Source organism: Mus pahari, chromosome 6 (genome assembly GCF_900095145.1).
Source record: "Mus pahari chromosome 6, PAHARI_EIJ_v1.1, whole genome shotgun sequence".
NCBI classification, from domain to species: Eukaryota; Metazoa; Chordata; class Mammalia; order Rodentia; family Muridae; genus Mus; species Mus pahari.
The window spans coordinates 11,129,478-11,241,302 of NC_034595.1; the positions used below are offsets into that span (position 1 = coordinate 11,129,478).

Here is a 111,825-nt window from a genome sequence, read left to right on the forward strand (position 1 = left end):
GCCCTGGCTGTCCTGGAACTCACTTTGTAGACCAGGTTGGCCTCGAACTCAGAAATCCGCCTGCCTCTGCCTCCCAAGTGCTGGGATTAAAGGTATGTGCCACCAAGCCCAGCGACACGTTCTTTTTAGCCTTCAAGGGTAACTGCACTTGTGTGTCCTGAAGCACACTGGCACAGACACACAATTAAAAATAGAAATAAAATCACCCTGAACTTTCGCTGTAGAGAATATCATGCAGAATTCCTAACCCCTTGCTGCAGACTTAACTTAAAGAGAAAGGAAAGCCCATGCTTTCCCTCCTCTTCCCTCCTATTTTCTTTTGGCCAGAATGTGGCTATAATTGTTGGCACTAGTGGGGCCATTTAAAACTGTGATGGGGCCATGTGATGGAGGCTATACACAGAAGAGTAACCACTATCTATCACTAGTGGGCTCCAGGCTGCTCATGTTTGTAAGAAGTAAACTACATCACTCCAGCCACCTTTGCTTTGGTTTTGGGATGCAGAATTGGATATGTAAAACTACATTATAAATCACATCTACAATGTGCCAGGAGCCTCATGGGCTCGGTGGGTCACAAATGGCAAAAGTACACATAGGATAAAATTGGTTTCTGCACTACTGTGGAAGATAGGCCACCTATTAAGACCACAGCATCAGAGCCAGTGGTGGCAGGAGGCAGAAATGTGAATGTCGGTCCTTGTCACTTTTCCTAAGGTCCTATGAAATGAGATGAACTAAAGCCAGTCAGAGACAGGAGGGAATCATACTCTGCTCTGGAGTTGGCAGTTGGTAGCCTATACTTGGAGCTGATTAACATCTTCAAGCCCTGAAAAGTCTTTTGCCCTCCCAAGTGCAGCTATCAATAGCAATGGCCTTGAAATGGGAAGACACCAGACCACAGCAGCAAGTAAGGTTTTCCAGTTGAAATGTATGACCTTTGCAGCTCCCAAACCAGCTCTGGGGGCAGCCTGTCAACCTAAGCTTTCAGAAGGCCACCATCTTCAAGTTGAAGAGGCACAGATAAAGGAACTTTCATTTCAGGGTTGAAATCAAGACCAGATCTTTGGCTACGAGAAATTCCAAAGCCCCATCTCCCAGAACTATGAAAGTAGTGGGAGGGGCCTCCAAGTCTTCCCCAAGAATGGGCAAGCTAGAAGAGCTATGTGGGTCCAAGGCCACTCTTTGGAAGTCTCACTTTGAGTGTGACTATGGAAGGACAGGAATCTTTCCAGAGGGCAGAACTGGACTGCCAGGTGCTATTCAAGGGACTGGCCACTGTCGGAGAGAGCTCAGTTACTCCTTGCTGTGAGGTCGTGGGATGGTAGCAGTCCAGGCTGTCTGCTTACCCACCCATATATTTGATGGCTGCTTCCTATGTCTACTTCAGTGCTACTTAAAGATGACGTGAGAACTTACTAGCTTTTAAGTCATCAGAGCCTGAAAAGCAAACAAAACCCCACACATACCACGCCTTTAATCCCCACACTGGAGAAGCAGAGGCACGTGGAGCTCTGAATCTGATGCCAACCTAGTCTATTAAGCAAGTCCCAGGACAGCCAGGACTGGTACACAGAGAAACAGTGTCTTGGAAAAAGAAATCCACACACATCAAAAGAAGCCTGAAAAAAATCACTAGGTAATTTTCTTTTAGCAATATGGCATGCCATTTAGTTTATGTTGTTCTCATAGGAAGAAGAGAGTACATGGGGCCAAAGGGCTCATTGTTTCTCAAATTCTTTCTCAGAATGAGATCACCTGAAATTTAGTTATGCCCTTAAAACATTTTTCTAACATTTGGTCTGGGGCTTGAGGCCTCAGGCTCGACGGCAAGTGCCAGTACTCACTGAGCCATCTCACCGGGGCCTCCTGGCAGGTAGTCCCAGCTGCCCTTGAACTTGTAACGTAGAGATACTGACCTCCGGATCCTTCTGCTTCTACTTCCTGGATTGGCCCAGAGCTTTGCCCATGCTCTATAAGCACCCTACCAACTGAGCTTACATTCCCTAGCCCCAGCATATGGTGTCTTGGCATAAAAAGTACCCCCCTTGAATGAGATATGGCCCTGGGATTAAGGATACAGGTCTTGCTTTTCTCCTCCCCTTCCTGTTATGCTATCAAGCACCTGAATGGGTCTGGAGGTCAAGGTAGGAGCTGCAATCTGAGGATGGGAGAGCAAGTTGGGGGAACCTGGAGCCCTGTTGATGACTGAGTCACTCAGCAACTGTGTAGGATGAAGGGCAGGGCTTTGTGCAAACAACTGCCTTCACAGTAGCAGAATACAATTCTCATCTAGAACTGGCCCCCCAAAGTGAGTGCTAAGGCCAAATACTGCATGAGAAATCAACCAGAGGGAGGGTGAGGTGGACGGACAGCACCGAGTTGATCGGAGGAGGGGTACAAACCAGACACACAAATAAAAATGTTGACAGACAAGAACAGCATTGCATAGCTTGAACACTTTTATATTGATCAGGTGGTGTTTCAGGAGAGTTCCAACAACAAGTCAGCATGAGAAAACATTCCAAGTTTACAGGAAAACATATTGCTGATTGACTAAAGATAACTTTACAAAATATGGCTTAGCACAATCCTGTGGTTGCTCTGGTCGTACGAGAGCTATCAAGAAATCGACGTTAGCTATCACCAGTCTTCCAGGTTTGAATGCTCAGGCTGAGGTCACAAGGGACTCGGCTGTCTTTTCTAGGTCTGCTCTAGGATGACAGGCAAGAACCAGGAGGGTGATGTTTATCTTTGTAATTCCACAGTGATAAGGGCTGAGACAACCAACCCCTTGGGGACAAGTCACAGACTGGGTGTTTTCTCTGTATCAGCCCTTCAGACTTGGTTAAGGTGAAATTCTGTTTCCCTGAAATCTCCCTGTGAGTTCATCTAGTCCCATCAGTCACCAGTGCTTTCCAACATAGACAAACAAACTGGCTGAGGGCAAAGCCGGGGTCTGGACTAAGTCTCACCGATTTTTCTCTGATGCTGCCTCTTTGTTGCCTTGGGAGACTGAAGAAACTACTTACTGGCCCCCCCCCCCCCATGGTAATTTTTAAAGATAAAGGTGTGCAGAGGGGACGGGGAAGAGGGCCATGAACACAGCGGTAAGAGAACCTACACAAGTCTCAGAGAATATTTAAGTCCCACGGGACCCTGGGAGGAAACTAAAATTACCGCTACACATTTGAGATCCATCCATCCTGCCTCCCTCTCCCCCAACAAACTTCACTTAATTTTTCTCTCTGGAAAATCAACAGGCCACGTGCGGGTTCTAGAGAGTGGTACCAGCAGGGAACCCACTGGATGAAGGAAGTACATTGGGGGTATCTGATCTGTTATTTGGGAAGGTGCTGGAATGTAGGATATAAATATCTTCCCCCATTCACAACCAGCCAAATTTCCCAGGCAGAATATTTACCCTGAGTCTGATGCAATTCTTAGGATGAAATATAGCATCTCAAAAGCAACTGTGGATGTGGGGGATGCAGGAAAGCAAGAGCTCTGAGCTTTGGTTTTTAATTGGTAATAGTGACCCAGTTCACTTGGGCACTCTACTCTTTGGGGTCATTTTCTTATCCTTCCCAAGGTCCCACGGACTCTGTTTCTGACACTGACCGCTGTGTCTGAACTGCTGGTCTCATACCATGGCAGAGAGAGGCCAGCTGCAGCTTTTTCAAGCTTCACAGAATATTATGTAACAGCAGCATTTTCGTGACCACGCTCAACAACGTGTTTTCTGAAAAATAATAAAACAGTCTCCAAGGACATTTAGACTCTGCAAGTGCTTTGCACACAGGGCGGTGATGCACATTTCTATCAAACGACGATGACAGTCTGTTAAACAGCCTGGTGCCATTGAAAGGTACCCAGGACTCTCTCTGTTCCTCCTCTTCTTGGGGCTTTACTGAGAGCGTTCTCAGAATCCAGCTTGAGTAGAGGTATCAGCCCCCTGTGCTCTCCCTGCTACAACACTGTTCTATGAAAACCCGGTGGGTTCCACTTGTCTCATGTGCTTCAAAGGAGCCAACCTTCCTATGTCTTCAGTAGCATTGGTTTATGTATTCCAGAAGCTGGAAATTAGTTTCCATAGTGTGATCTAATTCTGTCCTCAAGTTCCCAGTGTTGTTTTTCATTATTTCACACAGACGGAAAGAGAGGCAAAGATCCCAGGCTCCTCTGAGGGCTACCCGGTGTTGAGCAGTTTAGAACCAAATTCCACTTTCTCAGTATACAGGGCACTGAGCAGTGCACTTCTCACTCATGTCACTGAGCACTACTAAGATGTTTGTGGGTAAAATACAGGCGGGAGGGAAGTAGACAGATAAACTGAGCCTGCAGATAAAGAACCTTCAAAAACCTGGGGTCCTTGTACAGGTCCTTACCGATCTTGCAACTAGGAAATGCTTTAATTGGTCCAGTATCTGCTAAGTAGCTTCGGCTACATACATTATAACAAAGTATCCTTTTCCTATAATACCATTAAGAAACCTGCTGACTTTCTTTTCGATACATAAAAACAGCTATTTAAAAATACCACCTTAAAGCATTCATGTAATTTATTTTCCTTAAATAATAATTCGCTACAATCCTGCCACAAATTAAAAAAAAAAATTAACATGGTATTCACAGAGCAGAATTCTTTAGGACAATCAAAATCCCAGAGTACTTAGAATAAATTAACATCAAATTGTGTTTATATTCAGATAGTCTGATTCTCTCCTCTGAAATGAAATGGAGACCATTGTAACCTAGGGTGAATGAACACACTTGTTCTTCTGAACAGAGATGAATTCTTTACATAAACTCAACAGTAATTTGAATCAAGTTAGGAATCCTGAGAAAGTCAGCCACCCACAGACACATACATACACACAGAGACACAACGACAGACAGACAGACAGACACACACCACCCTTGATTGAGAAGCAGTGTTTCTCATGGTCACTTACTAGAAGGTCATTTCTCAGAAGGGTCCAAATTCTGAATATTTGGATGCTATCATCCCCCCACCCCCAAGAAAATCGTCTTGTTTCAAGTGTGAGAGCTTGAAGTAGCAGCAATCCAGAGATTCAGTAGTCGGTGAATCCAGTCATGGCGTCCGAGTATATAGTAAGGGGTGAGCAGAGGCTCGCCTGCTTCCGAAGCTGAGACTCAGCTTTACGCAGAGCCTAGTTCTCAGTCTCGGCAGAGAATTCACCTGAACATACATCATGAAGCTGGTTCAGGCACTGGGCGTGATCCTGAAGAAAAGGAATTTGGGGTGGGGAAATGGGGTGCTTTGGATCGCAGAAGGGGTAGAGATGAGGCAGAGGGAGGGAGGGAGAGCAGAATAGATCCTGTTCATCCTCCAGCCTGAAGTCCCTTGTGCCCTGCCTGTGGTACATTCATCTGAGTTACCCCTGGTGACAGGGGTAATGGACACAAATTGCCAAGGAGGTTCAGCCCTTGGAGTCCCACACAGAACAACACACAAAACACCTGAGCAACCACAGTAGCCTCATTGTCTGGCTTCTGGCGGGAGGACACTGCTGGTGTCCCCTCTCATTGCTCAAGGATGGATGACAGGGGACAGCGATATGTAGGGAGAAACACAGCTCCCAACTGGAGAGCTCCTGTTGCTTCTCTCTGGGCCCAAAGGAGTCATAGCTGCATGCATATCTACACCATCAGTTCTTATGTACAGGGTATCCTTTCCACAGAAATGTAAAGTGCCTGGGTTCAGATAATCTCATCCTTCTCCCACAGTGACCAGCATCTCTGGGGGGCCTCCAGGGGAATGCGTGCCCCCTTCTTCAGGAAGTCGCCCTAGGGAAGGAGGAATGACCACTTCACAGTTGTCCTAACTGGGATCCAGCCTCTGGACTAAGCCTTCTTCGTACACTCGAAGGATCGCTTCACACACAAACTTGTATTGGCTCTGGAAGAGAAGAGAAAGCTGTCAAGGCCAGGGCCCCGGGAGTGCTGCCTCACACACACACACCATGCTTGACAGGGACTATGAAGCACTTCTAGTTTATTAACTCCCCATGTGCCAACACTGGGCCTCGTGCTGGGAAAGACTGAGGCGAATTCAAGCCCTAACGGACTGGGCGGGTGAGTGGGGTACCCTCAGAGAAGTGTGGGTCGAGGGGGAGTTGGCTGCCAAGCCAAGCAGAGAGGTGTGTGAGCTGAGAACCAGTGTCCTCTTTCTCTACTCCATCACTAAAAGCACAGCTGCCGCAGTTCATGCTGCCATGCCACCCTTACCAAGACAGGTCCCTCAAATGATGAGCTCGAATAAACCCTGCCCCTCTCTCTGTTAGGTTCCTGGCCACAATAATGAGAAAAGTAACTAATTAAGGTACTGAGGTGGAAACCCTGCCGACAGGAGACATCTGTTCTGAGGTGTGTATGTAAGGATTCCACCGTCCTGACCTAGAACAACTGGGCAAGTGTAGGGGCTGCGAGTGTGGGTGTTTGGTCAGGGGGCCACTTCTCTGCCTTTGTCAACTCATTCTTAAATATTCTTCTAGAATATTCTTAGATACCCCTGGGACTTTGGCCATCATGACTGAGATTCCAAACTAAGCCTGTTCTACTCAAACTGAGCTTGGATGACTACTATTTAGACAACCCAGTCTGCTGAATGAATTATCAAAGGCAGTACCGCTCCCATCTGCAAGGTGGGTAAACTGAGGCCTAAAAAGGGGTTCACGGGTTACCCAAAGGCTGTCAGTATATGAGAAGGAGGCCGACCATACTCTGTTCTTCCTGTAGCTCAAAATGACAAGCATCTATTTCTTCATTTATCATGCATGTCAAGAGTGTTGGCATGACAGAGTAGGAGACAGCGCCGGGTGAGGGTACCTGAGCGACACTGTTTTCTTCTCATGGGTAATGATGGAATACAAGCGGGGCTACTCGGGCTGAGTAGCAAACAAAATACTTCAGAGGTAAATAGAACGCACGTCAGGAGGGCCTGGGTTTTGCTGTCACCGTGTCTCTGACAGGCTGTGTGACTCTGGGCACCTGACTCAGTTCCCTTGAACTCAGTTCTCTTCACACTATCCCCGGCTTATGGACGTTCCTCTGCTGGAGTTCAGGAAACGGAGATCTCTGCCTTGTTGTTGTTGTTTAGACAGGGTCTCAGAATGTAACCCTGAGTGGCCCAGAATGTTTTATATAGACCGAGATGGCCTCAGACTCAAGAGATCTACCTGCCTCTTTTTTCTTTCAGGAGTAAAGGCATATGCTACTATACCTAGCCAGTCTCTACCATTTTTTTTATTACCGAGTTTCTACTTACTGACGTCTGCACCATCATCGCGCGCTGGTCTCTCATTTTCCGGACAATATCCAGTGGGTAAACAGGCAGGTTCCTCTCAATTAAGCACATGGCTGTTTCCATAGTGACTAGCACACCTGTCCGACCTATTCCAGCACTAGGAAGGAAGGAGAGGCAGAGGCTCTGGATCTGTCTGGGCATCAGGTCTGCAAGGCAGAGCTAAATCCCTAATCAAGGCCTGTGTTTACCCAGGGACAGCGCACATTCAGGTGTGATCTTAAGTTCCTTAGACAAAACCAAACCAAACCAAACCAAACCAAACCAAACCAAACCAAACCAAACCAAACCAAACCAAACCAAACCATCCCTATAGGTCCTAAGGCTGGGACAAGAAAACCATCCAAGTGCAAAATCCACTTTCTCTGAACCACGCCTGCTGTCAAGGTCACAAACTTCAGGACAGTGAGGCGTGGCGGTTTTCCTTTTCCGGATCCAGCTGTGCTGTGCTTACATGTTTAGGATTTCGTTAAGTTCCAAATATTTTGGAATTGTTAGGAAGTGAGCACAATTTTACAGGGGCATGTGCCTTTGTGGGAGAAGGGTGGGTTTAATGTCTGCCCATTTCTTCTGGCCTTTCCCAAGGGGTGGAACCATTAGAGAGAGAATGTAGCGAGGCTCGGTACCTGCAGTGAACGAGGGCAGGCTCACCGTCGACCCTCAGGGACCTCACGTACTTCACAAACTCCAGGAAGTCTGACGAGTCATCAGGTACGCCATGGTCAGGCCACGCCACATACTGGAGATGGGTCACTGTGTGTTCTTCCCCGGTCTGTGGAGGATGTGGTGGCCGAGGTGAATATCACACCAATGAGCCCTGCCTTGCATACCAGCCGGGGGGGGGGGGGAACTTATCCTCAGTGTCCTCGTGGTCCTGCACCCAGCTCTGTCAACTCCCATCAGGCTCCCACCCTCCCAAAACATCAGTCTTGCCCGCAGGACGCTGTCTTCTTGACCTCTTTTTGCCTCTGGATGTTTCTTCCACCTGCTCCTATGCATCCCGCAGTCACGGTCACCCATGTGACTTTGTATACACTGTGCACACATTGCGCACATTCCTCTGTATGGTGCTGAGGATCTAATATATGGCCTTGCTCATGATAATTACAGGTCCCAGATGACAATGTGGCTAAACATCCTCCTACGGCCGATCCCCACCCTCAGTATACATACACACAAAATGTAGTTTACCATGTTAACGAGTTTCAGAGGTGAGGTTTTCTGGCATGAAGTGTAGTTACAATGCCGCCCAACTCTCTCCTTCCAGAACCTCCATTTTTATCATCCAAATATGAACTCTGTAGCCATTCCATTATAACTCCCCATTTCTCCCCCCCTTCATCTAACCAGGGCAAACACCGTTATTCTCTTTCTCTGTGAGTTTAGTCATTTAGGTATTTGGATAGAGGTAATCTTAGTATTTGTCCTTCTGATTGGTCTCTTTCGTTTGGCATAATGTCTTTCGGACTCAACCCATTTTGGGATTTTCCCATAATTCCCTCCTTCTTTTGAGGTTCACTACTACTGTATTACATGGTTTCACCCATATAGCTCTTGACAGGCAGACCCCAGGGTTGCCTCTCCGGCTTGGCTACTGTGAATGGTGGAGCCACACACACAGGGAGCTGGGTCTCTGTCGGTAAGAGTTTCATTTTCAGACCTACCTACCAGGCAGCATCGCAGCAGAGCTGAACACCAGACCCCACAGGGACTACTGACTATGCCTGCCCCTCCATATGCCCCTCAGAGCCCTGCTCACCTCAGTGTTTGTAACTAGCATCTCTCGGGACACGTAAGCAATGGTACAGTCCTCTGCCTGACACTGGATGTGAAAGATGCCATGGTCCATGATGTCAGGGGGATCTGGCCAGTACTGGTGACATTTGGTCTGTAAGAAACCAGAGAACACAAGTCAGGCTTTTCTTAGGGCCTAACCAGAGGCAGAGTAGCTGCACGGCATCCAGTCACCTCTGTCCAAAGAGATGTGACAGGAGAGGAGAAACTCAGATGAGACCCACTTTTGTTCATGGACTGAAGCTTACCTTTTAGGGTTTGTTCACGGGGAGAACAGCAGGGCCTGAGTTCAGTTAGGGGCTACCCACACCCTGCCCAGGCTGACCCAGGCTCCTTGGGCCTCTTTTCTGCTCTCAGCAACCACCTCTCCCACCTCAGACCTGCTCATCTTTCAGGAGCCTTGGGACACAGCAGTTAAGATCCCATTTGGGTCAGGGCTCTACTGGAAGAATTTCCCATCTCATTTACTGACCATTTAACTTCAAATAGCCCCCGACCTCCTTGAATCTCAGATTTTCAAATGCTGACAGAGGCCAGCGAGGGCGCAACGTGGGGTCCCTTCTGAATGAGGTCCACAGTGGTCATCCACACTATTGCTGTGGGAGCTACGGCAACTGAATGAGGCTGGTGACGTTCCTCAAAAGTCCTGATTTTTAAAAATCTCCAAGCTGAGACAACTATCCTTCTCCATGTGTACCATGCCAGCTACGCCTCCAATGCTTCCATAGAAAGTAGGGTCTGAGGCCACAGACTTTGCACTTGCCCTTCTGAGGGTGGTGAATGGCTCAGTGGGTAAAAGCACTTGTTGTGCAAGCCTGATAATGAGATTAACCCCCCAAACCCTGGCGGAAGGAGAACTAACTCCATAAATACTTGTTTATTTCCACATGTGTGCTGTGCTCTAGCACATTGAATACACATACACACACACACACACACACACACACACACACAATACACCACACAAACTGGCTGTTCCTTCAGAGGACCAGGGTTCAAGTCCCACCACCTACATGGCAGCTCACAACCATTGGTAACTCCAGTGCCAGGGGATCTGATCCCTTCTTCTGACCTCCACGGACACCAGGAATATACCAGTATAGAGCCATACATAAAATATACATTAAAATTAAAACAAGTAAAAATAATAAAAAAAGGGAATTCTCAACAGAGGCAAGAGTTCCCATACAGCAAAGGTAGGACTCGGGGGACTGGGAACTAGGTGGCTTGCCTTGGCCACAGAGCTGCGTGACAGTCTAGCATTCGTCCTGTGGTGAGTCAGTGTCTCTCAATATGGTGGTTGTGGCTTTCTGATGTTACCACCTTCCCATGTTCTAGTTCCCCTTCCAAGCCCTGCCGCCTCTTCCCATCAACCACTGTAGTCCCTGCTTCTGGATTCCATACCAAGTGCACACCTAAGTGGTCCACAGTCATTCTGCCAAATTTTGACTCTTAACAATAACAAAATTATTATTACTATTGTTGCTGTTATTAGAGATTTCTGTCTTGGCCTCTTGAATAGCTTGCACTGTAGGCATGCGTGTGCCATCATGCACAGCTTAAAGAAAAAAAAATTCCCCTCAAATCTAGACTGGTTCCCATGTAAGTAAAGAAATGACATTTGTTTATAGCAGAGAGGTGACATAGCCAACAGACGCATGGAATTTGTTGGGGAAACAGCTTTCCTAGCCTTCTTTTCAAATGTCACAGTGAATATCTAAAATTAAAGTGTGCCGTGGGGGCAGGACTTAAAAGTCTGGGACAGTTTAGATGATTGGAAACCTCTCCTGGCGGGGAGTTATTCTCTGACTCTCCAATATTCTCTACAGGACTAGAGACAGAGTTGCCAGACAGACAGCATGTCTGTCTGTCCATCTGAACCTGCATTTACCTGATGTAAATGGAAAAAATGGTCCCCCAGGCTCTCCAGGGTCCTATCCTAGGATAGCTGGGGGACAATACTCTCCAAAGCGGTCCCCTTGTGCAAGGCAGTCACGCAGGCCGGTGCTCCCTGAGCATCTTTACTGACAGGGAATCTGCAGGGACTCATTTCAGGACTATTTGGGTCTGGACGCACCAGAAGACTCAGAAGTCTTGAAGGTCCTGGCTCTCGAACCCAATGGGTGTCTTAGGAGTCCGTTTCTCATGCCTGCTGGGGGAGGGGTGTGACGGCCCCACATCTTCTGAATAGTAGCTATTAAGCTCCAGGGGGTGCTTTTATGCACAGTGCTCATTTCTGGCTTGAGACCACTCCCTGAGGTAGGGACAGGGACTGTCTGATAGTGACTTAACTGAGGCTTGGAGGCTCAGATTCATTGTGGGAGAGGAGAGCGGTGGGAACCAGCAAGAAGGCTGTATTATCAGCACTTGATTTCTTGCTAACTTAGTTGGTCAACAAGCATCCCTGGGGAGGGTTGGAGGAGTCAGAGACATTAGGGCATTATCTAGCCTCTGGATGCTCTCCAGTCCAGCCAAAGTAATGCAGGAAGAAAGGACAGGAACGGGTGAGGGCAGGTGAGGCAGGAGTGGACAGAGTAGGAAGGGCGCTCAGGACTGAAGGTGTATGACAGATGGTGCAAGGATAGATCATTCAAGCCAAAGAAAAAAGGAGGCAGAATGTGAAGGGTCACCTGGGCACCTAGGGGACAACAGACCACTCAGCAGAGCTGCACAAAGGGTACAAGTTGGTCTGGGAACATGCAACATTTTGCTCTGAGCGTCTATGAGCCATACAGGGCATGGGCAGGAAATGCTGGACCAACCAACCCTCTGGCAAGGCCCAGCTGAAGGAAGTGTGGATGGACTAGCCTATGAAAACTCTGAACCTGCGAGCTGCTGCGTTTGCTCCAGATGGCTGGCGTCAGTGCTTAAGTAGATGTGTGCCTGTGGCTCAGACGTGGGCTCATGGAGCTGGGCTGCATATGTGCATGTGTGTACACACGAGGGGCTGGGGTGGTGGCTTTGGGATTGTCTTACAGGACAGCACAAGGTAGATGTGTCCAAGCAGGAAGTAAACAGCTGGAGTTGGGGTTGAACCTTTCATGAGGACTTGGGAGAGCACCAGGAAACTAACCAGATTCAGAAATAAGTTCCACAGGGAGGGAGCCATCCATCTAACCTACATGTGCACATTCTCAAGCACATACAGAGAGCAGGAGGTCTGTGCTACTCCAAACCTCTTCTTGTTAGCCTTGGTAGTCGTGGGCTTTACTGCTTGCTACTCAGAGCAAATCCACTGCCTCTGGTCCAGTGAGACAGTGGGACTCTGGGGTCTAGTCCCTAGAAATTCATCCCAATACTCAGAACCACCCAAGAGATAGGCACTGTGCTTTGTGGCGATGTGGGAACTGGAACCTTACAGCCCTATTCAAAGCCTGTACTATAACTGACTGGTGTGATGGAAAGGAAGATTATACACATTATTCATGTATAGATATAAAATATAGCTCCCCCCAAAGGCAGGGGGTGGGGTGGGGGGAGACATTGGATAGAAGGCACTGGTTTTCCCAACTGAAAAGCGATCCATCTAAGAAAGAAACCCCACGTAGTTGACAGAGAACCTAACCAAAATAAGGACCGAGGTCAGTGACCCTGCAGGCTGCAGGCTCTTCAGGAGGCTGGCTCTCTAAGACTCAGGGCAGCACAGGAAGGGCACTGGACTCTAGTGTGTGCCTGCTGGGAGACCCACTTTCCTTTCTTTAGGCATGACATAGGGGCAACAAACAGGACATCCTGGAAAGTTCATCTTACATCAAAGGAGGGGCAAAGCCATTCACCTGGAATGACTGACTCGGAAGTGGGCGTGGACTGGGTGGGGCTGGAGGACAAAGGGCACAGGTCACCAGAGAATCTGTAACAGGAGGGGGGAAGCAGGCACTCTGTTTTTTTTTTTTTTTTCTCGAGACAGGGTTTCTCTGTGTAGCCCTGGCTGTCCTGGAACTCACTTTGTAGACCAGGCTGGGCTCGAACTCAGAAATCCACTTGCCTCTGCCTCCCGAGTGCTGGGATTAAAGGCGTGCTTCACCACGCCCGGCTTGCACCCGGGGTTTTTGAAGAACAGGTTTCTCACTATTGATAAATGACAGAGTATGTTGGCAGGGCCAGAGATGCTGAAGGGATGGTCAGGCCTCACAGGAACTCTCAAATGCATGGTGAAGTTACAGTAAGAAGAAAAGGTTGGGAAACAGAGAAAGAGGAGACCTCAGATGACAGGGAAGAGCGGCCCCAGCCGGGAGATGGAGCGGCAGACCCTGGAAGAGCGATGGACAAGGGTAAGGTTTCTCAGATCATAGAAAGCTTTTCTTCCCTGATCTGGAACAAACAGATCAAGGGGAGTTGGGGTTGCCACTGGGCAGTGCATCTGTCACCTGTCATTCCTTCATGGGCATCCTGTTCTGTAAAGAATGACTGTCTAGCTGGGAAGGGGAGGGTGAACTATCAAACAGCCCGAAGCCTGACACCAGCAGGCCAGCCTTGGTGCTGAGTCACTGGGTGGATTCGGGTGTCAGCTCTAAAGAACTGCCATCGTGGGCTCCAAGATACCTCAGGGGACAGCAGAGAGTCAGCTCCACACACCACTCCTGAGGAAATGTGATGTCTGAGCACCGAAGTTTCAGAATACAAGGCTGAGTAAAGGCAGACAGAGCACAGAATATCTGCGACCAATAACACGCTAGAGTCAGAGGCCGCCAGGTATGGGGACAGCTTCTTTTTTTGTGCATGTCAAGTGATTCACTGTGCCACCAAGAAAGCCTGCAGCACCTGGGTCTAGGGCCACTTGAACATCCATCCCTGACACTTGTGATCTGTTTTCACAATACAGAGCAGGGAACGAGATGAATGTTGCTGGCCTCTGGTGCACGGCTTAGGAGAGAAGAACACCTGGGCTTTCTGAACAGGTTTTACATTTGTTTTGTTGGTGCACTTTGAGAAAAGGGTCTCAATGTAGCCAAGGTTGACCTTGAACTCCTGATCCCTGGACTTCTGCCTCTCAGGTGCCGGATTATAGGTGTTTGCCACGTTAGCTCTTTTTTGAGACTTTTACACATACTTTTACCTTTGGCCAACGATACTGGATTTATGTCTAAGAAACACTAAGAAAATTAAGGTTAATAACATTAAATCAAAAAGAAAAAAAAAGTTGGTATGAAGAAACTAAAACTATGAAACAAATGCAGCCATTAAGGTAAATACAAATTGATGCTATTGGGACTGCTAGCTAACATGTGTACAGTATTAACGGGGATCACTTGGGTGTGACAGCACATGTGTTCTCTTCTAGCATCTGGGAGGGCTGAGACAGGAGGATTAACATAAGCTTGGTGTATAGAGTAAAACCCATTTCCCCCAAACAAAACAAAACCCACAAAAATAACAGCAACAACAACAACAACAAAAATGACCATGTACCAAGCACTCTTCAGAGGCTTCCTGTAGCAGCCAGCTCAGTTCCCCACAGCCCCGAGAAATGGGTGATATTTTGCATGATTCCTTAATCACACAGGTAGAAGGGACAGCAGGAACTGACCCTGGCTGGCTGGCGGGTCCGCCTTCTTACCCAAGATACCAAGTAACCTGACTGATGGATGGAGGCACTTTAGGAAAACAGAGGGTGCAGCCCTCTGAGCTAGCTTAGGGAGCTGGGGAGTCTCTAAGTTCAAAACAGGGCCCAACAACTCCACCTCTTATTCAAACAAAACCAGACAAGAATGAGGCTTTCAGACAAAGAGCCGAGCTGAGCTGGAGAGCATGGTAATTTCAGCAGCGTTGCAGACAGTCTCTCACAATGAGGGGGTAGGCAAGATGGAAACCAGGGCAGTAAGAACAGATGCTGGGGTTAGCAGGCGCCCTGCGAAGCATACTCTCAGTGCCTCGGAGGACCAGCCTTCAGGAAGAGGTTTCTGCTGCCCCTTGGGCACTTCACACTTTTCTATTCTGATTTGTGGGATGAGGAGAGACTCTGGCTAATCTGTGAGTGACAAGAAGCTGAAAGTCAAGGCTACAGCAGAGAAGCGAGGCATCCGAAAGCGCTAAACTCCAACGATGATGATGATGATGATGATGACGTTTGGGGGACACTGGAAACACGTAGTCCTCTGAGCTCTTTATAAATACTTTTCAGATTTCTCCAGTCCTCCCAATGTGGTGGGCACTGTTACCATCTCCACTACACATTCAAGAAAGTTACTCACACAGGCTAATAACTTACTCAGGAGGAACTATGTTTACAGCCCAGTCCAGCCCAGTGCTGGATAAAGATGCCAGGAGCCAAGGGCATGTCTATCAGAGAGAAGAGACATTGCCTCGGCAGACTGCAATCTTACTGTGTGAAATGAGACATTGATCACAGGCAGGCAGAGACACAGGTGACACAGGGGTTTCACAGATGTACGTGAGGACGTAGGCAGGAAGAGGGCTTTCTCATCACTGCGGGTGTCCAATGGAGATTTATAGGTCGGTAGGAGGCCCTTTCCAGCCCCGAGATTCATGTTCCACAACGGCACAGTCTACACACATTTGAACTGGAAATGAAGCCACTTACCCGCCCTCGCTCGGTGAGAGTCGTCAGCATGACAACAAGAGACAACTTCTGATCCCAGATAACTTGCCAAAACTGTGCACAGGTGTGTGGCAGCGGTCCCTGAGTGGCAATGTACTTGTTCACAAGGTTAGCAGCGGGCATCTCCATCTGTTGTGAGAGCAGTAAGGTATTACCTATAGACTGTCCATGAACAAAGGTGAGCACGATTCTCCATTTACACTTTCCTAGTAGCTTAGCTGAATCATACCAGAAAAAGATCTTATCCACTCACAGTCAGAAAGAAAAAAATAGATGCAGCAAAAAGTCACATCCAGATTTGACCATAGCGTGACAGAGCAGTGACAGAGCAGTGACAGAGCAGTGAGTGGGACTTCAGAGAGAATTCCGAGTTTTACAGGGGTACTTCTGCAAAGTCATGGTTTAGCACATGAGGGCTGGAGTGGCCAGTTCTGCCACCTGGCTACCTAAGGGTCGTTTTCAGTGTGGTCGATTAAAGTTTGCTGCTTCTGGCTTTAAATGGAGAAATCTAAGTTCAAGTAAGCTGTCCATGACGAGTTATGTCTCCACAACAGGCCAACCTTTTCCTTTTATCCCTCTCGGGTCATAATATATATGGATGAAATGTTTCTTTGACTTAGAGGTAGAGGGACACTAATAACACACGGGCAAAACTCAGAATGTTACCAACACACCACCAGCAGAGGGAAACTGCAAGAGCCCGGTGTCTCAGCAGGTGGAGATGGAGTAAGGTTTGTGGCTTTTCAAGTTATTCAGTGACCCTCTGCACCTCTATAAAGTGAGACCACTCATAGTCCCACCAAGCCACTGTACTACAAGGATGGAGTGAGTGGGAGCGTGCTTTGTCATGGAAAAAGTCCCCCTTGCTGGCCCCACCTTCCTTACTAGGATCAGTGTGTCCTTCCCCCCCCCCCCCAGATTCCCAGCTTACGTTCACATAACTGGCATTAATGTAATCTTCATCTCCCTGCAATAATACCCGGGTGGTATCATCTGTGGGAGAGAGAAAAATTTACCATTTATTCTGAATGTTATTTTTATCATCCCAAGTAAACAAGGGTTCAGTTCCCAGCCCCATCTGCAGCTCTCGGCTCATTAGCATAAACACTATTCCCCAACTGTTCCGAGTCTGAGATGGCTGCAATAAAGACGGTGGTGTTTACAGACACACTGAAAACCATTCCAGAATCCCAGACAATCTGTTTGAAAAAGGAAGCCTTATCTCATGTAGGGGAAGGAGGCATCAGGCCGGATACTCACAAGGCAACACATCTTTGTATCGGTTTTTATCCAAATTCTGAGGCAGCTTTGCAAATGTGACAGCTAAGCCGGGCTTCTTTCTATAGAGTTGCTATTAGACAAATAAAGACATTTTGAAAACCCCACTGCTATTAAAAAACAAACAAACAAACAAACCACAAACTCATATCCTAATGGCAGAGGTCTTCTTGTGAGACCACCTCCCACACCCCAATCTTAACAGTTCAAAGTGATCCTATGCTACACAGGAAAAGAAAACCTTAGTAAAAAACTCTGGTAGAACAAACCAACTAAAGTCTTAAATATACTTAAACTTGAGCATCTGTAGGGGAAAGAAGTCGGGCAGGGGTTGAGTCACAGACAATGGAGCTAGGTAAGTAATACCTTATTTTATGACAATTGACAAGTGTGTGGGAGACAGAGGGGAATTCTGACTCACCTAAATTAGTCTAAAAACTACATTTTCTCCAGTTTAATGGAATGAAACATATTCATTGCTTAAGAATACGAATACTTCATTCACCATTTCAGCAACACATTCCCACAGCGCGTAACACCGATCCCGATATAGTAACTTCATTTAAAGAGACATTTCCCTACCTATACAATTAGCACTAGAAATTAAAAATAAAGCCTTCTATGCGCAGACTGGATGCATTGATACAGCAGCAGAGGTGATTTTCACTGCAGCTGTGGGAGGTATTAGCAGGAGTTCTCTAAGCGGCAGGGGGAAGGTGAAGTAAGTGCTTGGCCCAAGATGGAAAGAAAAAGCTCAGGTCTGAAGGAAGTGGCCACGCCCCTTCCTCCTTTCTATACAGCTGGCCATTTTCACAGCTGTCACCAAGCCCTCAGGCAAGTGCTTCTTAACTCCCCAGAAACTTATTATTTTTTCCTTCTCAATGTTGCAAGGGGTACTTTTTTCCCCCTTACTGCAAATTTGGCAAACTCAAACTGGTGCTGAAATAAAACAAAAACCAAAACAACAACAACAACAACAAAAACAAACAAAAATGTACTTGTAAAAGTCTGAGGTGGTCTTTTCCCACATTTTCCCAAGCTTATTATTATTTTCTGTATATACATGCAACTATACATAAGTATACATACACATATATACTGCCTTCTTATAATTTTTTAATGTGTTTTGAGTGTTTTGTCTGCATTGTGTTTGTGTGCCGTGAGAGTCTGGTGGCCATATAAAGTAGAAGAGATCCTAGGATCCCCTGCAACTGGAGTTACAGTTTTGAGCCTTAACGTGGATGCTGGGTACCAAATAGGATCCTCTGAAAGAGCAGCAAGTGCTCTTAACCATCTCTCTAGCCCCAATAGTCCCTTCTTAACATCCAAGGATGAGACTGCAGTCCACAGTGGTATTTCTCATGTTCTCCTCAATAGAGGCAAGGTATCTTAAAGTGATGGGTGTTTGTTAGAGTTAGACTTGACTGTCAACTGGATTGAGAGACACTTAGATCGGATCAGTACACCTCTGAATATGTACTTTGCAGGGAGATAGAGCAACATTGAGTGTCAGTGGCCACTCCACAGGACCAGAATGGAACAAGAGACAAGAGGAGGCTGTTTGTTCCAGACTTCTCCTTTCTGCTTCCTGGCTGCTGAGAGACGAGCAGCTCTGCTTCATTTGCCCTGTGCCTTGATGGTTGTCTCACCACAGTCCAGAAACCACGGAGCCATGCAACCATGGGCCAGGACTTCCAAAACCATGAGCCCAAGCAAATCCTTGTCCCTTTCAACTGTTTCTCTTGGGCATTTGACACAGCAACAAAAAGCCAAATAGCTAGGAGTGGTGGCGTATGCCTTCAATCCCAGCACTTGGGAGGTAGAGGCAGGAGGATCTGTGAGTTCAAGGCCAGCCTGGTCTACAGAGTGAGTTCCAGGACAGTCAGAGAGATACAGAGAAACTCTGTTTTGAAAAACATACAATAAACAAACCAAGCTCCTTGGGGTGGGGTAGGAATCTATTTTCTTTAACTCTATATTCTACAAACCTCTAACAAAACAAGTGCTATGATGTGTCACAGAGGTCTTTAATTCTCGCCAGCCAAACACTTCACAAGCTAATTTAAACTAAAAGATCTGAGCATCTCATAGCCAGCGCTCTGGGAAACAGCTGCAATTGTGAAGCCTGCTTCATCCTCATTATTAAACAGTATCTGTTTCCCATATTGCAAGCTATTCTCCACACCGATGATTTTTAATGGCTCAGAAATTTAATTATTATAATTTACCTTCATTCTCGGTCTACTTTGCTATTAATCCATTCTACAATATTTCCCCTCTGGTAAACATCCGAGAACAGAATCAGCCTGAGCATATCTGCAAGGACTCTGATGCAGATAACCAAACTGCCCTGCGGGAATGAATACTGATCTGGTCACCAAGCTATAGCCAACATCCTTAAATAAGATTAATTTTGCATTTTGAATACCCACTCCCAGAAGTATTTCTGTGTACTGAATTGTTTTATAAATTCACATTGTTTAGGTCTGTTTTTATTTTTATTAGACAAACTGCATAAAACTTATCAGAAGAGAGTTAACGTGGAGATTCAGGGTCATAATAATGCTATTGTATCTATACTTTATACATCTACTGGATGTTTTGAATTTGCCGGTTCTCCAAGAACTCAACTACTGACCTATGACCTATAACCTAGACAGTTTCAGCACCTAATAACCTAAAGGTAGCTGCTGAAGCAACTCTAAAACCTGGCGGGCTTTTATAGACAGCACGTACATTCTAGAAATGAACTCATGGTTTACTGGAGGCTCTGGCAGAATTCTGGCAGAGATGTCATAGAAGCCAGTTACATTTATCTACATAGCATTTTGCCTCTAACAGATTTAAATGCGTGGAAGTAAAATCCAATTAAGTGAATAGGAACCAGCACCTCTAGCCTAGAGATAAAAAGATAGGGATATTTTCAAATAACAGAAAGGTGAATATAATCAATCTGAGTTCAAGCAGACAAACACAGACTCAGAAAAAGGTGTGATCATAAGCTTTTACTTGTATCCCAGTAATAATGACCTGCTGATAGAATTATATCTTGTACCTTTTTAAAAAAAATTCCTGAATGTAGATGTGGTGGTTTCAGGAAGAACGACCCCCAAAGGCCCACATATTTGAATACTTGGTCCCCATTTGGTGGAACTGCTTGGCAAGGATTAAGAGGTGTGGTTTTTTTGGAGGAGGTGCGTCACTGGGGGTGGGCTTTGAGGTTTCAAAAGACATTCCCAGTGTCTGTGTCTTGAGGTTGTGTCTCCAGATGTGAACTTTCAGCTATTGCTCCAGAGCCATGCTTGCCTGCTGCCATGTCCCCTAACAAGGCAGTCACGGACCCTAACTCTCTGAAACTGGGAACCCTAAATAAAGAGGACCTGGGGTCCCTCCTGCTATACAGCTCTGCATACTGTCTCCTCTTCCTCCCTCCTAAGCTCCTTCTAAGAATCTATAATAAACTTGTCTCTTTCAACACACGCACAGAAAAGGAGTACAACAGAATTTTCAGAGGCAGAAACGTGAACAAATAACAGTGAAGACGGGTTTGGCTTTTGCAGGGTCTGACAGAACTCTTGAGCCTGCGTGCCCCTGGCAAAGGCTCACAATGTCTAGGCTGGAAGTCGTTCAATGGGTAACGGGATTCCAACACTCAGCCTCAGCATGGGCAGCAGCTGGCCTTAAGAATCGACATTTCCGCCAAGCATGGTGGCGCACGCCTTTAATCCCAGCACTCGGGAGGCAGAGGCAGGCAGATTTCTGAGTTTGAGGCCAGCCTGGTCTACAGAGTGAGTTCCAGGACAGCCAGGGCTGCACAGAGAAACCCTGTCTGGAAAAACAAAACAAAACAAAAAGAACCGACATTTCCAACTTTTCTCAGGACCCTAGGGTGGGTGTGAAGAGCCTGCTGTGAGACAGGTCAGAGTTACAGGGGAGTGAATTATAGGGGGTCTTCATGGTAGTGGCCACAATTAGAGACAAGGCTTTTAAAAAAAACAACGGAGTAGAAAAATATACTTAGCTTTGATTATTCCAAGGCACACCCCATGAATTCTGTCCTAGCGTAGCCAATGAGAGCCACCAGCAGCAGAAATATTCTTAAAACCTCAGAAGGGGGAGGACAGATGACAAGGGACAAGGAAAGGAAGGGGGGAAGAGGAGATGAGGAGAGCCTGGCTAAGGATTGAAGAAAGTGTAACTAGTCTGTGTCAGAGTGGTGATTTTAAAGACACCCGCTGTCTTCACCTGTTAAGGTTCATATATACTCGGCCCAGGGAGTGGCACTATTAGAAGGTGTGGCCCTGTTGGAGTAGGTGTGTCACTGTGGGTGTGGACTTTAAGACCCTTATCCTAACTGCCTGGAAGCAAGTATTCTGCTAGCAGTCTTCAGATGAAGCCAAAGAACCCCTCCTGCACCGTGCCCGCCTGGATGCTGCCATGTTCTCCCCTTGATGATAATGGACGGAACCTCTGAACCTGTAAGCCAGCCCCAATTAAATGTTGTCTTGATAAGAGTTGCCTTGGTCATGGTGTCTGTTCACAGCAGGTAAAACCCTAAGACAGCCACCATTCAAATGTGGAGCACAGTGAACTGTGTCACCAGAGGAACTGGCTTGAACTGGTGAGGTTGAGCATGCTCAAACCCCAGAAATCTCAGAACTTGAGATTGAGAAATCTCATCCAGAGACCATCAGGAGTGAACTGCACCCACCCCACCCCGCTTCTGTGTCTGCCTCAGAACAAGTAACCTACGGGTTAGTCAGTTACGTAGCACAGCACCTGGAATTCTTCCCAACAAAAACAGCATCACCAGCATCTTAGCCTCGGACAATAGAATGCATTTACCATTCCCCCCCCCCCCAATCCATTCCATTCTCCAAAGTTCATAGACAGTCCCTGTCCACATGGAATAAAGCTCACAAGTAATTTCACCAAGGATTGTCTGAGATTGGCTGTCTCTTTACTGAGCTGTAACACTTGGGGGAAGGCTCTCTCCCACAAGCTCTCATCCCTGGATCTTGGACCTTCCTTCCTGGCCAGGTTCCTGCCGCTCACAGGAGCTGACATCAGAGTGTGGACCCCTGACAGTACTGCTGCAGCCACAGCCAGGTGGGACCCTCCGTGAATGCAGGGATCATGTTTCATTAGCCACATAAAGGTGAAGGTCAGCAATGTGGCTGTCACACAGTAGGTGCTCAATAAAGACACCGCAGTGCTGGGAGCTGCTATTGGACAGAGGGTTAGAAGAGAAGCTAGTGCCAAGCGTGTGGGGTCAAGAGCTACAATCCTTATTGCTAGGAAGGCGGAAGGCAAGATCATCACAAGTTCAAGCACTAGGTTATACACCGAGCTCAAGGACAGACTAGAAAACATAGTGAGATCCTTTCTCAAAGAACAAATAAATAGGGGCTCAGTGGTTAAGAGTACTTTTTGCAGAGCAAGGACATGGGTTCGGTTCCTAGCTGACAAGCGCCTGTAACTGCACTTCCTGGGAATCTGACCCCCACCCCCACCTTCTGACCTCCACAGGCATCAGGCATGCAGGTGGTATAAAGACGTCATACAGACAAAACACTCAATAACATAAAATAAATCTAAAAGAAAGAACAGACAAATAAATAGACAAAAACACATAAATAAATGGTTGGGGATGCAGCTCAGGGGCAGAGCACTTGCCTAGTATTCATAGTCCCTTAGGTTTAATCCTAACACAGACAGACACACAGGATGGGACAACATGTTCTCTGGAGGCATGGGATGTACACACTGTGTGTGGGCACATTCAAGGGCCCCCATGTACTCTGGGCTTCCCATGGATACTTTTCCTTTCTTGGTTGTTTTTTTTGGGGGGGGAGGGGGAGAGGTGAAGAGTCGGGGGAGAGGCATGGCTCTTACCACTTAACCCAGGCTGGCCTGGAACTCATGTAGATCCTCCTACCTCCTGAGTGCTGGGATTGAATGTGCGCCACAGCCGGGCGTGGTGGTACACGCCTTTAATCCCAGCACTTGGGAGGCAGAGGCAGGCGGATTTCTGAGTTCGAGGCCAGCCTGGTCTACAAAGTGAGTTCCAGGACAGCCAGGGCTATACAGAGAAGCCCTGTCTCGAAAAACCAAAAAAAAAAAAAAAAAAAAAAAAAAAAAAAAAAAGAAAAAAAAAGAATGTGTGCCACAATGCCTTTCACCTTTCCTTTTTTTAATGAACACAAGGAAAACCAAACCAAACCAAACCCTGGGCCAGTGAGACAACTCAGGGGGTAAAGGAGCTTGCCACGGAATCTGGTGACCCGAGTTCAACTCCCCCAAACACACACAAAGACAGAAGTAGAAGAAGATTCCATAAAATCGTCCTCTGGCCACCACATGTGCACTGTGGGGATGTGTGTGTGTGTATGTGTGTGTGTGATGTAATGTAATACATGTGCGTGTGATGTAATATAATGTAGGTGGTAATGTGTGTGTAATGTAATGTATGTGCAGGCAATAATGCACTTTTAAAAGAAAAAAAATTACATTTTTTTGTTTTGTTTTCCTTTTTGAGTGGGGTCTTATTCTGTAGCCCAAGGTTGGCTTTTAACTCTTGGCAATCCTCCTGCCTCAGCTTCCTGAGGCTTGAGGATAGGCATGAGGTATGTAACTTAGGCTGGCCTAGAATTCTCCACCCTCCTGCTTCAGCCTCCTGATTATAGGTGTGGGCCACCACACCTGACAGAAACTAATTTTTTTAAATGCACTCTTTCCAGGGATCAGATCTAATCTTGAAGGTACAATTGTCCTTGCTAATTGCAACATGGACTCATCTCAGTCCTCTGGTGGGGTGTTGCTCAGCTCCTCCAGTCTTCCAAATACGAATTCTGTAATTACCGCAGGAGCCACTGAGTCACTTGTTTTGACCATAATGGGCAGTTCCTTGAGTGGCAATGTAGGTGTCAATTAAGAAACAGGGGTCAAAGAGGACTTGGTTTTGGTACAAATGGATGATGGAGGTGATACACAAAGTTAGGTGGGGTAGAAAAGACCCTCAGTGGCCTCTCCTGGATACCGCTTTCTCTCCACCCACCCATGTAATGATCCGTCCACCCACCTGCCCACTCACCCACCTCCCCCACCCACTCATTTATACCTCCATCTGTCAATTCATCCACCCACCCGTTCTTTCGCTTGTCTGTTTGTCCAGGGAAGAGGTTATTCCCTTGCAAAGCTCATTTTCTATCAACTGAACTCCATGAACCTCCAAGGAGGCAGTAGGTAACAGTAGACAAGCAGGGTGGGAAAGAGCTGAACTCTACCCAGGAAGTGTGAGCTGCTGACAATGATTGGATCATTGCCCAGGTTAGTCTCAAAACCTCAAAGCCCCTGGACTGAGGTGATGACCCTCTTGCCTCAGCATCCCGAGGAGCTTAGACTACATGTGTCCAATACCCACCCACCCAGGCATAGTTTAGGGTTTTGCTTGTTTTTAGATTCATTTTATTTTTAGTTATGTTTGTGTGTGTGTGTGTGTGTGTGTGTGTGTGTGTGTGTGATTTGCACACACGAATGTAGATGCATGAGGAGGCTAGAAGAGGAAGGGTCAAATCCCTTAGAACTAGAGTTACAGGACGCTCTGAGCCACCCAACATGGTTGCAGGGAACTGCACTTGAGTCTTCTGGAAGCCTAGTATGTGCTCTTAAAGTCCCAGGTCTTCATTTTCCACGTGGCTCTAATTCTAGGGCTATCCCTGAAGAGGTATGGGCACTGGATGGGCTCCTTCACATCTCTGAGCCTCCTTTTCTCCATTTCTAAGAGTGATCTGGGGTTGTGGTTGTGGCTCAGTGGCAGAGTGCTTGCTGAGTGTGGCAGGGGTCCTGCGTTCAGTCTTCGGCATGGAAGGAGTGTACAGATCGATTCTAATAACTCCCACCATATTTATTTCACAGAGAATGTGAGAATTAGTGTAACATGCGAAACATACGCAGTAGACTGCTAAGTGCTTTAGAAATACTAATTGCTGTTCTGTTACACAGGGGACCAAATGCCTTCTGTTTACTGAGAGATACAGAAAGGGATGAAGGAATCCCCTGAATGAAAAAAAAATGTTTAGAATAAGCCTTAGAAGAGTGAGGATTGGGGAATCTGTGTAGAGACCACAACCCGAAAGCTGGTGCTGTGTCATGGAGGCGGCAGCGTGGATGCCTGCCCGGGGCCAGGACCTTTTTCCTGCACTTGCCCACAGAACAGAGCAGTCACTAGCTGACCAGCTCACTTGTCATGGTCCTGGGGGATGGGAGGAGCCAGACAGCCACGACTCTGGAATTGACAGCCTAGGGCTCCAGGGTTAGTGCCAAGTGACCATACCTTCTGCAGGCTTGGCATGCTATTGAAGCCTCTTGTGGTTTATAGATAATAACAGCTATTAATTTTCATAATGCTGTTATCATAGGCCAGGTAGAGCATAAAGCATTTATCTCTTCTAATCCAGGAGACACCCAATTTATAGACAGGGAGGCAAGAGCCATAGAGTTTAAGTGATGGCACTAAGGGGGTAGAGCCAGAATTTAAAGTCTGTCTGGCTCCATGTGGCTAGACAGCCTGCTAGACGGCGGTGACACGTATGCATCTAATAACAATTTCACAGGTCACGGACATCCATCTCGGTTTCTTAGGCCTGTGTATGTGGTGGTTAAAAGAACAAGCTTGAGGTACTGGTACCTTGCCAGGGCTCCAGTTAGGCTCTGTGACATCTGTGAGCCCTTGGAACACACACTTAATCTCAGATTCTCCTCCCTTCTGTGTGTTACGGGATGAAACCACACCTAACAGGGTATATTATGAGAATTCTAGAAGCCGATGGATGCCCTTACACAACAAGGGCTCCCTGAGGCTGCCTTGCCTGTTTGATCCAGTGTTCAGTGGGTCCCTGTGCTTGAGTAGTATTGGAAGACATCCTCCCCTTCTGCCAGGGATGGTAGTTTTACATGATGCTCGAGGGACACTGGGAGAGCTCTGTGATCACAGCAGCTTCATCGCAGAGTAGTCAATCTTTTAGAACTCACTAAGACATTAATTAAAAGAGGCTTCCTAGACCATGAAACCATGTACCAGACTAGAGTGTACACCCCAGATGTACATGTTCTGTAGGCATCTCCAACTATAACCTCTGACAGAGGGCAGGGACAGGCAGCCGTGATACAATGAGACTGATACCCTCTCTACCTCCCTCTCTGGGATCAATTAATGCATCCAAACCAATTGAGGGCTGGAGAGGTGGCTCACTGGACAGATGCACTTGATGTCTGGCAACCTGAGCTCAAGCTCCAAAACCCACACACAAGAAAGGAAATGACTTCACAAGGCTGTGCTCTGACCTCTACATCTATGTTGTGGCATAAGCCCACTTCCACAGCATCCACTAATAATACCAAATTAATGCCCCCAACACACACAAACCCTTAGTCGACCTTGTTAAAGAACCAATGTCCAGTAGCTGTGGGCAAGGTTCATGTTCCCCATGTGATTTCCATACACGTGGCTACAGGCTCACTCTTTAAGAAATACTTTCAAAAGACTTTCAGAAGCTAATGAAATCACTGCAAAGAGAACCTTACGGAAAAAACCACACCAAGGTTGAGTCACAACACAGAGGTGGCTTTAGGCAAAGGACAGTTCAAGTGTTTCCAAGGAGAGCCCACAGTGCCTCCTTGTGGATTCTCAGCCCAACTGGAATCACCAGTTGCCAGGGAACATACAATCACTATTATAAAATCTTACCCTATCTTGCTTAGTCTTACATACAGCCTCCTAAATATACCAAAATTAGAAAGCAAGCTCCTTATGGCTAGAATCCCCCTTCTCCAGCCCTCATCAGGTTCCCAAAGCACCTCTGATACTGTCTAAGTCAGCACATAATTCACCAATGCCTCTCCCAGCTCCCAGCATCCCCAGCACCAAAAGGAGAAACCTCGAGTGTCGGTTCAGCTATTCTGGGATGTTGGGGTCACCATTTCTTATCCAAATATCACTGCCACTCGATGCAAGCCTTTATGTTATCTGTCTAGACAGCCAGTTAATAAAAAAAAAATTTCGAATCTTCTGTTGGTGGGGGTTGGAAGGGAAGAGAGAGGCCAACCTTTGCTTTCTCTCACTGAGCGCTTTCCATGGCTGTTCAACTCCCCTTGCCCCCAGTCTTTTACACACTGGCCCCCAGGCTACCATAAGGCGAGCCTTTTGCATTTTGCTTTCTGCTTGGCATTCCTTTTTGTCTGCCAGCCATACGAGCTTTCTTTCTGAGTCACTCTGCAGTCAAATACACTGGACAAACTGCCTGCCCTTCCTTTCTAGGGTTTTTCTAGTAAATTGCGTTGTTGACCTGTTTCTGAACCTAGCTGAAGCTCTTACATCGTGAGCCTAGACCATGCATGACATTGCTAAAACTCTGATCCAGTTCCTTTTACCAGATTCTTTGTGTTCTTTCCTCTATTCTCCATGCCTCAAGTCCCTTTCTGAGATAGGCTCTTGCTATGTGGTCCAGGCTAGGATTGAACTTGTGACCCTACTCCCTATCCTCCAGCACACTGAGGCGCCATACATTTTATCTGCTCACTGTGTGAACGACTGCTTTCCTCTACCTCCAAACATGGAAGATGAACACATTCCATTTTCATTTGCTTAGTGGTGGATAAAACTGACTTAAAAGCAGGTCAACTTCTGCTTTTGGGGGTAGTGTGAAAGGCCTCTTGGGGTGCTGCTGCACTATCTCACATTCCGCAGATTCATCTTTCCTGAGAAAACAGGACAGACTTTAAATTTCTGTGATCTGGTGGCCTTAGAGGGCCAGACACTGTGCCCTTGTGGGAACGTAGGAACTTTCTAAATTCCCACATATACATCGGGGGCGGGGGGGGGCATTCTGTGGATAGCACCATTTTCTTTCCTGTGGCGTTCTGAGCTCCTGCTGGCAGCTTTGCAGCATCCTCAGCAGCCCCTGCCTACAGACCACTGCTAGGAGAGACTGGGAGAGCTGAACACCCGGGAGATGTCCTGGGTCCTTCACCTGATGCTTCATCGTGCGGAGCCTTCAGGACGGTCCCATCAGTCCTTATTATGGTCCTCCTCACTGAGACCCTGCTGCCCGAGGCATGTGAGGCAGAGTCACCGTGACCAAGTAGGCAGGACCATGGTCCAGCTTTGCTGCCTGCTCCTCAGCTCACCTTGTATTAGTTACACAGCGAATGACAGTAACTGGTTGGAGACTCCGGCCATGGATCCCCTTACCTCAAACTGGATCAACACTGTACCGCTTTCCAGACCTTTCTTCAGCAGTTCCATGGATCCCTCCAGACTGTCCCCACCCTCAGGACAGGCAGGAAACATGGCTTCTGGGAAGAGCTGACTCAGCTCATCTTCCGATCTGATCTCCGCCAGCGAGCGCACAACTGGAACAAACAGAACAGACAGGACGTTGGGCTGGTCACTCTGCTTATCGGGCCCGGGACACCACACGTGGTAGTCATTATTTGTACCCAATGTCACTTGCAGGTGAGTGACCAGGGTATGCTACGGGTGAGACGTGGGAATGAACATTGTTACAGAAAGCTCATGGGCTGGGAAAACAGCTTAGTGGTAGAGAAATTGCTTAGTATGTGTGAGGCTTTAGGTTCGGTTTCCGGAGCCCCAAAGAAAGAAAGAAGGACATATAGGAACTGTTTGCTCTCTGGTTCCCACCTGGCATCTTTAACACAGGCAGTCTTCCAGGGACAGGGGAGGCCCAGGCTCTTCCACTATTCCCTGCAGGCTTGTTTCTTTTTACAAAAAAATTTAAATTATGTTTCTAGATATCATTTTGTGTGCCTGTGTGCAAGTGTGTGTGTGTGTGTGTGTGTGTGTGTATGTCAGGGATAACAGGGTTGGTTCTCTCCTACCACCTGAGTCCTAGGGTTTGAACTTAGAACATCAGACTTGGTGGCAGGAGCCTTTCCCTGCTGAGCTATGGTATAGTATGTCCCATTGGGTTGTTCCGTCTCGTCAAGAGCTTAGCTTTTAATTTGAGATCAATTCTGCTAAGTCTATACACCAGCCCCCCTTTCCCCTTCAAGATCAATTTCTCCATTCATGTCAAAATCTATGAGGAAAAATAGAGGCTCAAGGTCCCTTCCTTCTTGTGGGTGTGTGTGCACACATGCGTACAAATGTTGACATCAGGCATCTTCCTCCCGCACTCTCCACCTTATACGGAGGCAGTTGTCATTGGACCTAGAATTCTAAGAATTGACTGACTAGTCAAGTTAGCTGCTTGTTCTGGGGGTCCCATCTCTGCTCCCAAGTGCTGGGATAATGCACTCTGTTTTTTACATGGGTGCTAGAGACCTGAATTCCTGTTCTCACCCTGACTTCTGAGGCATCTCTCCAGGCCTACCCTTCTCTGCCTTATACAATATTTCACCTCAGATGGCATTATCCACTTTTACTTCCTCTTCCTAAATTTGAAACTTTAGGATCATTTTTGAAGATTCCTCTACAACTCTGAAAGGGAAATTACTCTCTCACTGAACTTTCAATGGCTCCCTACACCCAAGGAAGAAAAGTTTACATCTTTACTTGACTTTAAAGTCCACATTCACCGGCCAGAAGAAATCAGTTTTTCTTGTGCTGTGTGGTTTCTGTCATATTTGTAACCATTTGTGTTAAATTAATTGACTTATTTTTCTTTAAATCAATTCATATTTCTCACTTGTATGTTTATGCTAGAAATAATATTAAAGTTGTTTGAAAACAGGTGGTCCCTAACAGTTCATGCTGGGTTTTCCTTACGTCTTGCAGGTACCAGTCCCTGATGGCCCTCAGAGGTAGCTTTTCCTGTGGGCCTGGACACCCAGGATGTCACAGATGGTGGACTGGCACTTTGGCCCCTTATCAGTGTGTGGTTGTGACAACCGTATGGCAGTAAGGCAACTGCTTCTCCATCCTGTGGCTTTGCTTTCTGGTTTTCGGCATGGGGATGGATGAGGATCCCTGTACTCAGGGATTCATGAGGGTTAAAGGGGATGCCACCATAGAGTGCTCAGCACAACACACTTTCCTTGGTGTGTCCCATTACTGCCTCTGAGCTCTAGAAGGTGGCTGGGATTTATAGCATGGAGTGTCAGGATAGGGACAGAGGAGAGCTGGAGGCGGCCCTAAGGCCTCCCAGAAGAGGTGGGGTGAGCACGGCTCCAGCTGGCTCAGGAACAGAGAGCAGAGCATTGGGTTGTGTCGACACCAAGGCCAGACCTCCATTCATGTTGGTATTTAAAGCTATATAAGGGCCAGCAAGATGGCTCCGTGGGTAGGCATGCATGCCTGACAACTGGTGTTTGATTTCAAGGACCTTTGACCTCTCAGTGCATGCACACACAGTAATCGTGCACAAATACATACAAAAATAAAATGGATAGATTAAGGTAGTGACTAAAAAGAAGTGTGGGGAGCAGAGAAAGCCTGGAGTAAATTTATAGAGACGAGATGAAGTCCTGAGTGATGTTATCGGTGTCACGGGCACAGCCATGTCAAGGCAATTCCTTAGACCCACGAAAAACCAGAATAGCAAGGCCTCTCTGTGGTCCAAGTATGAGTATTTATGAACAGCCGGCCAGTGTTTATAAAAACTAGTAACCAAAGTTTCTTCCTCTTGGATGTTTACCTTACGGGACTGCTCGCTTACAGACACCGCCTATGGAGGCTAGCTAACTCCACCCTCTGTGCTGCACACAGTAAACACACTGAACTGCTAGGCCGCTGAAGTAGCTGGTGCCAGATGTCAGAATGAACATAGCTCACCCAACTGTCCTGTGTGTCCGTCTTTCCTTCATCCTCTCGCCATCTCTAGTGGAGGGTGTTCGGTTCAGTATATTAAAACAATAACCGCAATAGGAACAACATTTGACAGTCCTTTCTTTATATATCTACAGTACATCCCCTCATTCCCTAGCCCTGAGGATGCCACTGAATGTGCATAAGACTACCTATGTTTGTGTTATGTCGGAGCAATGCTGGTTAACCTGGGAGGCGCCTCTCAGAGGTATCCTAGCTGTCCCCTGACCAAGTCAAACACACAAAGTAAGACAGGACTGGGCAAGCTAACAGTGGGATGGGAGCTATCTGGACTGGGGCTCTAGGCCTATGTAAAGAGGTACTGGGGCTGCCTCTCTCCAAAAGGCCCGGCCAGGAGAAGTCAAGGCCCCTGCAGACAGATTATTTTTTGTTCCTGGCAGTGACAAGACAGATATCCTAATTGTTAAAAACCAAAAACAAGGCCCCTTGATCTTGCAAACTTTATATGCCCCATACAGGGGAACACCAGGGCCAAGAAGTAGGAGTGGGTGGGCAGGGGAGCAGGGTGTGGGGGGGGAAGGGTATAGGGGACATTCGGGATAGCATTTGAAATGTAAATGAAGAAAATATCTACTAAAATAATTAAAAACCAAAAACAACTCTTCATTTTCAAGCGCTGTCTACTATGTAGAAAACGCAGCGAGCAGCAGCCCAGTATGGAATTTCAAGCTTTTAACTGGAGCATCCAAGAAGCTGAAACAGAAGAATTGCTGCAAGATAGAGTATAGCCTGGGCTACAGTATGGGAGCTGTTCCAGAAAACCAAACCAAACCAAACCAAAACAAAACAAAAAAACAAAACAAAACTCCAAAGCAACTGAGCAGACAAGCCGCTGCCGCTCAGGTGGTGTCCCTGTGGCCCCGCCCCCGGGAGCCTGTTACCTTTCCTCCTGATCACCAGGGCCAGTTCTCTCGAGTGGGACTCCCGGCTTGCTTTGATGAACATCACCACCTGGTCATGAGTGTGCTCTGAGATGTCCCGGCCATTGATCAACACGATCTGATCCCCCTCGTTCAGCTTAGGCATGCAGGTATCTGCCTGGTGGAGGGAAGCGACCTTCTCTGTTACCATAGCACCAGCCTCAAGGGGAACGCAGGAGGCCGCCTCCCTCTGATCCCAGACACCTGAGACTGCGATCAAATGTACCTCCTCTCCCCTGGGCATTGCTGTCATCGTTTGTATAGCTGCTGCTAGGTGGACCGAGCAGCTAGCTGGTGGTGGGATTTTATAGTGGCTCTGAAGGTAAGCTGGGAGACACTTCAGAACAGGCGAGCCAAGGTTACTGAAGCCATTTCCCATGGGAGCCCACCTTGCTAATGAAGATGACTCTCTTGATGCCTCCTGCCTTCTGATTGTTGGATATATTGTTTGAAAATGCTTAGCCAGGTATGAATGAACATGTCTCTGTCTTATAAGGGAGAAACTGATTGTTGTCAGCTCAATACCAGGGGCAGAAACCACTGTACAGCAACGTAGGAGAGCAAGCCTCTCTAATCCCTGGAAACCACAAACAAAAGGCTACTAGGAAATAGCTTAAAAAAAGAAACTGTATGTGTACATGTACGTGAGTGTAAGTGTGTGTGTGTGTGTGTGTGTGTGTGTGTTCACAACACATACAGACATGGACAAGTGTCTTCCTTGATTGTCTTCCACTCTCTTACCAAGGCAGGGTCTCTCGCTCATCCTGGAGCTTGTCAATTCACTAGTCTAGCTATCCATCTGTCCTGGGGATCCCCTGACTCCCACACAACAGGATTACAGGTGGCTACCACCCCTGGCCCCTGACTTTAATGTTGGTACTCGGGATCCAAACTTCAGTCCATGCTTGGGCAGCATGAATGTTGTTCACTGAGCCATCTTCCCAGGCCCCAGCGGTAAGCTTGACTGAGGAGTCAGCCCTGTGCCCAAGAGGGCAGAGAAGGCACAGTGTTCGAGTTTATGTTTTACTGAAAGCAAACCATCACACAGAAACCAGGGGAGACAGCGGGTACGCTCACCCGGCGGTTCCGTATAGGCTTGCCGTGCATCATGCTGCATTTTCTATATGATCTTTCTATACACATATAGTGCATCTTTCTATACACAGCAAGAAAACAGAAAAGCCAAGCCATGGTGGAACCTGACTTTATCACTCAGGAGGAAGAGTCAGGAAGATCTCTGTGAGTTCGAGGGCAGCCTGGTCTACAGAGTGAGTTCCAGGACAGCTGGGGCAACAGAGAAACCCTGTCTCGACAAACCACATCCTGCCCCGAAATATAAAAAAAAAAAAAGAAAAAGAAAAAGAAAAAGAAAAAAACAGAAAGAGGCAAAGGACGGCTACTGGAAACAGGTGGAAATCAATCTCTGCCTCAGTTTCCCTGACTCGTTTAGTACTTCCCAAAGTTAAATGTACACACAAAACATCCAAGGATCTTGTTACAAAGAGATCCAAGGTAAGTAAGTAGGACCCGGGCCTGCCCCTGTGCTGGGGCCAGCGGCCCCACATATAACAAGGCCCCAGGTGACATGGCGCTGCAGCTGCAGGGACCGACCACACTGCACAGCATGGTTGCAGTTAACGGACATCCCACTCTTTGTCTCGGTCAGTCTGTCTGTGTCTGGGTCACACCAAACACAAACCCATGCTGCTACCGATCCAACCAAGCAAGTAGCTGATCATCTAACCATCCAACCAATCAGTCAGAGACAAACTAAATCCTAACAAAATCCAAGAATGGGGCGAACAGATAGAAACTTGTTTGATGTAGGGGAAAGCAAACACAGGAAGTCACATGGCGCATGTTTACTTACAGGTGACTCTGGGTTTATCCTTGAGACCACGAGCGGCATCTTTTGATCCACTCCTCCCTGTAAACATTTTTTCAAAGTAAGCAAAACCAAAAATAAAACAGAACACTTGAGTAGTTTTACTAACAAAGATATGAAGACATAATAAATGTGAGCCTTGGAGTTCAGGAAGGTCTTACGGGAGGACCAATCACAGGGATGGGGACCCTTTTTGGAATTCTACCGCACACTGCTGACTTCTCTTCACCCAGAAGCATATCCTGACATCCCCATCACCTGAACTGAAGGTGCCCTTGGAGAACCCAAAAACATTTCCTGGAAAAGAATGTGTGCTTCTTCAAAAGAGGAGGCACAAGACCTCAGGAAGGGCCATGTGCACTGGGATGCTCCCAGTGTGAGCAGAGCCCTAGAGGGCAGGTAGCCAGCAGGGGCAGTCTGTTCACTGCGCAGGAGTGGGGTGGGGGTGGGGTTGGGGGGGTAGACGAAGGAGTGCGGTGGTGGGCGTGGGAATGCACGTGAGAGACGGAAGTTAGATGCTTCCTCAATAGATAATTAAGCTGTGTGGGGAAGAGGCAGTCATTTAACTCCACCACCCAATCCCTGAAGCTGTAATCCAATGGGCACAGCACCTGTTTCAATAATGCTATGTACACAAACAGATGGGTACTGGGCGGTGGCAGCAGTTTGCAGTCCCTGCCTAGAGGGACTCATTAGACCCAGAGACTTGAGCTAGCTGCCTTCCCATATCGGTTGAGCAGGGTTGTATGGTTCTCCAAATAATCCCTCCTGGGTGGGCTGTGGCTGCATTTGAGCCCCGGGATTCCTTTGTAAGATGTGTTTAACGGCCGTCGTATGCTTTATTTATTTCTTCATTTTGAGATAAGGTCTCTATAGCTCTGGCAGGCCATGGACTTGATATGTAGTCTAGGCTGGCTTAGAATAAGCTGGCTCTGCTTATTCTGAGAACTCACTTCAATGACAGGGATCTAGTATATATAGTCTTGCAAATGTTGGGTACATAATAAGTACACAATACAATGCAACTGAACAACTCTGTATAGCCCTGGCTGTCCTGGAACTCACTCTGTAGACCAGGCTGGCCTCGAACTCAGAAACCCGCCTGCCTCTGTCTCCCAAGTGCTGGGATCAAAGGTGTGTGTGTGTGTGTGCGCCGCCACTGGCTGTTTGTTTTTTTTTTAAAGATGTATTTATTATGTATGAGTGCTCTATCTGCATATACACCTGTGTGCCAGAAGAGGGCGTCAGATCCCACTACAGCCGGTTGAGAGCCACCATGTGGTTGCTGGGAATTGAACTCAGGGCCTCTGGAAGCCACTGAGCCATCCCCATCCCTGAGTAGCTTTTCATGAGTGTGTGCACACGTGTGCTTGGGTTTGCATTCACACGTGTGAATGTGTGGCTATCAGTGGAGGCCAGAGGTCAACCTCGGGGTTCCACTCCTCTGCGGCTATCTAACTTGTTTCTTGAAGCGGTGTCTTTTACTCGCTTGGAACTTGCTGGTAAGAGCTTGCCAGGGGTGCACCTGCTTCTGTCTCCCCAGTACTGGGATTACAGGAGAGTCCCCCTCTATCACCCCACAATCTCTGTCAGGTAGATCCGGGGCCTGAAACCAAGTCCTCGGGTTTGAATGGCTAGAACCTTACCAGCTGAGCTCTCTGTAGCTCTAAGTGAGCTTTTCTGCTTTTGTTTTGATTTTTAATGCAGCGTAGGTAAGGTAGCGGATTTCTGACTGAAATTCAGAATCCGCCTGAAGACTGCATACAACCTAAGAAAGTTACAGATGCTCACAGCATACCTTAAGGTTAAATCCAAATCTCCCCTCCTCATCTGGTGTGATCCGGATCAGGACTAGGCAGCCATCTCCATCGTCACTCTAGAAGACACGCGAGAGGGCTGTTTATACCACTTCCTTCTGCAGTGGCTGGTGATAAGGTATTTTTCTCTCTGTGAGAGCGAGTCACCAAGTCACAAGCGAGCGTGCACAGGACCCGGAAGTCCCTCACCTTGTCACAGTAGTACTGGCTGGCATCCTCAACGGACCCCCCTTTGGTCACCTTGTGGTAGTCTTCTAAGAACCGCTGGTCAACTCCATCTGGGGAACAGGAGCCTGGAGCATTCGAAGATGGAGACACAGAACTGGACGACTTCTGGGTCAGGCAGCTCTGGGCTGGGTTGTTTTCTGACAAACTCCTTCACGGGGAGCAAAGAGATGTTATTTAGAAATCGATCAATATTATCAGAGAAAAAGATCATTGGTTGGTAGGGGCTGGCATCTTGAGATCGCCACGGGGTCCTGGAACCTGAGCATTCCTGCAAAAGTCCTTGGGTTACCCATGCTATCATCTAGGCTAAATAAAATCACATCTGACTTAGGGCAGAAGGGCAGGGAGGACTGATGATCGTGGAAAACGGCCCCTCCCCCAGTTGCTTTGAAGGCTGACAGTGAAATGTGTAGATCTATTCTGGTTTAACACGAGAGCTGCTGCCTAGGCTGGTTTTGAACTTCTGGCTCAGGAGATTTTTCTGCCTTGGCTTCCTAGCTGGGACTCTGCCTGGGACCCACTAATTTGAACGTGCCAGGAAGCAGAACATCGTTTATGGAATAATCCACCGGCAGGCAGGGGCTATACATTGATAACTGCTGTAACTAGCACAGCAGCCTGCAAACTCCCACATGGATGGCTTCTCCACACACCGCACACATCCTCACTTCTGCTTTTGCCTTCGCTAACACTCTATCCCAGGCCCTTGCCTGAGACTGTTCTTTAAGTGATGCTTCTGTTCACTAGCGATTTAAAATTGTGGGGGACAGGGGTTGGGTTTTTTTGTTAGGTTTTTTTTTGTTTTTCCGTCAGCGCTGAGAACCCAGGGCCTCTCACATGGTAAGCAAGAACTGAGCTATTACCCCTCACCCCCACCCCCTGCCTAAATTAGACTACTCTAAATATAAAATCTGTACCTATTCGCACACAATGATTCACAGTCTTAATTTATTTGAACAAAATATTCACTGGGAGACCAGTGTGGAGACATATGTGTAAGAGAAGAATTTGGCCTGAAGGTTTACTGGTTGTCATCTCCCAAGCCTGTGATTAAAAAAAAAAAAAAGGTACCTTCAATAAAACTGTACCAATAAATACCCTGCTTACTTACGTTTTAAAATTTGAGTTCATGAGTTTTTATTTCTCAGGGTTTCAAAGTGCCTTTTTCTTCCTAATACAAAACTCTGGTCTAAAATCAGATGGGTCTACACAGTGAATTCCAAGATAGGCAAGGCTATACAGAGACTCTGTCTCAACAAAAAAACAAACAAACAAAAAAAACCAAGTAAAGCAAACAAAAATAAAAAGAACAAAAACCCCCTTATCTAGCTCAGACGGGGAACATGGTGCTAGAGCGATGGCTCAGGGGATAAGAGCACTTGTTGCTCTTGCAGAGGACTGCGATGGGTTCCTGGCACCTACCTGGTGGTTCATAACCATCTACAGTTTCAGTTTCAGGGGATTTAACGTTCTCTTTATGAACTCTGTGAGCATCAGGCACACACGTGGTGCACATACACACACTCAGACAAAACACTCATACGCATAAAAAAATAATAAATCTTAAAGCATTTTGATTCTATCTCCAAATAGCGAACAGCAGTCACCACACACACTGACACTCCACACCCCAACCTGTCTTCTAAGTAGGGTTGGAGGAGAGTTAGCGTCAGGGTGGGCTAAGGAACAAGTGGCTAGTGTTTGGACCTATCAACTACACACTAAAGTTCATCCCTGCAGGGAACAATGACATTCTGCTTGGTGTACAGGGTAGGACAAAGACCCAAGGAGGACATGGGACGATGAGAAGGTGGGCGGAACACTAGGATGCCGGGAGAGAAGAGGCCAGGATGGTCAGGGCTCGCTGCGGAACTGCAGGGGATCGAAGCCGTAGGGAGGATTCACAGGTTCCTGAGAAAGGCGTGAAGAAGCCATTTCTGAGCAGGAGACAGGCAACACGAGGAGACCTGTCCCCATCCTCCAGGAAAGAGCAGTTGGAGTGGGACAGGCACACCCCAGGCCCTGGGGAAGAAGGCGCGTGTGGAATGCTTTCTCTCATTCAAAAGACATCTGGGGATCCAACCACATGAAAGAGAATGGCAGCAGGAAACAGGACCAAGGAAGACTGAGGTTCCTAGCAGGTGCAAACTGGGTGGCTCTGAGACAGCGGTCCCTCCCCAAGACGCACGGGATCCATGACACAAAGATGAAGAGCAGAGACAAGGTGGGGAGGTTCCAGGCTCCTGTGGGTGTTCACCCACTAGTCTGGGATAATGGCGATCTCCATCATCCTACCTACACACAAGGAAACCCTGTCCCTGGCTGGCTCCCTGAAGAGACAGACCCCCTCCCATATCTGCTGCTGTGCTGTACTCTGGTAAGGGCCTCCATGCTGCCTAAGAACAGTGGGAGAGAAGGGAAAGGTAAAAACTGGCAAGAAGAACCAGACTGCTTAAAGGAAAGTAGGCAGGGCTGGCAGAAGGACTGGACGGCAATGTGGTGTGTGTGCTAAGAGCCTGAGGCGGGAGCCGGCAAGCCAGGCCAGCATGAAGATGTATCGCGTGGTCTGAGAAAAATACACTGTCCTTCAGTATCCCCCGAGGAGCGGTTCCTGGACAGCATCCACCGCAGATGCTTAAGTCTTTTATACAAAATGCTCTAATGGCTTCATTTTATTTATGTGCATCCTCCTGTGTTTTTTTTAAAAGTCATCTTTGGGTTACTTATAGAACCCAATTCAGTGTCAATACTGCACAAACACTTGTCCTGGCCTGATGAGAAAAAAAAAAATCAAATCTGTACACGTGACCAGGACAGATCTCATGACAATGGACATGCAGCTGATTGTGTGGTTGCAGACATGTGGGCAGAGAGGGTCAGCTGTACCAACAATCCGAGTGCCTAACGGCACAACACACTGTCTCACTACTGGGAATCCTGTCATTAGTAGGGTTCACAGACCCCAGGGGCCCAGAAGATGGGCCATAGGAACTCCTCCTCTTTGGTTGTAGATGGAGAGATATCGCCCCAAGGCCCCTTCCAAAGTGTACATTTAAAAATGAGGGCAGGGCAAACAGCCAGTAAGTTACTATGACAGGAAGAGAAGACTCTGTGGTACCATGCTGGTGACCCACCAAAACAACTATGAAAAAGAAACATCGATAAGGCCTTTGGAATACAAATCTGAGTCGCTGTGACTCTTGTCTCCTTCAGCATCAGCGCCGAGGGTAAGCTCTTCCTTAGCACACACACCTCCTCCCTCCCTTGTATCTGGGTGAGGGGATGAGGAATTTTGGGATTTTTGTTTTTACCATGAAGAAAAAAAGCTGCTTCTCTGCCAGCACTGCAGCTTCCCCTGGAAGCAAGGAGAAGTTCAGAGCAGCGCTGGGAATAACAAAAGCGCCAGCCTGCCTGGGCACAAAGTGCGCTGCCAAGGCTTCAAAACTATAATCATAAACTCTGTGGCACCGCTATAAATATGGAACAAACCAGCAAGTGACTCATCTGCCGGAACCATGTTCCTTCCCTGTGCACTGGGGGTGGGGTGGGAGGGGTGGGGATGGGGCTAAGCTTCCCCCCACTTTCTTCTCTTTTTTGAATGAGCACAGAAAGTTACACTTAATTCTTCTCCAAAAGAGTCCTTCTCGGCTGATTTCTTTTGACAGAATACTTCTTTTAGACTCTTAGCACCAATCTGCTGCAGAAAACATGTCAAACGCTCCTTAAACATTTTGTAAATACAATGGTACCGGCTGAGTTTCTTCTCAGTTAAGTTCAGACCAGTCGGTATCCCTTGCTTGGGGAATAAAGCCCTTCTCCTCCCCACCCCCCCACCCCCCCAGATGTTAAGACTTCAGAAAGCCCAGATGAGAGCGATTTCCCTCCAGTGAGGAGGGGTCCTTGATGCATGGAGAGGGACCCAGGCTCTGGTTTTCTAACCATATATCTATCACGAGTGAAGCCCACCAACAAATCAGACTCTGGGAGCTGTCAAGAGTCCCTTTACAGCACATGGGAGGCAGAGGCAGGAGGATTTCTGAGTTCGAGGCCAGCCAGGTCTACAAAGTAAGTTCCAGGACAGCCAGGGCTATACAGAGAAACCCTGTCTCGAAAAACCAAAAAAAAATAAAAAAATAAAAAAAAAAAATAAAAAAATAAAGAGTCCCTTTACAATGCTACCATCTGTTTCTCCGAATCCTGGGCTGCAAAAGGAAAAGTGCTCTGGGAGTCACCTTACAGAGAAGGTCTCATGGAGACATTCAGAGAATCAGCATGCACTGTGAACGGATCAGGAAAAAAAAAATTAACTGAAGTCAACAGAGCCCAGGCACGCAGATGTTAAATTGTACTTCATTCTCAAGAGTTTAAATGTAAGCAGTCCCATCAGGGTGGTGGCCTGCAGATCTGCCCCTAAAAGCCTAGACATACTAACATCCCTTGTGGCTGTCAAACAGTGGGAAAATCTGAGTAGGCCTCACCTTTCCCAACCCTGACAGTTCTCCCAAGCCGCAGAGGCCCACACCGGGACAGTGAAGGCAGGCAACACAGTACTGACCCAGGTCTGGAGGAAGCTAAAAATGAAGCCTCATCAAATTCCACTTTGTGGTCCCTTCTCCACAACCTGCAAGGATGTCTAAAGATGAGCTCAGAAGGAACGGAGTTCTTCTAAATGTCTACGTGTCACCAGACAAGAGACAATGGTCTCGTACCTGGCCTTGCACCTTAGTCGTGGGAGGCACGCAAACACAAGGCTCCCAGAGGCTCCCACTTACCCCACCAATGCACACCTGGGTGACGGGTGGCAAGTACTCCACTGTTAAGTCAGGTGATGATCCTATGCTTGACTGTTGAGTTAGTTTGCCTTTTTCAATGAATGGAAGAGCCATCCCAGGAGCAGGCAGGGATGATGGGTGGTATCTACTGGCCGCTATGGTGGGGTAGTCCAGGTGACTCGACAATGCTCAAAATGCATGTGCATTTCCTAGATGCTGAACATACATCTTACTTCAGTTGGCTTAAAGCTAAGCAGCTTGCCCGTGGTGGGTGGCCACTGTACAGGTCAGCGAAAAATCTAGATGCTCTTCAATGCCGTAAACAGGGAACATGTATGTGGGCTTCCTTAAGCCCTTGGATGAAGTTCCCTGAACCCTCTTTTCAACTTGAAAAAAGAAACAGAGTCTGGAGGCCAGGGAGGACTGACTGGTTCTAATCGACATCTTCTATACTTCTGTTTTGCATGTCTAGATCTGCCCATAGCCTGCAAGGCCACAGGTTTATGCAATGACTCTCACACCCACCTACTGCGACCTTCCCAACAGTATAGCAGGTTGCAAGCTGCAGGGACAGAGTGATCACTTCAACTAACGAATCCTGGGGTTTCTGTCACAAGGAAATAATGACCGCAGGGACCATTTAAGCAGAGGTGTTAAAAATGCAGATCATCTGAAGACCACAGTTTGCTGTGGACAGGACCCCTGTATGGAAGTAGAGAGACCTGCAATTCACCTGGGAAAGTCTAACACACATGCAGGATGTGCTTAATGTCTGGGAAGCCTGGAAGCCTCGGTGGCAAACGTTTACAAATTGACCAAAGAGCCTGTTTGCTAATGCTCCTCCGACAGGAAGACGTTACCTTTTTTGGTTTTGGCCATTATTTGGGGCATACCAGTTTGAATATCCAATGGCTAAGACTGGCCTCCTAATGCCTATCCTTTCCTATCATGATTTGATTTAAAGATATGGTTTATGATCTATGGTTTACCTGTTTTGAAATATAACTGGAGATAGCTTATCCCCAATCACTCAGCTATGACAGAACTGTAAAGGGGAGGCATGAAGAGAAAGACCTGACACCTGGGCCTGGTGAAGCAAAAACATCGGAGCCTGAGTGAGCAGCTCTGAGCTCTGACACTCAAGGCAAAAGGGAGCAGATGCACAGCTGTTCCTGAAAAACTAAGACTCAGACCTGTCTTTCAGGACCGACATGCTCTTCGCTGGCCTTCATCTATGAGGGGGGAACGTCTCTTTAGGAAGAGCGAAGGTAAACTGGCTGTGGTGGTACCCCAGCATTTGAGAGGAGAGGATGGGAGGAACAAGAATTCAAGATCATCTTCAGCTCCACAGCAAGTTGGTGGCAAGCCCAGGCTCCATGAAGGCCTGCAGCAAGTGAATATTATACGGAACAGTAAAAGACCAGATGTTTGATGGTCCCATACTGTAAGCCACAGTAGGAAGAAGGACATTGCCTCACTAGTCCCAAACAACAAGAGAGTGGCCACAGAAGGCTTTCGAAGAAATTGTCCTTGACAAACACTTGCCAATAAAAAGCCTTGTTTTACATTTTTTTTTTTTTTTTTTTTTTTTTTCTCAAGACAGGGTTTCTCTGTGTAGCCCTGGCTGTCCTGGAACTCACTTTGTAGACCAGGCTGGCCTCAAACTCAGAAATCCGCCTGCCTCTGCCTCCTGAGTGCTGGGATTAAAGGCGTGCGCCACCACACCCAGCTCTTTTACATTTTTTAATTTGTGTGTGTGTGTGTGTGTGTGTGTGTAATGTGCACATGGAGGTCTGAGGACAACTAACTGGTAGAAGTTCATTCTTTCCTTCTACCATGTCAGGTCAACAGATTTGGTAAAGGGTGCCTTTGCCCACTGAGCCATTTTGGTAGCCTTGTATTGTTTTGTATTTCTCTTTAGCGTATTAAAATGAAAAGGAAACAAAACCCAAGGACATCCTGTTGTTCTGGCAGGCTCCTACATGTTAGTATGGTCCGGATGACTGAGGTCACAGGGTGGTCAAGCTTACATGATGTAGAGGAGTCAGGGCAAGCACATCCTTGGGTCTGTACTTATGCTATATAGAAATATCTCAAACAGGCTCTGCATATGCCCTGGGCAGGCAGGGCAGTACAAGACCTGAAGGTTCTTGGAGCGTGGTAGCTGCTCTTCTCTGAGCTCCAGCATACAGTTCGTCACCTGTACAGACGGGCATGAGAATTTATGTCCCCATCTCAGGAGAGCTCTCTGCAGGCACCAGATGCTGCTTCCTCTCAACCGGCACCCTGGACTGAGCAAACTCAACAGATACAAAGACAGAAAGATATAAAGTCTTACTCCCGGTGTGGGCTGTGGTTCTGGGAAACTTCAGAGTCGCTGTCTCTGGGGGATAGGGATCCCTTGTAGGTATAGAACACATCCTCGGTTTCTGTGATGTAGGTCATCTCATTGGCCAGGTTGTCCGCGGAGGAATGGCGGGGCTTGCGGATTTCATGCCGGAGCCGAGGACTTCGCCTGCAAAGGGGAGGAGAACAGTACAAGGGGTTTGACCCAATGGCAGCTGTGTGACCTTGTGACCCAGCCTCTCTGTGGATGCCCTGAATGGTGCTTAGAAAGTCAGACCCAGAGCTGGGTGTGGCAGTACACACCCATAACCCCAGCACTAAGGAGGATTAAGTGCTAAGGGCCAGCTGGGAGAATTAATGAGAAGCTGTCTCAAAAATAACCAACATAAATATAAGTCAGAGCCAGTGAGGTCATTCTTAATCCAGCAGAAGCCAGCCAGGATGACACAAGTCTCAGGCAGGTCTGGGTAACTGGTGTGGCTCCCAGAACCATACTCTCCACTTAAGATATGGGAAGATCTAAACTGGCTTATGCCATTGGTCCGTGAATACTGACTAACGGTGAGTTAGTCTTCTAGAAAACTCAAAACATAACTTTTCTCACCAATTCAACGATGTACACTGTCAGATTTTGAAAGAAGACAGTTTTAACTTCTCACTGAATCTCACTTGATCCAAGAGTAACTGACTTTAAAATTTTTGTGCATGTGTGGTGTATGTGTACGTGTGTATGTGCGCACGTGTGGTGTACGTGTGTAGGTGTGTTCCTTGACCGTTCATGTGGATGTGTAGGGTCAGAGGTTGGTATCAAATGTCTTCCTCTGTCACTCTCTAGCTTATCTTTGGAGATAGGATATCTCACTGAACCTGGAGCTCATTAACCCAGCTAGGCTGTCTGTCTGTCTGTCTCGATGTCTCCTTTGACCCTCCTGCCTCTGCCTCCCAGCTCTGGAATTACAGGCATCTACATCCATGCCTTGCCTTCTAAGGTGTATGCTAGCATCTGAACTCAGGTCCTCCTGTTCACACAGCAAGCACTTTCCACAGACAGCTATGGACCAGAGATGCTTGGTTTTTTGTTTTTTTGTTTTATTTAATATTCTCCTTTTTAAACATCTGTAATGTGACGGGGACCAGCATGCGATGAAGTAACCAGGCGATCTCAGATAAGTCCCATCACCCTCTCTGGACCTCAGCTGTACTTACAGCCCCTGAGAATGAGCCAGATGGGACAGTGTTCATGGAACACTTGGGACTGCCCCTGGGCATCAGGCCCTCTATCACCTGGTCTCAAGCTCTCTTCTACAGCTTCCCTTAGTTAGCTATTTCTCTTTGGGACTCCCAGGGACTTGCAATCATCGTCCCCCGCCACCTCCCCCCTTCCCCCCCCCCCCCGTTCCTGCACAATCAATACTATGTGACCATTGTGTAAGCAAGATGGCTCTTGTGAGTCCTGGGAGAGGATCTATAATTAGCAGCAAGAGAGCCAAGCCAGTGTTATAGTCACATACAACCTTGCTAGTTCCTGGAGCTCACCCGGGGCTCTCTCTGCCTCCTTGACAAGTTTCCACATAAACTAAGCTGGTTCTGTTTACAGCACATGTCATCGTCGTCACCACTGTGGGAGGTCCTTTCCCAGCAAGACTTTCTCCTCATATCTCTTAATCCCATAGATCCTAGCTAGGAAATGTCCACCTGTCTTGCAAGCCACAACACTAATCCTATGGAGCCAGGGTACAATCTTTTCCGGCTTCACTTCTCTTGCAGACGCTTGGACACTCACAAAAAAAAAAAAAAAAAAAAAAAAAGGCTGAGGCCTTTGTGAACCATTAAAATAACGAATAGAAAATTCCGTTTGATCCTTTTCTGAAACAAGCTTACGAAGAAGCCTTCATACATTATTCCATTTGTGGCAAACTTAGAACCCCGAGGGTCTCGCATCTTTCCATCCTTAATCCTTTTAAAGTCTTTACCATGGGACTTCTTAGAGCTTAAAGGTGCTATCCTATGCTACGATTCTAAGGCAGGCATTTCAGGAAGCCTCAGGCCAAATGTTATCATTTATTTATTTTGCAGGGTTATAGAATGAAACCAGGGTCTGCACGTGCTGTGTATGCACTTTATCACTAAGCTATGCCCTCAGGCCCGTGCCGATTTATTAATTTTTCAAAGAAGAAGTTCAAGAATATAGATAGGTGGGATAATATCTAATATTCTAGCATGGCAGGGTAAATCTGATGTATAGTAACCAACTAAATAATCCAAAGCAGTCAATAGAAAAGATATGCTTATTTATTTATGAGCGATTAGGTACACGTAGCCCAGGCTAGCCTTAAACCCTTTACTCTCTTGCCTCAGGCTCCTGAATGCTAAGCATGCAACTATCTACCACCATGTCCAGCTACCAGGAGGGATTTCCAAGTTCTCAACACAAAGAAAGGCTATTTGTCTGACGCATGTGGCAGTTAACTTGATCTGAATACTATATATGTACTGGAATATCACCATGTATTTCATGAACAGATAAAACTATTTAGGTGAACTTATGATAACTGTAAGGCCACCTTAGCACCACCAGAAGACTACTCCTGCAACGCATGAAACACACGGGAAGTCTGACTCTACGCCATCTCCGCTAAGGAATTTAAAGGCAACTCTGTTTTTAAAAGACAGAAGGTATCTCCCGGTGTGTGGTGTAAAAGAGGACATACCAGTTGGGGGTGATGGGAGGGGACCGGGAAGGCAGGCTCTTGGTTTCTAGCCGTTCCACCGATAAGGACCTCCTCATGACTGGGTTCCACACCATCCCTCCAATCACCTTTTTGCAATATTGGTTATTTACAGACCTGAAAAATAGATGCAAGGTCACTGTCCACCCTGACCTGTCCAACAAGAAAGCAAGTGCAGCATCCATAAAAACGTAGTCTTCCCCTGGGAAGGCGCTTACTGAGCATCACAATGACAGCAGCCCCTTCAGACCGGCTGGGCTCTGACCAGTGGAGCCAGTCAGTTTCCAGAGTGTCCTTTCAAAAAGTTTAAGGATTAGATTTATTTATTTTATATAGGTGTGTGTGTGTGTGGGGGGGTGTGCCACCGTGTCCTTGTGGAGCTCAGTGAACAACTTGCAAGAGTCAGTTTTGTCTTTCCACCATGTGGGGCAGGGAATCGAACTCAGTCCGTCAGGCTTGGCAGCAAGTACCTTTATCCGCTGAGCCACCCCATTGGTCCTGGACTTCCTTTCTTGTTCTGTTTTTTTCTGTAGGTCTTTTGGTGAAAGTGCTTCTGTGTTTCTACTACTTTAAATAGTTGAACTGCTTCTAGACTGTACCAAAGCTACCAGGTTAGAAGGAGTGTCAGAATAGCACAGGCAGCACAGACCAGCACAGGCTCGATGACTCCAATAAATCTACCTCACTTGCCTCCCGCTGCCATGAACAAAAGCAGTCTTCCTTGCAGATGACCTCTGTCACCCCGGCCACCAGATGCGGTGACCATAAGTCACTGGGAACTCTTTGACAGAGAAGCAGAGGATGTGCTTAGAACAGCCTCAGGCCCTATCCCATCCTCTGACTGAAGGATATTTCTGAATTTTATTTATAGTTAAGAGAACTGACATCCCAAGGTGTAGATCGCCTTAGTAAACTGTCTGAAGTCTGGTTAGCAGTAATAGATCTGGCATTTTCTAATTTTACCCCATCCTCTGATGTCTTAAACATTCCATGTATTTCTGTATGCCCCAAGACCAACTGATGAAAACAACAGAACACATAAATACAATGAAATTCAGGTTCTAGTTTACAGTATCGACTGCGGCCGTCACTCGGATCAAAGTTCACTATAGCATCACTGGGAGACCTATTCCCCTGAGGTCAGTTATATTAGAAGCCACATGACCACTGATTAAGGCTGTCAAATTAAAGTTAGGGAAGCAGGCAGCAAGGCTTAATGTGGCAGATCCCTAAAGCACATGTCATGGGCTATTAATAGAAATTTGGAACTGTGCCACTGTCCCTGGAAAATAATGAGCACATTTTTTCTTTCACAGAACCTATCAGAGGGCGCAACACACAGACCTACAGATGTATCTCTAGGGCTGGACTGGCCATGTTTTCCTTGTCTCTGAAACTAACAGAAGTGATGAGGGCAGGGGAGATGGCCTAGCTTGGTGCTTGTCACCTAGTCTAGTGACTTGAATTCAATCCCTGAGTCCCACAGGACAGAAGAAGAGAACTGACTTCCAGAAATTGTCCTTGGACACATGTGTACCATGGGAGGCATGTGTTTTTCCTCATACCGCCCGCACATACATACATACATACATACATACATATGTGTGAAATAAAAAGAACAATTTAAGAGTCAAAATTAGAAAAATAATATATGGGGCTGGTGAGATGGCTCAGTAGGTAAGAGCACTGACTGTTCATCCAAAGATCCTGAGTTCAAATCCCAGCAACCACATGGTGGCTCACAACCACTGTAATGAGATCTGATGCCCTCTTCTGGTGCATCTGAAGACAGCTACAGCATACTTATGTATAATAATAAATAAATCTTTGGACCAGAGCAAGCAGGGACTGAGTGAGTGAGGTTGACCGGAGTGAGCAGAGGTCCTAAAAATTCAATTCCTAACAACCACATGAAGGCTCACAACCATCTGTACAGCTACAGTGTACTCACATACATAAAAATACATGAATAAATCTTTTTAAAAAGAATATATGTGTGTGTATATATATATATTCAAAATTAATAGTGTACTAAAAGATGGTATCAATAAGAAACTGATGACTTGTACCCCAAGCTGCCTTGTCCTCCTCAAGCGACCCCATACAGAGGTTTAAAAGTGGTTGCTTTGAAACTGTGTGTGGCAAAATCCCTATGTAGCAGGGCAGATCTAATGGAGCAGAAGAGTCCCCGGTAAACCCTTCCCGAATTCCTGACCCACAAATCTGGAGCTATAACAGACTAATGTGGCTGTAATCTCCAACACAGGGGCTCGTATGTCACAGAAGATGAGCAGGACCCAGCCAGCACCCTGTACTGTCTGTGGAGGGAGAAGTTTGCAGTTAAGGAAACTGAGGCAGCATGCTGAAACTCAAGGGAGAGAGGGATTTGAGCTCTGTCAACACAGTGTTGGAATACACCCTTTCGGTTCCTCATCTGCCACCTTCCCATCTGCCGCCTGGAGACTCGGGTCTAGGCAACTCTTCTTTGGAAGAAAACTGCTTGCTTCTAATGAACACGTGAACGGTAAGTAGCATTACCACATCTGGGTGGGGGACACACACACACACTTCAACAGTAAGGAGGCCCCCTGCCAACTGTAGCCATCTCACTGAACTAGACTGTAGTGGGAGGATTCCTTTTCACATGGCCCATCTGCAGCACAGAAGCTGCGTACAGCAGAGAAGCTCATTGGTTCTTCTATGCCTTATGCTCAACTATATATTTTCATGCTAAACTGCTCTTCAACCTGACTTCCTCTCTGACCTGTTGGCCACCTGAACCTGACTCCAGAACTCTCACGACAGGGGGCTGCTAAGCTGCTATGGCTGCGGCTGCTGCACTCGCTAGGTTCCTGAGGCACCTAGTAAGGGATGCCAGGCTCGGAGTGTTCAGTATTACTTCCATCAGGGACGTCCCCTGGGAGGGCATGACCCAGGGAATGTTCAACCAAAATGCACAGCCTCACCAGCTACAGCGATCTGGGCAGTCAGTCCTGGCAGCAGCAGGTAAGCCCCCTGCGGAGAGCGGGGCTATCGCTGGTGGCTGACTGAATAACGCTTGGGAACAGCTCTCATCTGAGGCCTCTGGCTGGCTAGAGGGACCACCATGCAGGAAGGATTCAGTTTCCATGTGGCATCATGGGGACAAGGCTCTACAGGTGTCCCCGCTACGTTATTCTTATGGCCTGCTCAGTAGTAGAATATTGAATGCATAGAAATAGTAGACAGAAATATAAGAGGTAAACACTTTAAAGATAATGTTTGCTATTGGCTCCTAAGAAATAATACCTCCCCTACCAGAGGCAATTTGCCACTTACTTAATCATTACATTACCTAAAGACTAACACATAATAGGAAAGCCGCTAGAACATTCTTACAAAATTTCACATCATACAATAGCTCATACTTGAGCTTCATTTAGAAAAAGCCACATTAACAATAATCAATCACAGTTTTGAAAAACCAGCAGCAAATGGTTTAGAGATCCTAGCAACTTGATAAACAATTTCTGCTGTGTCTTATACAAAGCTGGCTTAGAACAAACAGTTAATTTAGAGACCCAAAGGATATTATTTCAAAAATTATAATGTACATATGACATATATGTACATTTATTTTATTGTCCTTACCATTAAGTATTTTGAATATCACTCCTATGGGTAACATTTAACTCTTAGGTTCATTATAAGAACTAAATACAATTAAATATATGCCCTCCTTTTATAAGCACTAGGTAATTATTATTTATAATTATTACTTTGTAACTATAATAGGTAATATATCCTGAAGTCACCTCAGTTAATTTTTTATAGGGTGCCTTATGGATTCATACTGTGGGGGAGGGGCTGGCCTAGTGGCCTCCAGCTGTGAGGAGCCTACCATGCTGACACCAGGATGACACTCAGTAACCTTTATTGGACAGGGTGTGGTGGCAGTTGCAATATTAGCTGTCTGAGAACTCAGATGACAGCAGGGTTGAGTGTGCGGAATCTAACCCTGGGAGAGCAACATGCACCTGAGTGTGTACAAAGAGCTCAGCCTCCCCTAGAGACTCAGCCACCATTCAGGGATCTCAAATCTGGAGTCCAGCCCCGAGCTGCCTCTCTGCCCACGCGTCAAGGGCAAGCAGCACACATCAACACCGCAGGATAACATGGATGGTCCCCCGGAAGTAGACTCACTTTTTGGGGTTCCTGGAGCCTAGAGTCCAGTACTGAGAGAGAACATTCTTTTCCTGAGGTAGTAACTTTTTTGCCTGAAAGAACGAATGGTGTTCGACGCAGGATTTCCACAAGTTTTTGCAAGATCGGTAATTCAGCATGTTGAAGGCCACGATATGTTCCCTGGATTCAGCCTGGGAGGAAGAACAGGAAAAGGACAGGAGGATAAAAGTGTGTCAAGCTTGCTACCCATCTGTAACAGCCGGGGAAGACGTGACCGAGGAAGGAGGCAGGCTTCCAGACATCTCAGATGCACCCCAATGTCCCACGAATATTTCTTTTTTGGAGCAGGGCTGTGAACCCACCATGGATGGGGTAATAGAAATAGCCCAAATCCATGTCTCCTCACTATCTGGGGGTCCTTCACAGTCACTCTTGCTTCAAACCTGCTTATAGTTCAAAAGAGGGCCTATTTGCTGCTACCATGTGAAAACTTAAAACTCAGCTTTGTGAACAGCTCTTTCCTGAAGAAATACTCTCCCACCAAGCAGGTAGTAGAGATGTTGGAATCCCGAGGATTCTCCAGTTCTTACCCCAGTGTTCACATATAATAAGCAGTTTTGTCCTTAGTTTTGCCTTTAGGCGACTTGTGTTTAGGTTTTCCGATTCCATATGCATTTTGGTACCAACCTGACACCCTGTGCACTAGAGGTGGGGGGAGGACAGTCAGACAGTCTAGGTTCTAGTCCTTGGTACTCTGAGCTTTAGTGATCCCATTTCTAAGGGTCTATTCTCTGTGTGGGGCCAGTCTAAGGGCATATCCTATTTGAAAAGCTGAGGCAGTCGGTGACAACTATGCAGCATAACAAGACAGGGCGTGGTGTGGAAAGGGCAGGCGCCTTGGTTCAAATTCCAGCTCCTTCACTCTGAGGCTGTGGGAGCCTTGGCTTCTTTACTGGGTGTACTTGTGCTGTGGCTAAGCAAACAAACAGAGTTGTCTAGGATCCTGCCGACTCCTCCTGTAAGACCCAGCTATCAAGCTATGATAAGTTATGATAGCCGTAACAAGCTATCACCTTCAGAACTTAGCCGTGTGGATGCTTCCTGCTATGCTCTGCCAGGTGCCCAAACTGGGCCCCTTTTGTCTGATCCATACAGCTCCCTGAGAGGTGGGCACTCATTACTTGAGCCTCTAGAAATGAGGGAATACGGACTCGAGGAGATGAAAGAAAATGCTCGGCTGTTAAAGGGGGAAGAGGCAGGGTCTAGACCTAGAGTCTGACTATAAAGCAAGTTCATTCTCCTCACAGACACCGGCCGACTCACAGAGATGACCACAGGGTCTGAAGACCTGACGGCCACAATCTCTCCTTCCTAAAGACACAGACAGCAATCCCCGAGGAGCTGAGAGTGGGACAAGCCTCCACAAAGCAGCAAACGCAGCAAGTGGGGACAGAACTCACCTGTTTTTGCCGCTGGTGTATGAAGAACTTTTTCCTTTTGAAAGAAATTTTGAGTATGTTCACCCTGTAAAAAGCAAAGCAGAACAAAACCACGCATAGCACAAAAAATAAAGCAAGATGCAAATCAAACAGAGACATCGGGAATCAGCCGGGCTACGGCTGACCCTCTTCTGCACGGGTCCTCTATTTCATCATCCGGAGACGGCGGGCCGCTGGGAGTGTGTCTTGGCTGAACTCAAGGAGCTGACCGAGCTGGATCTCCACGGGGCCTCTGGATTGTGAGGCAGCTTTTAAATAACCAGGAGCGTGGGCCATGCGTACTCTTTGCTGTAAAGTCTCTTTGTGACACTGAAGCCCTGCAGGAGCTGGTGCCTACATGGGGGAAGACAGCTGAGGGCAGTGTGGAGCAGTGTGGACAGGCCTGGGATGCACCCCAGCTCTGTTACTTAACAGCCACGTGTGCATAATACAGAATAAAAGGCACTCGTCATCACCAAATATATTTTCATATACCAGGCCACTGCCAAGGGCTTTATAAACACTGCCTCTATTGGGTTTTGCAACAGTCCAGAATAGTGCATAGTTATCCTCTAGAAGAGGAAGCTGAGGTGCAGAGATGCCGCTGTTTGGAGTCAGGCTCTGAGCTTAGAGCTCAGCCTCCAAAGCCTAGGATCTTGGACCCTATGATATCTGCTGAGTGGTGGCCCATGGCAGCCTTTCTCACCCCGGTCTTATGATAATTTAGACGGAGTAAGCACGCCAAGTTCTTATAAGATTATGGTACACCACAGGCTTGCGGTGTAGATTGTCTTCATTAAAACTGGTGAATGAAACCAGTGTGTGTGTGTGTGTGTGTGTGTGTGTGTGTGTGTTCAGGTGGGTGCCTATGTGGAGGTCAGATGTCTACCTTTGATGTCTTTCCTCAGGTGCTATCCACCTCACTCTGAGACAGGGCCTGTCTCTCATTTGACCCGGAGCTCACCAATTCCATGAGGCTAGGCTGGCCGGCCAGCGACCTCAGAGATTACCCTCTCTGACCCACCAGTGTTGGGATTACAAATGTGTGCCACCACGCTCAGTGCCAGCTCACCTTTTAAGTAGATTTTATTCACCATGACAAGCGACTATAATCTACACAGTACTGGGGGAAGAAAGGAAATCTACTGCTCTCTGGGGCCATACCAAGACCGTGCTATGAGCCCCTGCTGGGGCCCCTGGTTCAGAGGGTTCTGCCCAGGGCTTCTCATCCTCTCTCTGACTGCGTTCTTCACTAGAGCAAATCAGAAGGATGCAGATGTGATTTCTGGACTGAAAGTCTTACATCTGGCTGCCTATTGCCCTTTAGTCACAGGAACAATGAAATGGACTGTGTGTCTAGAGGGACCAAGTCCTGGGCCAGGTCCCAGGGACAGAAAGAACAAGACAGCAATTAGGTACTGCAACCTGGACATGTAATAACCTAATGAAGGAGACAGGTGTCAAATGATGCACACAGCCATAGCCTTGTGACCTCTGCATGCAGGAGAATCTAGCTCCCGTTAGATACCCTCTCTGTACCTTCTTTCTAGAATGAAGGCCATGAGGTCAACGCCTGTTTTAGAGTCGCTTCGGTAGGCTCTGGGCCCTTCTGCACCCTGCCCTGGCTCACTCGCCAAGGCTGACCTCTACTGGTCTCTCTTGTTATAGATGGAGTCTGAGGTGCTCGTGTTTGAACACTCCATCCCATTCAAGTGTCCACGCTTCACCTGCACGGCGTTCTGGATCCTCCGAACCAGCTTTGCTACCCTTAAGTTGCTGCTTTCAATTATTGGGTCACAGTGTTATAAGAAGTAAGTAATACAGCACTGGCATCAGAGACAGACTTTAACAGGAACCGGTCTGAAGCTGAGGAATAACCAAGATGATCAGAAAGAGCCCCTGAGGAGATGTGCCAAGAGTCCCCGTCAGGCCTGCCGCAAAGGCTTCTGTGTACAAAGTTGCTTTGTGAAGTTTTTGGCTTCTGGATATCTTTAAGGAAATCCAGACTCGGATATCCTTATCAGGTATCTGAAGTATCCTTAAGGGATCCAAATCTGCTTCTAAATGTGCTTTTCAGTACCTGCTTAAGGGACCCTCGCAGATTCATGGAGCTAGGCTCTGGTGGCATTTGGGTTACAGAACTAGAAGATTAGAGGCACTGAGAGAAAAATCAGGCCTGCACCCACTGCCTGCTCCTTAGTTCCAAGCAGGCCAGAGAACTCCACAGGCCACACTCAGCTGGTGAAGCCATGGCTGGGGTTTCCTGCTTCCAGTGACGGCTCAGGAAGGTCTTATCTGTCAGACTGATACTATAGTAAAACTAAGCGGGACCATAGCATGCTTTGTTGAAAATCAGATGTACATAAAATTAATTGAAAGCCAGTGTCTGTAAGTGTACATCCTATTTATGCATGTCCCCACAAACACAACTAAGAGTAGCAGACTATAAAACACGTCTAGAGTGACAAACTGAATGTGACTTTCAGATGCGCCATTATTAGCAGCATGAGCCTGACAGGTCTTGCAAACTTCCTTGGTCTACAACGCTCTCTGCTGAGAAGTCAGGGATAAGGATGGCTTACCCAAGGTTTAAGTGAGGTAAGTAAAATACAGAGTAACACAACTTGGATATCGCCAGCACTCGATAATATGACAGCTGCTATCACGGTTAAGGTCCCTGTCACTTTATTTATAGGTTTTTGTCCCCTTTATAAATAATGCTGCAATAAACTCCATCCTGTCTCCATTTGTGAAGTTCTAAATGGTCAAACTGAGAAACAGGCAGAAACCTAATGTCAAATCTGCTCTGCCACCCAAATCTCCTCCGCCCTACCTATAAATTTCCATATGGCCGCTTTTCTTTGCATGTGTGTACTTCCTAATCTCTCACAGCCTGCAGCACATGTTCTCTTCAACCTGCCCCATCCCTGACTGCACTCGCTTATATTATCATTTATTAAAATGTATCATCTGGGTGGTGTAATATTTTTCCAAAGAAAGCTCTGTTGCCTGGGTACAGTAAACTCAACCTCATCTTGAAAAACCAATTGAGTCTCCCCTCGCCCACTTCAACTCTTGCTTTCTATACATTCAGTTGCCTGGAGTCAATCACAGTTTGAAAATACTACGGCCTTGACTCTTTTAAGAGAGAGAGAGACACCATTTAGTCGACATAATTCATAAATTAAACTTTACCACAGGCATGTATGTAGAGGAGAAAAAGAAAACAAACCCAACACGCACACGCACTTAGTACTAGTTGCAGGTTCAGGGTCACCAGAATCTAGGACAGATTCCATACACATACAAGAGGATGGCAGGATCTCTCAACAAGACCTGCCCTGTGTCATCTATCCACCAACTAACCGAACCACAGGACAACTGCTGGAGAGAAGTTAATGAGAACCAAAGGTAACTCTTCCAAGTGGCCAGTCTGGATCAAATTCAGAGTTCAGAGCTTAAAACTTGGAGGACTGGGGGGAGGGGAAGAAGGAGGGGAAGGGGGGGGGAGTACTGCGGAGTTCTAGCCATTCTTCAGAAATACAAGTTTAAAATTAGAGCTAGCATTGCTTTTGCTCGGCATATTTTTATAGCGTGATTCAGACAATATGAAGTGTTTACACTTACCAAGGGTAGAAACTTGTGCAAATGTATTTTCGGTAGACTGCAATGCCTGCAGATGCAATCCCGATCATTAGATCTAGGTTGTGCAGATCCTGGGGGGGAGGGGGGGGGAAATGAAGCGTCCAGGTTCACAGTGTGTTACTCTGCTAACTTTAAAGCACCCACGCTTTTATAAATAGCAGTATGTGGCGTCCACTCAAGAGGGGGAACGCCATGAACACACGAAAAATTCTTGCTTTGCAGCCACTTAAGAGCAAGTAGCTGGAGCCGGGAGTGGTGGCACATGCCTTTAATCCCAGCACTCGGGAGGCAGAGGCAGGCAGATTTCTGAGTGGGAGGCCAGCCTGGTCTACAAAGTGAGTTCCAGGGCAGCCAGGGCTATACAGAGAAACCCTGTCTCGAAAAACCAAACAAAAAACAAACAAAAAAAAACAACAAAAAAAAGAGCAAGTAGCTGGTACCTAGTTCTTCTAAAGTGAACACATATACAGCACATAATGAATGCATACACACACACACACACACATACACACACACACACACACACAAAGTCATGATACCTGGCTTAGGAAGTTACCAGATACGATTATGCATTCCATCCACAGAGTCACATATAAACACTCTTGAATTTTCAAACATCAGCTTTTGGGATCCACATGAGACTCAAACAGGCCTCTCCCACATACAGCTCCGTACAAATCTCAATTTCAATTACTGAAAAAGCTTTAGCTATTGTGAAATGATGAAGAAAAATTACACATGTAGACATGACTCTAAATCCAATTAAGAAACAAACGTTACTTATGAATCCAATGGAATTACACTGGCTAAGGGCTTGCATGCCTGGCACTGCCATATATTATACAGACACAGAAGGAAAATGGAGAGGATTAAAATGGTTTTAAATCCACTTGAGTATAAGCAAATAACATTCAAAGGGATGGAGTTGCTTCCTTGAGTCGCACATAATTTCTGTTTCCAATCAGGTATCGTTAAGTACAAACATTGGGCAGGGCCAGTCACGAGTGAGTGTGACCTGCTGGCCTTCCACTCATAGCCTATGTTATCCAGGGCTTAGGAACCTCTCCATTTCCCCTTTTCACATTATAAACATTTTGGGATCCCCCTCAAAGGTTTGTATCAGGCTTAAAGTACAGAATATAAGAACCCAGAACAGACAGGGGCTGGAGAGATGTCTCAGTGGTTAAGAGCACTGACTGCTCTTCCGAAGGTCCTGAGTTCAAATCCCAGCAACCATATGATGGCTCACAACCATCTGTAATGAGAGCTGACTCCCTCTTTGGAGTGTCTGAAGACAGCTACAGTATATTTACATATAATAAATAACAGATCTGTGGACATGCATGGGCACTTGGCAGGTACAACAAATGTTCACTTTCTATTGGGGTGGGGCCATCACTTATGAGTAACTAAGGACTGGATAGGGAAGTGGTGTTGATACAGAGGAAGTCCTGAGTATTCGCACTAGGCACCAGGCTAAAACCCCACCCGAAGACAAAGCCAGAATAGTGCAGTGAAGAACAAGGCAGCCGCAAGCACAAATCACCAGTATAAGAAGAGGAATGAATTGGCCAATGGAACTGAGCGAATGGCTTGGTGGACTGGAACTGAATCATGTCAGGTGTTCTACTGTCTTTCAGTGTGTATCTTTCCTCTGAAGATAACTGTAGTTAGCTTCTTCCTAAATCCTCACACCAACCCCACACGCCAGCCTCCTTTGCAGAAGAACAGATCATGTGACCAATTCTGGCCGCCATGCTCTGAGCTAATGCGACATGATTCTTCTCGTTGGAAGCACTGAAAAGCTGTGTGCCACCTTCGGGGTTTTGACAACAAGCAAGCCACATGGGGAAAGCACGAAGCCACATGGACAGGAGCCTAGACTGGTTGGAGAGTTAGTTACTGGGTGGTAAGAGCTGCCTGAAGAGAAGTCTGGACCCAAGGACAATATAATAGTCTACTGAAAACTACTCTGCGTGGTGCCAAGCTACTCAGATATGGGAGTATCCATTCAGTACTGCCTGGTGTAAGGCAATCCCGCGAACAACTGGAGGGACTGGGCTTGGATCTCAGCTGATCATCTGCCTCTAAACCCAGAATATGTATGTGTGTGTGCGCGCACGCGTGCTCTCGCAGGTACATATGTGTATTTTGTGAGTATGGAGGTCAGAAGTTCATCATGAAAGGAAGCTAGTGCAGCTAGCCATCATGGTCCAGGGGTCTCCTGTCACCAGGCCTGGCTTTTGACATGGGTTCTGAGCTTAAGCTCAGGTCCTCCTGCTTTTCCAACAAAAACCTTATGAAGTGAACTATCTCCCCAGCTCAGTAACTGTTTCTTTGTGGGTACAATTGGGCCAATGACATGCAGAAATGTTAGTGTGTCTTCACTAAAATGTTGAACATGATTAGTTAGTGCGGTAGTTTGAATGAGAATGGACCGCATGGGCTCATGTATTTAGTTTGTTTGTTTTGAGACAAGTTCTCTCTATGTAGTCCTGGAACTCACTATTTTTAGATCAGGTTGGCCCCAAACTTACAGAGACCCTCTCGCCTCTGTATCCCACCAAGTGCTGGAACTAAAGTCATGCACTACCATGCCCTGCCCAGGTTAATGTATTGAAATGCCTGATCCCTAGTTGGTAGACATGTTTTGGAAGGATTAGGAGGCAGGGTCTTGTTGGAGGAGGTGGGTCACTGGGGGCAGGGAGTGTTTTCAGGTTTCAATAGACCCATACTAAACCCAGTACCATTCCCAGTTAGCTCTCACACACTCTCTGCCTCATGCTTACTGATCAGGATGTAGCTCTCAGTGACTGCTCGAGAGCCACACCTGCCTGCTGCCATGCTCATTACTGAACTCTCTATGGAACCATGAGCTATAACAAATGTTTTCTTCTATAAACTGCCTCTTCACAGCAATAGAAGTGACTAAGACAGCTAGTGCTGAGTCCATGCTGACCACCTAGGTGCTGAGTGACCTTAATCAGTCTCCCATCTATTAGGTGGGAGAAGTGATTATCCCCCAGGTGATGGAATGACTGGAAGAAACTGTCTACCTGGATACAGAAATTTGCCCAGAAGATGACATGTATTAGTCTTCTAAACTAATTACAATGTAAACTATTTATCAATCTCACAATCACACCACCATAATTTCTTCTACAAAACTATTACACTTGAATAGGGCTGGGAGCGAGCTCAGGCAATCAAGTGCCTTTTGTGGAACCGAGAAGGTGGGAGTTCCAATCCCTTGCCTCCAGCCACGGTCTTGCATGACTGTAATCCCAGCACTGAAGTGGAGACGTGTGTGGATCCTCGGAACTCAATAGATAGCCAGGCAGCGAGTATCAGGTTCAGTGATAAATGTTTTAAAAGATAAAGGTGAGGGGAGTTGGAGAGATGGCTCAGCAGTTAAGAGCACAGACTTTTCTTCTAGAGGTCCTGAGTTCGACTCCCAGCAACCACATGGTGGCTCACAACCAACTGTAATGGGATCTGATGCCCTCTTCTGGTGTGTCTGAAGACAGCTACAATATACTCACATAAATAAAATAAATAAATAGTTCTTTTTAAAAAGGGAGGATATGAGAAGTGAGGTACAGGACATGCGCTCCTTAAAAAAAGGGGGGGGGCTGGTGAGATGGCTCAGCTGGTAAGAGCGCTGACTGCTCTTCCGAAGGTTCTGAGTTCAAATCCCAGCATCCACATGGTGGCTCACAACCACCTGTAATGAGATCTGATGCCCTCTTATGGTGCGTCTGAAATCAGCTAAAGTGTACTTATGTGTAATAATAAATAAATCTTTGGGCCGGAGCAAGCAGGGACTGAGTAAGCGGAGTTGACATGAGCAAGTGGGGCTGACTGGATCAAGAGGGGTTGACCAGAGTGAGCAGAGGTCCTAAAAATTCAATTCCCAACAACCACATGAAGGCTCACAACCATCTTTACAGCTACGGTGTACTCACATACATAAAATAAATAAGTAAATCTTAAAAAAAAAAAAAAAAAAAAAGAAGAAAGAAAGATAAGGGGACTAACACCTGACCTCCAGTCAGTCATGTATGTACCTTGCATCTAGCTATACCTACAAATATATATGCACACACATACATACACACACACAAGCAGCACACACATTACTTACACACAGCATACACAAACATATACATGTTTCTGTATTTGAGTAACCAGCTCTAATCTGAGTACTGCTTAAGATGTAGAATAAACCTTGGCTCAGCCAACAGCCAGTTAAAAATGGATTTATAAAGTCATGTAAATGTAGAAGAGGGAGCATTTGAGGGAAGAAGGAGGGTCCGGGGGAGGAGAGACAGGGGAGGGTGACGAGAGGTTAAGCATGAACAAAATACAATGAAATGCATCCATGGAAGGAAACAACCCCCCCTCCCACTTTGAGATGAGGGAATGCGCTGGCCTCAGTCTCACTAGGTAGCAGAGAATGACCTTGAACTTCTGATCCTCTTGCCTCTTTTGTGGGAATTGAACCCAGGGCCTCATGAATGGTAGACAAGCATTCTACCAGCCAAGAGACATCCTCAGCCCTCAAACCCATCATTCATTAAAAATTTTAAAAGCCAGAAAAAAAATGGATTTTTTTCCCACTGAAAGCTTGTAAGTCTTCTACGCCCTGGTCCCTCAGAAGTGTGGGACAAACATCAACTGAATGGCCAACAAGACCCAGATAAACTCAATAAACTTTTCAAGTATCGCTCTTAAAAATAATCACATTTGTTTTATTTATTATTTCGTGTGCACAAGTGTTTTGCCTGCATGTATGTCTGTGCACTGCATATGTGCCTACTTCCCAATGAGGTTTCGAAACTCCAAGTGAGTTCTGGAGGTTCTCTGCAAGAACAAGAGTCTTAAAACCCTGAGGCAACTCTCTAGCCCCTAAATATCTTTTAAAAGATCTTGTTTGTGATAATAGGAGGGGAAACAATTCCCCCAAGGAAGTTTTCGAAATTACATTATTAAAAATAATACAATAGTTTCTGAGCTAAAGGGTACATACTCTGCCTCCGTGAAGCTCCACTCCGTAGAAGTCAAGGGTTCGAGCTATGTTGATGTAGCAAGATTCGGCTTCTGACTGCTTTAGCCCACTGCAGAAGAAAAGAGGAAATGCAAAACTCACCCAATAGATGGAGAATATAACCTTGAGCTTTTAAAAGTGAAAAATACCTGGGAAAACGTTGTAATAGTCGTCTGTAAGTTATTAACAGTTACTAAGTGCCTTGGGCCAGTCCCCCATAAGCACTCTAGCTTTAAATGCTAACGAAGTAGGTTTTTCTTCTTGTCCATGGAACCTGACCTCCTCTGGACCCCTCGGTTTTTACTAAGACACCCTCCCACTTGGTGGGCTCTCCGGAAGGTCTCCCGACAGTGAAAACTGTCTATCGCCTTTCAAGATCCTGCCCTCTCATCGCATCAGGTTGCTCAATTAATAGGTAATCTTTGATCATTCTGCCTGTCTATTCTCTCAACAGTGGCCTCAGGCTTCAAACGCCAGTGGCCCTGTGCTATTTTAGGATGCTGACTTCTGTCCCAGGAGCAATTCCGGGAGAAAGGGCTGGCGGCGCCCTCTGAGAAGGTACACTGCTAACTTGCCCTTTGTTTTTAATGGCCCTTCCCAAGAACTGAGAGGTCTCTGGAGGGCTGGCCTGGGTCAGTGTGATTCTCATTTAATGGGAACAGAACAGCTGCCACGGTAGCACTGGGTCACGTGAGGAGTGGGAAGAAGAGGCTGGGAGTGGGAAGTATTTGGTAGAGGCAAAGCGTGTCCCAATGCGACTCCCTATGTGGAGGAATAGCAGTCTCAATCCAGGACCACTCACCCCGTCCGTCAGTCAGCTCTCCGGTCCAGCCATCTCTCCACTCAACAACACCAGAGGGAATGGCCTGTTTTATTACATGGGGTAAACGGCTAAAAGGTACACCTGGCTCTATCAGCTTGGAGGCCAATCAACTGGCTTGAAAACGGGCATCTCCTTGAGGAATTAACCTAGGTGGATGACATCTTGGAGGAGGAACGGGCTAGCCAATGTCCTCAATTCTTACAGCATTTTTATGCTTCACAAAAGGCGAAATTGATGCTAAATATACATTTGCCACCATCCCAGGTTAAACATACAGAAAACCACAGGAAGGCGGGGGGGGGCATCACACACAAAGAGGTAGGTTATCTATAAATACCAAGTGAGCTTGAGTTCCTAAGCCCAGTCCCACGCCAGTCTCCGCTCCCCCAACCCCTCCACCCCCAAGCCCCAGTCCCCGCACCTGTGCTGTTCGTGGAGTGACTCCACCTTGCTTAAAAAGTCATCATTTTGATCTGGTATGAACTGGCTGTCGGCAAGATAGCCTGGATGATGTATGGAAGAGTTAAAGTCTCCAAAATGAGCTATTAAGATACAATGAGGGAAAATCAAGATTAGCCTCAACTCTGCAGTGTGGTCCTCATCAACAAGCATCAATAACATCACAAGAGATACCTCCGTGGGAACAGGGCTGATAATCTCTGGGCCACAAGAACCAGCTCTTCATTAGCTTTCAATCCCATGCTTGCTTCTAATCTGAACCTCTACTTAGGGCTAAATTCCAAGTAAGCGCAGGGGTGTGGCAGGTGAGGGGCAGAGGCGGTTAAACTCACAATAGTATGCTTAAAAAGATACCACTGGGAAGCTCTTACGAGGGCTCATAGTGAGGATGCATTAATATATCTTCATCAGGATTCCCATTAAAGAGGAAGAAATGGAGACGCGGGGAGAAGGGAGCCCTAACCAGGGCTATTTTCAGCAGAGTAAAGATCTAGGTGACAGGGATCTAGATTAGCACCCCATTTCCCGCCTGCCTGTCCAGTGAGCTGCCGACTCTTCTCTTGATGTCCTAGAAAGGCCAACAAGGTGCTGCCAACGCTTTTCCTAAGCCTAAAGGCAGAAACCTCTTTAATTTTCCTGTTGGTTTAGCTAGCTCAAGGAGAGCCCTCTGAATCATTTACTTGCTCATCTGTCCTGTTAACTAGTCATACTCACCCGGCTTCCATTCAACAGGAATAAACTATAAGCTCCTTGCTTTAGCAGAGCCAATGTGAGAGCAGCGAAACTCCCCCTCGGGGCGGTTCTTCACTTGAAATCTTATGCTGCTACCACTAGGGGGAAACAGTGAACAGCCACAGCCATACACATTTGCAAGAGCCTGGGGGCGGGGCTGCTAACGGTGTCAATGATGTCATATCACTGGAGGGCTTAAGCAAATGCCCCCCTACACACACACCTTACACAACATGGGTGACTCTAATAATAAACAGACAAGGAGACAGAAAGGTATGACCTGAGTCCCTGTGCTCTCGCCACAGGGCCTGTCTTATCTGTCTGCTGAACACGTGCCCCTAGCTTGAGATCCCAGGTACCCACGTTTCAAGCGGTCGACCGATCAGTCTGGCCGATGGGCAAAACCTCCATTTGCTATTGTTCCACCTTCATCTTGGATCCTCTTCTTGGGGCTTACTCCTCCGATACTTTTCTAGACCCCCTTCCCCGGCACAAGCAGGAGAGGGCACGCACAGTGTGTGTGCTCTTTCTCATCCTCATTAGGCTGCAGAGTTCCCTTCATCCTGAGGCTGGCACAGAATCTGCTCGTGGCAGAGGCTCAGGAACATTATAGAGTAGTTACGTATGTCCCAAACCTTCTTTTTTTTGTGTCTCATAAGCCCCTGACTAGCTAGCAGCAATCTTCAGCCACTGGGCTGGAAGTATTTTCTCTCTTGAACACTGTACTTCTTGTTCTAATAGGAAAGTGCTTAAGTTAGCAGATCGCCTATAGGTCTTAAATACGAGGTGACCATCTTGAAACAACCTGACAAAATGTACTTAGTATACATTCTGAGCCACTAATTTTATATCTAAGAATTAGTCCTATAAGAAATGTTAGCAGAGTATGCAAATATTTATTTATCAAAGCTAGAGGAATATAAATATATCTAAGAATCAGTCCTATAAGAAATGTATGTAGAAGCTGGGCGTGGTGGTGCACACCTTTAATCCCAGCACTTGGGAGGCAGAGGCAGGCAGATTTCTGAGTTCGAGGCCAGCCTGGTTTACAGAGTGAGTTCCAGGACAGCCAGGGCTACACAGAGAAACCCTGTCTCAAAAACAAAACAAAACAAAAAATGTATGCGGGGTATGCAAATACATGTATATTCATTTATCAAGGCTAGAGGAATATAAAGAACTTAGACTTCAAACCGTCTGTCTGACGACCCTGCACTTACTTTTTATGGTATGTGTCAGGGTCAGATGACAACTTTCAGGAGTCAGTTCTCTCCTTTCTGTGTGGGTTTTGTGACTGACCTCAGGCTGACAGGCTTTGTTGGCTGCAAGCGCTCTGACGCAAGGAGTCATTTCTCCCACCCTGTACACAACTTAACACAGTTTTCTTCTGGACTGGCACGAAAAGATGCCAAGAGTTAAGACTATGAGTGCTTCATACGGTGGTTCATGTTTTCGCCCCTACAGCCCTACAAAGCAGAACAGACACTTCCGGTCCTGCTCGCCACATGAGGCCTGGAAGGTCAAGCCAGGAGGATGAGAGGAAAAGCTAAGACTCAGAGAATATGGCTTCCATCCCGGTTCTCACCGACACGGCCAGCGTAGGTTCGGTATTAAGGGATTTTGGGCTATAGGCCACCTTCAAGCTCACTGTCTAATCTGAAGCAGCCATGTTGCATAAGGACTAGCCGCCTCCTTTCACAGGTAGGAAGCCCGAGGTTCAGCCAGGTTATATTACAGGAACAAATGAAGAGGGCGAGGTTAAACTGAGCACAGTTCTCTCCATCCTCAAGTTCTTGCCACTCAGCCCAGATGCTCCAGCAGTGAACATCCAGCCCTGGCTTCAGTGTGAGAAGGTCCTGCCTCTGTCACTCATCAGCCCAGAAGAGATGGGAGCCACAAATCTAGAGACTGATGAGGACACGCTGACATCTGGCTATGTATCACCGCTCTGTGTCACGACAGGGCAGACACCATCTTAATCACAGCAGCTGTGACTATAGTCTCAGAGCCTCACAAGACAGAGCCTATTGACTTTCCCTTCTAGGAGGAGGAGAATTGTTCCGGCCATTCATTCTTACTGCTCTATCTCTTTCTGAAGGTGCCAAGGTACACAGTAGGTGAAATGTTAGCTGAAGGGGGTGGTTCCATTTGTGCAGCTTGGGGAGGTCATTCATGTAGGGTGGGACTCTGGTCATGCAGCTCTTTTTGAAGTCAGCCACACTCATTTAAAGTAAAACCCTAGCAGCTCACTAGGCCAGACTTGGATGGAGTACTTTCTCTGATCTGTTGCTGGTGCCCTATCTCCTGGTTCATGTCTTCCCAGTGGATGCAACATGCGGCTGTGTCCCAGAGGGCAACCGTGTCTGAGATTTTTTTTTTGGTCACAAGAAGAGGAGGCTGGTGGGATGGAGCTGAGGCTGAGTGTGTCTTAGCAGTGAGGAGGCCTGCTGCATGCTTGACATCATGGGGTCACCCCACCATCCTCGTTCCTCCATTCTCTGGCTCCATGCAGTAGGCAGGTAAGCTGTGGGCCCACCAGGCTTGTTCTTCACCTCCTCTCTTGTTGCTGTCCTTGTTACTCAGGAAGGAAGTACAACTGGGGCCTCCTCAGTAGCCCGTGTGTGTGTGTGTGTGTGTGTGTGTGTGTGTGTGTGTGTGTGTCCTCCTCCTCCTCCTCCTCCTCCTCCTCCTCCTCCTCCTCCTCCTCTCCCTCTCCCTCTCTTTCCTGCCATTTTGCTTCTGAGATCACAGTAAGATGAGTAATTTGGCCTGCACCTGCTCTGAGACCTGACCATTTTGCTTTCTTAGTTACCTGCCATGCTGTGAGCTGAGACTTCTGGAAAGACAGAGGGGACTCCTCAGTCTTACGCTAAACTGTATGACTCTATACAACCAAGAGGGAGCTCTGGGCCCGCACCAAAGGGCTGATGAGTGGCAAAGTGGTAGTTCACCTTGCATGGCATCTGATACCAAGTATGCTTAATTATTAAGTTTTGCTGACAGGATGAAGAGATTTCTTGTGTAGTTTTAAAAAAAGTCTTGGCTGGAAAACTCCACCCAGACTTTCTATCCACTGTGGCACCTGTAGTTAAGTATGGCTTGTGCAATTGGAAAAGTGTGTAAATTGCAAAACCAAGACTGGATTTCAAAGATTTAGTTAAAAAGCAAAGCAAACACAACAGAACAACACCCCCCCAATAGCTCATTCATTTTTATGCTGATTATGATTATATATTAATATTTAAATGGGCTAAATAAAACTTTCAAATTATACACACACACACTTTTAAAGGAGGGTCTCATGTAGTCCAGGCTGGCTTTATGGAGCTGAGGATGACTTTGAACATGTGATCTTCTGTCACAGACCAGTGTATAACCCAATAGCTACACTGAAGCTCTGAATATAAATTGGTAAGCTCTCAGTAGCATTTTAGACAGGAATCAAGCAAGCAGCAGGAGTGCCTTCCAGCAAATTCCTTAACCTAGCCAGGGCTTGGTTTCCATGTTCAGAGGAGGTGAGGGATATAAATATTGTTCCACCGGGGTTTGTACGGAGACCAGATCCAAATACCTGGGCAGAGGCTGTGGAAAAAGCTGGTTGTATCTGTCTGCTGTTTCATAGCTCCCTAGAGGGAAATGCCACACCATTCCTTCCCCGGGCTCCACTGTCCATCTGATATCCCCAAGCAAGACAAGAGTGTGGCTCGGGTTAAAAGTCTTACTATTAAGACAACAAGAGATATATCTATACTGCATCCCAGCATCCTGAGGAAGAGATTCTTCAGCAAGCAGCCAGCGATAGGGTGGCGCAAATGAGTCTAGCCAGCCTCCCTCAGAACTTACATTGTACTGCATAGGACGCTAGAACCACCGCAGAGTTGAGAGGGCAGGTTAACCTGTCGGGAGAAAGAGGGATTGGCTAAGTCAGAAGAACCGCAGACACTCATAAGTCACAGATGGCCCGTGGCTTTCTTTTCTCCATTAACTGTTAATGAACGTGATTGAATCTTAAAGGCAACTCCCATACAGATCAATCTCGAGCAGCACTCGGAATACAGTAGCGAGTGTTTTGGAGATTTAAAAAAAAAATAAAAAATGTAACTTCTGGTTTGAAACGATAAGCATCACAAATACTAGGAAGTTAATGGTTTGGCATTGGACAGCCCGCTCAAATTTTGAGAGAAGAAGTGAGAAAACAGAATCTGAGATAAATCTGCAGCCTTCCGAGCTTTCTAATAAATAATAAAGATCTGAGACTTTGTGTAAGGCCCTGACTACGTCCCAGAGTCCTAGAGACTGGGTGACTCTTAGATACCTCCTCCCCGGAATGGTGATACCTTTTAAATGGAAAAAATAGGGAGGTGGGAGGAGGAATTCTGCATTTTAACATCTGTAATTCTGTAATTAAATTACTTAGCTCACTAACTACTGACTATTCCTAAACCTACCGCTCTTGCTGAGGTTGACAAGGTTCAACTGTCTCTGACTCCCTGTTATCCACTAACTTGGCCCGGGTTTGCTCTCGCTGCCAGCTAACCTCAGTCCTCCCAAACGCCTGTTCTCAGTGACGCTACCTATCTTTATTGCTCTCTTTTCTCCATTCATTCTTCATCCTGGCTCTGTGTTCTGCTCAAGCTCTGCCTGCTGGCAGACCTGGAGCAAGGGCCACTGCTGAATCCAAGAACCAGGCTGGGACAGGCTAGGGGCAGCGACTGGGAAAGTGAGCCCTCCTTACCAGTAACACTGAGACAATAAGATTTTAAAAGTGTCTTCCAGTCCCGTGGCAAGTCAAGAGAATTTGCCATTGGCATGGCAGCCCCAGCCGTTTCCCTGTCTGTCCACTGTACTCCCGCTGGTTCTGAAGGTACATCTGAAGGTAGCATTCCCTCTCTGAAGGCCCCTGATGTCCATGAGTAACTCTGTGTGGTCCTGCAGATGTCTGTGTCTCTCTGAATCTATGGATGGGCCCTAAGGTTTCTCATTATCTACCTGTTTTCAGCGACAACACCTTCAGGACAGGTGTGTGATAAACACAGGCTACCAGTCTCCTACTTAAGATGAGCTTCATTTAACATCTAGCCTTTGCTAGAGGATGGACAGCTGCATGGATTTGGAGGGAAGCCCTCGTGTGCCCAGGCACCATCCCTCCAGACAGATGTCTTATCACAACCTCCAGCCTGCTTTCATCCCACAGCTGCTCTCTTCCGTCTGGTGGGCATGAGACACACACCGGCAGTGGGCACAAGAAGCCCTTTCTCTCTGTTTTCCTGCAAGTCAACCGCACATAGTTTCCGGTTGGAATGGGGGAACCTTCTTGCTGTCCAGGGGAAATCTCTTTTCTCCACTAACCCTAAACCTGGCGTATCCCCAGCACCTCAGAGACTGTTCTAGGCCACATAGCAGCAGAGCTTCTGAAACCCTAGGCCAACTGTGACTCCCATTGCCCATATGGGTCTCCTTTGCCTCATGGGTTTCCCGACCCAGGTCATGAGTCAGAACTGCCGGCCTCCTTGTGACGCAGCAGGCCAATGGCCTCTGATGACCCTCTACAATAGAACTAAACTCACAGGAGGGAGTGGGGATGAGCAGAATTGAGGTAAATGGATCATTTTCCTGCTGCCATTTTTCCTCCACGGCTAAAACAAAAACAAAACAACAACAACAACAACAAAAAGGCTGGCAGGCAAGAGGGCTTAGTAAGTAAGTAAGGAGCTTGCTGCAAATGCCTTGGCAAATCAAGTTAAATCCCTAGAACCCATGTAAAGGTGCAAGGAGAGAACCAATTGCACAAATGTGTACTTTTGTACATACATGGGCACATACATATGCACATACATACTCATCCATTCTATCTCTAGAAACCCTGACTTGAAAAACCAAAAAAAAAAAAAAAGAAAAGAAAAGAAAAGGAAGAGAAGAGAAGAGAAGAGAAGAGAAGAGAAGAGAAGAGAAGAGAAGAGAAGAGAAGAGAAGAGACGAGACGAGACTAAGGATTTGGAAGACAGGATTTTGTGGGCTTGGAATCCTCTTTCTGGCCACTCTCAGATGCCTTCTAAGCACTGAAATGGTCTGGATACACCCAGTGTGCTGACTCACAAGCAGATGCTCATCTGAACACAATTCCTCCCAGAGAGAAGACAAATCCCTTAAGTCCCATGGTCTCAGAAGTGGCTCTAACTTACACCTATTCGCTAGGTGTAAGCTCACCTGAGCTGAGGCCTGTTTTACATTCAGAATCTTTTCTTCCCTTTTAAAGTTTCCCAAGTCTTTACCAGAAAGATCACTGTGTGCTTTGTATAAAACTGTAGTGAAGTGGAATAGAGTCTCTCCATCGTTAGCCTCTATAAACCAAGAGGGAGTTGAAACTAGCCTAACATACAGGCTTGGTTTAAACCGAATACTGTTGCCAGGAATGCGTGCTCATTAGATTAAAACCAGGAATCTGGCTAGTCTGACAGGAAAAGAATAATTCAAAATTCTCATTACCTTCCTTCGCAAACATCCATCTTCAGTTGTAAGAAATATAGATGCCTGGAAAACAAACATGTTCGTTAACAACTGCTCAGAATGTGGTAAGTGAGCAAGAAAAAAAAAAAAGCACACTTTTCAAAAACAGAGTATATGCAAATGCCATCTTGCCTATTTGCTAACTGCCTAGGTGTTCTGTCCTAGGGAGGGCTGAGGGGATATATGGGGTAGGAGCCAAGGGTGCCCCTCCACCCCCATGGGCTTTCAACTAGGCACAGGGACCCACAACATTCTGTACAAGCTGCACACACAGACACACACACACATACAGACACACACACACACACACACACACACACACACACACACACACATTGCTCTGTGAAACTGCTAAGAGGGGAGTGTGGGTCTGTGAAGACCACAGCTTGGCTGGAGTGTGACAGCAGCTGGGCTTTTTCCTGGAGCCTAAGAACCACTGGGGCTAGAGGGAAAGTATTAGTAGCGTAGTTACCAGGACCTGCAAGCATCAGAGCTGTCCTGGGGGGGGGGGCACAAACTATTCCAGGCCCCTGAGCCCTGCAGGCTGCATCTCTGTCCTGGGACAGAGAGAGGAAAAGGAGACGAGCATGAACAGCCCTGGTGGGGCCAAGAAGCGCCACGGAGAGGCATCAGCAGCCCTGGTGAGGCCAGGAAGCGCCATGGAGGCATTTATATTTAGGGACGCGGCACACATGTGACGCTTGGCTCCTACCTCCCACTCTTTTTTTAAAACCCAGATTCAAGCGGGATTGACATTCCAAGGTCTAGCCAAAGATGACAAAAGGGAAGCCTCCTGAAAACTAATACAGACGACGCAGAAGTGCCAGGGCGGGGGAGAGATCACTCTGTCAATTTAAACAAACCAGTCTCATTCCTGGGGGTTGACAAAGGTCACGGGGCTGGTTGTTTTGAGACCTCCTGTGTGCAGTCTGGGGGTGGCTGCCTGGTACTGTGACTCTCTTCCTCATGTCAGCCTCCCAGTGAATCTGTGAGGCTGTAACACCATCTCTATCTTAACTTATTAAAACTTCCATGATAAAGAACTTGCAAATTAAAAAAAAAAAAATCACACTACAAAATGAAGCAGGCCTCAAGAGTATACACCTCGATAAACTCTCTGCCTTCCTTTACCCTGGACAGATGTGAGACAAGAACAATCTCTGTGGGCTGCATAAGTCATTACTAAGCTTAGGATCTATGTCAACTCTGACACAATTATCACTTTGTATTGTGGCAGAGTTATGAAAGCTACCAACAGGAGAAACTTGTTTTGAACATCGGACACTGATGCTGGTATTATTCACAAGGGCTTGAGTGGTTAAACTTTTTGTCTACTTGACTGAATTTAGAATCACCATGGAAACACACCTCTGAATGTATCTGATGGCATTTCCAGAAGGCTTAAGTGAAGATGGAAGACCCACCCTCTGTCTGGGAGGCATAAACTCATGGACTGAGATCCCAGACCAAATAAAGGGAGGAAGTGGCCGGTCAGGAATTCATCTGTGCTTCTTAACCTTGGGTATGCTGTGATCAGCTGACACACACACACACACACACACACACACACACACACACACACACAGCCATGCCCTCTACCGTGAAGGCAGGTAGCCTCTAGAATTGTAAGCCAAGACCAGCCCTTCTTCCTTTAAGTAGCGTCTTGTTTAAAACTCTGGTCATAATAATGAAATACTTGTGCTAATTCATGTCCACTTGGTAGTGTGATCATCTTTTGCACCCAGGAGAACATAACCAGTTCTTTCTAGTTGGTTTCTATGTTTATCCAGGCTAACATTCAACCAGAATTAAATGTTCTCTCTTCCTGGAAGGACACTGGGAGAAAGAAGAGAGGGGCAGTGTTATACATGATGCACTGATCAAACCTGTGCTCTCACTGAGGGGCACAAATGAGACTGTGAACATTTGAGATCCTTCACCGAAGGCCACCTGGTGCTTTGCAGAGCAAACCCGAACCAACCCCACAGAATCATATGTGACAAAATGAGAATCACCAAATTCGTCCCAAACTTAGGAGGCTTTGTCATTTTCTTCAGGGAGCTCAAATTGTCATTAGAGATTGTCGGTATGTGGAACGCTGCTCAGAACAATCTAAATTTATCAGTAACAGCAGTTGTGGAGGCTCACAATAAACAGACATGGAAGTACCCTCGAGAAGGGAGAGCCATCACCAGGAGAGCTGTCTAACTTTAGAAATGTTTGACCCCCTTTGAGAGTATACTCCACCCAGATCCTGTGATGGCTGTCAGTAAGAATCACCTAGGAAGAAAGTCTCCACAGGGGTATTGTATACCTGGTTGGCCTGAGGGCATGTCTATGGGATAGCCTTAATTGAGTTAATTGATATGGAAAGACCCAGCCCATTGTGGGCTGCCCCATTCCCTAAGAAGGGAGGAAACTAAGCTGAACACAAGTAAGCAAGCTCGTGGATGCTGATGTGACCAACCACCTCACACTTCTCCCCTCGATGCTCCCTGGAGGCCGGTAGACACACTCCACAAGGTCTCAGCTTTTCTTTCTTTTCTCTCTCCCCCCCCCTCCTGCTCCNNGAACTCACTCTGTAGACCAGGCTGGCCTCGAACTCAGAAATCCGCCTGCCTCTGCCTCCCGAGTGCTGGGATTAAAGGCGTGCGCCACCGCGCCCGGCTCTCAGCTTCTTTTCTAAGGGGCGTAGAAGCTGATGGCCACGAAGAACTCTAAAGGGACCATGAGATGAGCCTGGCCCTGGGAGCATCTCCCTCAAGCCTTTCCACTTGAAAGCTTGAGTGTGCATAACCTGGGGCTCCAGCATCCCAGGGATGAGATAGGAAGGACTGTGACAACTGTGACCATACATGAACTGGAACTTCTTAAGGTAAAATCAACTTGGTGGGTCACAATGGTCACTTAAAAGCGCGGGGGTGTGCAACATGCATACATAATTCTTCAAAGGTATTCATCTTGATTTTTTTTTTTTTTTTTTGAGATAGGTTCCTGCTAGATTGCTTAGGCTGGCTTCAAACTCCTGTGCTCAAGGGATCCTCCAGTCTCTGCCTCCCCAGTAACAATCAGGTGTGTACCACTGTGTCTGGCCCTTCATGTCCTGTAAAGCATCCCTCAACCAGACTCTCCTTCATACTGTCAGGAAACCTCAGAGATGTAGTCATCATACTGACAGATGATGTCATCAGTTTTATGTAAATTAACTGATGACAGGATATGCTGGGTTGAGTGTCTCAACACTGCCCCTAGTCCAGAGCAATGTGGTGTGTGAGTGTGTGTGTGTGTGTGGGGGGGAGATGGGGGGTATGAAGGATGGAGGGAAGGCTCCAAAATGATTCAAACCAGCATGCACTCCACCGTGGCTTCCCAGTGAGCCACCTAGGCCTCCCTTATACAAACTTCACATTTACCAAAGTGATAAATGTAGTCCCACCCCAAGGCCTGCCTCTGTGGAGAAAAGCAATGCATACAGGGGCAGGAAAAACAGAATAATAAACCAGCAACTGGCCTTTAAACATATCAAAAACTAAAGTACATGTGTAATTGTCATTAAAAAAGAAGAAAGAAAAAATTGAGAGAACATTCTGTGTCTGAGCTAATGGAGTCTCTTTGATGAGATTTTCTGCCATTAAATGGGACTCAATAACCCAGAACGCCTTCTGCTTCTTCCCAGGGAGACAGTTTCCCTCCTAAAGAACTGCAAAGGGATACTAAGGGCTTGCGCCTGAGGCAGGGGAAGCGGTTGGCTGGGTCTCCCACCCCGAGGCAATGGCTTTCTCAGTGTACCCTTCCCATCCTGCACCCTCCAGTTTCCCCACCCAGAAAACTCACTTGCCAGGACCAACTAGAGTCAGCCCAGCCTGCAAGCCCTGCAGGGTAAACAGCTCCTATCAGAGCCTTCCTTCCCTTATCTGCCTCACAAACTTCCTATACCCGCTGATTCACCCAGCAGACAAGCCGGGTCCAGTCAGAACACGTTCTCCTTCCTTACCCCTGCAAACGGGGACCTGGTGGAAAGTTCTGGTTTCAGCTAAGCCTTGTCATCCCCAAGGGACTTCATTCCAGCCCCTCAGATTTCACACTCCGAGCCCCGTGGCTGACTGCTCTACTCCAAGCCTGCATCACAAGAACTGACTTAGCAACCTCAGTACACACAATGCTTACCAGAGGTGGGGGGGGGGGGCCCACATGCATTGTACCAGACTGGGGCTGAAGGAGGTAGGCCACAAACTGTAAACAAACCTGCCATTAAGATTTCAATCCAGTTTTTACTTGGATTTCAGGATGGTCGGAGGTGACACCCAATCAAGTTATTTGTCCACAGCCAGAAGACAAGGAGTACATTTTTAGCAGCTACTCATTTGCATATACTGGACAGAGAACACGGAGAGGAAAAGGTGATTGATTACCTGGTCTGCTCCTGCTGCAGTGTGTTGGGATCAGGTATAAAATATCTTACTCGAAAATGCAGGGTGCAGGGGAAACCTCCTACAACATTTTTCAAAAAAACAGATTAGGTTTTTCCCTTTAAACAACAAGAAAGTCCACGTTCACAGCTGCTAACTCTCTTTAAAGGAAGCTCTTATCACTCCACCACAAGCTTTCCATTAGAAAAGCCCCGACTTCCAATCCAGAGCCTTTAGCTGTTCAGGGGCCTCCATGTACACCCACTTCCGGCTGTATGTTTGCCTTAGGGCCCTGTTCAGACAACGATATCTGTATTAAGAATGTTTAAAAGTAGTCTTAAGTTAGCAGCTATACGTAAAACTCCCAAAGGTCTACAGCTTACATTGACATAGCGACTTAACGCTTTCCCAGCATTTCCATGAAGCCTCTAGAGACTTACTACTACCACGGGTACCTGCGGGCTGAGTGGTTTACAGATGGAGAAATGTAAACGGCTCTCTGGATTAGGTAGCCAATGACAAGACCAGAACATCTGGTAGCACTGAAGTTTCTGACTTGATTTTTTTTAAAAACAAACAAACAAACTGGAAACCATTTTTACAATTCTAGTTCAGAGCATATTAAAATAGTCACTGTGATCCTGAATGTTACACAAGTCACTCAGATATTACTCAGGCATCAACACCAAGTGCCAGTTTCCTTGTGTGGCTAAAACTGGCCGTGTGTCTGATACAAGATCAGACCAGCTAGGGTTAGGACAACAGAAGATCAAGACCTGTTGCCAAGACATGGGGAGACCTTTTGACTTCTTGGCTAACATGCCAAGGTCCTGTCTACTGGCTCACATAGCACTCTTCGGGCTCTCTGAAATCTAAGTCCTTCTGTGGGCTGCCCAGCTGCCTGGTCCTGCTCATCTTGCCTCCTGCCTTGTTCATTGTGGCTCTACACTTCCCCCCACACACCCCAAATCTCTTAGTTCCTTCCTTTGTCAGCTCTGGGCTGGTACCAAAAGAATCTTTAACGTAGATGTGTGCCTCTAGATACACACCTAGCTGCCAGTGGGAGGCGCTAACTCTGTAGGAAAGTATTTCCATTCCCTGTCTTTGTCTTACCTCCTCAGTCTCTCCCTTCCATCATTGTTACTTTGGTGTCTCAGGTATGGTCTCTGTGTTTTTCTTTTTTCTTCTGTGGATTCAGAGCTTGTATGTGTATGTGTGTGTGTGTGTGTGTGTGTGTGTACACACACGTGTGCAGAGTACTATCATAGAATTCCTCTTTTCTACAGCAGGGTTCAAATCTGGTTTGGACTGCAGTTCCCAGGCTCGGCAGAGTGCTTTGCTTTGGTCTGAGCAGTGGGGATGTGTCTGCTGCACGGACAAGCCAGAGAGAGGATGACATACAGTTGCCTCGTGTGACTTGCCATGTCCTGTGTGTCAAGCACCGTGAAGGGTGTGGAGCTGAGTGGAGCCGAACAGTCCTGAGAGACAGTGCAAGCGCCTCACTGTGAGAAGACAGCAAGAGTACCCAGCCAGCCATGAGGGGACAAAGAAATGAGAGGGAAGGAGAGAGCTGGCGGGAGGTATCTGAGGAGCCCCGAGGAATAGGAGATGGGCAGAGGGACAAGAAGAAGAGCAGCTACCACAGAGAGAGGAGATTAAAGGGTGGTTCAGAGTCCTGCAGACTGGTCAAGTTAGTCTGGGACATTAGGTGCACATGGGGCCGATGAGAGCCACGAGGAAAGGCAGGATGAGAAAGGCTGGCCAGAGGGAGTGGGCAAGGCTAGAGTAGCTGTCTCACTGGGAGCTGAGACCACAGGGGCCTGCCCACTCATGGTGGGCAAGATAGTATCTGTGCTGTGGGAGAGTATGAGGGCTTGTGTTGGTCTCCCTGTATGTGTGCAGGACTCCGCATGTGCACGTGGAGGCCACAGGCTGACGTCAGGTGTCGTCTTCCACTGCTTTCCACCTTCGTTTTCTGAGACAGGATCTCTTACTGAACCTGGGGCTCCTCCTTTGGCTCGACGGCCTGGCCGGCCAAGCTCAGGGATTCCTGTCTCTGTCTCCGGCGCTGGGATTCTGGGCATGCACCACAGTTCCCAGCCTCTTGTGTTGGTGCAGGTCCTTAAGCTTGTACAGCCAGCACTTTTACCAACTAAGACACCACCCCAGCCCTTTTAGGTCTCTGCTTCTTATACTGGGCTAAGAAAGACTATCCTTCATCCACCTGCTCCCTTAGAAAAATAATGGAAGCTCCCTTGTCGAGCTGCCTCCTCTCCCCTCACCTTCAAGGTTGCCCTGAAGCATCTTTCCCTGCCCCCACCGCCACCTTAAGTCCCCCATAAGGAGAAGACAGTTTGCTGTACACCCAGTGACCAAGCGAAGCAAGAGCGTACCCACCTTTCAGCTGCTTCCTGAGGGGTTTGCTTGCCTCGAGCCATCTCTGTTGAGTGAGAAAAATAAGCTATGAAACCAACCCAAGCAGGGAAGCAACACTTCCTACATGTAAGCACTTACAGGGGAGTCCACTGGGTCGTCGCCATGTTGCAAGCCGAAGTATTCCTTCTCTGTCACGCCCAGGTGGCCATAGGCCATATCCAGAAGCGACTGGCCCAAATCTTGTTTCTAGATCAAAACCGTCAAGAATTAAAACGAACCAAGAAATAGAAGTAACCATTTTTTTTTTTAACAGTAGGCAAAGAAAAAGTAAACCTTTCTGAGATTTTTAAGAATAAATACTTCCCACAGAAACAAAAGCATTAATAAATTTCAAGTTACAAGGCTGAAAGGAAGGATGCAGAAGTCGGGTTAAGACAAACTACACTGAGATGTTTTCAGACACTCTGGATTTAAGGGACTGAGGAGAAAGGTCGGTAGACTCTTTGCCTCACAAGCGTGAGAACCTGTGTGTATACAGGGGAAGACACAACCCTGGAACTTGCTGGCCAAGCAATCTAGCTAAATAAATATAGACGCTCCAGGTTCAGTGAGATCATGTCTCAAAAAACTATGGCAGGGGGCTAGAGATGACTCTGTTGTTGAATGCTTTCGGAGTGCAGAAGATTGAAGTTCCGTTCCCAGCACCTAAGCTGAGTAGCTCACAACACTTACAACACCAGCTGGAGTGTGTGTGTGTGTGTGTGTGTGTGTGTGTGTGTGTGTGTATGGTGCTAATGGCCTCTTCTGGCCACTGATTGCATGTACACTATAAACACAGACACAAAAATAAAAATATATCTTAGTTGTGGTGCACATTTTCAATCCCTGAACTCAGGAGGCAGGGGCAGGCAGATCTCGATGAATCTGAAGCCAGCCTGGTCTACATAGAGAGTTCAGACCAACTATGGCTACACAGTGAGACTCTGTCTCAAATAAGTAAATAGATTAGATAGATAGGTGATAGATGGGTAGATAATAGGTAAATAGACAGACAGACAGACAGGCAGGCAGAATGTTGAAAAAAATAAAGAATAATGAAGATATCCAATATTGGCCTCTGGCCAGCCTGGCCAACTCATGAAGCTCCAGGCCAATGAAAGACTGATGGTTTCTGGGAAATAATATTGTAGGTTGTCTTCTGGCCTGCACACAGACACACACACACACAAGCACACACACATGAGCACGCACACAGACACACACACATATGCGCGCGCATGCACGCACACAGACATACACACGCAGACACACAGACATACACACACACACATACACGAGCACGCACACAGACACACACACAGACACGCACACGCACACAGACATACACACACACACACAANACACACACATACACACAAACACAAACATGCGCGCGTGCAGCTTAACTTAGCTTTCGTAGGTTGCCTGCATCCCTTAGCTGAGGTTCTCTAGTGACTTCTAAGGAAAACTCACACATTACACAGCAAACACGCCATGACCTGCTGCGGATTACCCCCAGCAAACGCTAATCCCAGGTCAGCTCCTGTTGGCTGCTGGGGGCCCAGCTGCAGCTCCTGCCCCCGGAGGAACCCAGAGAGTGTGCATGGAGGAAAACTCTACTAACAGCTAAAAATACTCGAACGCCATCCAAAATACCCTCAAAGTGACTTGGCCTGTGTCCCCCTGTGGGATTATCTGCCCTGCTGCTTCTCGTCATCTGAAGTGAGAAGCCGGTGGGGACATTTAGCCACACTTCACTCCAGAGCGGGACTCGGCGGCCTGCACCGGTGTTTACGGGGCAGCCCTGTGTGGGCGCTGGGACAGTACCACAGGAAGCACCTATTTCCTTGCTTGGCTGCAGGAGGGGTGACTAACATGGAGTGTTAAATGCTGTCAAGTGCTTTGAACCGGTCAAGGCACGGTAGATAGATTTCTTAGAGGACACAGCACGGACAGTGGGGTCCACCTGGGGACAGGGATAAGGAACCCCTTTGTGTTTAGTGGGGCAACAGGGTGGAGTGTCACCCCTCCCATCATTCTAGTCCCCACCCAGTCTGAAGCTGGCCGCACCAACGAAAGACAGCTGGGGACGGTGTGAGACAGGACACACACAAAACGGGCCCGGAGCACTTGGGGGACTTCAGATTCTGTTTTCAGAGGTCGACCTCCCAGGGATGCTTTGAACCCAACCCATTCAACTCAGGACAATGCAAGTCAGAAATAGACAGTTATAGAAGAGGCTCCTCCTGAGAGCTTCTGAGAGCAGATGATGCGCAGAAAGTGGGTCGCAGAGACCAGGGCGGGGAGAACAAGGTAACATGCGGACACTCCTGCGGCAGTGGCTTCCTCGTGACTTAATGGGGTCTTCTCTGTTGTGTGTGAACTCGGTCATTTTCAGAACGCACCACCTGTCCATCCTGAAGGCCTCTGGACCTGCCACCATCCGTCACAAGAGAGTCTTCACGGGTTTTTAAAAAGCAATACAGCCCACCCATTCCCCCAAGTAACTAGATGTGTATGTGTGTGTGTGTGTGTGTGTGTGTGTGTGTGTGTGTGTGTGTAGGCCAAAGGTTGATGCTGGGATATCTTCGATCACATCTCACCTCATTTTGGAGACAGAATTTCTCACTGAACCTGAAGTTTACAGTTTCAGACAGACTGGTTGCTCAGAGCCCGAGGGTTCTTCCCGTCCCAGCCCCAGTGCAGGGTAACAGCCACGTGCACCATCAGCCACTTTTTACGCCTGGGCTAAGGACCTGAACACCTTATGCTTTCAAAGCGAGCACTCACCTACCCACTGAGCCATCTCTCCGGCACACGGGACAATCTCCTGGTGCACCAGCGCTATCTTCTCACTTAGTGTAACTATTATTTATATGTTTTGGGTTATCATTTATGTAACTTTGACTTAGTGTAACTATTACTTACATGTTTTGGGTTATCATTTATGTAACTTTGACTTATATCATCAGTGACTGTAATTTATTGAACACCTGGCAAAGTAGCCCAACATCGGCCTTGCCACCGAAGGCCCCGGCACTTCGAGGCGACATGCCTGGCACACCCGCACCGTCAACCAGTAGCTGCATGATCCCCTGACTTGGAGTCAACGGCCGCAACACCAAGCCCTTTGTTCTTGCTGGACTGAGCCTCATCTCTGAGCCAGAGAAACACTCAGGTGTCAGTTCTGTTCACTTCTAGTTCCCAAAGGAATTAAAAGAGAGTCCCACGTGCAGTGATGCACACCTTGCATCCCCAACATCCTGGAGGCTGAGGCAGGTGGATCTCTGTGAGTTTGAGGCCAGCCTGGTCTACGGATCAAATTCCAGGCCAGCAGCGGATAAATATACAGTGAGACTGTAAATAAATAAATAAATAAATAAATAAATAAATAAATAAATAAAGTGGGGGAAGGGAAATACAGAGAGGACAAACTAGAGCAGGAAAACATAACAGAGAGAGCCCTGCCAGCAGGTCCATGTGGCTCTGTCTTCCAGGGACCGACTTCTAGCCCAGCTCTCAAGACTGTTCTGCCCACCACCAGAGTTTCTCTCAGGGACTGCTATGGTAGGTCTGTCAGCCCTCTTCCTCTCTGGCTACTTCAGACTGAGTGACCCTTGAGTCACGTCATGTCAGGCTGCGAGTCAGAGCTCTCTACATTACCCCGGGTAGAAGCCAGCATGCCCGGGCTCCAGCCGGCCTCTCACCCCATCCCTACCTGGAACCTCTCAGACTTCACTCATCTCCGGCTCTCTTCCCCCCGGGGGCTCAGGCCATTCCCCGTGAACTGGCCTTTCTCCATGTGGAGCTCAAGGCTTGTCAGTCTTGGTGGCGGGTAACCTTCACTCCCTGAGCTATCTTGCCCTTCTCTTTCTTGAGAACAGTAAGTGTTAGCTCGTCTTCAGAAGAGCAGAACATGGCCTTAGAGACGGGTCGAGAAGAGAGCCGGGCAGTGGGGAGGAAGGCTGGGAAAGGAGCCTCTGCTAATCGCCGCCACTGTCTGCACCCCTGGGTCCTGTGTGCCCACCGAGAACATTCTCACCTCCGCCGTACAGGGCGGCTCCCCTGGCCATGATTTAGAAGAACTGGAAATTGTCTTTCGCCTGAACAGAGATGACTAATGGTGGTGAGAAGACAGAGACAGAAACAGGGGGGTTGGAGGAGGGAAGGAGAGAAAGAAGGAGAGAGAAAGGGAAGCCGGGAGGTGACTGGGTAACACCCCACAAGGCTGGTAGTACAAGTCTTTAACCCTAGCTCTTAGCAAGCAGACGCAGACAGTTCTCTGTGATTTCTAGGGCTATATAGTGAGTTCAGGCCAGCCAGGACTACGCAGTGAGTCCCTGTGGAAGGAGAAGGCAGGGTAAGATAACAGTAGCAGCTACAGCAGGGGTCTGTCAGTTTTCATTAAGGTTTAAGTGTTATGGCCTTTTCTGGTCATCCCTCCCCAATTTTGTTTGTTTATCTGAGGCCCAGGCTGGCCTCGAACTTCTACTCCTCCGGAGTCTACCTCCCAAGTGCCGAATCACAGGCCTTTACCATCACATCCAGCCTGGCTCCTCTACCGCCGTTCTCTTTCTTGGCACATAAAACTGGGGCACAGGTGACTTGGGGCTGGAGTTGATGCCATCAGGACTGAGAGACACAAGAAGTCCCCGGGCATGGGTGGTGGCTGGGTGCGGAGCCAGCCGAGGCAGCTGCCGGCCGTCCTTGCCTCTCATAGCTGCTTACATGAAGATCTGAGATCAAGGGCTCTGAGAAGGAGCCAGGCAGGACCTTTAGGATTCCTGCCACCCACGAGGCTAATCATCTCACAGAGCACAGCTGCGTGCCCAGTGCTATGCCAGGACACCCGGCCTGTCCTCATGGGGCTCACACTTTAGTAGGACACTTATATCCTAGGTTGCTTTTTTTTTTTTTTTACTATTTTTAAAAACACAAAGTCACATGGGCTTGAATAAATCATGTATAGAACATAGTCGTCCAAGGACCAGCTCTGCCTAGGGGACTGTTTGGGGAGGGGAATAACATCCCAGAGACATCCACCTTGGAAGACACCAACAGATTCACATTCTTAAGAAGAGACTGAAGCACAAGTCCCATGCCCAGCCCTATGTCCCTGTACCAGTTCTGAAATCTCAAGCTTTCCTTTGTTAGCTAACCTTTTTTTTTTTTCGTTTTGTAAACCAAGAACTTAAAACTATCTAAGAGGATTTAGGCAGAAAGAAAAAATTATGGAGAACTTACATTAACTTTAAAGGTCTGTACCAAGCCATCTAAAAACCGTATGCTGCAGATGACCTCAGATCGAGTTTTCTCTTTGGGCAATTCGGAGGTTCGGGTATTATTAATTCTTCCACCCAACGCACGTAACCGGGAGGTCATAACGGCCGCCGAGTAACCTGCAAGACGAGACACCTGTCAGAGGTTTCCAGGCATGCGATCAGGCCCTACCCAGCCCCTCACAGGTTGGCCTGGATCCTCACAGCATCAGCCGCAGAACCTGTAGGTAGAGAACAGGCTAACAAAGCCATCTTTGCATTTCATTTTTGACTTCTGAGGTGTGCTAAGCTGGTGTTTCTCAACCTGTGGGTTGTGGCCTCTTTGGGGAAGGTGTCAAACAACCTGTTCACAGGGGTTACCAAAGTCCACTGGAAAACATAGAGGCTTACATTATGATTCACGACAGTAGCAAAATTAAGTTAGGAGGTAGCGATGAAAATAATTTTATGGTTTGGGGTCATCACGACATGAGGAACTATGTACATGGGTCAGTCACAGCATCAGGAAGGTTGAGAACCACTGCTAAGCAGAATCTGTTGTTCAAAGATGTAATGCCATGTTAGGTCAAGGAAATACATACGTGGCTTATTTATCTGTTTGTCCTGTTATCTCCAAGGCAGTACCTTCTAATTTCCCAGAGGACAATCCCTACCTTAGGTATTTGTAAGTTTGGCAAAACTAAGCATGAAAGAAATATGATGAAAAACACACAAAAGCTGGTTAATAAGTTATGTTATATTAAAATTAAGAACTACTTCTTTGTAAAAACAATTTTTTTTTTTTTGGTTTTTCGAGACAGGGTTTGTAAAAACTATTTTTTAAAAAGATTTATTTCATTTTGGCTGGCAAGATGGCTCAGCGGTTAGGAGCACATACAGCTCCTGCAGAGGACCAAAGTTCTACTCCCAGCACCTACATCAGGTAGCTCACAACTGCTTGTTAACACCAGCTCAGGTGGAACCAATGCCCTGCCCTCTTGCGGCAGGAGAAATGAATCCTCGCTGTGTGCATAGCAGGGTTTTCTTTAACGCTACTTTAATGTTTAAGGAGCCAGACACAATGGATTACCTACAGCACAATTCCAGGTACTGAAAGTTTAAGACAGGCTAGTGGCTGCTTCTGGATGGTCCTGAATGCTTTTGTATGTGCGCAGGAGAGGTCAACAGAGGTCGCTGCTGTGTAACTTCTCTCCACGTTGTTTAGATTGTGTGTGCTTGTGTGTGCCTGAGGAGGCTAGAGGACAACTTGCAGGAGGCAGGTGGCTCCTTCTCCCACGTGGGTGGGTCCCAGGGATCGAACTCAGATTGTCAGTCTTGTGGGCAGACGCTCTGGCCTGCTGTGCCGCCTCGCCAACACCTACCCTCCGTCTTTAGCTGGTTTTGCTAGAGAGCTCAATAGTGGGACGGCAGAATAAAGAGATTCACAACTGAACACACAGGCCGCAGCATCCTGTGGATGTGCTCAGGGAGAACTAAGCGGTTTGGAGGAAGAGCAAATGCGGATGAAGGCTGTAGGAGGGCACGCCTCCCCCTCCCCCATGCTGTGCTCCCTGCTTTCTGACCATTCTACACACACCACTCCCTGGGGGAAGCCTTCCAGCATCTCTCAGCCAATGTGTTAGACTCTCAACTGTGCTCACTGTAATTCTGCACTTAAAAAGTCATGGTGTGGGTTTCTAGCTGCACTTCCTACTACAAACCAGCTCCGTGAGGACAGGTCGAAGGTCGGGTGCTACTTTGGCTCACTGGGTCTCTGACACTCAGCACTGATGGGCATTGGTTAAGTACGTTAAGTAAACCAATAAATGCATGGAGGATGAAGCATCTCCTAGTCTTCCAGGGGATGCTCCTAGTCTTCCAGGGTCCATCTGCTCTGGGGGACCAAGGCAGAGACACCCAGAGAGATAGCACCAGATACCAGGGCAGGGTCAGATGTAAAGACCTAGGCAAGTGGGAAGAGAGAGGTGTCGTTCACCTGTGGGAAGGAGGGCAGAGCAGACCAGAGACTGAGAAAAAAAAAAAAAAAAATCAAACTTCTGGGATAGAAGGACCACAAAAGACTAAATACAGAAGATGACAGAAGCTGTGCTTTGAGTTCCTAGCATAATAAAAAAATTTTTCCTGGATACTGATAGTACAAAAAAAAAAAAAAAAAAAAAAAAAAAAAAAAAAAACCACCACACACACACACACACACACACACAAAATCACAGAAATTTCCACCCACTCACCCACCACCTCCACCATGCCCTTTTCAATAAAAATGTCACTGGAATCAGGGATGCATTTTTCTGAGTAATACAAAAAGTTATCAAGAGACAACAAATGTATTCCCAAATGCTTTATCCCACACGCAACTAAAAATGTCAGCTCTGTTGCTTGCTTCTTCTTTAAGAATCCCAGGTGGACGGTGTTCTTTTAAGATACAGTAGCATAGTTATGAAGTACATTATTAATGGGCAGCGGCCCTCGGAGCTTCTGTGGGAACTCCTGTAGATGATTCAGTGCCCTGGGCCTTTGGGAACCCCTCAAAGGGCAGTCTGGGAGCTGAGGTCGCTGAGGTCCAGACAGTGTCTCTTCCCACGGCTGGCTTTGGAACACAGGTCTGCAGGGCAGGTAAGTATGTATCCTCACACAGACCCTGAACAGAAAACCAACAAGGTCTCCAAGGAGGAAGGCGGGAAGGAAAGCAAGAGCAGCCGGCATGCCAACCACAGGCAGGGCTTTGCGAAGCCATTGCCCCCAGGCAACCTCTTATTCCTGTGCTAGCTAGCATCAGGGATCCTAGCCCTGAAAACTGAACCATGGTTGGTGATGCTCCCCAGCATGGCCAGGGTATATTCAGGGAGACATTTCCCTCCTCCCTCATTGTCACATGAAGGCCTTGGAACCTAAGGACAGTGTCGTTCAAAGTTGTTTCATGAAAACTGCAGAATATTCTTCCGGCAATTGTCCCTAAAATAAACCCTGATAAGAGCTTGCTTGACATCGATGCTAAACTACATATTATCGAGCCAGGAGGTGTTTCCAGATTGTCTTGAAATTGTATCTTAAACAATCTGGCTGGACAATAGATGCTGACTAATTGCCCTGTTTCCTGTACCGAAGCAATTGGGGAACTCGGGGTTTCTATGGCTTCCTTTATAAGCCTCTTAATTCCAAACAAAGCCAAAACCCAAACAGGAACACATTGGCCGCAGAAACCACGGACATCACAGCTGCAGAGGGAGCCACTGACATCATGGGAGCTGAGCCTATTTGCACGGTGTTTCCAATCAAAGAGCTCTGGGGTTGCTGGAACACTGGCTGTGGGTTCTACTGTGATTCAGATCTTAATCAAAGACGATATTCTGAAAACACAGAAAAAGCATGATCTCATTATGCACACAGCTGGGGCTCAGTAAATACTGCTGAGTTACAGATGGAATACATAGGTGCCTAGCATGGACATGGAGTAGACATGCACTCCATGTGCATGTAGGCACTGTTTATTTATTACCATTGAGGTGGGGTCTCATGTAGCCAAGGCTGGTGTTTTATTTACTACATAGCTGAGGCTGGGCGTTATCCTCCTGCCTCGACCTCCCATGTGCTAGGATGACAGGTATATGCAACCATGCCTGAATACAAGGCTCTTAATCAATGCTAAGCTTCTGATGATAACAGGAACTGACTATAGAATCCAGATTTTGTAAGGCTATCTTAATGACAAAAATCTCACACATTTATAAAGACTTCATTTCTATAATGTTATCCCTTTTAAAGCTATTCCCTGGTGTTCAAAGGCAGTTGCTACTATAGCTGTTATATGCCTCTGGAAAGAGAAAGAAAGAAATTAGGCCTTTAACTTGAGAATCCACGTTTCAGGGCCCAGGGATGGAGCTCAGTTGATGGAGTTGCTCAGTTTGTGTAGCAGGTCTAGGGACCAGGGTTTGATCTCCAGCCCTGTATAAACCGGGAAACATCCACCTGTTTTAACCCCAGCCCCTCAGGAGTAGGTGGAGGCAGGGACAGCAGAAACTTAAGGTCATAAGACTTTCAGAAAAAGACAAATGGATATTGATTCCATTTAATTTAATTTCTTTGAGACAGGGTCATATGTAACCTAGGCTGGCCTAGAAGCATCTATGTGGTAGAGGATAGACTTGAAAATCTTGGTGCTATTAGATGCCAAGATCACAGGCACGCCTCACCACAAGCAGATCTTAAAGAAAACAGTCTGGATTTATAAACTAATGTGTGAGTATTCGGTAAGTGAACCGTGGGTGAACCTCGTGACTAGAGCCAACCCAGGTAATCACATTCAGGCTGACCTTGCCAATACTGCCATCTAGTGTCCAGGAGTGGAAAGCACTTGCCTCCAACCGTAGGGATTTAGCGGGGAGACACAGGTTGGCTGGGTTCTTGTTTACCGTGCAATCAATCACTCCCTGGGTGTGTAACAATTTCTCTGCGCTCAGCTTCTTTGTCCTAATCCTTCCTCCCTGCTGGGCTGAAGAAAGCTCTCTTCCTTCCTCTTTTTTCTTTCTAATTCTGAGCATCAACAGATGATGGATCTGCTGGACAGGGAGATTTCTAGCACAGAAAGGAACACAGCGTCCCCGGGAAGCGATGACTCACCAAATCAATTGCAATTCTCATCAATTATCAATATTTAATGGATGGGACATAGAGGGTTATTTGGCTGCTGAGAGAGTATCAGTAGTGCCTCTTTTTTTTTTTTTTTTTTTACTGGGATCATGGAAGCTGGGCTGCATTTTTTAACAATTTAGTCCTGGTGCAGGAGGGGAGGGGTGGGGGTGAGGGAAATCAACCAGGCCCTTAACAATCATGTCACATGCTTTATGATTCTCCCAGAAAAAAAAATAAAAATAAACCAGTTCTTCCACCACTGCCTCCGCCTGACAGGCAATGCCCCCAGGCATTGGTTTGGAACCAGGTTAAGGTGCCCTTACATTCTAAGGGAAGTGAGAATGCCTTCTACAGATAAAACTTTACAGGAGTAGGGAGATGAGTTTGTGGATAAGGCACTCAGCATCTAGCATGAGGACTGGCGTTTGGGAGTTCGGATCCCAGCACCTACATAAAACCCAGGCAACACGGCCATCTGTGACCCCAGCTTTTAGGAGCCAGAGGCAAGCCGGCTCTCTGGACGGGGAAAGTCTACAAGCTCCTGGGTGAGTGAGAGGAGGTATCACATGGGTACAGACACACGCTTACATGTAATTTAAAAAATAAGAGGGAACCAGGTGTGAGAGCTTATCCCTTAATCCCAGCACTCCTAAAACAAAAGGAGGTGGGTTGCCTGCAGGTGCTTGTGAAACACACACACACACACACACACACACACACGTCCAAGTGTACAGACTCCAAGGTTTGCTCTCAAGCACGTGCTACAGGTCTGATTATCATTTTACCTCTACATATTTTAGCACTGATCTCCCAAGACCACGTTTGTTTATTTCAAAATCACAGTGAAACTACAGCACTCAAGAAAGCAAACACTGACCAAGCGTTTATCTTAGAGCTGATAGTAAAATTTTACAAATTATTCAGGTCCTTCCTTTCCTCCTGTCCCAGGATGCAATCTGAAACCACGCTGATGTTACTGTCAGAGAGAAGACATGCCTTAACAAGCCCCCTACCCTAAGACACCGATACAGGCAACCTGAGAGCCCCACACTGGGAACCTGTCAACCACAGCCTCCAGCATTTCTGGTTCTGCCCATCTGTGCCTAGAACCAGGGTCTTGGGGGCCAGAGTGCTGTCAGTTTCTGAGCCTATGCTACACGTTGCTTCCCAGAGCTACATAGCTCAGCAGCTGCCCCATAACCGGATGGACTGAGTGCTTCCTACCTCATGGTTGATGAAGCGACAGATTTTCCTGTCTATAGGTCAGTGCTGGGATCAGCCCAGAGGTCAAACAGAGAAAGTTCAAAAGTGCTCTGTCACCTTGCGATTACATAACCAGGTGTCCTGGCTTGTTCCCTCAGAGTTGGTGTCACCGGACCCCAAATTCTCATCACTCTGTAACACCTGAGAATAAATAAAGACCAGGCAGGGTACAAGCACAGACTGGATCCCTCTCAGACACATGTGGAAGGAGTGCATGGGGAGGGGGTTACATTGTGTATGATTTACTAGGCTTGCCAAATGCTTTAAAGTTCAATTCAGCCACATGAATTAAAAATGAGTGGTTTGGGGCTGGAGAGATGGTCCAGCGGTTAAGGGCCCTGACTGCTGCTCTTCCAGAGGTCCTGAGTTCAATTCCCAGCAACCACATGGTGGCTCAGAACCATCTGTATCTGATGGCCTCTTCTGGAGTGTCTGAGGACAGTGACAGTGTTCTCACATACATTAAATAAATAAATACATAAATAAATCTTTAAAAAAGAGGAAGAGAAAAAGATGAGCAGTTTTAGTTTTTCCTTGTAAAATAGCCACATATGTTCGCATCAACGCGGTTTCGTTTGATCAATTTTAATTATGTGCAGTTGGTACCAAAATTCTGAAGTGGCACATGGAATCTCATCTTTTCCCTCGTGGCTGTGACTCTCACAAACTGGCCAACGCTATCGGCCACCACTGTCCTTTCCTTTTCATGGCTTTCTGAATTTCTTAAAATACAACCCTGCACATCTTCAAAGGTTAATGTTGGTTTCCATTGTTCACAGTACCGAACACTTGGTAAAGTAAGGTACATGCTGCCCCAGCATTCAGGAAGCAGAAGTGGGAGAGGAAGCTACATGGTTCTTGTCTCAAAGAATAAGGTGGGGGGAGGGAATGACAAGAGTCCAACACCAACTTTGGGCCTGTATGGGCACACATACCCTCCCCCCACACACACACACCTACTAGGTTAGCAAAACAAGCCTGTTCATTAAAACAAGGCATCATCATATTTATTGCTAAATTAATGTTAAAATCCACTTAAAAAAACTATCAAGCTTATATACCAAAAACAAAAACAAAAATAAAAACAACAACAACAAAAAAACCCTAGGGGCTGGAGGAGACAGCGCAGAGAGGGTAAGATAGCTGCTCTTCCAGAGGACCCTGGTTCAATTCCCAGCACCCACATGGCGGCTCACAACTGTCTGTAACTCCAGTTCCTGGGGAATCTGATACCCTCACACAGACATACAAGAAACACACACACACACACACACACACACACACACAAAAGCTTAAAGCCTGCTAACCAATGATAATCACAAATGGTGTAAAAACAAAACTTTTTTTTGAAACTTACATATGCATTTACAAAATGGATACTTTTCATCAGAAGTGCGCTTAAGAATAAGCAGTCATGACTTTCACAAAACTCCATCATCTTCTCTTGCACCACCAATCGTCATGTTTCAGGACTACAACTGCAGAATCAGCTCATTTGTTCCCTGGCCTTTCATTTGTTCAGAGAGGGGACCTCCCAAAGAAGTCCCTGAACCCCCAAAGCAGTGCTGAGGTCATCTGTCCAGTCAATTCAACCCAAACCAAAACCTGCAGTTAGCTCCCTTGTTCCCAGATGACTTCAAAATGTCAGAATAGTTTTCTTATTCTGAGCCCAGGGTCTATCTTTAGTTTTTATTTATAGTTTGGACGCCGTGACACCGTCAAAGCTAACAAAATAAAAAAGTTAGCCTGGACACCGGGAGGTTAAGAGGAGGCTTAAGCTCCCCTCCTCAGAGCGCAGGATGGAAAGCAGGCTGAAGCCGCAGGCGGTGGAGAGGTGGCCTATAAACTTTATAGTAAAAAGCGAAATAGGTTCTAGCCCTGCGGGCCTCAGCTACCTTCAATACATCTGCCTGGGGCAAGAGGAAGCCAGGCCAGCACAGGAGGGTGGCAGCCCTGTGTAGGTATGAGAAGCCTTTTTCCTGGGGTTATCACATAAGGCAAAGGCAACCAAAACTACGCAGGTCCCAAGTCCCCCTCGGGCGACTCCTCCCCAGCTGATACCTACTGGGGGGGGGGGGCTGTTGAAGACAAGAGTTTTGTTAGTTATTTTAAAGTTTGGGAGGATGTTAACAAGCCTTCAAGCAATCCCCAAATTCCGGCCTTCTACGAGGGTATTTTCAGTAGCCCCACCCCCCTGCCCCAGGACTTGTAGATCTTGTTTATAATTACTTTTGACTTCCTTTGTTACTCCTTTGGCAAAGGAGTTCTGGGCCATTGATTCAATATTCATTTACTCGGCCAAGCCAGGAAGTGGCCAGCGGGTGGGGGAAGGTAGAGACGCGGGGAACCTGGCTTCCATGGGATGTGAAGGAAGCTCCAGGGGACAGGAGGCTGAGACCTTCCAGGGTGAGGTTGGTGACAGGACCAGCTCGGCAAAGACTCCACACCCATGCACGGGACCTCAGTGAGAGGTCAGCAGGGGAAGTTCAGGGAGGTTTTATGAGCTCCAGGGCAACCAGAGGGGCCGGAGGGATAGCTGATAGCTTAGAGAGCGCCTAGGGAGGGTAAGGCCAGGTACATAAAAGAGGAATCAGGACACGGTGAGAGGTTTAGCATCTGGAGGTGGGAGGGGTGGGAACTCTGATGTAATCTCGTTAGTGGAGGTTAACCTCAGCAGTCGCTTACTTTTTTCTAAGAGTTATTTAGAAAAGAGCAGCCATCCCCGCTTCCCAAGGCCAGCTTTGAGATCAGCAGAGAATATGAACTCCAATTAGCCATTTTCACTCGACTGATTCTTTTTAAGCCAATGGTTAAACAGGTGACGTGAACGGGTGGGTTCGGGACCTGGGAGGTGGCTCAGTGGGTACATCTTTTCCATGTGAGAGTAAGATCCGGAGTTTGAATGCCATGTTATGCCCACACCTTCTGTGAAGGCTCCCAGAGCTCCTGTGGGGAGATGGGAGGCAGAGACAGAATTCCCAGAGGCTCACGGGCCAGTTCACCTGGCATACGGTACAAAGAAGTGGAATGCAGAAGAGAGACCCCCCGATCACCAACACGGAAGGATGCCAAACGTCAACAACACCCATGTTTTATTTTCTGACCTCCATAAACATGTAGCGACCCTCACGCGGGCACACACCGCGCTTACTCAAACAACAAAAGGAAGAAAAGGAAACAGACTTCTGCTCAACAGAAGAAAGAGCCTGAGGTGAAGGCTGCATAAACATGGAAGATGCTGAGCTCTCTCGGCTGAAAGACTGGGGAGCTCTGAGGAACTTGGTGGCGCAAGGTGGGAGGTTCTTAGCTGACCAAACCCCATTACTGTAGGTAAATAAAGGAACTCACATTGAAAAAGCTACTGGAGAGTATGAAAAATGAGCTTTAGGCTTTGGGGACCAAAATTATATCATGACTTCTGCTTTGAAAGTGCCCAGGGTATATTTCTGCTTATAGAAGCCGTATTCAACTGTAGTACTGTTCAGATTCTATCTCCTTACATAGGCTTGCACGGATGCCTGACTCTTGAAAGTTTTTAAATGGTCCATCAGAGGTGTAAGAGTACTATTTAAAGAGAGCGAAGCATCATGAAAGGCTTAAAAAAAAAGTGAGAACGGAGTACGCCCAATTCTTAGCACTTCTACCTAAAATTAAGTGACCAACCTCTTTCCGTCTTGCCTGTGGACAGTTCCACCAAGCTCAGAACAGACTGGAAAAAGCAGGATGGAATAAATTTACTCTGCAGGGACATGAATCGAGTTGCATAAACTTTACAAAAATACTGTGTTAATATTTGCCCAAGGCCAAGGCCACACCCATTTGGGTGTCAGCCTCTGATATTTTGGTCTTGGGCTCCAGCCCCCGACCCCTTTACAGCCAAAAAAGCAGCAGAAGCCTTCACTAAAGAAAACAGCTAAAGTCACTTTGAAAGGTTTGAGATGTGTTAATCATGGTGCATCCCAGCCAAGAAGCTGGAATCTCACAGCGGAATGTCCTGCCAGCCTCCACCCTGCCAGGATGTCTGAAGCCAGGGCCAGCCGGGCCAGAGAAAACCCATACTCACTACCACAGAGCAGCCTTCCCCAAGGATTTATCTCAAGGAAACACATAAAAATGCTCCAACCCTTATCCTTGCTCCCACTCCCAGCCCTACTTCCAGCATCCTGCAAAGTCTTTTCTTCGGCCACCTCTTCCTTCATGGGTTTCCTAGGAAAGAGCCTGTAGAGGCTCGTTCCAGCCCTAAAGCCCTCTGCCTGGAAGGCTTCAATCCCAACGGGTCATCTTGGGTTAGACCAGACACATAACCATGACAGCCGCCACTGCCTCTAGAACCTGAGATATAGATGTGCTTTCATGGCGCCTGTTCAGCTTCCTGCAGTTTTTTTTTTTTCCCCTCATGATAAAATGAGGACCAACGAATAATAAAAGAAATGTATATGAACATTCAAAACACCCTGGTTCTGGAAACTGAACATGCATAAAATGCCAAAAGGTAGGGTTGTTCCTAGTACTACTAATAAAAGCAAGTGTTTCAAGTCTTAAGAAAAAAGTGTATTTTGCTGGTACTGTTGCATTTATTTGGACTGAACCCCACCATGTGTTGAGGCCAGTGCTTGGTGAACTGAAGAAAATCCATTTTAGAGGAATTAGTCAGCAGGCCTCCAGCTCGGACCACTTACCAGTGACTAACGTGACCCTGGACAAACCGACTTACTTCCTAGGTCTCCCTGTAAACATTTCTGAGGGGCAGCAGAGTACCTGTTCTTCCGTACCCACAGTCTACACTCGACCTACCTCCTTCTTAGGTCCCTGGGTTACCCCCAAGCTGGGATTGCTGTGGGAGGAAGAAGGTCCCACAGGGCACCTGAGGTTCCCAAGTGCTTTTCCATCCATTATCTCTCCTGACATCGTGGCTTTTGAAGGCACTGAACCATTGTGCAGGTCAGTAGATTAGCCTCAGGAAAGCATGCCCAGTCATGGTCAACTCTAACAGTCATATGGATCCCCATTCAGTGCTAGCATTACATGATTGCCAGCTCCAAGTCTCCTGACCCAGTGCCACTGGGCGGGAGGCGAATTACAGGTGATTCACTGGAGGTAAAACATGGGCCCCATACTTAATCACTCTGCCTCTGTAATTTACTGACTACAGGTCTATTCTTACCCTTTTGAGATAATCTTTATAAGCATTCCCCAAGGCTCACGTGGAGGTGAATTTCCTCTTATGAAGGAAGTGGTCCAGAAAAGCCGCCTTTCTCCCCAGTTAATTCTGCAACATTAGAAACACAGGTAATATGGCTGTTTATTACCAGTGTCCCTCTACTGGAAGGTGACACATTGCTTCTAACAGGTGTCTCAGAAAACGTTAAAAAACAACAACAACAACAACAAAGGACAGTCCTTTTTCTGTGAAGGTCACAGCCCTTTCAGCACCTTTTCACATTGAGAAACAAAGCAAACGGATTCCTCAGTTTTCTAAAAGGTGCCAGCTGAAAGCATCATGTGCCAATCAAGGCCCTGCCAGCAGATCAGAAACCATCCACCGTTAATAATTAGCTTCCTAGGAGCCACCCAGTACCTGAGGCCAGACCCTGGAGTTGACCTTGGGCCCCACCCCTCCTATGACCCTAGAGAGGTCCTGACAGCAGCCTGGACTCTATGAACTTGAACTCAGCCAGCCCCTAGCTCTTTTACATTTGCAGGTACACCGAAGGATTCCAAACAGAGGAGCTAATGAAGAAAGACGGTCACTGTGGGGACTATAAGCAAGGGAGACACCTAGGGTAAGTTGGAGAGCCGAGTCTGCAGGAAGACAGACTCCAGCCTCAGAATCTAACACAAATGGGTGCTCTGGTGTGGCAAGATCGAATCTGCACGTGCCAAAGCAAGGAGGCTCTGGCTGGTGATCTCCAAGGGCATTCTCTGGAGAGCATAGCTGAAGTAAAGCAACAAGCCAATCTGCAGTGTGATTTTGTTTGAGTTGTGCTCATGGGTTTCAGGAAGCTGTAACATCTCCACTTTACAGCACACCAGCATTTACATTGTCAATGGTCCACATGGGTTCGGGTACTTCAAACATAACGGACCTCCTACCTTCCAAACTTACAGTGTTCCAAGTGGGTGTGCGTGACCACAGTTGGACATTCAACCCACTCTTGATTAGTGGGGCTCAGATTTTCAAAAGGACACACAGAAAACATAGAGAAGGAGCGGGTGACTAGGACAGACACGGGGCCAGAAGAGATGTGTGTTAGGGTGAAACCATGAAACTCCTTTCTTTGGGGAGGAAACCTGGCTGAGTGTGAGCTGATAGGAAGAGACCAGACCAATGCTCAAGCAAAAACCCAGCAAGACCAACCAACAGGCTATGGAGGGCAATCTGGGGGTGGTGGGTAGTCACCTAAGTTTACCGATTTCTGTCTTTTCATCAGGTAGAGCAATCCTTACACTGGACTAGACGGATACTGGGGAGCCACCGTCAATGCCACTCATGGCCACTCAGGGCCTTGCTGGAAATCTGTATCAGAGACAAGAGCAGGGCTCCGACCCTGAGCTGGGCCTGTGTATCCTGTGTCACAATCCATCCCAGGGGCTCCTGAAAGAGTCAAGCTTGCCCCAGGCACAGGATGCTAACACTGAACTAATTTTTTTTTTTTTAATTGTGCTTTTCAAAATATATAGGGTCTAGAATCGACTATTTTAAGCACTTTTAAGTACAGTTCTGTGACATTAATTATATTCATACCCAACATTGTGCAACTATTACCACTATTTCCAGAAAATTCCCTCACTCCAAACAGAAACTCTGTACCCATTAAGCAATATATGCACCTACCCAATTCCAAGCAACCTCTGTATCTTCTGTCTCCATGGATTTACCCAGTTTTAATCTTTCATGTGAGTATGCAAGTGTGTCCCAGTTTGCTTTCTAGTGTGATTAAAAACAAAAAACAAAAAACAAATAGGGAGGCAGAGGTAGGCGGATTTCTGAGTTGAGGCTAGCCTGGGTCTACACAGAGAAACCCTGTCTCGAAAAACCAAAACCAAACAAACAAAACACGACCAAAATCCACTTGGGGAGAAAAACACTTATTAGGGCTACAGGTCACAGTCACTCCAAGGGAAGTCGAGGCAGGGAGTGAGGCAGACCATGAAGGAGTGTGCTGCTTACCAGCTTATTCTTCATGGCTGCCCCAGCCCACTTTTACACGCCCCAGGAACACCTGCCCAGATGTGATATCTCCCAAAGTGAGCTGGATCCTCTAGCAGTCAAGAATACCCCACCCCCCAACACACTTGCTTAAAGGCAGGTCTGATGGAGGTACCATCTGCTCTGAGAAGCCTCTTCCATTTGACTTGAGCCTGTGTCAAGTGGCAAAACAAAACAAAACAAAAAAACAAAAAACCTAACCTGGACAAAACGGCATCATGAAGCATCTCATTTTGAGTCAGCATATTCTCTACGTTCTCTATGTTTAAGGGAGTGTGACAACTTCTCTCCTTGTCATGACTATCTGACATTCATTTTCCTTAGCTCAACGTGTTTCTCCACGGGATTTCCTTCGCTTGGATTCAGTCGTTGTCGGTTGTGCCTAGTGATGCAATGGACTTTAGTGTGCACGAATCCATTTGGGACTGAGCATACAGGCCAACGCCTTTAATCCCAGCACTCAGGAGGCAGAGGCACGTGGATTTCTGAGTTTGAGGCCAGCCTGTTCCACAAAGAGAGAGTTCTAGGACAGGCAGGGCTACCCAGAAAAACCCTGTCTTCACAAATCCAGTGGATGTTTTTCGGTTCAATACCCAGGGACGGACTGCCAGGTTATATGGGGATTCCGTATCTACCCTTCCCAAGATGGACTGGCTGGCTTTATGTCAACATTACACAAGCGGGAGTCAGAGAGGAGGGAGCCTCAACTGGGGAAAAAAAAAAATGTCTCCATAAAATCTGGCTGTACGCAAGCCTGTAGTGCATTTTCTTAATTAGTGATTGATGGAGGAAGGCCCGGCCCATTGTGGGTGGTACTATCTCTGGGATGGTTCTAGGGTCTATTAAGAAATCAGGCCTTTAATCCCAGCACTCAGGAGGCAGGGCAGAGGCAGGAGGATCTTTGTTATGTTCCACACCAACCTGGCCTGCCAAGCAAGTTCTAGAACAGACAACGGTACACAGAGAGACTTATCTGTCTTGAAAACACAAAGGAAAAAAAGGAAGGGGGGAGAAAGGAAGGAAAGGTAAAAGGAAGGAAGGATGAGAGAGAAAAAAGAGAGGGAGAGAGAGAGAGAGAGAGAGAGAGAGAGAGAGAGAGAGAGAGCACTAAGCAAGCCAGTAACCAGCACCTCTCCTGCATCAGCCTCCAGGTTTCTGCCCTGTCCTGGCTTCCTTCAATGTGTAACTGAAATAAACCCTCTCCTCCCCAAGTTGCTTGTGGTATTTCATCACAGCAACAGTAACCTGAAGGAGACAAGACCTGTGAACTTTCTGACAGACCGTACCTAGCTCACTTCACATTTCTACCAGCAATGTGTTTTCTATCCCTGCTAACACTCGGGGGTCCCCCTCCCTTTTCTTCTGGCTATGAGCATTCTCCTGGGTATACAGTAGTATTTCATGGCTTGGATTTTCCCAACCATAATAACTGACAACAGTGCCGGGCGGTGGTGGTGCACGCCTTTAATCCCAGCACTTGGGAGGCAGAGGCAGGTGGATTTCTGAGTTCGAGGCCAGCCTGGTCTGCAAAGTGAGTTCCAGGACAGCCAGGGCTATCAGAGAATCTCTGTCTCGAAAACAAAACAAAACAAACAAAGCAAAAAAAACAAAAACAAAAACCTGACAACAGTGAATGAGTCCCTTTACCCAATGCTTATTGGCCATCCACCTTTAGAAGAAATGTCCATTCAAGTCCTCTGCTCATTACTGAAATGAACTTGTCAAGATTAGAGTGGGTGAATTTTAGGCCATTTTTTAAAAAAGGATTTTATTTTAAGCACATGTCTGTGTGTGAGCTTGTGTTTATGTGAGCAGTGCCCACAGAAGCCAAGGAGGGTATAGAAGGCCCTGGTTGTTATGAGCTGCTTCTAATACGGGTGCTGAGACGGGAACTTGGGTCCTCTGGATGACCACTGAGCCATCTCTATCGCCCCTGGTTTTAAGAACGAGTTCCTAATATTAAATCTGTATGAGCTTATGATTCTAAAACACTTTCTGCTGTTCTATAGATTGTCATCGCTTGCTTGGAGGCACCGACATTCACGTCTCGACGGAACTCAATGTACTTCTGTTTTTCCTTTGTGGTTTAGGCTTTTGGCATCACAAGCCAAGAACCCACTGCTAAATCCAAGGCAATGAAGACTGATCCCTATGGCTTTCTCTAAGAGGTTTTGTGGCTTTAGCTTTTATACTTAGGTCATCAGCATATTTCCAGTTGATTTTTTTTTTTTTTTTTTTTTTTTTTTTTTTGTTTCTGGTATGAAGCAGAGTTAACACTCGGGCCTGTAAAAGATCTGCCCCCCAATCACTATGGGTAAGCCACTGTGAGCAGAAAAGCCATCTCAGGGCACGCATACCCGGACCATCCACCTGAAGCTCCTGACTGCTATAGGACCACCCACAGCAGACAGATATTAAATCTATCAACTCAACAGAGTACAGACTAGCTGTGTGTCAACAAACCACGGTATCTACACACCCCCAATGGCTACCCTAAAATGACACAAAATCCCTGGGATGCTCAGCATATTCTTACCAGTTTCCTGTCTTGGGTCCTAGTCACATGGATGAGGAACTGAGACGGGACCTTCCCACAGCCTGGGCTTCAACTCCCAAGGCCTTATCCAGGAGCAAGCGGAGTCTGGCTCCCAGTGTTGGCGGACATACGTGAACATACATATGCAAGAAAGATCCGTATCATTGTTCTGACTGGCTTCAAAGGGCCGGGGTGGGAGCCCCAGCTTCCTCATCTCCCTTAGCTATGCAGGTGCTTTGCATGCTCTGGCTATGGCTACTTCTGTCCACCTTCACCATGTTCACCCTGCCTAGTTAGCCACAGTTCCCTTGACTGTTCCCAGCCTGCGCCAGGCTTATTCTACCTCCAGGGTTCGTACCTACTGTCCCCTCTTCTGTGACACCCTATAGATACTCATCTGGCTCTCCCCCTTCCCTCGTGTGTCTGCTCACATGTTACCTACCTTACTAATATGGCCTTTCACGTCATTCCTTACGTCCAGAACACTACTTTATTTTTTTCTCCTTAGCATATGAGTAAGTAGATAGAAGACAGCACGTTCAAGTCTGGACGACCCCACTAAACACCAGAGGTGATCTAGACTGTCCCATATGTAAGGTGTGGTCATAGAGGCACCCACACTTACTTTTGGACCCGCAGGCTGTCTGGGACCCTTGAGTGGTGTCAAGGACAAGGAGAGCAGGGACATCACCTGTCATCTGACACTCCTACATCTGTCAGTCAAGCTCAATGTGTGGGTGGCAACTGACTTAGCCACAGGAGATGGAATCTCTGCCCGTCATAGATGTTTGTGAGACGCACGTGGGGATGAGTAAGAGGCCGTCTCACCCACACGGGGCTTGTGCTCACACTGTGAAAAGGGCTGTTAGCCTTAACACATTCCAGTGGAGCCAGAGGTGGTTATGGCCAATGGTTCCCAGGGACCTACTACCAGGAAACATTCAGACAAGGGAAAAAGGCTGTAGCTGCCAAGTTCTTCCTCCTGGTGGCAGCTACCACACTGAAAATTTTAAAAAATTAAATAAAAAAATGAAAAATGAAAAGGCCAACTGCCAACTTTGGGGGGCCACTTAAGTGTGGTACAGAATAGCCACAAGACGGCCATGAAAACGTTGCTGCAGCACGAACCAGGCATGAAGGTGGTAGCAATGGCCAGGGCACATGCTGGTATGGTACTCCCAGCATCTGGGAAACAGAGGGTCATAAAGGTCAGAACTTCCAGGTCACCTTCAGCTACACAACTGAATCGCGGGTTATCCTGGGCTACATGAGACCCTGTCTCAAAACGACAGGCCAAAACAGGAAGAGAAATTTTATAATATGAAAAACAAAGTATTAGGTTTTTGAAAGCCACATCTGTGGTGTGATTTTTCTACAAGCTACCATGAACTTAAAGAAAACCAACCAGAGATTTTTTTTTTGTTTTTTGTTTTTTAAAGAAATGCAGTCACCTGAGGCTTTCATGGTGCCCAAGGATTAAGACCTTAATCCTCGCCCCCCCCTCCTTGCTTGGCACCTCCTACCTTCTGTCCATTTTGCAAACTGCCTGCCTAATTTCCTCTTCCAGGGGTGGCTCTGACCCTAGGTCCCACCTCCACAGGCTCCCAGGGCCTGCAGAGTTCTGGCCTGTTCCAGACCTCCTGCAGACACTCTCACCCAAGCTGGCTGCTCTGCAGGCCCTCTCCCCACACGCTGGGCCCCAGGACAAACTGAAGAAGTGGGCTCTTCTACCCAGAGGGGCACCTTTCACACCTTCCATAGACTGAGGCCTATGGCTAAGAAAATAAAGTCTTTCAAACTTTTCTCTTAATATCTCTTGTGGCAACGAACCTCCCTTCCTGAACACAGCCCTTTAAGATCAACTTTATATAAGACAGAAAGATGAAGATTAAGGATCCTTGCAAGAGATGGAGAGACAGCTCAGAGGGTACAGCTTCTGACTTACAAATATGAGGACTGGAGCTTGGAACCCTAAACCCATATAAAGAGCTTGACCGGCATAATGACCCCTTGAAAGCCTAGCACTCAGGAAGCAGAGGCAGACATCCTCTGCATGAGCTGCCCTCTACTGCCGCCATAAAACACCACCAAGGCCACTTAGGAAAGTAAGCATTCAAGGCTGGGTGAGCATTGGTGGCGTGCACAACTTTGATCCCAGCACTCCGGAGGCAGAGGCAGCTCAATCTCTTGAGTTCTGGGCCAGCCTGGTCTACAGAGTGAGTTCCAGGACAGCCAGGGTTACACAGAGACATTCTGTCTTAAAGAACCAAAAAAACAAAATAAACAACAAAACCCATTCAATTTAGCTATAAATTCAGAGGGCTAACATCTATTAATATGGGAACAAAGTTAACAGTTGAGAGCTCACATCTTGATCCACCACCACCAGGCAGAGAGCTCTGGAAATCTTAGGAGTCTTTCCGGAGCCTGGAAGCCTGCCCCCGGCGACACACCTCAACAACAAGGGCACACTTCTTAATCCTTCCCAAACAGTTCTACCAACTGGGAACCAGGCATTCAAGTATATGAGCCCACGAAGGCCATTCTTATTAAGGCCTTTCCCTCATTATAGGAAGGACAAACATAACGAGAAACACCACAAACCTGAACTGGAATTAAATGGCAAACCTGTCCTGGGAGGTGAAAACCGCTTTCCCAGTTTCTGTTGACTGAGCTCTGTGGTAGAGAGAAGTTGGACAGAGACTAAGCAGGAAGTGGGTGGGGCCTCTTCTCCTTTAGGTGGTGATTGGTTAGAAAAGGCCTAAGGCCATATCAGAAACATTCTTTTTCTCAGACTAGGGGAAAGTGAGGAGAGAAGGGCCGGAAGATGCAGAGAAGCAGGGAAGCTGAGGTGGCGCCTTCAAATGCCTCCAGCATTACAGAGCGACAGACAGAAGGGGTAGGGCTGACCTGGAGAAGGGAGGCCGGGACAGAATGAATGCAGAGGTCAAGGCTAGGGTGCGAACCAATCGGAGCAAAGGACTTCACGGGTGACCCAATTGGAGCAAGGAAGGACCACACAGGAGCGCTGGTAGGCTACAAGGACTGAGCTGTCATCGTCAACTCCCCCTACCCTAGCACAGCTCTGCAAAGGGAGGGTCTCTGAATCAGTGGCTTCCATAAAGCCAGCAAGAATGGCAACGTGCTGGCCCACCGAGCGTCTGAGTCAGACGAGCAGCGCTCGGAGAATGTGGCCCGGCAGCCTGAGTCTTATCAAGCCCCCCCAGGGGATTCTGATGTTCTGAGAAACACAACCTCGGACTACAGAGTCAACGGAACATTTGTATGGCCTTTAAAAATATATATGAAAATGGGGGGAAAATTCCTCACCAGCGTAATCCCTTCTGTATAAAAGAATAGGAAAACTAAAGACAATATACGTACTTGTGTATTAAGAGAAATGCCAAAGGGTATTAACAAATAATAAAAATATACAGCCAGTCTGATACACACAGTCAGATTGGACCTAAAAAGTACACGCCAGGGGGAAGGTATAGGGGGCTTTGGGGATAGCATTTGAAATGTAAATGAAGAAAATATCTAATAATAATAATAATAATAATAATAATAATAATAATAAAGTACACCCAAGACCTGGGGGCAGGGCATGCCCCTGAGATGTGAGTCCCAGCTGCTGCCCTGTGCCCCAGTGCTTTGTAAGGACTTCTATCTAATGAAAGGGGAATGGACGAAGATTGCTTTGAGGTCCCTGAAGTTTTGACACTGTGACATTTTTTCCTATAAAAAGGAGACTCAAAGCAAAATGCTTTTGCCTCTCTGAGCTTTGTTTGTTTGTTTTAGAAGTCTTGTGTTGATTGACATTTCTGTAGTATTTAGGCTTTGAACCCACAGCCTTGCAAGTGATCTACAATCATTCTGCCGCTGAGCCACAGACCTAGGGCTCTTTCCTTTTGAGACAGGGCCTCAACAACTTTCCCAGGCTAACCTCCAACTTGCTTGCTACAGCCTGGGCAGGACTGGAATTTGTGATCTCCTGTCATAGCCTCAATAGTAGCTGGGATTATGTTCCTGTGACACCAGGCTTGGCTGGAAAGGGTTTTTTGTCTGTCTGTTTGTCTGTTTTGTTTTGGTTTTGTTTGTTTGTTTTTGACAGGGTGGCCCTGGCTATCCAGGACTGAAGACCAGACTAGCCTTGAACTTACAGAGATCTATCTGCCTCTGCCTCTAAGTTCCGGGTTTTAAATGCCTGTGCCACCACTGCCTGGTGGAAAGTTTGTTCTTAAATAGCAAAATCTAACAGTAACCTAGAAAGCCTTCGTGACGCTCAGCAATCTTGTGCCCTGTGCTCTGAGAACTGGGATACTCCATCACCTCGTTCTCTAACAGGTAGGTGCCCGTTTGTAAAACCCACTGAGCAGGGCCCACTGGTATGAACTTTCAATCCGAGCTAGGAAGACTAAGGCTGTAAGGGCAGCCTGTGAGTTCCAGGGCAGCCAGGCAACAAGGGAAGGCACCACCTCGAACGGTCACAAATCCCTGCTTCCCTGATGTTCTGAAGCCCACCTGGCCAGCTTCCCAGAAAACAGCTGCCTCACTTCACATCCCCATCCTACAGTTCTCTGGAGCCCAGGAATTCTGGCTGGTGTTTCCTGAGGGGGAGAAAAAGAGCAAGGGGCCTGACCACAGGGACACAGGGACCTGCCCCCACCCAGTGCACACTTGACCCTGGGAACCTGGCCTTCCTGATAAGTGGCCTGGAGTGACATTGTCACTAGGATCTTTCCAGGATGGTTTCCTGCCTGGTTTCTCTGCATCCAAGCCTGTCTGTACCTACTGGGCATCGAATACACAGGCCTTTGTGACTAGGTTCCCAATGCCACCTGCCTGCATGCCTCTGCCAATGGGTCTGATTGCAGACTTGAATTGGGAGTGGTTGGGGGTCTGATCTAGGGAGACTCTGGCCTCCTACTCTACCAGGCCCTCTGAATCTACATCTGCCCTCTGAATCCCATGGGGATTCCCTTGGAGTAGGCAGCGGGGAACAGCAGGCTTGGTTTGGCACGCTTCTCCCTGGGGTCTTATATCATAAACCCACCCTGCTCCTCCATCCAACCTGAGCCTGCAGTGAAGTTACAGCAAAGTAGGGTAAGGGCTGTAAAGACGCCATGCATGACAGGAACTGTCTGAGCGGGTAGGACAAAGGCACAGAGGGGTAGGACCATGGCAGGGAACACATAGAGCCCCTAGGCACTGCCAAGGGCATCGGTGAGTTTTGTCTTCACCCAGATGGAGGATTTCTAGTGCCAGGAGGTTTGCTAGGCTGGTCCGATCTCAACCCCAGAGTCATACTTGGGTAAACTGAACACATACACTTATATACCTAGAGTAGTTCCAGGTAAGGCCAGTCAATCAGATGCACTTACTAAAATCATGCCCGTTCACTCTCAAAATGCTTGAGTCAAAGGTGCACTTGGAGGAGGCTATTTGTGGGCAGGGGAACCTGAACAGTGAACGTCCTTCCTCTCATCAAGTATTCCACTGACCTTTCTAATACGCCCATTAACCCATAACCCCATAACCCTTGTATATCTGTGCCATCAGTAGGTTCAGTATCCCACCCTTTTCAGGGGTAAGGCTATGATAAAAATAGGATTCAAACCTATTTATAGAAAGATTGCAACAAATAACACCAGCATCCCTCACAGCAAGACAAGAGCTGGGGATGCAGAAAGCCAGGAAACTTGCTTCTCTTTCCACCACCACGAAACTCCGCTCGCTCGTCAAGTATTTACCTAGCGCCCTGGTCTGTCCCGGCTGTGCCTGGCTCTAGGGACGCAACGAGAAAGGCCTTTGTTGAGGGACCTGTGACAAAATGACCAACCCGTGTAGAGCAAAAAAATGCCAAGGTCACAGGCAAGCTGGAGAGCTGTTCAGTTTTAGAGCACTCTAGCAGAGACATAAAAACCGGAGTCCACCACACTCAAGCAGAGACTTTTTTTTTTCGGTCCGCCAAGGACATAAAGTGGCATGAGCTAAGGTGTACAGATTAGGCAGCAATGCCATAACTATTCATTTCAAGAGTCTAAAAGTTATAGAGGTGGAGAAGAAGGATGGGGACGAGGCTCCCTTGGCAGAATACTTCTCTAGCAAGCACAAAGCTCTGGGTTCTAACTGCACAAAAACCTGACATGGTGGCTCACACCTGTTAATCCTCAACTGCATATAAAGACTGAGGTTAGCTGGCCTCCGTGAGACCCTATCTCAGAATGACAGATGTAGTATTTGTACAACAAAATAATTATTTTTTTCTCATATGAAAATCTTTCTCTACATGCATGTACCAGCACAAACACGTGTGAGTGTACACACACACACACACACACACACACACCTGAAACAATGAAAGCAGAAGAGGGAAGACACCATCAGGAGAGAAGAGGCCCAGGAGAGGTGGAAGAGGGTTAATCAACTTGAGCAAAGTGCAAGTGTACGGAGAGGTTATAAACCTGTTGTCTTTGCACTCTAACTAAAAAGTAAAATAAGTTGTGTACTATAGTGATGTCCAAGGATGTGACTGCTTTCAGCAAGTATCAGGGGAAGAGCCCGCTGATGATCCTTAGATGGTCCGAGGAAAACCACTACACACAGGGTTATGATAAATAGGATAAAATGGTCACGAGGGCTGGGAATGTTCCTCCTGGTGTTCTCGAAATTTTTCTTTAGGCCAGAAGAAAGTTGAAAACAAAGCTTAAAGAAAGAGAGGGAGGGAGGGAAGGCAAAAGAGAGGGGTTGAAATCTATTCTGTCTTTGTAGCAGGGCTCCCAGGGCAGACAGGGAGACAGGTACGAATACAAACCAGGCTAATTACCATAAAGTTGCCACCCCGAACGGGGCTACCAAGGCAAGGTTGTGATAGCCTGAACATTCCAAGCTACACCCTGGCACTGAGCTGACCTGGGTGGAAGGAAGCCATTTGCAAACCCAGACAGTCCCAGGCTGCAGGACCATGAGGCAGGGCTGGAAGCTCAGGGCCAAGGGAAGAGCTGAGCTTGGATCTGTCCTAACCCTAGAAGCAATAGACTGGACGGGTGACAGGACATGTGGAGGCCACTGTGGTGGTGGTGGTGACAGCTGCCTCTTGGTGAAGTACCATCTGTGTGTTTCTCCTGCCCCCCTGACACCATAATGATCTACAAACCACATGCTTGCATTTGCCAACCAGAGGCAGGGAGGGGATGTGGTCGGTCTGAAGGGGTCAAGCCTTATGCCAAGTGGGCAGGGACGGCTGCCAGGGAGTTGCTGCCTCTCAGGCTGGGCCCTCAAAGCTGACTCATCCAAGGGAGGTGGGTACAGAGGCCAGGACTCCACCCCACACCCACGCCTGTCTCCACTCATAAACACAACACCCAGCCAGCAAGGCTCTCCAGCCTGAATCCTGCTTTTCTTCAGTTGTGAGGAAGAGCGTTCATGGCTGCGACTTGGGAGAAGGCCTCCCTCCACAGGGAAGCTACTCGGCAGTGACTCTGGGACTCCCATACTGAAGGGAGGGGGGGCTTTCACTGTCCCTTAAGAAAGCCTGTTGAAGGGACATAAATTCCATGATGCTCCTTCACAGGCAAATAATCAGTTTAGGGACAGATGCGGGTTCAAGTCCTCAGCGCGCTGCAGAGCCTTTTGGGAAATCACTACCATCTCTCAGCCTTGTTTGTTCAATGCGCCTATGAAATAAACCCGGTGGCAGGAGTTGCTACATCTTAGAGTCAGAGAGGGGTACCGTACCAGGGACTCAGCACTGAAAGTCCGTGGCTGCAGTCATATTTGTTCAAGCATGTGCAAACTGACAGTTTACCAGGGGCTTGCGGTTTCCAGAACTATCCCAGTTCCACAGCCTGCATTCTAACTTTGCACATAAATCATCAAACTGCCTCAGAAATTCCACTCTCTCAATACCCAAATACCTCCCGGGCCTCCTCTTCAAGAGAGCGCCTGCCAACCTTCTTTGTCACTGGACGGACGGACAGATGGACGGAGCCCAGCCTTATTTCAGGAAAAATGTTGTCAGCTGAGCCACACAGCACCAGGGAGAAAGAGCCCAGGGCCACCAGGTCTTCCTGGGATCTTCCATTTGGTAGCTGCTCGGCAGGCACTTCTGTTGTCCACACCGGTGGGAGCGTCACCCACTGAAGGAGACACGCAGGGCAGACAAGCTCAGCCCTCACCTGCCTTGCAAGCAGCCTTCCTGGGGAGGCAATGTGGCCAGACTGTGGCTGTGAGGACTCAGGCAGCGTCCGGTGACCAGCAAAGGCCATACTAACTTGAAATAAGAGACACCGAGGCCGGGTGTGGTGGTGCACGCCTTTAATCCCAGCACTCGGGAGGGAGGCCAGCCTGGTCTACAAAGTGAGTTCCAGGACAGCCAGGGCTATACAGAGAAACCCTGTCTCGAAAACAAACAAACAAACAAACAAACAAACAAAAAAAAAAACGAGAGAGAGAGAGAGAGAGAGAGAGAGAGACGGAGAAGCACGTCTGGCACAAGGTACTCCAATGCAGAGCAAAGAAAGAAAATCCAACGGTTAGCTCTACACAGAGTGAGGCCTGCCTGACTCAGCAGCAAGAAAGTAACCCCCATTACTCTGAATGCCAACCACCTCGGAGGCGTAATGCTGGTGCTAAGCCGTACCCTTCCCTGTGTGTTTCCTGACAGCCATCCTCGCTGCTTAATAAGGACCTTCAACTTGACAGGACCTAGAATCACACAGGAGGCAAGCCTGACTGCCAGGCATTTTCTAGATAGGTTAAATTAAGGTGGCAAGACCATTCACAGTGTGGGTGGTACCATCCCCTGATCCCGGGCCCCAGACTACATAGAAGGGAGAAAGTGAGCACTCGCCTCTCCCTGCTTCCTGACTGTGTCCAGCCTGACCAAATAACTGAAGCCCTTGCAGCGAAGACTTTCCTGTCACAGTAAACTATACCACACGGGACCCAAAATGAACCCGTCCTCCTCAAGCTGTCTCTGTCAGGTATTTGGTCACAGCAATGAGAAAAGAAACACACAACTATGGCTGCCATCACTTGCATCCAGCTTGATCCTCCTTCACATCACTCAGGAGATAGATGGGTGGATAGATAGATGCACATACGCATGTGCGCATAGTCTTCGCAACCCCGCTGTGCACACGTTCACAGCCCAGTTCATCTTCTGACTCTGCAACATCTTCTAGACGCTAGGCCCAACACATATGAGCGACCTCACAGAAAAATCTGCACTTGCCATTGGATCTGCGCTTATGAGGGCCTTGAGATAGCCAGGTAACTTGGAGGTAGAGGTGGTTTCGAGTGCAGAAACTCTAGAAATAAACGTGAGACTTCTGGATTTCGGCCGGGGAGGGGGGCAGGGGGGGAGCGCTACAAAGAGCTTCAAGGAGTCTCCTCTGCCAAAAGTTAGGAGACCTCTGTGAGATCAGAGCCTGAGGTCACTGGGCCCGGACAAGAGCAATGTGGACATGACCCAGTCCTCTCTTATCTGCAATAGGAGGGAAAGGTCCCAGAGGATTGGCCCACACACCCACCTGCTGAGCCAGGGTAGGGTACCACCAGCAAGCACTCCAGCCCTGGCAGAGCCTGAGGAGAGAAAAAGGGGCAGGCTTTGCTTTCCAGGAATTGACTGATGTAGGAGGGTGAGCCCTGTAATTATGGTGGAGAGGGGGACCACAAATCACCGATCCCTTCCAAACATACCAGTCCCTGGGAACTGAAAGGGAAGAGTGCATACCACATCTTTGGGCTCCTCCAGCAAGTTAGACCCATCTTAGAAAACAGTGCCTCTTGCACCCACAGACCTGTATGTAGCTTAGACGGCCACAATGAGTCCTCTTACCTCTGGTCTCACTGTTTTTGCCAGCTCACATATGTGTAGTGTGTGTGTGTGTGTGTGTGTGTGTGTTGGAGGGGAGGGCACAACACTGTAATTAAACTTCCAGGTCACAGCCAACAAAAACTGAGAGCAATTACCATCTCAGGACTGAGACCAACGGCCAACCTACAACCTCGATTTCTTTCTGGAATAAGATCTGTCTCCGACCTTGTCTTGCAGGCAGGGAGTCAAGACCTCAACAAACATCTTAAAAGCTACCACACCTTTGCTATGAGATCAGGTAAAATGAGGGCTTCGAGCTGATATCTTGGTTAGCTGAGAGTCACACTAAGGCCCATCAATGATCTGGCCTGAGCTGGATGGACGATAGCCTGGATTCCGGGTCCCTTGGCTTATTCACCATGTTTGCCTACCCACAACCCCGCATCTGCCAAACAGAAACATCTGCTCACAGACACGCCTCAGCTATTCTAAATGCCCTCAGTAACCCCCAGTCTGCCACTCGGGTCTAATTTGCATACACTAGTCTGTGGAGGAGACCAATCACCAGGGACAACACAGATCAATATAGAGTATTAGGCATGTTTTATTCTATTCTAATTCTCGGCAGACTGGTATTCCATTAACTATGAGCTGGGATTTATGGGAGCGCTCGTACACTAGAATATTTAACTAGAATGGCCTACTCTCAGTCAGAAAATAGCTTACCATTGTTAATTTTCAACTAGCCAATCTCAGGAAGGCTTCCGTTTTCCAATACAGTCTAGATCCTGATTTAAGCATCAGGAAAGACTTCTGTGTAAGACACACATGGCAGTCTTATCCAGAAGAAAAAGCTCTGCCCCCAGAACCAGAAGCAGGGTTTCCTCCATCCCGGTCATACTCAAGACGGTACAGTTGCCCGCTCGGAGCCTCAACGTCTTCCTCTATAAAATGGGATCGTGACACCCATCTCAGAGGGAGACCTGTAAAACTGAAATGAGATAACCCACATACCTAGCACAGTTCAGCAAGGTGACTGCAAAGGTTCGATATTATCACTGAAAAAAGAAAACGAAACTCCAGATGAAATCCTCACTTGGCCTAGGTTAGTTACACAGAAAGCGGAGGCTATCTCAGTTAATTCTACTAAAAGGGGAAAGAGGGAGGAGGATTGGGGGGGGGGAGGGAAGGCACTTCAACTCAGACACTATAGAGAGGCATTCCTGGTAGGCACAGTCCTAGTGGGTTGCTACTGGAATCTACTGAGCAGAGGCTGCTCGGCACTCTATATTGCTGCACAAGGAACACCCACTACAAAGAACGATGGAACCTGCTGTGAGAAGCTAACAGACCCCGATCCAGGAACATAAGGTTAAGCATGAGAGCTTTGCAGGATAGGCATCTTTTCCCAAACCAGGATTTCCAATTCATCCGTTTCGACATTTGCAAGATAGATCATCTTGCAAAAATAGTTCTTTCTGTGAGGCCCGAGTGTCAACTTCTGGAGTTTCTGGACTTACAGAGATTGCCATTAAACAAGAGGCTCTCAGCTCACCACCGCTCGGTGGACTTGCTTTTTTCAAAGCCTCAGCAGACGTTCTCCTGGGCACAAACACAGACCCAGAAAATGACTGCCTAATTCTACCTTCCTGACAAAATGGGAGCCATGAGGGTCTCTAACTGAATTAAAATCACATCACGCCAACTGCTCGCTTGCTTTATGCCGGGCACGGAGCCAAACACCTCCACACCATTTATCCTACTTAATCCACCACCAACCAGGCGAGGTGGGCATTATTGCTGCCTGCCTGCAGTGGAGGAAATGGAGGATCAGAGAGGTTAAACGACTCGTCCAAGGTCACCAGCTGGCCAAGGGGAAGAGCCCAACTTGAACCTAGGTCTCGCGTTTCCCAACCACAAGTTCCCAGTACCTTCACGGAACACCCAGGTGTCAAGTTATCTTAACTTCTCATGAATTTTTTAAAGGCAACCCTCAAGTTCGTAATAAGTTTAGGAGGCAGCAACCGGGGGCGGGGGTTTCCGGGGCGCGCTCTCTCCCTGCACAACGCAGCAGTGTCACCCCAAGTTAACAGAGAAGCCACCCCGGTCGCCCGCGGAACGGGGCGGATTGGTTTGGCACTGGAGTTCGTGCCAGGCCCAGGAAATGCCATCTTTGCAATCTGAAGGGGAATTCGCCCCGGGTGGCTGAGCTTCGGGGACCGCGGAGAGCTAGGTCTCCGTAGCCGTGCGCCCCCTCTGCTGGGCTGCTGATACCTCGGCGCGGAGCCCAGGGCTCGGCCAGACTGGTGCGCACGCCCACGCCCGCGCCGCCGCGTCCAGAACGCCCAGCCTTTTGTCGCCCACGCCCGCGCCCCGCCCCAGCCCCGCCAGGTGATCCGGGCCTGCGCCCCCCAGATGCCCGACGTGGCGCGGAGACCTGGGGCTGCCAGCACTCCCGCTAGTCCTCCCGCGTGTCCGCCAAGCCCCGGACCGGGTGGGGGTGGGGTAAGCCCCGCGTGTCCGCGATCGCAGCAGCCCGCGCTCTGACCCTTCCCTGCAGAAGACCCAGTCTCCCATACCTGCAGCATCCGGGGGCGCGGGGCGCCCAGGTAGGTCGCGCGGGCGGGCGGCACGGAAGCTCGCTCGCGCCGCGACCTGGCCGCCGTCTGAGCATGCCCAGTGCAGCCCGCGGGCGGCTCCCGCCAGCCCGGCTGTGGCCGCGACGGGCCCGCGCGCGGGGCGGGGGACCCGGGACAGGGGCGGGCCCGGGGCAAACCCGTGGGACGCTGCCACTGGCCTCCGCGGACCACCTGCCAAACTCCCGCAGACCTCCGGGTCCCCTGGCTCACGCACGCAGCCATTCGTGCCTTTAGTATTTATTGAACACCTACTGTGTGCCTGGCTTTCCCGGATTGCATGCCTAGGAATGGCAAGGGCTTGGCGCTCAACGAATCTGAAATGATAGCGAGCCTTGCACGGTGGCTTCGTGGCTGAGTTGGGGGTCGCGCTGCCTCCAGCGGCTCCGTGGCTGAGTTGGGGGTCGCAGGGCTCCTTTGCTGGTCCTAGGACACCAGGCAGGTTAGCCCTTCCCAAAGCCTGCAGGGCCCCTAGTGGCGGGCGTTCCAGCCGGCCTCTTCCGCCTCCTCCCACACCTGCCTTCCTGCGCTCCGACTGCACCTTCCTCCCCATCACACCCTCTGAACTTGACCCGCCTCGAGACGTTTACACTGCCTTTCCCTCGGGGTAGGACGTCTTTTGCCCGGCTTTGCTGGTGTTTCAAGCCCTCTCACCATTCAGGTGCCTTTCGTAGGAGAGTCCTTTCTGGCTATCTTTCCAAATTAGCCCTGACCTCTTGCTCTCTCTCCAAGTCCATTATCGCACTCCAAGCATGTATCACTTATCCATTCAACAGTTACTTACGTTCTTCACACTTAATATATAGACAAAATCTCTGTCCCTTGTTGGGAGTTTGGAAGGGAGTTTCTCGCAACAAACAACAGGTCCGTAAACAACGCAGTGTATTAGGTGATAAATTCTTAAGAACAGGGAGGGGAAAGGAGCCAGGCAAGAAAGATAGGGGGTGGCCGGGTGAGAGCTGGTGGAACAACCAGATGAGGTGACAAATACCATTCAGTCACGCAGCTAAACGAGGAAGCTTTCTTGGGACGAAAAAGACGGTGGGAGGGGGAAAAAAAGGAAAAAAACCCCAAAAAACATAAAACGAGCGCAAGCTTTGTGCCTGTGAAACGGAAAGGGAAAGGCGAGCGGAGGGACAGCTGGAGTCGGTTACCGGCTGTCTCTCGCGACTTAGATTTCCCCCTTAAGGAGTACCTCCCCTCTGTGACAGCTCGGTAGCTCCGCCTCTCAAGAGACCCAGCCTCTAAACTACGCTTGACTTCCAGTAAGAACTAAAAACGTTTTGTTGAATGAATATGATAACAAAAGGATGGAGAGATGGTTAGGAGTCTATGGTCGGACCTGGGTGCTAGATGTCCCGAGAACCTTTTGTTCCCATGTCACCATGAGACAGACCCTCAGCCGTGCCTGACTTCCTGGCTTAGATCCTGGTCTCCGTCCCAAGGTAGTGCACCGCTGCGGGCGCCGCCAGAACCTCGCGTCCGGGGAATTCCTACAGAGCCCGGAGTCCAGGAGGCTGCACTGTCCTGGCCCCGCCTAGGATCGCACGCAAAACCTGGAGCTCGGGCGCTAGGGCAGCACTATTCGGACTGGCGGGGAGAGCACTGGGCATGCTCGGAGCCATGGGAGCCCAGCGTCCGGAAGGAAGAACCCCCTAGAGGGATTGGCGAGGCTGCCCACTGAGTCCCACCTGGCCGTCAGTCTTCTACCTCCCGGTAGGGAGTACTAGGTCACCCTCCTCCCCCAAGCACGGTGGGAAGACTTGAAATTCAGCGACAGCTGACTGCACACAGTGTCCTCTACCAGCTGCTGTGTGATCTTCTACCAGAGCCGTGTGCTCTCTGTGCCCTAAATAATACAAATGCCTATGCTTGGATCCGGGGGAGTGTGGGGAATTGAAAAAAAAGAACGTGAATTTATTCAGTTCACTTTAAATATTTTTTCCCCTTGATGAGGCTTGAATCCAGGGCTTTGCACACAGCAAGCACGAATCTCTTCCAGGGAACTAAGTCCTGTCCCAGACTCATTTCTTAAGTGCCTATCTCTATCATCCATCCATCATCCTCTAACACTTTTTGGACTGCTAAGGTGAGGGACCTGGGAATTGTTAGAACTGTCCAGTTTAAATAAAGCCTGCCGGAATAAATCGTTACCTTCCCCCCCCCCCCATCACTGCTTAAAGCAGTGTTCTCAGATTTGAGCTGGAAAATCGCTGAGAACTTCAGTGAAAATCTCTAAACGTTATTTTTTAATTAATTTATTTATTTTTGTTGTTGTTCGCTTTTCGAGACATGTGTTTCTCTGTGTACCCCTGGCTCCTCCTGGAACTCACTCTTATACATTCCCAACTGGAAACAAGTGGATGTTCAAAGGTAGAATAATGACTGACTGTGTTCTGATACATTGGTTGAAATAATTATTACAATTAAATCTTGGGTCCCTACTACGGGTCTGTGGGTAAGGATACTTGGAGCCAAGCTTTGTGTCCTGAGTTCAGTCAGTCCCCAAGACCTGTCAGGGTGGAAGAGAGCTGTGCAAGTTGTCTTCTGACGTTTCACATGTGCGCACACACATCCATACACACAATAAATAAATGAAATTATGAAAGTATACTGCAACGTGAAAACAACGACGAATGGAAAAGCTGAATTGACCGTGGAGAGGTGACAAGGACACACGTGCAAAGAATGCAAATAATTGAGCTTTAAAGCCAGGCATTGTGGTACCCGCCTTTAATCTCAGCGTTTGGGAGGCAGAGGCTGGTGGGTCTCTGTGAGTCCGGAGGTCAGCCTGATCAGGTCAGCCTGAGTTCCAGAATAGCCAGAGTTACAAAGAGAAACCCTGTCTCAAAAAAACCAAAACAAGGGGAGCAGGGTGGGAGGAGGGTATAGGGAACATTCGGGATAGCATTTGAAATGTAAATGAAGAAAATACCTAATAAAATAAGTTTTAAAAAAACAAAACAAAGACTATATAACAATAATAATAAAGTTTGGGGAGTTTGAGTTGGTTTTTCTCCCTTACATTTATCCTCTAACTCCTAAGTGTTTTTGCTGTTGTTTTGTATGTGACTTTTTTTTTTGGAGATAGGGTTTGTTTGGTTTCCGACCCCTGGACAAGGGACTAAGGTACATATTTTACATACCAAAGCATACCTGGTGTCTAGATTCTCCCAGCATCCCCCAGTCCCTACCTGGCATACCCTGCCCCCAATTCTAAACGTTCCAACCTACCAGCTGCACTGCTCTTCCCCATATAATCCAGG

The 111,825-nt window shown here is 47.6% G+C and overlaps 1 protein-coding gene across 3 annotated transcripts; it reads right to left on the reverse strand.

The window, feature by feature from the left end:
* Positions 1-2,439: 2,439 nt before the first annotated feature.
* Ptpn3 (protein tyrosine phosphatase non-receptor type 3) lies at positions 2,440-109,018 on the reverse strand. Of its 3 annotated transcripts, none has more exons than XM_029539606.1 (26): positions 108,815-109,018; positions 80,425-80,579; positions 75,280-75,387; positions 75,163-75,205; positions 72,769-72,847; positions 68,336-68,380; positions 65,693-65,745; positions 61,080-61,200; positions 59,818-59,905; positions 54,771-54,859; positions 51,126-51,189; positions 49,684-49,856; positions 45,484-45,618; positions 42,765-42,941; positions 35,616-35,802; positions 35,408-35,485; positions 33,595-33,651; positions 31,686-31,842; positions 28,210-28,370; positions 16,941-17,031; positions 16,612-16,673; positions 15,663-15,809; positions 9,087-9,215; positions 7,954-8,099; positions 7,292-7,427; positions 2,440-5,923 (listed from the first exon to the last, which is right to left on the reverse strand). In XM_029539606.1, the coding sequence occupies exons 2-26, from the start codon at positions 80,560-80,562 to the stop codon at positions 5,846-5,848; spliced, it is 2,742 nt and encodes a 913-aa protein (XP_029395466.1). In that variant the 5' UTR covers positions 80,563-80,579; positions 108,815-109,018; the 3' UTR covers positions 2,440-5,845. The 3 variants fall into 3 exon arrangements, with proteins under 3 accessions (XP_029395466.1, XP_021055341.1, XP_029395467.1); XM_021199682.2 differs by lacking the exon at positions 108,815-109,018 and adding an exon at positions 108,503-108,585; XM_029539607.1 differs by lacking the exon at positions 108,815-109,018 and adding an exon at positions 91,519-91,531.
* Positions 109,019-111,825: the final 2,807 nt, after the last annotated feature.

Coding starts and splice junctions, on each gene's coding strand:
- Ptpn3 (XM_029539606.1), bottom strand. CDS start 80,562: ATGACCTCCCGGTTACGTGCGTTGGGTGGAAGAATTAATAATACCCGA. Junction 61,201..65,692: donor AGCGTCCTATGCAGTACAAT/GTAAGTTCTGAG, acceptor GTATCTTAATAG/CTCATTTTGGAGACTTTAAC. Junction 8,100..9,086: donor TGCTAGTTACAAACACTGAG/GTGAGCAGGGCT, acceptor CATCCTCCACAG/ACCGGGGAAGAACACACAGT.